Source organism: Sus scrofa, chromosome 3 (genome assembly GCF_054392235.1).
Source record: "Sus scrofa isolate SSC_HxYL_T2T_F1_AM1 chromosome 3, Sscrofa_HxYL_maternal_Yorkshire_Landrace_v2.0, whole genome shotgun sequence".
Classification (NCBI taxonomy): Eukaryota; Metazoa; Chordata; class Mammalia; order Artiodactyla; family Suidae; genus Sus; species Sus scrofa.
Genome location: NC_139385.1, coordinates 99,861,687 through 100,005,865, shown reverse-complemented (window position 1 = coordinate 100,005,865; position 144,179 = coordinate 99,861,687). Strand labels below are relative to the sequence as shown.

Sequence of the window (144,179 nt, the reverse complement as noted above, 5' to 3'; positions counted from 1 at the left end):
ATCTAAATAGATGCAGAGAAAGCATTTGACAAAGTCCAACATCCATTCATGATCAAAACTCTTACCAAAATGGGCACAGAGGGAACATGACATAATAAAAGCCATTTACGACAAACCCACAGCAAATGTAATACTCAATGGAGAAAACCTGAAAGCCTTCTCATTTAGTGGGAAGACAAGGATGCCCACTTTAACCACTATTATTCAACACAGTACTAGAAGAGCTAGCCACAGCAATCAGACAAACAAAATAAATAAAAGGCATCCAAATAGGAAGAGAAGAGGTAAAACTGTCACTGTATGCAGACAATATAATACTATATATAGAAAACCCTAAGGACTCAGGCCAAAAACTACTCAAACTGATCAACAAATTCAGCAAAGTAGCAGGATACAAGATTAACATTCAGAAATCAGTTTCATTTCTGTATACTAACAATGAAATATTAGAAAGGGAAGACAAAAATACCTTTTAAAATTGCACCCCAAAAAATCAAATACCTGGGAAGAAACTTGACCAAGGAGGTAAAAGACTTATATGCTGAGAACTATAAAACATCAATTAAAGAAGACGCAAAGAAATGGAAAGATATACCATGCACCTGGGTTGGAAAAATTAACATTGTAAAAGTGGCCATACTACCCAAAGCAATCTACAGATTCAATGCAATACCTATCAAATTACCTATGACATTTTTCACAGAACTAGAACAAACAATCCAAAAATTTATATGGAACCACAAAAGACCCAGAATTGCCAAAGCAATCCTGAAGAACAAAAACCAAGCAGGAGGCATAACTCTCCCAGGCTTCAGGCAATATCACAAAGCCACAGTCATCAACACAGTGTGGTACTGGTACCAAAATACACATACGGACAAATGGGAAAGAATAAAGAACCCAGAAATAAACCCAGACACCTATGGTCAATTAATCTTTTACAAAAGAGGCAAGAATATAAAATGGAAAAAAGACAGTCTTTTCAGCACCACACTGGGAAAACTGGACAGCTGCATGTAAATCAATGACACTGGAACATACCCTTGACACCATGCACAAAAATAAATTCAAAATGGCTTAAAGACTTATATGTAAGACAAGATACCATCAAACTCCTGGAATAGAACATAAACAAAATATTCTGTGACATCAACCTTATGAATATTTTCTTAGGTCAGTCTCCCAAAGCAAACAGCAAAGGAAACCATTAAAAAAAAAACAAAAACAAAAAGACAACTTATAGAATAGGAGAAAATAGTTTCAAATGATACAACTGACAAGGGCTTAATCTCTAAGATATACAAACAACTCTTACAACTGAACAGCAAAAAAGCCAACAACCCAATGGAAAAATGGGCAAAAGACCTGAATAGACATTTCTCCAAGGAAGATACACAGATGGCCAACAAGCACATGAAAAAATGCTCAACATCCCTGATTAGTAGAGAGATGCAAATCAAAACAACTGTGAGGTACCCCCTCACACCAGTCAGAATGGCCAACATTAATAAGTCCACAAATAACAAATGGTGGAGAGGGTGTGGAGAAAAGGGAACCCTCCTACACTGTTGGGTGGGAATGTAAATTAGTACAACCACTATAGAGAACATCATGGAGGGACCTTAGAAAACTATACCTAGAACTACCATATGACCAAGTAATCCCACTTTTGGGCACATATCCAGACAAAACTCTACTTAAAAGAGACACATGCACCCGCATGTTCACTGCAGCACCATTCACACTAGCCAAGACATGGAAACAACCTAAATGTCCACCAACAGATGATTGGATTAGGAAGATGTGGTATATATACACAATGGAATACTCCTCAGTCATAGAAAAGAACAAAATAATGCTATTTGCAGCAGCATGGATGGAACTAGAGACTCTCACAGTAAGTGAAGTAAGTCAGAAAGAGAAAGCCAGATACCACATGATATCACTTATATCCAGAATCTAATATACTGCACAAATGAATCTTTCCCCAGAAAAGAAAATCATGGACATGGAGAATAGACTTGTGGTTGCCAAGGGGGAGGGGGAGAGAGTGGGATGGACTGGGAATTTGGGCTAAATAGATGGAAACTATTGCCTTTGGAATGGATAAGCAATGAGATCCTGCTGTATAGCACTGGGAACTATATCTCGTCACTTGTGATGGAGCATGATAATGTGAGAAAAAAGAATGTATATGTGTGACTGTGTCACCTTGTTGTATAGTAGAAAACTGACAGAACACTGTAAACTAGCTATAATGGGAAAAAAAATCATTAATAAAAAAAGAAAAAAGATAATAACGTGGGAGGAAGAAAAATTAAAAAATCAGTTTGGCTTTGACCTTCCATCATACACAGTCTGAGCTGCTCTGGTTAATGAAAACATTACCCAAGTAGAAAAATAGTGAAAGGCGTTCTTGTCCTCATAGAGCTGGAGTGACTCCGTGTGGGAGTTTCGAGCAAGATTTCAAAACACTAAATGTATCCTTTCCATCAGCTCTCATAGCATGGTGTACAGCTCAGGGAAAAAAAGTGGATCCTGAAAACTGGCATTTGGACCAAGGCTGCCTTTGGCAAACATAAAATAGAACACATTTCGCAAGACTTGAAATTCATGTGGCAATATTTCCAAGTGCTGCCAGCACTACTACCTTCTCACCTCAAATGCATGAAACCAATTCCAAATGAAGAAAAGTTTAAAGACACGCCAGGGGCTGGTCCAAACCATGCTGTTCTATAGTTATGTATAGGATAAATATTCACCTAGCTAAGGGGAAAAGGCTAAAGACAAAAAAATGTGCTCACTATGCCAGTTAGAATGCCTTCACTGCTAAGGAACAAAATATATAACTGTATAGATCTTAAAGGATAAGTGCATTTACTATGTCGCATCAAAAGAATCTGGAGATTGGTTCAAAGCTGGTTAATTTGGTGCCACAATGATGTAATCAAAGTCCTGAGTGCTCTCTCCATTTTGTCATCCTCAAAGCATTGCTTTCTTTCATCTGCAAGTTTATCACAGTTTATCAAGTTTATACCAAGTTCATCGCATCAAGATAACAATATGGCTGCCATCACTCCAGGCATCAACCCATAAAAACCATTTCCAAATTCCAGAAGATGGATTACTTTACACATCCATCTATCAGGGAGGGAAGACCAGAGCATCTGTATATGAGCAAACAGGATGTACCTCGGAACCCCAGAGGAGCGAGCACATAAACCATAGTGAGTACAACACCCTATAAAGATGACCATCTTTTTAATAGCCACAATAATCTTATAAACAGCTATAATAATATTTAATTATTTGAGGCTAGATAAACTCTTACACAATGTTAAACCCACAGATATCTTTAAATACTTTTAAACGAACAAAAACTATATATGGAAGCTGTAGGTAGAAATATATATTAATTGGTCAGTCTAATTTTCCCATATTGGTTCTCAGTGTTTCATACCCAAGTCCAGCACTTGTTATTTTTTTTTCTATAGAATGTTTGAAAGTAAACATAATTTGTTCTATAATTTCAGGTCATTTTCTTTTCCTTAACCATAATCCTGTACAGAGTAAGATTAGCAGCTCCATTTTTCCTAATAAGGCACTAAACCACCTTTCAGTTGTCACCCTTATATCAAAAATATTCCCAAATGTCAACCCAAAAATTTGACAAGGGACTGCATTATTCAGGTTGTTCTTGAAGTGATCAACAGTGGTTTCTTTGAGAAAATACATATTTTCTCTCAAAAAAAAAAAAAACTATTTTAATGGTCTCCGCCACTGATTTTTTACAGAAATTCCTGCCGTTATGTAACTACAGTCACAGCTGACTTCAAGTATTTAAACTCAAAAGACATGCTGAACTGAACTATTTATTAACTAAAGTACATCATCAACCCTATCCATTCCTCCTCTAGATTACTAATTTGATGCTAGCTCAAAACAAAAAGCCACAGAGTTATCAGTGGCTTGTCCAGGACTTAATAAGCACATAAACTTAGACAACCATGACAATCACTCCAGCCTCATAAAATATAATTTTTACGAGTGCTATTTAAGTACACTCAGCCTTTAGCATGGCTTGCAGATTACCTTAACAGAGTATGATAACAATCATGATGAGGTATAACATAGCAATGTTGGAATTCCTGTTGTGGCTCAGTGGGTTTAGAACCATATAGTATCCATGAGGATACTGGTTCAATCCCTGGCCTCACACAGTGGGTTAAGGATCTGGCATTGCCAATAGCTGTGGTGTAGGTCTCAGGCACAGCTTGGATCCTGTGTTGTTATGGCTGTGGTGTAGGTCAGCACCTACAGTCCTGATTCGATCCTGGGAAAGCTCCATATGCTGCAGGTACAGCCCTAAAAAGAGAGAAAAAAAATACCAGTGTTACGCTTGGAATCTCTACTTCATTCTTAGTACATATTCATGCTAGAACTAGATCTATGAATTTTTGTCATGGGCACATGACACAGGATTCCCGACCCATTTAAAAGAGAATGAGTTTCAATTCAGAGTTTGTTTTTTGTTTATTTAAGCAAGAAAGAGATGTAAATGAGATGAGCACAGACTCTTGTGTTCGAATATTTGCAAGGATCTCTGACCCACAGGCAGTGAAGAGTTGGTGGACTACTCAGTAGTGGGAAATCAGAGAAGAAAATTTCAGCACATGAGCCCAACCAGTATGTTAGTTCATTCCATCTTGCAGGGCAGAACTTTTAGAAATACTTTTCTATTAAGTATATGCTCTAAAGCTGGCATTCCCATTTCTCTCCCTACTGGCCCCCGTTCTAAACATGTAATCCAACATTTTAAAAATAATGCTGCATTGAGAAAAACTAAGAAAGACTCCAGTATCTTAAAATAACTCTCCCTGTGGCCATTGCCTGATTTTCTGAGGCTTTACTGTACCTTATTCTGTGTCACATATTAGTCATGTTGCTGTATTGATAACAAGCCTTTTCAGAGATTTAATAACTTTCTTAAAAACCTCCTCCCCATTTCTCTGAGCCACCTGGGGAGAATGTACATTTCCCAATGTCTTGTCCTCATGGCCCTGCATGAGATCACACCCAATTCTAGAACTCACCTTTCAACAAGAATGCCAGACCTCATTTCTGCCTGAACCCCAGTTTTCAGAAGCACTTTCCAAGTGCTCCTATGGAAAGATCCAGAAGTAAAGAGAACACTTTGAAATGAGGCCAAGAAGAACTAAGGATCCTGGCATGCTTTTAAGCATGCTAGTTCCATGTGTGCCTCCTGATCTAAAATCTTCAGCATCTTAGTAAATGAAATACTTCATATACATCCACAAATTGAGTTTTATTGATAGGCATATAAAAATTAAATTAGATATCTCAAATTTAGGTTTGTTTTCATTTTTACTGCTGACACTCCTTTCTATCCCACTGGTAACCAGAGTCAAGTTTTCACATGAGAAATGATTAAAAACACCAAAAAAAAAAGACCATAGAAAAATTCATAGTTTATATATGAAGCAACTAAAATGTGGTATCATTTGCAAGCAAGTGTTAGGTATTAAAAGAGAGAGAGAGAGAGAATTTTTTATTCTTGGCATAATGTTCCTTTGAAAGGCATGAGATTAGCATCAATAAATTTCATTTCTTTTTCTAAGGGCCCAAACATACTCTTTGATTTTACAGGAACAACATTTACATATTCATGCTATTATTGTAAAACGAGTTTATTGGATTTTAATTTTTAGACTCAACCTGTGGACAAAGCATAGCAGACTTAGTAATAATCACACCTGAAAATAATACCTATACCTAGAGTTCTAATGTCATACACAGAAATAAACTTCAGAGAAAGGAAGGTTGCCTATTTGGAACTTCAAAGACACCATTTGTAAAAGGAGTGACAAACTGGTGTGAAGAACTTCTCTAAATCAAAAAGAAAATTGATAATTGAACATAAAAGATGAGCAAATGTTATAAACAGGTAATATAAAGAAGAAATAAAAAGAGTATTAAATTCACTGGCAATTACACTAAGACAAATTAAAACAATAATAAGGTGTCACTTCTGTCCTATCGAGGTTGACAAAAATTAAGATGATTGACGCTATTCAGCATCAGTGAGGATGTGGGAAATAGAGTAGTGGGCACATAAATTGGTAAAGCCCTTCTCAAAATAGTTTGACAGTAACTAACAAAATTTACCACATTCATGCGCTTGGTCCTTTATTTCCTACATATAGTTATCTATGCTAAAATATTATCCCACCTGGTTAAAAAGATTGCCATTGTTCATTTTGTAACAGTAAAAATTGAAAACACTGTAACTATCCCTTGAACTGGTGAATGACTACATAAATTATGGAGTATGTGTTTTATATGCAGTAACTTGAAAAGATATTCCTGATATATTACCTGAACCTAAAGAACAAGTATCAGTGCAATGTATATAATATGACTATGTTTTTAATTAAAAAAAAAAAAGAATTACCATCTATACAATATGTTCTAACACAGAAATGTTTCCAAGCTCCATTCATCATCAAAAGTATATCTATCTCTCTTAAGAGAAACCTAGAAAATGACTGAGACTATTTTTTACAGAGACTAATATTACCTTTCCTTCCATCGAAAAGTGTGATATATTTCCTCATCTTTCTCATAACTTTCCATCTTTGATTCTTGGAAATTATACACTTACCTAGATAATTTTACTTTAAATTGCTCCATCAGAAAGGGCAGCTAATAACAAGATAATATATACAGAACTCTGTAGAGAGTGTTTTGGTTTCTACTATTTCTCTTTTCTCAAGTTCTTTTATGCATTTAAAAAAATTCGAGGGGGGGGTGGTAATTCCACATTGTTTAAATGCTTAAAATCTAAACAAATTCAAAGGCAGAAAACAGATTCTATTTAATATGAGATAAACAAGAAATAATCTAGCTTTGGGCTATAAAAAAGCACATTGGATTACCTGTTCTATCCTTTTCTTCTAACAGGCCAGAGTCCCTAAAGAATGATGATCTTGATTTTTACTGCCTCCTTCAACTATATTACAGGAGCAGCTTTAATCTGTGGCTTTGATTAAACAACAAGGGCAGCTAAAATAATGACATAGGCTTGAGAGGCTGAAGCTGCTGAAATCTTGAGCACATTTATCATGTCCTAAAATAGATGAGCCATAGAACAGATAAAGCGTAGGCCGTATGTCCATCTCAACCACAGAACTGAACTTAGTGAAGCTTGCTTTTACAGCTCAAATCTCATCAGGATAAGGTTTCTCTGAAATTATGTCATAGTGACCATTACCTGGGCATTGGGCATCTCCATTCAAAAGGTTTATGAAACGGGGCCTGACCTTTTTGCTCTTCGAAACACTGACAGGTAAAGAAAAATTATAGCTGGTAAATAATAATTAAGAGCATTATGTTTACATTCCATCATTCACTTTTTTTTAAGATATCTCAGTGTTTGCGATATTTACCATAATCCCATGACATGAGTAGATGAAGTATGACCATCTACACTTCACAGACAAATCTAAAATGACATGGATGGTGAAAGAGAAAAAAAAAAAGGAATTAAACCCCCAATCTCTTTACTTCTTTTTATTACTGCATTGATTTAAAAAAATAAAGAAAACCACAGGCCCACAGGCCCAAAATGGAATCACTTTTGCCAGGTCATGCCACCAACTAGGGCTTAACACCTCATCTAAATGAAGTTTCAACCACCCCAAGAAATGTAGTCTCAACTGGTCTATCAGGAATTTTCCAGTCTACACCAATGAGGTAATCTGTCACATGGGCCCTTTCCACCACGCTAAAGGAAGATGAAGTAACTCACCTATTGAGACCACTTTGTCCCCAAAATGAGGTGACCTAATCTGAAATAATCTTTTTTGTTTGTTTATGACTTATCAGTCTTACCCGTAAAAACCTATTCCTTTGTATGGACTATGGCACTCTCATTGAAACCAAGCAGGACCCTGTGGGGTTCCCGAGGATAAAGATTTTCTCTATCCCCCATTTCTTGTTTGTAGGAAACAGGCTTCATTCAGCTTCCTTGACATTCCCTGAGTTCCAAAGGGCCGATTCAAAGGGTTGCTAATCAGGAAAGGGAGAGAAAGCAGAAACAAGGGAGGAGGAGTCAAGAAACAATGAAGCAACCTTGGGGCAAGATCCTGGTTCCTCCTCAAGGAATAGACCTAACAGTATCTTTGAGCTGTTCTACAGGAACTAAGCCCTCCCCAGGTGGGCTCTGATAACTTCAGGCTGAGCTCAAGGGTCCTGGAGCACCAGCCTGCTACCTCACCACCAGTCAGAAGAAAGTCACACACCCAGCAATCCTCACCCCAAATTTTGCCCATTAAAAACTTCACCCCAAAAATCATCAGGGAGTTTGGGGGTTTTAAGCATGAGCCACCTATGCTCCTTGCTTGGCCTTGCAATAAACCTTTCTCTGCTCCAAACTTCAACACTGCATTTGGCTTCACTGTGTGTCAGGCACACAAACCTGTGTTCAGGAACATCCTTTCTTTACTTGCTAGATGAGATCCTGCCTGAATTATGAATCATTCAATAAAGCCAACCAGACTTTTTACATTTACTTGGTTGAATTTTATTTTTTAACACTATGTATCTATTCCTAGTTTGGTTTTTCTTTTTTTCTTCCTTTGGTTCCCACATTGCTATTCCTCATTTTGGTTCCCATTCTTCTCTGGCTCAATGCCGAGAATTTAGAGTTAAAATGCCTAATTCATCACTTCCATAGAGAGCACTCAAGAAATACAAATGAGTTTGAATTATTTATACAATCAGCAAGATTCATTCACTTTTGCCTATTGTCTGTGTGTCTCTACAAGAATATCTCCTAACTGTTCTTTCTTCCTGCCTGTTATAGGGATATTCATCTAAAACAGCAAGAAGCCATGCCTTTTTACAGAATACAGCAGACCAAGAAAACTCCCATCTTTCCTTCAAACATTATTTTTCAAAAACATTTTTTTGAAAATATCATCTCTTATCCAATGAGATTGCACTGAAAATATATTCTTGACTGGTCCAAATAGTTTGGAGAAAGAGTTTCCACAGCAGACTCCCTACTGAAATATAGACCAGGTTTGTCCCAAAACAGACTCCGATTCTATCTATTTTGGGAAATAGAAATTAAAAAGAGGTGGCGAAGAAAAGTTCTTAAAAATCCACAGCATTAAATAATTCAAGTAAAAAGGATATCTTATCTACTGCAAGTCCCAATTCAAGGAGTAGATTTCCACTTGCAAAGACTGTGTCTTCAAACAAAGGTGTTATTTTAATGAATACAAAAGGAAAGTATTTTTACCTCCTCTTATACACAGGAGCTGAAAACACTTAGGTGAGGAGAGCTGAAGGGGTGGACACACTTCACTGAAATTGAAATATATGCATATGTGCTCAAAAATTGGAGATTTTTATTACAATTAACTTTATTCTGTTCGTTGATTTAATACTTACAGATTTTTGTAAGGAACCTGAATAGTCTTGAGATATTTTAGGCTTAGAGAAGTGGGTCTCCCATTGCTCAAAACCTAACAGAATTTTAAGGTTAATTTAAGTCATTTTGATCATTGTAAATAGTAAGAGGAGTTGTACCGTGAACCAATCCTCATCTACATTTTAACAGAACTTTAATATTTAAAATTTTTTTAAACATACTTTTGCCAATTCTAATCAGATTACCTTGAACCACTTTAGCCACTGCATTGACCATGGCCTTCAAAGACAGCAAATAACTATAGCTTTTCAAATAATACCTTCTAATCTATACTCTGACTACATTTAAGATTTCTTCCAGGAGTTCCCGTTGTGGCGCAGTGGTTAACGAATCCGACTAGGAACCATGAGGTTGAGGGTTCGATCCCTGGCCTTGCTCAGTGGGTTAACGATCCAGCATTGCTGTGATCTGTGATGTAGGTCGCAGACGTGGCTTGGATCCTGCGTTTGCTGTGGCTCTGGCGTAGGCTGGCAGCTACAGCTCCGATTAGATCCCTAGCCTGGGAACCTCCATATACCACGGGAGCGGCCCAAGAAATGGCAACAAGACCAAAAAAAAGATTTCTTCCAATGCTTTTCCTTTCAGGACTGACAGAAGGCTCTTACAGGCTTTCCTCACTATCCAACCCCAGTTTCCTTCTACTCTTTACACATTTTTATGGGTAAAACTATCCCCATTAGCCAAAACTTTAATAAAATTAATTATAAGTGGTAACTTGAAAAAATCCTTTTATGAAAAAAGGTGCAATTTCTATTTCACCCTGAATTTAAAGAAATCTGTTTCTGTAACAGCATCTCAGGTTTTTGGCAGCTCATCTTCCAGATACATATAAATTTTAAAGGGAGAAAAATTCATCTCTAATGAGATAGCATGGAAGCACTTCTCTGTAATCAAAAAGAGATTCATTTGTAAATATGGAACTTGTTTGACAGAAGAGAAAATTTTAACAAAGCAGGTTTGACCTGTGAAGAAACATCCAATCCTTCAGAACTATTTTCTAAAAATGCAAATATTGTATTCACTCTAGAGCTCAAATGTGCCCTGAGCACAGAAACTGAGAACACAAATCTAACTTACAAATGCAGAGCTTAAGAGAGAATTTTCACATTGTCTGCTAGAAAAACCATTCCAGGGGTCAGGAAAACCAGATTCTAATCACTAACTTGCTTTAAAAAATATGTGTCTCTGACACTGGGCAAGTCTCTTCATTGAGCTGACTCAGTTTCCTCACCAAGAAAAAAAGAGGGGGGGGAGTGGCAGACATTCAGCTCTGCCCTATATAGTTACTTATGGCTGTATCTTTCCAATATTCATAAATTGTGATGGATGCTCAATTGTCCCTGGTTCTGCTAGTAAATCTACCCAAAACAGATAAGTGAAGTTTTGCATTAAAAAAAGTGAAATTTGTCAAAATATGTTTACAATCAATTTGTAAAAGTATTTAGAACTCTCTGGGAAAATTTCAAAATAAGAAAGCCATATTTAATGTTGTTTTTTTTCCCAACTGGTCACTTCATTTACTCAACAAGCATTTCTCCAGGTAATCTATTAAAGATACAAAACTGAAAAAAATACACTGCCCACTCTTGATAATTTCACTAATGTAAAGCAAAGAACAGTGAAAACAAATCAAAGATGAAAGCTTTTCTCTTTCCGGATACATCATGGAAGTCTTTTTAGAAAATATTATATAATGATTACTATGAAGCCTTACAGCCTGGTTTCACATCATTACTCCACCTCTTAGAAGCTGGGTGACCTTGAACAAGTCATTCAACCACTCTGTGCCTCAATTTCCTCTTATTTAAAATGGAGGCAACAATATTACTTATAGAGTAGTTGTGAGGAGCAAATGAATCAAAGTGTGTGAATTCCAATCAAGAAGATGAAATAGAAAGACATGGAGCTCACCTCCTCTCACAAATATATCTATACATGGAGCAATTCTCAGAATACCTACTGAACACTAGCAGAAGATCTTAGAACCTCAAAGTGCAAGAAAGATCTCCATATAACCAGGTAGGATGAAAGGAAAAAAAAAAAAAAAAAAGAAGAAGAAGAAGAAAGGCAGCAAGATGACAGGACCTTAGCCCCTGGGAGGAAGCTATAAAATAGGAAAGATTCCCACACCCTATGAGCCCCCTCACTTAGGGGAAGATTGCTGGGACATAAAGGGAAGTCTCAAAGGCTCAGAGAAGAGCCCAGCAGCTGGTTTGCACCAGGCAGAACAGAGAGAGACCTGCACAAATAGTCTACGCCACTGCCCTGCTCTCCTCAGCCTGCATTCACTGGTGCATTGCATGGGGGCTAGGTGCTGAAACTCAGGCTTTAGAGGACAGACCTAGAGAGACTACAGGGGTGACTGCAAAGAGACAAACTAAAGGAGCTAGAGTATGGCATGGTGGCAACCAGAGGGTATATACAGAGAAGCCCAGACTCACCACAGAAGTGAGGAACCACTGTTAACGGGCACTCATAGGGAGGGGCAGCAAGTGTGACCACAGCAGCATCTTTCTTTGCTTTTTCTCAGCTGGCTCGGCCCCTCCTCGACTAGCTCTAGGAGCACACAAGTGCCTGAAGGATGCCTGCAAGCAGAGGCAGAGATGAAATGAGAGCTGATTTCCCCAGACGTGGTGTGTCTTGGGAAGCAGAGCAAAAACCTGAGCCCTCCCCCTTCAGCTGCATAATCCATGGAGGTATGCCACCACACTGTCTTTGTAAACTCAAAGCCTATGAGACATCTGAGAGGCCAATGGGTGTTCCCACAGCTGGGTTGGGTCTAGGCTGCTTCCATAGCTCCTATAGCAGGACCAGGTGTGTGACTACTATGGTTCTGGTACCTGACTTCAGTGGATGTGCACTGGTGAATCTGTGCTTGTGGCTTTGTAAACACTGCACCTGAGGGACACAAGAGCCTATTGACTACATTCCCACAGTTGATGCAGGAGCTGAGGATAGTGCCAACAACAGTGTATACTCTGTGAGCCCACACAATAGGTTTCAGCTAACACCACAGATCACACTCTCCAGTGGATACCTCCCAGGGATAAATACTCAGTGGCTCCTCTTCCAGTGGAAGTGCTCCAACCCTGCCTACCTCACACCACAGTGCAGAAATGGATCTATGGGCTTCTATTCAAACAACTAGGGAGAAGATTCTTTTGCTGACAGGGCTGTGACAACCACAGAGCAAAGAGGAGGCCCAACTCAACTTCCAGTGCAGGCTCTCGTAACCAAAATGCCAGTCACAATCCCTTATCAGGGTGATAATGGCCAGGACACACTGAGGAAAGAGATAGGAGGCATCCATACTAAAAGCAACCTTTACACCCAAATTATTAAACCCACAAAGGGTACACAGGAATGCTCTCATATAAAAATAGCTCTCCAAGACCACAATAGACAAGTCATTGTCCAAAACTCATAAAGCAATAGAAATAAAAGCAAAATGAAGAAGCAGAGGAACCACTCTAATTAAAAGATCAAGAGAATTCCCCTTCAAGAACCAACAATGAAACAGACCTCTTCAGTCTAATAGACACCAAGTTCCAAAAGGAGATAATAAAAATACTGAAGGAATTAAGAAAGGCTATCAATAAAAACAGAGATTACTGTAAAAAGGAAGTAGAAAATATAAAGAGGAGGCAAGGAAATTTAGAAAATTCATTTGCTGAGATGAAGGGTGAGCTAAAGGCAATAAATAGCAGATTAAATAATGTTGAAAAACAAAAAAGTGATCTAGAAGACAGAATAATGGAAATCACCCAATCAGAACAGCAGTTAGAAAGCCAAATTAAAAAAAAAAAAGGAAAAAGAAAAAGAAAGCAAAATAAGAGACCTATGCGATACTGTAAAACCTGCCAATAGACATATAATAGAGATTCCAGAAGAAGAAAAAAGGGGATTGAAATGTATTTGAAGAAATTATGACTGGAAACTATCCATACCTAAAGAAGGAAACAGATATCCAGGTACAGGAAGCAAAGAGGGTCCCCTTCAAGATGAAGTCGAACAGACCTACACCTAGACATATTATAATTGAAATGGTAAAAGTAAAGATAAAGAAATGATTACAAAGGCAGCAAGAGAAAAACAAGGAGTTAATTACAAAGGAACCTCCACAAGGCTATGAGTTGATTTCTATAGAAATGTTGCAGGCCAGATGTGAGTGGCAAGATATGTTCAAAGTTCCAAAAGGGAAAAATCTGCAACCTAGAATACTCTACCAAGCAAGATCAGCATTTAGAATTGAAGGAGAGATAAAAGAATTTCTCCGACAAGTAAAAATAATACAGCAATACTAAACCTATCTTAAAATAAATGTTGACAGGTCTTCTCTAAGTAGAAAAGTGAGAATATATAGGAAAGAGGAAATCACAACTGGATAGTCAATCACTTAAATAAGTCAGTATACAGACTTCTTAATTTTTTTTTATTTTTGTCAAAGCAGTGACAACCAAAAGTAATGGCAAAAGGATAAACATGAAAATGTAAAAGAGGACATCAAAATCATAAAATATGGGGAGTAGATTAAGAAAATGTAGGGTTTCTTTTTTTTAAAGAATGCATTTCAGCCTATATGACTATCAGTCTAAAACAAGTAAATATAGTAAAATGTTAACATACTTGAAAAACAGGGTAACCACAAATCAGAACATACAATAGATTCACAAAACCAAGATAACACATTATAACACAAAAGAAAATAATCAAACACGAAAGGAAAAACAAAACAAAAAAGAAAGGAACAAAGAAGAAACATATAATCAACTGGAAAACAGGTTTTAAATGGCAATAAATACATACCCGTCAATAATTACTTTAAATGTCAATGGGCTAAAAGTTCCAATCAAAAGACATAGAGTGGGAGTTCCCATCATGGCTCAGCAGAAACAAATCTGAATAGTATCCATGAGGATGCAGGTTTGATCCCTGACCATGCTCAGTGGGTTAAGGATCCAGCATTGCCGTGAGCTGTGGTGTAGGTTGCAAACACAGCTCAGATCCCACATTGCTGTGGCTGTGCTGTAGGCCATCAGCTACAGCTCATAGTTGACGCCTAGCCTGGGAACTTCCATATACTGCAGGTGTGGCAAAAAAAAAAAAAAAGAAAGAAAGAAAAAAGAAAAAGAAACAGAGTGGCAGATTGGATTAAAAAACAAAACAAAACATGATCCTACAACATGCTGCCTACAAGAGACCAACCTAAGGGCAAAGGACACACACAGATTGAAAGTGAGGGGATAGGAAAGATATTTCATGCAAATATAAATGACAAGAAAGTAGAGGGTTGCAATAATCATATCAGACAAAATAGACTTTGAAACAAAAGCCATAAAGAAAGACCAAGAAGGACACCCATAAAAGGATCAATTTAAGAAGAGGATATTACACTCATCAACATATGTGTATCCAATATGTGCACCCTAATACATAAAACAAATACTAACAAACTTAAAAGGAGAAAATGATAGGAATACAATAATAGTAGGAGACTTTAACACCCTACTCCCATCAATGGACAGATTTCTAGACAGAAAATTAATAAGGCAACAGAGATCCTAAATGATATAATAGAACAGTTATACTTAACTGATATTTTCAGGATATTATATTTAAAAAAAAAAACACACATTCACTTCAAGTGCACATGGAACATTTTCTAGGATTGACCACATAGCAGGGCACACAACAAGCCTCAAGGAATTTAAGAACTTAAGATGTGGAAATTATTTCAAGCATCTTCTCTGACCACAACAACACAAAACTAGAAATCAAACACAGAAAAGAAAGAAGAAATAATAATTATGTGAGACTGAATAACATGATAGTAAAAAACCAAAAGGTCAATGATAAAATCAAAAAGGAAATTTAAAAATGCCTTGAGGAGCTCCCTGATGGCTCAGCAGGTAAAGGATCTGGTGTGGTCATTGTTGTGGCTCTGGTTACTGCTGGACTTGGGTTCTGATCCCTGGCTTGAGAACTTCCATATGCTGTGGGCATGGCCCAAAAAAAAAAAAGCTTTGAAACACATGACAATGAAAATACAACTATACAAAAACTATGGGATGCAGCAAAATCAGTTCTTAAAGGGACGTTCATAGCAATGCAGGCCTTCTTCAAAAAACAAGAAAAATCTCAAATAAACAAACTACCCGAACACCAAAAAGAATTTGAAAAGAGAACAAACAAAATTTAAAGTCAGCAAAAGAAATGATAAAGACGTGAAAGGAAATAAATTAAAAAAAAATCAATAAAACCAAGAGCTGATCCTTTCAAAGGGTAAACAAAATTCACAAACCTCTGGTCAGGCTCACAAGAAAAAAAGAAATAAGATCCAAATAAATGAAATAAGAAATAAAAAAGGAGAAATAACAACCAATATCACAGAAAATTTCAAAAAACATAAGAGAATACTATAAATAATTAAATGTCAACAAATTTATAACCTACAAGAAATGCATAAGTTTCTAGAAACATACAGCCCACTAAAACTAAATCACAAAGAAAGAGATTTTTTTTTCTTTTTATGGCCACACCCATGGTATATGGAAGTTCCAAGGCTAAGGGTCCAATTGGAGCAGCACCTGAGGCCTATGCCACAGCAACACCAGATCTGAGCCACATGTGCAGACTATACCAGACTGTGGCAATCCCAGTCCCTTAACCTAGTACATATAGAGGGAACATATCTCAACATAATAAAAGCTATTATGACAAACCCCCAGCCAATATAATACTCAATGGTAAAAAACTGAAAGCCTTTCTATTAAAAGCTGGAAAAGACAAGGATGTCTATTCTCACTAATTCTATTCAACATAGTATTGTAAGCCCTACCCACAGCAATCAGAAAAGAAAAAGAAATAAAAGGTACCCAAATTAGAAAGGAAGAGGTAAAACTGTCATTATATGCAGATGACATAATACTATACGTAGAAAACCCTAAAGACGCCACACAAAACTACTGCAACTGAAAAAGAATTCAGTCAGGTGGCAGGATACAAGATTAACATACAGTAATTGGTTGCATGTCTTTATGATAATAATGAAATATCAGAAAGGGAATGTAAAGAAAATATGTGTTATAATTGCATTTAAAAATACTTGGGAATAAATTAGACCAAAGAGGTGAAAAACTGACATGCTGAGAACCAAAAAAAATTAATAAAGGAAATTTAAAATGGTTCAAAGAAATGGAAAGATATCCATTGCTCTAGGATTGGAAGAAAAAAATTAACATTGTTAAAATGACCATATTACACAAAGCCATCTACAGATTTCATGTGATCCCTACCAAATTAACCATGGCATTTTTCACAGAACTAGAACAAATAATCCTAAAATGTATATGGAATCATAAAAGACCCAGAATTTCCTCAATCTTGAGGAAAAAGAACACAACAGGGGCATAACCAGCCCAGACTTCAGAAAATACTGTAAAGCAGCATGATATTGACACAAAAACAGACATATGGATCAACGGAACAGAATAGAGAGCCCAAAAATAAACCGATACACCTACAGTAAATTAATCCACAACAAAGAAGACTAGAATATATAATAAAGAAAAACACAATCTCTTCAGAAAGTAGTGCTGAGAAAGTTGGACAGCCACATGTAAAGCAATAAAGTTCAAACATATCCTCACATCATACACAAAAATAAACTCAAAATGGATTAAAGACTAAGACATGAAACCATAAAAACTTTTTTTTTTGGCAGTGCCTGCGGCATATGCAAGTTCCTAGGCCAGGAGTCAAACCCACTCCACTGCCGTAACCAAAGCCACAGCAGTGGGGATGCCAGATCTCTATCTTCTGAGCCACAAAGGAAATCTGAAACCATAAAACTCATAGAATAGAACACAGACAAAACATTCTCTTGACATAAATTGTACTAAATTTCCAAAACAATAAAAATAAAGCAAAAATAAGCAAATGGGACCTAATAAACTTACAAGCTTTTGTACGCAAAGGAAACCATCAACAGAACAAATTGACAACCTACAGACTGGGAGAAAATATTTGCAAATAATGTAACCAATAATGGCTTAATTTCCAGCATATACAGACTGCATACACAACTCAGTAACAAAAACAAACAAAAAAAAATCAGAAAAAGGGCATAAGAGCTAAATAGATATTTCTCCAAAGAAGACATACAGATGGCCAACAGATACATGAAAAGATGCTAAACATTGCTAATTATTAGATAAATGCAAATCAAAACTCTGTTAAAAATAAAAATGACTACAACATTGTAAATCAACTCTACTTCAACAAACTACAAAAAAAAAAAAAAAAAAAAACTGCAATGAGGTACCACCTCACACCAGTCAGAATGGCCATCATCATGAAGTCTATGAAGAATAAATGCCACGGAAGGTGAGGAGAAAAGGGAATCCTCCTGCACTATTAGTGTAATAGGTGCAACCACTATGGAAAATAGTAGGAAGTTTCCTCAAAAAGCTAGAGTTGCCCTATGATCCTACAATCCCACTTCTGGGCATTATATCCAGAGAAAACTTTCATTCAAACAGATACATGCACCCAATGTTCACTGCAACATTATTTACAATAGCCAAGATATGGAAACAACCTAAATGTCTATTGACATATGAATGAATAAGGAAGATGTGGTACATATATTCAATGGAATACTACTCAGCCATAAAAAAGGAAAATAATGCCATTCTCAGTAACCTGGATGGATCTAGATATTATCATACTAATTGAATTCAGAAAGAGAAGGACAGTACCATATGATATCACTTATATCTGGACTCTAAAATTGACACAAATGAACATATCTATGAGAAAGAAAGACTCAGAGACATAGAAAATAGACTTGTGACTGCCAAGGGGAAGAGGGCTTGAGGGAGGGAAAGATTACGAGTTTGGTATTAGCAGATGCAAACTATTACATACAGAATGGATAATGGTCCTCCTGTACAGCACAGGGAACTATATTCAATATGATAAACCATAATGGAAAAGAATGTGTAAAAGAATGTGTATCAATACATTAGATAGATAGATAGATAGATGGATAGATAGATAGATAGATAGATAGATAGATAGATAGATAGAGTTTGCACTGATAAGTACATAATTAGATTGGTAATTTCAATTTTCTCAGCCAGTTAAAACCTACATAGTTAACTTTGAATTTTTGCATTTTTATATTACTCTAAAGCTTCTGCTTTAAATCTCAGAGAAGAAAATTGTGGACAGTAAACATATCCTGTGTTTATTTACACTAATACTACATTTGCACATTAATTGTATTTCTCATTCATTTCTCCAAGTTTTCTTCTATGGGATTATGAGTGTTCACTAAAGAAATACATAGCTTGATATAACAGGAAACTTGTCAGAAGTGGCCAGAGGGAGAATTTAAACTTAACACATATCTTAAATAATAATCAAGACATAGACCCTTTAAGGAACTATGAGTTGGTGAGTATAATTGTGAGATTCATTATCTATGTCCTAATTATCATCTTATCAGTTCTTCAAATCTAGGATAGAACTACATCACATTCAGTTCATAGCATTTTTTTGTAGCAAAGAAATAAAATGCATGATCCACCTGTCAAACACTCATGAAATATTCTAGGAATTCTTTTGGGTGCTTCTAAAAAAATCTTCAAGCCAAAACAAAAATATACCATGCTTGAAAGATGGTTAAGCACAAAATTACTACTCTTGAGGGAAAAGAATAAAAGATCAAATCTGCCCAGCTGCTCTGAAATCTGAAAGCCAAGAAGAAGGATAAAGTGGACGAATTTTCTTGAGTATGTGAGGTGATGGTACCTATTTGATAAAAGTTGAGAATCACTTTGGCAGGATGCAAATAAGTACACCCCCCAAAAAAATATAACTTGAAAAAAGACATTGTATATTTGTATAAATGTATAAAATCTAATATACCAAATCACTTGGAAAATCCAAGTGAGGAATTCCCATCAGGGCTCAGCAGAAACTATTCTGACTAGCATCCGTGAGGACGCAGGTTCAATCCATGGCCTCTCTCAGTGGGTTAAGGATCTGACGTTGCTGTGAGCTGTGGTGTAGGTCACAGACGCGGCTAGAAGCCCACACTGCTGTGGCTATGGTATAGGCCAACAGCTGCAGCTATTAGATCCCTAGCCTGGGAACCTCCATATGCCACAGGTTAAAAAAAAAAAAAAAAGAAAATCCAAGTGAGCCTGTTCCCCTTCACCATGTCCTCTGCCAGAAAGCAGGGTCTTATTTTTTAGATGGGTTCCAGAAAATACAGTTGACAAAAGCTCTACAGTGGCCCATAGTATCTGTTATGCATGTTTACTCTACTCACACACACAAAAACTTGATGTTTACTATTCTAAATGTCCAAAATTGTATGTCCACACAATTGCTGCCCTGAGTTACACATAGTTTTCAGAATTTTGGAGATTCCAGGGAAATAAATGTCTGGAAAGAAATAAAGAACAGAAATATATTATTTTCCCTAGACCAGCACCTAATGTCTCAGGACCACTTTACATTATTAACAATCATTAAAAACTAGAAAGAGCTTTGGTTTCCTAGATAGTTTCATATATTTATATATATTTACATATATATATGATTTTATATATAGAGAGAGTCTTTTACATATGAATATATATGATTTTATATATAGAGAGAGTCTTTATCATTATGAATATCATGCTTTGATCATTTGGAAAATATTGGTTCATGAATTATGCAGATCTTCCAAAAGTTGGTACCTTTTATCATATAATTTCAAAATGTCAAATTCATCAATATATCACTGAGCTCATCAAAAATTTTTCAATTATTGGGAAACTATCAAGCTCTCAATGATAAACAATAATTTTCAAAAATTCGAATTTTCGCTTGAAGTCCCCAATATCATCACTAGCAATAAGTGCTGCATGTTGTGTATGGAAGAAACAGTCTCACTTCCTTCATTTTCATGAAACTGGTTGTCTACCAGTTGCACGAGTCTGAATACACAGTTTGTCTGTCTACAGCTCTTTCCAGTAAAAACGGCACTCCATAAAAAAATGGCTACTTCAGCTGGCAACTCAATCAGACAAATGCTTTGTCTAAAGACAACTATCATAGTTCAGTGTGCTTTATGCATATTCCGTTTTAATATAAAATATTAAAAATATATTTACTCTGGGATCGAATTTTAATTAATATTTTTTACTGCTTCTTTGAGGACAGTCACTTTTCCTTGTAACAGCGCAGGTATGGTGATGGAGAACACAGGTTAAAGCCACTTCCTTGATTTACGACAAGGTATCACTAGTTTTTTCATTTCTTTTGCACCATTAGTGCAAATATCAGCACATTTGAGATGACAGATAACATCTTTTGAAAGAGTCTCAGAGAACCCAAGGGGTTTGTAGACTACAATTTAAGAACAGCTGTCCTAGCCCTTCTGTTCTTCGAATGATTTCTGTGGCCTCAAATCTCCCTAGTTTTCCCCAGTATCCCTCCTGTCTACTCATGAAGCCCATCAAGGTTGAAAGGGATAGCAGCCTGCCTGAAATCCAGCTAAGAGTTGACTTCACCCCACCTTAATTGCTAGCAAGTAGTTCATCGGACTGTTTTTGATCTGTAACACTTATTTCTGCAGAAACTACACACTAAACCATACAAAGAAAATGAAGTTTCTGCTTCTAAATATGTATCCAGAAAAACTGAAAGCAGAATCTCAAAGAATTATTTGCATACTCATGTTTAGAGCATCACCATTCACAATAACCAGGAGGTGGAAGCAACCCAAACGTCATCCACAGAAAAATGGCTAAACAAAATGTGGTATATACATACAGTGTAGTATAAACATACAATGGAATATCAGCCTTTAAAAGGAAGGAAAGTCTATCATATGCTACAACATGGATGAGGACATTAGGTTAAGTGAAATAAGCCAGACCAAAAAAAGTGAGAGCTGTATAATTTCACTTACATGAGGCATCCAAAGCAGTCAATTTCATACAAACAAAAAGCAGAATGGTAGTTATCAGGGGCTAAGGGAGAGGGGGAAATGGGAATTGTTTTGTGGGCATAAAGTTTCAGATTTACAAGATAAAAAAGTTTTGGAGATGTGTTTCATAACAATGTGAGTGCTTAATACGGGTAAACTGTACATGCAAAAATGGTTCAGATGGTAAATTTTATGATTTTTACCATAATAAAAAAAAGTCAGGAGTTCCCACTGTGGTGCAATGGGGGTCGACAGTATCTCTGCAGTGGCAGGAAGGTGGGTTCCATCCCTGGCCCAGCACAGTGTATTAAGGATGCAGCATTGCCATAGCTGTGGTGTAGGTCACAACTGAGAACACCAAATCCTGCAGGGTGGCCAAAAAAGAAAAACAAATCAATTCAATTTCTATATACCAGCCATAAACTGGTATGGCTAAATAACGGTAAATGTCCAATGTATGTTTTCATTTATATGAAGTATAAAAAGAGGCAAAACTGATCTAAAGTCTTTAAGAGTGTATACTCAGTGAAAAAAAGTAAAGTACAGAAGTAATTATCAATAAGGTTAGAATTGAGGTTACCTTTAGTGTGATAGGAGCTGTGATCAGGAAAGGACAGAGTGATTTCTGGCAGGCTGGTAAAGCTATCTCCCAGTCTTTGTAAGGGAGACAGAGATATTTGCATTAAATCAATATGTTAAGGGTAAATCTATGCATTTTTCTGTATGTCATTTTTTACCATAATAAAAAAATTATGAAAGAAATCAAGGCACTGAGAGCTTGAAAACTTTTTAAGAATATTCGCATAACTTATAAATGGTAAAACTGGACAACTCAGGTCTCTGGACTATAGGTCCCATTTTTATAACTGCTTGTAGAAATAAACCTTGATTCATGGGGATTAAGGTCTGAAAGTATTAGAGAAATTCACAATGACACATAAATAAAGATATTCCAAAGTATAATCCACAGAAGCCAAACCACAGCTCAGTTCAACAAGCACTGGTTGAACATATAAAATGTGCAGACCCAACACTGGATACTGAAAATAGAGAAATAAATAAGACATGTTTCCGGCATCTGAGAGTTTCGTAATATAGTGAGATAGACCTATCAATAGATCATTATAATACAATATGTTCTCTCACAGCCTGGGAGGTCTTGTGATGTGTGGAGATAGGAGGTGGGGACAGGACTGTGGGATTTTCAAGAATTCCTGTGATTCACCATTGAACTAATGAGTTGGAAATGGGGAAGAGCAGAAAGGGTTATTCAGGCAAAGTAGATAAATCAGCAAATCTCTCAAGAAAACCCTCTGTATTATGCATTTTGCAGAATCATGATCTGTGAGGTAGAAGGTGGTGAAGATGAAGCCGGAGGAAGAGGAGACCACATCGGGTAGGACCTCATGGAACAGGCTAAGGTTTGAGAAGATCTACTTCTCCCTGCCACCTAAGAGATTACCAATTAAGAGCAAACAGATAACATCTTACCAACAACTAGCTCTGAGGCCTTGTGTGTGTCATTTCCACTGTCAGGACCTCAGATGATTTGTTAAAAGGGGAGCTTGAACTCGATGGCCTCCAAGATCAGTCATGCCTAGATCTGACTCTAAAGTTTTATGAAGCAGTGTCAAAGCTGGCAATCAGTGTCATTAAGCACTTCTGTTTAAAACAAACAAACAAAAATCTATCCTAGTGTTCACAGCAGCACTGTTCCCAATAGCCAAGACATAGAAATATCCTAAATCCATTAACAGAAGAATGGATAAAGAAGAGGTGTGTGTGTGTGTGTACATGCATGCATAACGGAACACTAGTCAGCCATAAAAAAGAATGAAATAATGCCATTTTTAGCAACATGAGTGGACCTAGAGAATATCATACTAAGTAAAGTAAGTCAGAAGAAGAAAGGCAAATACTATATAGTATCACTTACATGTGGAATCTAAAATATAAGAAAAACAAACATATCTATGAAACAGAATAGACTCACAGATACAGAGAACAGACTTTTGGTTGCCAATGGAGCTGGGGATGGGGGAGGGAATAATTGGGAGTCCGGGATTAGCAGATGCAAACTGTTATATGTAGGACAGGTAAACAACAAGGTCCTACTGTATAGCACAGGAACTACATATAATATCTTACGATAAACCATAATGGAAAAGAAATATACACACACATATACATAATTGAATTACTTTGCTTACAACATAAATTAAATCCTTGTTATAAATCAATATACTTCAATAAAATTAAAAGAAAATTAAGAGATCTATTCTACATACCTCAGAGAAAAACTGAAAGACTCAAACAAGGAACCCAAAATGTAAATCTGTATAAACTGATTTGTCAACTACAAAGATTACTAAATGCAAATTACAACTACAGAATGTATACAATGTCTCAGACATACAAACAGTATTTCTTGAGCTTTTATCCTACGCCAGATAATACCTCTGAAACTGGCCTTTTGTGTGTGTGTGTGTGTGTGTGTGTGTGCGTATGTGTGAGTGTGCACACACACGTGTGTGCCTTTTTTAGGGCCACAGCTGGGGCATGTGGAGCTAAAGGTCAAATCAGAGCCATAGCTGCCAGCCTATGCCACAGCCAGAGCGATGCAGGATCCAAGCTGTGTCTGTGACCTACACCACAGCTCGCAGCAATACCAGATCCTTAACCCACTGAGGTCAAAGATGGAACCCGCATCAACCCACTGAGCCACAACAGGAACTCCCTTGTCTTCATTTTAAATATGAGGAATAAAAGTTTTGGAATATTCAATTTACCCAGACTCCACACTGGCAAAGTGGCAAAGCTGATGCTGTGCAGGTTTGTCTGTCCTAAAGCAAATTCTCTCCCTGAGTTTCCCAGTACATTAGGATTGCTATATAAGTAAATAGAAAGAACATGCTACTTCTAGAGAATTCATAGACTCAATTTACATAAGATCCAATATTACCATTCTCAATTCTATGTACTATTTATGCTTTACTTTGAATGCTTAGAAAATGTGAAAACATGACAATGATAGCACTTAGCAACTGAATTATTGTTTATCCAGAAATTATCTATTCAGAATAAATGAAATTATAACTGCCCAGGCTGTGCTGAAAATGCTTTTAAGCCATCCAAGATGCTTTTAAGCAGTCACTCTAAGTCTATTCACATGTTGAAATAAACACTGTAATACTAACCAAAAAAAAAAAGGATTATACTAAGATTGAATTAAGAGGCTCCTTAAAATAACAATCCACAAGGCAGTCATACACACCAGCAAATCCTGGTTTCACAGGGATTATTTCCAAGGAAGGAAAATAAAGATCCCGAGGCCTAGGTTGTTGCTACTGAACAGGAAAGCAGATAATCAAATGAAATAAGGCAATTCCAGTGATTATTCACAGGAGAGGTGATGGCTTGGTTCAGCCATTGGCCATTCCCTGCTTTAGATAAAAAAAGGTTTTTCCCCTAAATCTAACATAAGCATTTAATTCTATGCTGGGCTTTTTAGTTTCCTAATCAGCTCATGATGTGTGTTGAGCAGGATAGCAGGAGGAACAGTGAACACTATAGCAAGAGCAATGAAACAGGAACAGCATGGACCAGTTCAAGCCTTAATGTAACAGTGGTTTTCAAACTTGACTGTGCATCAGAATCCCCTACAGGGCTTATTAAAGCTAACCAGATCTCAGCCCCTGAGCTTCTACTTCAGGAGGTCAGGAGAGGGGCCCAAGAACATGCTTTTATATTCCCTCCCCTGCTGATACACTCTGAGAACCACATCTATGCTTGGTTTTGGAAGTGAAGCTCCATGTGCAATTTATAACCAATAAGTAAACTCACTGTTTATAGAGGACTATCCTTCAGGTATGTGGTAGAGAGTTAATAAACAGACCTCTTTGGTTATTTGCTACATGTAAAACTAATCAAACCCTAATGACTGGTAAGACTAACTGATAGAATTCTGGCTAAGTTTAACACTGTCTGCATTTTTGCTATAAATAAAAAAAATTAAAAATTAAAAATAAATTAAAAAAAAAACAGCATCTATTGAGATGTTATGATACGCCAGGAACTGTGCTACTTATCTTCATATACAGTATTTGATTTGGCCTTCATTAAAAATCTAACACAGGAGTTCCCGTCATGGCTCAGTGGTTAATGAACCTGACTAGCATCTATGAGGATGCAGGTTCAATCCATGGCCTTGCTCAGCCGGTTAAGGATCCAGTGTTGTTGCGGTGACCTGTGGTATAGGTTGCAGATGTGGCTCGGATCTCGCATTGCTGTGGCTGTGGCTGTGGCATAGGCCGGCAGCTACAGCTCCAATTCAACCCCTAGGCTGGGAACCTCTACATGCCACGGGTGCAGCCCTAAAAAAGACAAAATAATAAATCTAACAAATGCCATTATTATTGTTGTTTCCAGTTTATAATAATAAATGTGCTTAGAGAGATTAAATCACTGTCCAAGTTCACAATGTGAGTACTTGATGGGAGAAAGCTTCATCCCAGGAAATCAGACTCCAGAGTTGGAGCTTTATTTTTGCCTCATAATCTATGGCCTCCTGAGCAAACAGCACAGTGACCATTAGCAGTGAACATTATAATCTCAGACTAAACTCAATTGTGAAACTCAAACAACTCCAAATCCAAAACATGAATTTATGAGCTGAACTTCGGAACAGGATCTCACAGGATATTAGAGCCACTGTACCACAAAAAATTGTCAAAGCTAGGCCACTACAAAGTTAAAAATGGGAGAATTTGGTGTATAGAAAATTGAGAGAGTCCACTGGCCACTCTTAACAAGATTTTTTTTTCATTTTCACTGAAATTTAAATTCCATGTTAAATGAAACTCAACTATGAGAGCAAAATGGTGTTTGGGCAATGAGAATAAGAAAATGTTCAAAGGGCATAGGAAGAATAGTCATGTTCAAGATACATTAAAACCTGGATATTGAGGGAAAAGCTAGGGTCCCAGAAGGTGAATATAGTGCAAATATATAACATCAGGGTTAGAAATCATTAAGAGTCTAGGCAACAGATAGGTATCATCAGGAAGATGCATCCACATATATTAGTCTGTTTTGTAACTAGAAAAAAACAGAGAAGAAGGACTAAAAACAAAAAAACAGAAACCTCATTTTAGGAACTAGAACACAAAGAGATGAACTATAACTCAAGAGAAAGTAATGGAAATATCACTGATCCTAACGAGGGACTGGAGTTCCTGTTGTGGCTCAGCAGTTAACAAACCCAACTAGTATCCATGAGGATGCAGGTTTGATCCCTGGCCTCACTCAGTGGGTCAAAGATCCACCACTGCTGTGAGCTGTGGTGTAGGTCACAGATGCAGCATGGATCCAGCATTGCTGTGGCTGTGGTATAGGCCAACAGCTACAGCTCCAGTTCAACCCTCAGCCTGGGGACTTCCATATGCCACAGGTGCAGCCCTAAAAAGACAGGAAAAAACAAACAAACGAACAAACAAAAACACCTAGAGGGACTGAATTCCAGGCAAAGTGAATATAAAGTAAGATTCATATATATCTACCTGGGAATTTATTAGACAGCACTTACAGATCCTAACTTGGGTGGAGGAAAGTAAAAAATATGTGAGTTGAATCTTGCCTGATTAGAAAGGCAAAACAAGCCAAGAAATGCAGGTGGCCTCTAAAAGCTGGAAAAGTCAAGGAAACAGATTTTCCCCAAGAGCCTTCAGCAAAAATAAGGCAGCCTTACTGATACCTCAGCTCTTAACCCAGTGAAATTTATTTCAAACTTCTGACCTCTAGAACTCAAAGAAAACAAAATTGTGTTGCTTTATTTCAGTACATTTTTGGTGACTTATTACAATAGCAACTGGAAACTAAAAAAAGCTGGAATAAAGAAAGAACATGGTAAGCAGAAACATGGGTAAATACAATAGACTTTCCTTCTCTTCCAAAGTTCTAAATTATGTTTGATAGTTGAAACATAAATTGTAACTGTCTGATGTGATTCTAAATGTATGTAAAAGAATAATTTAAGGTAATTTTTTATAAACAGTTATATGATAATTTCATCTATAACTATTTTTATATATTATAAACAAGGGGGAATTAAAAGTGTAAAGAGTTTCTATACTGCGCTTTTTTTTTTCCTATACTGTTCTTGAACTGGAAACCTGATGAAATCAGTAGATTCTGATAGGTTATGTTTATATAGTATTATATCTAGAGCAACCACTAAAAAAGCTATATAAAAAGATTCATTCAAAAACACTATAAATATTTGCATATTTTGGATATTAACCACTTATTAGTCATAAATTTGCAAATGTTTTCTCCCATTCTGTAGGTTCTCTTTGCTTTGTGAATGGTTTCCATAGCTGTGCAAAAGCATTTAGGTTTAATTAGGTCCCATTTGATTATAAGTGTTTTTGTTTCCTTTGCTTTTGGAGACAGAGACAAAAAATATTGCTATGATTTATGTCAAAGAGTAAATAATTAAGAGGTACAAACCATTATGTATAAAATAAGATACAAGTATATACTGTACAATGCAGGGAATACAGCCAATATTCTATAATAACTATAAATGGAATATAATCTTTAAAAATTGTGAGTCACTATATTGTACACCTATAGCTTATATAATATAGTACATCAACTGCAATTCAACTTTTAAAAAACTATAGATGAATCAAAGAATGGATTTCTAAAAAATGTTCAAGTGACCAATGAAGGCATGCAAAATAAAACAGAGAAACTAAAAACAAGTAACAAAAAGGAAACAAAGTAAAATATCAGACCTAAAGCCTAACATATCAATAATCATATCAAATGTAAGTGGCACAAATATATCAATTAAAAGATATAAATTGATAGTGGATTAAAAATAGGACCCAACACTATGTTGTGAATCTCTGTAAATTGCTGTGAATTTCTGCAGACATTCACTTTAAATATGATTATACAAGCAGTTTGAAAGTAAAAAATGGAAGAAGATGTACCATGAAAACACTCATCAAAAGAAAGTACAAGTGGCTATATAAATATCAAATAAAGTACACTTCAAAGCAAAGAAACTTAACCCAAAATAGAAACACATTTAATGATAAAAGTGTCAATCCACCAAGAAAACATGCGTCAAACAAGAGAAGTATGAAATATGAAAAGCAAAACTAACAAAACTAAAGGGAGAAATAGACAAATACACAATTATAGTTGGATAGCTTAGCACACATCTCTGAACAATTGAAAGAACAACTGTAATAAAATTAGCAAGGCTACAGAAGACCTCAACAATGCTATCAACCAAGAATATCTAATGAATATTTACAGAACATTCCACCCAATAAAACAAAATACACATTATTTTCCAGTAACCATGGCCCAAGATAGATCATATACTCAGCCATAAAACAAAGTGTGCTCTCACAAGGAAATCAAATTAGGAATACATAACAGAAAGATGACTAGAAACTAATGAAAACACTTAAAATAATCCATGAGCAAAGAGGAAGATTCAAGGGAATGGAAAAATACATCAAAATGAATGAAAATGAAAATTTGACTTTTCTTTTATTAATGTGGTATATGATGTTGATTGATTTGTATATGTTGACCATCCTTGTGAACCTGGAATGAATCCCACTTGGTCGTGGTGTGTGATTGATTTTATATGTTGCTGGATTCGGTTGGCTAAAATTTACTGAAAATTTTTACATCTATATTCTTCAAAGATATTGGTCTATAATTTTCTTTTTGGTAGTATCTTTGTCTGGTTTTGGTCTGGCTTCATGGAATGTCTTTGGGCGTGTTCCTTCTTCTTCAACCTTTTGGAAAAGTTTAAGGAGGATGGATATAAGTTCTTCGTATATTTGGTAGAATTCACCTGTGAAGCCATCTGGCCCTGGATTTTTGTTTGTAGGGAGTGTTTTTATTGCATATTCAATTTCATTTCTAGTGATCGGTCTGTTCAATTGATCTATTTCTTCAATGAAACTGGAACACATCCTCACACCATGCACAAAAATAAACTCAAAATGGCTTAAAGCATAAGACAAGACACCATCAAACTCCTAGAGGGGAGCATAGGCAAAACATTCTCTGACATCAACCTTACAAATGTTTTCTTAGGTCAGTCTCCCAAGGCAACAGAAATAAAAACAAAAATAAACCAATGGGACCTAATCAAATTCACAAGCTTTTGCACAGCAAAGGAAACCATGAAAAAAAAAAAACCAAAAAAACAAAAAGACAACCTACAGAATGGGAGAAAATAGTTTCAAACGATGCAACTGACAAGGACTTAATCTCTAAGATACACAAACAACTTATACAACTCAACAGCAAAAAAATACAACAACCCAATGGAAAAATGGGCAAAAGACCTGAAGAGACATTTCTCCAAAAAGGATACACTGATGGCCAACGACCACATGAAAAAATGTTCAATGTTAGTAATTATTAGAGAAATACAAATCAGAACTACTATGAGGTACTACCTAACACCAGTCAGAATCGCCATCATTAACAAGTCAACAAATAAAAAATGCTAGAGAGGGTATGGAGAAAAAGGTACCCTCCTACACTGTTGGTGGGAATGTAAATTGATACAGCCGCTATGGAGAACAGTATGGATATACCTCAGAAAACTAAATATAAAACTACCATATGATCCAGGAATCCCACTCTTGGCATATATCCAGACAAAACTTTCCTTGAAAAATACATATGCACCTGTATGTTCATTGCAGCACTATGCATAATAGCTAAGACATGGAAACAACCTAAATGTCCATCGATAGATGAATGGATTAAGATGTAGAATACTACTCAGCCATAAACAATAACAAAATAATGCCATTTGCAGCAACATGGATGGAACAAGAGACTCTCATACTAAGTGAAGGAAATCAGAAAGAGAAAGCCAAATACCATATGATATGACTTGTATCTGGAATCTAATATACAGCACAAATGAACATTTTCACAGAAAATAAACCCATGGACTTTGAGAACAGACTTGTGGTTGCCAAGGTGGAGGAGGAGGGAGTGGGATGGGCTGAGTATTTGGGGGTTAGTAGATGCAAACTATTGCATTTGGAATGGATAAGCAATGAGACCCTGCTGTATAGTCACTTGTGATGGAATATGATGGCAGATAATGTGAGAAAAAGAATAATATGACTGGAAAAAATGAAAATGAAAATTTAACATCTTACAGTTTATGGGGCACCATTAAAGCAGTACTAAAGCCAAATTTATATACTAAGTACATAGACTAGAAAACAATCTAAACTCCTACCTCAAGAACCAAGAAAGAGGGCAAAATACACATGGAAGAAGGAAGAAGGAAATGATCATGATAAAGAGCAGAAATAAATGAAATAGAAGGTATAAAAACAGAAGAAAAAATTAATGAAACAAAAGTTGATTCCCTGAAAATATCAGTAAAATTAATAAACCTCTAGAAGACTGATAATAAATTTAAAAAAGAGAAGATACAAATTACCAATATGAGGAATGGAACAGGGAATATCACTATAGACAATGCAGACTTCAGAAAGTATGTCCAAGTAAATACTACACACAATTCTATACAATTTGGCTACTTAGATAAAATAGACCAATTTCTTTAAAAGCACAAACTACCACAATACATCCATTATTAAAGAGATTATTTCACTAGCCCTAGAAACTATTAAGGAATTGAATTCACAATTCAAATGCTCACAAAAAAAGAAATCTCTAGGCCTAACAGTTCTACTGGAGATTCCTTCCAAATGTTTAAAGAATTAACACCAATTTTTCAAGATCTCTTCCATGAAAAAGAAAAGAAGATAATACTTTCCAATTCATGTTAGGAAGCTAATATTACCCTTATACTAATACTCAAAAACAATACTCAAAAAATGGAAGCCAGAGACCAACGTCCTTCGCAGATATGGATGTAACCTCTTAACATAATATTAACAAATAGAATGCAACAAAATATGAAAAACTTATGGTCTCTGGAGGAGACAGTTTGGGGGGTGGGAGGATGTGCTTGGGTTGGTTGTGGGATGGAAATCCTGTGAACTTGGACTGTGATATCATTATACAACTACAGATGTGATAAATTCATTTGAGTAATACAAATAAATAAATAAATAAATAAATAAATAAATAAAAACAGCTACTCAGAAAAAAAGAAGAAAAAAAAGAATTAAACACCAAGACCAAGTAAAGCTTATAGGGGATTGCAAGGCTGATTCGATACTTAAAAACTAATCAATGCAATATACCACATAAACTGGCTAAAGAAGTAAAACCACAATGATCATATATTTCAATGAAAAAAAAGTATTTGAGATATAATTCAATTATATCTAAACTAGAAAATAAAGAAAGAAGAGTAAAAGCATTTGACATAATTTAACACCCATTAATAATAAAACTCTCAGAAGAACAGGAATGGGGGTAATATCCTCAACTTGATAAAGAACATCCACAAAAAACCTACAACAAGCATTATATATAATGGTTCAAGACAAAAAGGCTTTTCTAGCAAGATTGGGAACAACGTAAGGATGCCCACTCTTATCCCTCCTCTCCACCATGATGCAGTTCTAGACATTACATTAAAGAAAGACATACATATTGAAAAGGAAGATGTCAAACTGTCCCTATTTCCAAGGACTCTATCACAGATTTTACATATATATCAAAAAAAAAATCTCCTAGAATTAATGAGTTTAGTAGGATCATAGGATATGAGATAAACATACAAAAATTAATAACATGTCTATATACTAGCAATGGACATGTGGACAATAAAATTAAAAACACAACTAACAGGAGTTCCCATTGTGGTTCAGTGGTTACCAACCCAGCTAGTATCCATGAGGATGTGGGTTCAGTCTCTGCCCTCGCTGTGGGTTAAGTATCCAGCATTGCCATGAGCTGTAGTGTAGGTTGCAGATGCAGCTCAGATCTGGCGTTGCTGTGGCTGTGGCTATGGCCAGCATCAGTAGCTCCAATTCAACTCCAAGCCTGAGAACTTCCATATGCCACAAGTGCATCCCAAAAAAAAAAAATGCAATTAACAATCACTAAAAATAATAATAATAACAACAAGGTAGGTGTAACTCTAACTAAACACAAACAGACTTGGACGCTGAAAACTACTAAACATTGATGAAAAAACTCAAAGAATAAACAGACAAAGACGTGTTGTGTTCATGGGTTAAAAAATTCAAAATAGTAAAGACATAGCTCTACCAAACTAATATACAAGTTTAAGGAAATTCCTATGAAAATTTCAGCTAAATTTCTATAGACATAGACAAGGTTATATGGAAAGTCTATATGGAAAGGCAACGCTACTAGGATTACTAAAACAATTTTTTTTTTTTTAAATGAGAGTTGCAACATTTATTTCAGGTTCTCTCTTGGGGTTTTTTTTTTGGTATTTTTTTTTCTTTTGTGCCACACAGGCAGTGTGTAGGAATTCCTGGGCCAGGGATTGAACCTATGCCACACAGCAGCAACCAGAGCCACAGTGGTGAGAATACAGGAGGCTCAACCCGCTAGGCCATCACAGAACTCCCACTAAAACAGCTTTGAAAAGAGAGAATAAAATGGAAGAAATCTGTCCACAGATTTAAGCTACAGGAATCTAGACTGTGTGGTGCTGTCAGAGGGACACACATAGATTAATGGAACAAAACAGAAAACCCAGAAATAGACCCACACAAATATATCCAACTGATTGTTGACAAAAGTACAAAGGCAATTCAATGGAGAAAAGGCAGCTGTTTCAACAAAAGGTGCATCCAAAGGCAAAAAAAAACCCTTGACCTAAGTCTCATCTTTTATACAAACATTAACTCAAAATGGATCACAAAGTTAAATATAAAAAATACAACTATTCAACATTTAGGGGAAAAAAAAACATGTAAAAAGTTAGGGATCTCAAGACAAGCAGATCTCTTCAACGTAACATCAAAAGCACAAACAATAAAAGAAAAAGTTGACAAGTTCAGCTTCACCAAAATTAAACATATTTACTCTGTGAAAGACTCTGGGAAAAGAATGAAAAGACAAGGTATCGCCTGGAAAAAAATATGTGCAAACCATACATCCAACAAAAAACTACTGTATAAAATATATAAAGAAATTTCAAATCTCAGCAGAAAAAAACCCAAAGACATCTCATTAGCAAAGATATACAGATGGCCAGTAAGTACATGAAAACATGCTCTGTATCATATGCCATCAAGGATATGCAAATCAAAGCGATAATATAGAACTACTCACCTCTTATAAGGGCCAAAAATCCAGAACCCTGATAAGACTGAATGCTGATGAGGAATGTGGAGCCACAGAATTCTCAGATGTTGCCATTTGGGAAGGCAGTTTGGTGGTTTCTTACAAAACTAAACTCTTACCATACAATCCATTTATCGCACTCCTTGGTTTACCCAGGTGAGCTGAAGACATGTCCACACAAGAACCTGCAAACAGATATTTATGACAGCTTTATGCTTAACTGCCAAAACTTGGAAGCAAAGAAGATGCTCTTCAGTAGGAAAATGCATGAATAAACTGTGGTACATCCAGATAACAGAACACTATTCAGTACTAAAAAGAATGGAGCTATCAAGCCATGAAAAGACATGGAGGAAACTTAATGCATGTTACTAAATGGAAAAAAAAATCTGAAAAGGCTACAAACTATATGATTCCAACTATGTAACATTCTGGAAAAGGCAAAGCTATGGAGGAGTTCCCTCTGTGTCTCAGCAGGTTAAGAACACTACATAGTATCCATGAGGATTTCAGTCCCATCCCTGGCCTCACTCAGTGTGTTAAGGATCAGTCACTGCAAGCTGCAGTGTAAGGTACAGGTATGGCTCAGATCCAGCACTGCTATGGCTGTGGCATAGGCCAGCAGCTGCAGCTCCAATTCAATCCCTAGCCTAGGAACTTCCATATGTCCCAGGTGCAGCCCTAAAAAGAAAAAAAAAAAAAAAATGGACAGAAAAAAAAATCATTGGTCACTAGAGGTTGGGGAGTGGGAGGAAGGATAAATAAGTGAAGTACAGAAGTTTTAGGAAAGTGAAAATACTCTGTGTGATATTACAATGATGGATATTTGTCACTGTACATTTGTCCAAATCCATTGAATGGACCATACCAAGAGTGAACCTATTATAAACTATGGACTTCAGGTGATTATGATGTTTCAATGTAGGCTCATCAATTGTAAGAAATATACCACTTTGGGGGGAGATGTTGATAATGGAGGAAGCGCTGCTTGTGCTGGGGGGGAGGGGGAGTCCATGGGAAATCTCTGTACCTTCCACTCAATTTTGCTGTTAACATTTAAGTTACTCTTCAAAAAAAGTCCTAAAAAATCCAATTAGAAAGTGGGAAAAAGATGAGTTCCCACTGTGGCACAATGGTACCTATGGTGTCTCTGGAGCACTGGGATGCAGATTCTATCCTAGGCCTGGCACAGTGGGTTTAAGGATTTAGTGTTGCCACAGTCGTAATGGCAGCTTGTGTCTGATCCCAGGTGTAGGAACTCCATAGGCTGTGGGATGGCCTACATAAATTAAATTTTCAAACTTTATATTTAAAAATAAAAATGGGCAAAAGATGTGAATAGATATTTCAACAAAAAAGATATATAGATGACAAATAAATACATGAAAAGAGGTTCAACATCTAACTATCAGGGAATGCAAGTTAAAACCACAGTGAAATGTCACTACACACCTCTCAGAATAGCTTAAATAAAATATGGTTACAATATCTTATGCTGGAAAGGATGCAAAGTAAAAGGTCACATACACTGCTGGTAGGGATGTAAAATCAGTACAACCACTCTGGGAAAGTTTGGCAAGTTTCTTTTCTTTTCTTCTGCTTTCCCCCGCCTCCTTTTTAGGGCCCCACCTGCAGCATATGGAGGGTCCCAGGCTAGAGGTCGAAACAGAGCTGCAGCTGTCAGCCTATGCCACCGCCATAGTAACAAAGGATCTGAGCCACATCTGCAAACTACACCGCAGTTTGAGCCAACACAGGATTTTTAGCCCACTGAGCAAGGCCAGGAATGGAACCTGCTCTTAGGGATACTAATTGGGTTCTTAACCCACTGAGCCACAACAGGAATGCCACTTTTTTAAAAAACTAAACTTGCAACTATCATACTACATAGCAGTTGCATGGCTGGGCACTCATTCAAGAGAAACAGACTTAGGTTCATACAAAAACCTTACACAAATTATTATTCATAATACCTAAAAACTGGAAATGCCCTTCAGTGGGTCAGTGATTAAATATAGACTGTAGTAACCTCCATACTACGGAATACTTCTCACTAACAAAAGCAACAAACTATTGTTGCACACAAAAAGCTAGATAAACCTACAGAGAATTATTGTGAGTTAAAATCCAATCCCAAAAGGATACATAGTATGATTCCTTTTATACAACATTCTTGAAATTACAAAATTACAAGAAGCGAAAATAGATTAGCGGCTCCCCAAAATTAAGGAGTGTGTAGGGACAGAAGGTAAGTGGGTGTGGCTCTACAAGGTCTATTTGAGGGATCCTCAATTTTTCTTCACTTGACTGTATCAGTATCGATATCCAAGTTATTACATACTGAAATTTTGCAAGCTGTTACTATTGGGGAAACTGGGAAAGGATATAAAATGGCTCTCTGTATTATTAGTAGTAGCGTTTCTTACAACTGCATGTCAATCTAAAATTATCGCAAAAATTTAAAAATTAGTTTAAAAAGAATCCCTTGAAGTGCTTTCAGAAGTTGAGATCCCCCAGTCCCACCTCCAAAGAGTCTCATTCACAGTTTAGAATGGGATTCGTAATGTGCACATTTAACACGCTCCCAGTGATTCAGATAACATGGTCCATAGGTGGCAGTGAGAGGAACACTCAGTCTTGATGGAATGTGCCTCCAGTCTAATTGCTTCCTATAAATCAGCTCTCCTCCTACTAGTATTTGGAAGAAAGCCAAACCTCTAGGAATCAGAATTGCTGTGCCTGAGCTCTCCTCTGTTACCAATCTGCTGTTTTGCAATGTCCACGCCACATGACACAAGGCCCCCTCCATAGAGAACTGTTCTTGCTGTGGGGCTCTCACCAAAGGAATTGGATCTTTCAGGCATTTCTTTAACAATGCATTGGAGAACAATTATGGTGTGTGAGATTATAAAAATGTGAAAAGCAAGCTATGGTCTCTTTTGTGAATAAAATTTATCCAGAAAATAATTTAGTTGCAAATGCTTATAAATAACATAACAGAAAATGATGTTACCACTCCTCACATTTCATTGAATCTTCACTTGTTCCTCAAAAGGAAAAATAAAGTTACGTCTTTACAAAGTGAACTTCCCTTTTCAATAGGTAGTAAGAGAGAATGTATTCTAATCTTGTTAAGAATTCAGGTGTAATTAGAGGTAGGCTACTTTATGAAACTGAATGTCAGTCCGATTGAGAAGAATGAGGTCTACACAGAGCAATACAATGCTTAGAAAAAAAATATAACACTCAAAAGAGAATAACTCGTATTTTTTTATTTTTGGATTTGAAAAAACATCCAGTAGCTATATAAACTGTTTGCCTACCTTCTACCTTGGTTTCTCTCTTGATTGGAATTACTAATTTTAGATCAGAAATGATGGGTAATATACTAGACATATGAGTATTACCAGGAATCAGATTTCTCCCTCCCACCCTGCCCAGGCCTAAGGATAGTCTGACTGGCAGCTCTAACCAAAGGGAAATGTACTTACTGATCAAGGGAAGTGAAATGTATTGGGTTAAATAATAAATATATAAAATGTAGTTGATTAGAGATTTGTTTTTTTTTTTTAAAGAAAGGGTATTGTTAGACAATGCACATTTGGGAACAGTTTTCATGTTTATTTTATAAGATTATGATGTGTTTTATCAGTAGAATTAGATAAGCATGATTTAACCCTTAAGAAGAACAAGCGTCTTGCTCAACAAGACACTTGAGGAAAATAAGACAGGATAAAAAGGAAGCGAGGGTTCAGTTCTGACATCCTTATAATTACAAGTAAAAAGAAAGCATGAGGGACAGGTTAATACAGACAATAATTATCAAGATCATATAAGGGAAGAGTAACATTGTAGATTAGAAAATTGTAAAGGATGGGTTGTGCCAGTGAATTTTGAGAATTTGAGGCCTGATGTCTGCCTCTCATTAGCCAGCTTGTTGACAGTATGAGTAATCCACGAGTTCATGAGTGAAAGCGGCCTTGTCCTGCCTGGCAGCATCTCTGACCTGCAAATGGCAGAACCAACTCTCCTGGCCATTTTCACAGGCTGAGTTCATTTGTTCCTTGTTAAGATCGGAAAGGTCATCTCTCTGACTGAGAAAAGGAACAGATAGCATAGGCTAGTACTCCCCAACTTTTTTCATGCCAAAGAACACTGAGAAAAATACCATCTGTGAAGAACACAGAGGCAAATTGAAGGGGACTGAGAGACCTCTATATGAATTCTGGTTAAAGTCCTTTTCTTTATGTTATTAAGGTAAGAAAAATAAAATGCAAAAATTAGGGAGGGTATTAAACAGAGTTTTTATAAAACTTCCAATTAAAATCTTTCAACATTTATAGTGAAGCCACTTTAACCATTTAAAAAAAAAAAAAAAAAAAAACTGAATTAAGACTTGCCGTTGTGGCTCAGTGGTTAACAAACCTGACTAGGATCCATGAGGACATTGGTTTGATCTCTGGCCTCACTCAGTGGGTTAAGGATTCAGCATTGCCGTGAGCTATGGTATAAGTCACAGACTCAGCTCAGATCCTGTGTTGCTGTGGCTGTGGCATAGCCCAGCAGCTGCATCTCCAATTCAACCCCTAGCCTGAGAACTTCCATATGCCACGAGTACAGTCCTAAAAAGCAAACAAAACAAAACAAAAAATTGAATTACCAAGTAATGTGAATGGCTATAGTTTGAATGGTTTTATTCAATTCCTGTGCAAGACATTTTAATAACAATCACTATAAATTTTTGATGTGTACCACGGAGAGAAACTTTATTCTTACTAGCAGATGATTTTTAAAATGTAAATCCCCTTATGCAACCATTCAAAAATTTACAACAGCTGAAACTATATTTAAAGAATTTGAGCTCTTCCATTGCCTGTACAATGTAACTATACAATGTCTTATAACAATATGAAGAGATTTTAAACCCAATTGAACTTTCTATATCAAATATTTCAAAATAATAATGAAGCCGTGACTTGCAGAACACGTATATTAGTAAAACAGAATGCCGACACACTAAGAGGACTCATCTATGGAGAATGGATAGAAGAATCTAGCATTTGATAAGAAGGAGTGTCTGGATTCCTGTCTGGAAGTGCAATCACAAGGAACCTCCACTGGGACTCCCCAACCACAATTGGCATCACCCTGAACTTCACCCTTGGCCAGTACACCTAGCACATAAAATCACCCAGTGGTGCGTGAACTTCTCACACATGATAGGCAGCAGAATACCCTACAGCGAGATGATGGAGGAGATATTGAAGTAGTATCCATGCTCCAATATGGCAGCCAGGCCAGATGAGTATGTAAAGTTCTTCATTATGCCCAGCACGCACCAGGAATGTGCTTCCAGACCCTCTGCTCCTGCCCTCCCCAGACAAGACAGCTTCTCCAGAGTTCCAATCACTCCAGCCTTCCTAAGGGATGAGAGGATCAGTATCTTAGCCTGCATGGCAAACCTAGTAGGAAACTCTATCTAGGGAGTAAACACAAGCATTTTAAAAAAGTATGTCATATGTTTTGTTGTTTGTTTTTTTTTTTTTTTTTTAGTATGTATTTAGATGTACTGACTCATTGCTGAGACACTATTCTTCTAGTGTCTCATCTTCCTTTTGTCCAAAATGGAACAGGGCAACAGACCTAATTGGTTCTTAGTTGCATGCTGTAAACATCAAGTGAGTTTCCAAAACCAAATGAGAAACCACAGAAATGTCTCCAAGTAAAATTGTCACCAACACAGCATTCATTCACTCACTCATGCAAGTATCACTTATTGAGCACCTACTATATTCCAGAAAATGTTTCAGGCACTAGGAATAAAGTACTAAACAAAACAAAATTTCTTCCCTTATAGAACTTACTTTCCAAGGGGGTAGGGGAGAACTAGATTTTTAAAGTAATAATAAATTATACAGTATATTAAAGTGCAATGTGTACTATGGAGAAAAATAAAACAGAAAGAGGGATACGGAGTGCCAGAGTGAAGGAAATTTCGGGAATTGTGCAATTTTGAATATAGTGGTCACTGAGAAGATGATGTTTGAGCCAAGACTTGAGGGCATGAGGAATCCAGTCACATGATGATTAGGAAGCAGATGGTTACAGAGAGAGGAACTGCAAAGGCCCTGAGAGAGAGCATTCCTGGCAATTTTGACCATCAGCAAGGAGGCCAGTGTGACTGGACTGAAGAAGTAGAGGATAAAGTTATATCTACAAGTAGGGTGTGGAGAATAGATCTTGTAGAGCCCAAGTGACCATTGGCTTCTATCCTACATAAGCTAGAGACCCATCAGAGGGCATCAGGGAAGCAGAGGGAGTTAAGTTTTGACTCAATCATTCTACTTAATGTGTTAAGACTAAACCATAAGAAGACAAGGTAGGATCAAAGAGACTGTTTAACTCAGAGGTAGTAGCAATAATAAAGCTAAGAAGTAATGATGGCTTGGACCATGAAAGTAGCAGGGTAGATGGCAAGAAATGATCAGATTCTGGATCTGTTTTCTATCCAAAATCTCCTATTGGATTATATATTGGGTATGAGATAAATGTAGGAGTCAAGGGCAACTTCAAAATATTTGAACTGAACAACTGAAGAAACAGTTGCCAACTGAAGGAGAAGAACAAAGTTGGAAGACTGACACTACCCAACTTCAAGACTTACTATGAAAGCAGTGATCAAGACAATAGAAAGAACAGACTAACAGATCAATGGAACAGAATAAAGAGCCCATAAATAGACCCCCCTAACTATAGTCAACTTATCTTTGACTAAGAAGCAAAAGCAATACAAAGGGTCAAAGATAATCTCTTCAACAAATGGTCCTGGGACACCTGGACATCCATAAATCAAAATAATATCAACAGAGATATCCTTCACAAAAATCAAATCAAAATATATCATAGACTTAATATAAAACACAAATCTATAGAAGACCTAGAATATAAAAAGAAGAAAACCTTAAATGACCTGAGGTATGGTGATAACTTTTTAGGAATCACACCAAAACATGACCCCCCCCCAAAAAAAATTATAAACTAGACTTCATTAAAATTTTAAAATTCTGATCGATGAAAAGATAAAAGCAAGAGAATTAGGAGTCATGCCCAAGACTGGGAGAAAAATACATTCAAAAGACACACCTGATAAAGCAATGTTATCTAAAATATACAAAGGATTCTTAAAATCCAACAATAAGAAAACAAACAACCTGATTTAAAAATGGACCAAGTCTTTAACAGACACTTCACCAAAGAACATATACAGATAGAAAATAAGCTAAGGAAAGATGTGCAATATCATATGTCATCAGGGAGTTTCAAATTAAAAAATGAGAGATGTTCCTGTCATGGCTCAGTGCAAATGAATCTGAATAGCATCCATGAGGACGCAGGTTTGATTCCTGGCCTCGGTCAGTGGGTTAAGGATCCAGCATTGCTGTGGCTGTGGCACAGCCCAGCAGCTATATTTCTGATTTGACACCTATCCTGGGAACCTCCATATGCTGCAGGTGTGGCCCTAAAAAAAGACAATAAATAATAATAATAATAATAATAATAATATATCACTCATACATATTACAAGGGTTGAAATCCAAACACTGATAACAGTGGATGCTAGCGAGGATGGGAAGCAATAGGAATTCTCATACACTGCTAGTGGGACTGCAAAGTGGTACAGTCAGTTGAGAAGGCAATTTGGTGATTTCTCACAAAGCTGAACATACTCCCACCATATGATCCAGCAATTTTGCTCCTTAGTATTTACCCAAATGAGTTGAAAATATATGTCCACACTAAAACCTGCACATGGATATGTGTAACACTTTTATTCATAATTGACAAAACTTGGGAACAACAAAAATGTCCTCAGTAGGTCAATGGACAAAATATATGGCAATGGAATATCATTCTGTGCTAAAAATAAATGTGCTATCAAGCTATGAAAGGACATGGAAAACATTTAAATGTATATTACTAAGTAAAAGAAACCAATATGAGAGGGCTACATACTGTATAATTCTGATAAAGGCAAAACTATAAAGATCAGAGATTGCCTGAGTATGGGAAGGGGGTTGGGGAAGGGATTAGAAATCAATAGGCAGAGCATGGAGGATTATTAGGGCAATAAAAATACTCTGATGTTATAATGATGAATATAGTGATGAATATATTTGCCCAAACCCAAGAGATGTACAACCCAAGAGCGAACTCTTAGGCACAACATGGACTTTGCATGATTATGATGTGTCAATATTGGTTCATCTTTAGTAAAAAACGTACCACTCTGGTGAACGATGTTGATGATGGAACCCTCCCCCTCTGTCTTACTCAAACGAACCTACACTGTTTTTGTAAGTTTATGATTATATATCATTTCGTGCTTCATTTTAGTTGCCTTTTAAATCACTAGATTGTCAACTCAATGAAAGGCAGTGTATTTGTTTCCTACGGCCATAGCAAATTAACCACACACGTGGTTGTTTACAACAGAAATGTACTCTCTCACAGTCCTAAGCCCAGAACTCAGTGGCCAGTTTCACTAGAGTGCAACCAAGGTGCAGGCCTGGATGGGCTCCCTCTGGAGGCTCTAGGGGAGAACACTTTCCATTGCTTTCTCCCACCTCTGCAACCTGCCCTCCTTGGCTCAGGGGTCTGCATCACATTACCTTTCCACCCCCACCTCCACTGTCACATTACCTTCTTCCTGTTCTTCCAAATATCTCCCTACCTTCTTCTTATATAAGACACTTGAAATTGTATTTAGAGTCCACCCAGATATTCCAGGACAGTTTCTAATCTCAAGATCCTTAACTTCACATCTGCAAAGCATCTCTGGCCACATAAGGTAACTTATTCATAGGCTCTGTAGATTAAGACTTAGAATCATCTCTGTGGGCCATTAGTCTGCCAACCACAGTCAAGACAGGATTGCTCTGCTCATCACTCCATCCCCAACAGTTAGCATTGCTACATAGGAAGTGCTCGGTTGGCATTTTTGAATGAATTAAGTTGACAAATTTTTATCACCTGAATACCTCATTCATCTTCCTCTTAGATATGAGAGAAAAGTCTCATTATCTCCTATCAAATTATTGTTGATAAAAAGAAGCTTTTACTGGAGCAAACAGACCTTATTCTTCCAGTGCCAGATTTGACAAAGTTTTTAAAACAAAGGGGAAAACAACCTTGGTCAGATTATTTAGCTGAAATATAGAAAAGGCCACAGGGGTTCTTATCAAGTTTAAATCTTACTATAAACTTCTAATTGCCTCCACAAAACTTAAATAATAAATCCTTCTGGGAGGACAAGGGATTTCTGTGAAAGTGGTTAATGAGGGCTGGTATGGGGGATTTAGTTACCAGGGGTGAGTGAGGTCTTAGGAGTCCAGATCCCAAGGACAGACAAGGGTTGATTTTCTTAGCTTTATCATCCAGAAATACTTCCTTTCTGATTAAGTCCCAGTAATATTTCCTCACATAGCACAGTTCTTTAAAAGCTTAAGTGCATGAGAAAACTATATAAAGGAAATATAAAACAGACCTAAGTGATTTTAAAGAGGCTGTAAGCAAGAGCTACTCTGGGTACATGACCACCCACAATAAAGACATTTCCCTTCTTCCCTCCCAGTTAAGAGTAGCCAGGTACTAATTGCTGGTGAATAGACTATAAGTGCACGTTGTACATGCAACTTCTAATAATGACCATTAAAGAAAAAAGCCATACTTTTCTTTGCTCTCTTTTTCCCTACTACTGGTTATAAAGTAGGTGTGATGATTGGAGCTCAAGCAGCTATTCTGGATCATGAGGCAGCAGGTTAAGAAGGTCAGAGCATCAAGATAGAAGAAGCTGAATCTTGACGGTCATGAAACTATCATACACATCCTAAATTGCTTACCTCTGGCCCTCTTACATTATACAGAAAAAGAACTCTATCTTGTGTAAGCCATTGTTATTTTTATTTATCTGTTACTCATAGCTGGATCTAATCCAAAATGATTCAAGGTAGGTATCTGGAAGTGGGTGCTGCAAATGATAGATTTTTTAAAAAATTGATATCAAGTAAATTGATGTGGTAGATTTCTGTGTTAAGGATCTAGTTACTGCAGAGTAAAAATTTAGTGACCCTTGCATTATGAAGGCATAGCTTTTGGGTCATCAAAATTCTTAGTCAAACTGAAACTTGTTCACCTTGCAAGGCATACCGCATGCCCAACAAGGCTGTAGCTCTAGGGAAAATGAAAGAAAAGATTCAGAATGCTGGTTGGTGATTGTTAGCTGCTTCTTTCCACTTTTAGCAAAGATCTACAAGAAAAAGTTAAATTCAGGTCAGAGCTAGCCAGTGGGCAAGCAGATGTGGAAGGGAATTCATCATTTTGCTTAGGGAGGTACCCTATGCCTACCTCTTGAAATCTAGGTTTATCGAGAGTTCAACAATTCAGAACATTGCTAGGTTAAAAAAGTTGATAGCTTCAGTATCTCATTCTGAAGCAGGAGGGGGAGATTGAGAGGTGGGTAGCTAGGAAGTTAAATACTCCAGCAGATTACATTTATGCCTGCCATATAAAGATTGAACATACTCTCAAAGATGATATTAAGTGTGTCTCCTTCACCCCAGGTACATTGTTTCGGGCATTTCCAAGATAGTCACCATTAACATGAAGTGTGGGGGAGGGAAGATCCAAAGTATTAAAAATCACAGTCTTAAAAATCACGTTTATTTAAGAACTTTGACTGTGGTCACTTATATATGGAAGTGACCAGAAGCGAATACACTGAAAGCCTGTTTTTCTGTTTTGTTTTGTGTTAGAGAATTTTAGTGGCAAAATCTTCATGCCCAGTCTGCATGTGCATCATATTAAATATCTTTTGCTACCTAACCAGCTGGCCCCTAACTTAGTGGTGTGAAACTACAACAAAACTTCTATTACTGCCATCCCTCAGTTCTGGGAGGTGACTGTGCTCAATTAGGTGGTTCACACTTAAGAGTCATTCATGTAGTTGCAATCAGACAGTGGCTGGTGCTGGAGTCATCTTAACAGTTTCCTCATTAATGTGTGTGGTAGTTGAGGCTGGCTGTTGGCTAAAACTCCAGAGAAGACTGTGAGTCAGAATATTTCATGTGATCTCTCCATATGGTCTGGCCTTCCTTACAATCTAGTGGCTGGCTTCCAAGGAGCAAGTATGCTAGAGAGTGAGGTAGAAGCTCCATCACCTTTTATGACCCAGCCTTAGAAATCACATGGTAGCATTCTGTCACTCTCTATTGGTTAAGGCAGTCAAAAAGTTCCAGTATTAAAGAGAAGGAGACATAGACTCCAATTCTTGACTGGCAAATAGCAATGTTGCAAAAAGAACTGGTGGAATGGGAAGTATTGTTACAAATATCTTCAGAAAATACAAGCCCGTAACTGTAGCCTTCAAAATATAATTCCTGAGCTTCCCCACACCCAACCCAAGACAACAGAAACAGTAAGTGATCGGAAAAAATTTTATGGCCCTCAATATAAGCTTCCTACTCATTTTGGTCCTCAGAGGTGTGCTTGGAGGTAAATGGAAATGAAAAAATTTCCCTGAAACAAAGCAGAACCATGGAGGACAAAGGGTAAAGGAGTTCCTCCCAAAGAACTAGGGGTCCAGGTAATCAAGGCATTATCCCATACTTTTCCAGTCCATAGGGAAGTTAGAATTTCTAGGGACCAATGACTGATGGATTTCCCATTCTCTCCATTTTAGAAAATTCATTTATTAATTTTATAGCTGCATCTGTGTCATATAAACAGGCCAGCTTGGCTGTTCCTGAGCCACAACTTCCACCTACACTGCAGCTGCATCAATACTGGATCCTTTAACCCACTGAACTGCTCCGGGATCAAACCCATACCACCACAGCAACCCAAGATGCTACACTCAGATTCTTAACCCACTGTACAATGGCAAGGACACTTCTCCCCATTTCTGAATGGGAGATTTGATTCAAATTAGCCTGATACTTCTCCACTACTGAATGCTGGGTGTGGTTAGGGAAGAAAACCTGTCTTTTAGTTTGAGGGCCACCAAAACAAGGGGTCCTAATGGATATGTTTGCCTGTCTCCCAGAGATACTGGACTTTGAACTGGAATTAATAGCTGAATGGGATTTAGGGCTAACTCTCTAAGAAGGAAGACAGTGTAGCTAAAAAACCTGAGTCAAATTTGTCCTAAATATTCATGTTCCCCTTCTTCCATAGGAGTAGATTCACTGACCTTTAGCTAGGAATACAGCACCACATAAAATTTACTATATACCCCAGGATCCTCTGGTACTGGGTATTGGCATGTGATTAAGTTCCAGAACATGGAAACATTGTGTAAAATTTTCAGTAAGCTTCCTTAAAGGGAGAAGATTTGCCATTCATTAATTCCTTTCCCTTCTTCCTGACAAGAAAACCAATGTGATGTTCGGAATTCAAAAGGTCTTCTTGAGCCATGAGATTATGTACACCGAGATGGTTGAACAGCAAGAAAGACCACTGCTCCTTGATGACTCTGAAGCTTTTGTGCTAATTCTGGAATGCCTACTTCTAGGTTTCTTTATGTGAGAGAAAAACAAACTTCTGTTTGTTTAAACTATTATTTGTTTAAGCTTCTGTTACTAATAGCAAATCAAATCCTAATTACTGTAGCATATAGTTGAATGGGGGATAATTCTATAATATGAGGTAGATTAAAATAAACATTAATTACATAATAATATCCTATTCACACAAAATCAAGCAACAAAACATGATTCAGGGAAATTGTATGCCTCCACACAGTAGCCAAAGATTTGCTTTCAAAATGCAAATCTGATCCCATAACCCCAACAACTTCCCAGCTTTCAACTATCCTGTGGTTTCCCTTTGGACAAATCTCCCTAATCTGCTCTCTAAATCCCTATGTGATCTAGCCCCTGTTACCTTTCCAAGCTCATCTACTCCCAAGGTCCTTTCAACTCTCTGTCGTCTACCTACACTTGTCTTTCAGATCCTGTTGCTCACAACTAGAGTTGGAGGCAGAAGATTCTGTGATTGCTCCCCTGAGTACATTCTCCAAAACAGGTACCTCCTCAACTTGTTTAAGGAAATATGTTAGCACAACAACTATGATTATAGTAAGAGAAAGCTTAATAAACCAGGATCAGGATACTGTAAGACAGGTGGTCTGAAAGCAGCTCTTACATGCCTGCTCCCGTTCTCCTGACCTGACCCACCCCTAGGCTCACTCCCCGAATTTTAGAACCTAGCTCTACCTTTGATCTTCATCCCCATGTTCCTTCCCACATCATGTTCCTCCCTTTTCTCTTCATCCAGATGACATTTATTCTTTCTTCAGGTATCAAATATGCCACTCAAATTTCCCTATTATAGTAGTTCACCCTGCCATGTAACTTTGATTATTTGATAATATGTCAGTTTTCTCATGAATCCACATGTATCTGTTAATGTGAATATTTGATAAAGGTCATTTTCCCCCCAACTAGACAGTGTGTTTCATGAGTCAGAAAGAAAAAAAAAATGGTTTTAGCTTATCAATGCATCCAAACAGCAGAACGCTGTGGCCAGCATACTGTAAGCAGTCAATAATTATCTGTTGAATGAATAACTGTGATGCTCAGGGCTGAGTCAAAAAAAAGAGGGAAACAAATGCATAGGGTGATACTGAAAAGAAAAATAAAAAAGCACACAGTCACAGCAGCATAAACATGGATGACAAATTTAGGAGGAGAAGGTAATCAATGTGCTGAAAAGCAATATTCTAGATGATGAGAGAAATATAGAGTATAAAGCATGGTCACTGCCCTTAAGAAATGTACCATTTAGGGTATAATAAAACTTAGGCCAAAGAAAAAATAATCCATAACCATGAAAGTCAGAAATAAAAAAAATGTGTTCAATGAGTGGGACCAACAAACAGCATGCCATAGAGTACAACAATAAAAATTAATACAGATTAGAAGAAGTTAGGGACAATAATAATTTTTGTGTCCCTTGTTATGTGCCAGGGACTGTATTAAGCATTTAACCTATATTATCTTTCATAATCTTTACAGTCATCAATGAGCAAGGTATTAATATCCTCATTTTAAAGATGAGGCTCAAAGAGTTTAAACATGCCTAAATAACAAAGTTTATATAAAGAATGCCAGAATTTGAGCCCTAGTCTTCTTGAATTCAAAACCAATATGCTAGTAACTATGTTATAAAGATGAGAGTTCATCTGGACTTAAAGAATAGGTAGGAATTACACAAGCAGAGGGAAAGTACGAAAGACAATCAGTCAAGAAGTATAGTGTGAACAAAACAGAGAACAAAATGAAGGTGTGATGAGTGGATAGTTTAATCTAGCCATAGCTAGAAAGTCCATGAAGGAGTAGAATCCAAAGTAAACTTGGGGATATAATTGGGGTCAGAACGAAGATAAGCATTAACAGCAGACCAAAGTACATTTAGCTTATATCTTATAAGCAACTGAAAATTACAGTAAGGTCCTGAGTTGGCAAATGGCAAAAAAGAAAATGGTTGGATTGGAATGGAAAAAGAAAAGAAAGATACAGATTCACATATGAAAACTCAGTATACTTGAGATCAAAGAATATTTTAACTGGAGATAGCTATAAGGATCACTTAGTACCAGATCTCATTTTACAGAGGATGAAATGGTAGCCAGGACAATTTAAGTGACTTAACCAAGATAGACAGAATTGCTGGGGCTGTAAGTTGGTTTTCTAAATATTATTTCCACTATGGCACAAGTACAAAGACAGATGGAAAAAAGAAGACTGAGAGAGAAAAGCCAGAAGCAAAAAGAACTCTCAGGTTTTAGGAAAACTTTGAAAATAATGACATCACTGTCAGGTAAAAAAAATCCAGGAAATGATCCTTGTGTCAGCCAGACTCTAAGATGGTCCCCAGGGATCTCCACCTCCTGTTATTCAGGCCCTTATGTAATCTCCTTCCCTTGTGTGTGGCTTGGCCTAACAACTGGCTTCTCATCAATAGAATATATCAAAGATGATGGAATAGCAGTTCCAAAATTAGATTACAGGTGGTTAGACCATAACTTCTACTTTAGCCAGTTAGCTGAAGCTCTCTCATGTTGGCTCTGATGAATCAAGATGCCATAATGTGAGCTGTTCTGTGGACAGGTCCACATGCCAAGGTACTGAAAGTGGTCGATAGCCAGGCAAAAAACTGAGGCTTCTGGATCAACTCCCTCCAGAAACTGAATCCTGCCAATAACTATGCAAACTCAGAAGCAAATCCTTCCCCAAATGATCCTTCGGATGAGATCCCAACCCTGATCAATGATTTCTTTGCAGCTTTTTTTTTTTTTTTTTTTTTTGGCTTTTTGCCATTTCTTGGGCCACTCCCAAGGCATATGGAGTTTCCCAGACTAGGGGTCTAATCGAAGTTGTAGCCACTGGCCTAAACCAGAGCCACAGCAATGCCAGATCCAAGCTGCGTCTGCAACCTACACCACAGCTCATGGCAACGCCGGATCGTTAACCCACTGAGCAAGGGCAGGGATCGAACCTGCAACCTCATGGTTCCTAGTCGGATTTGTTAACCACTGCACCACGATGGGAACTCCTCTTTGCAGCTTTCTGAGAGACCCTAAAGTAAAGAACACAGCTAGGCAGTGTTCAAAATTCCTGGCTCACAGAAATAGTACAATAATAAACTGTGTATTGTTTTAGGCCACTAGGTTTGTAATTATTTTGTTATGCAACAATAGATAATTAATACAATACTGCTGAAAGAAAATTTTGTTTCAGGCAATGGAAGAATCAATACTAGTTTCTACAGAGCACCAGGGATTGAGTCCATGTTTTTGAGGACAATAAATTAGTGGACAGTGAAAAGTGAGAGAGTAAGTATAAAAAAATCAATTAAGACATGTGACAGTAAAAAAAAGGAAAATGTATACGCATAATGACAATTAAGTAGAAAAGCTTTAAGAGAAGTTTGGAGATACAATAAGATATTATTTGGAAATAGAGTATTTTCAGAGAACCAAAAATTTTTACAAACACAAAGTACACACTGGCAATAAGGTAGGAAAAAAAAAGAATAAGTGACTAAAACCATTGTGTATGCACAAACTTGGAAACCTCAGGGAAAATTCAGCAACTCAGATTTTCTTTCTCACTGCCTACCTTTCACTTCCAGCATGATCTAATCATGACATAGCGCAACTCTAATGGTCAGAGTATCCCTGCAGAATAACACCATGAAAACATTATTATTTTAAAATATTAACATCACCAATTTGGAATAATATAACCAGAAACTTTCAGAACATTTTTGAAGGAACTCTTCCATTTTACCTTCAAATTGTTTAATTTGTTTTTTTTTTAAGTTGAATTTTACTCAAATACTTCTGTCTTAACAAGAACACATGTTACCAGTCTAGGGGATGCACACAGGCTTTATTTTCCTTTAAAAGAGAGAATTTCAATGAACTACTCTATCCCTTCCTCCATCCAGCAATTTGGACTCCAGCATAGAAGAAAATGCCAAAATGTAATTGACAACCTACATTGCATTTTGCACAATACAGGTCTAAACTGTACAGGTGATTTTTTTTATCTGTGATTTTTTTTTCAGTAGTAAATACTACAGTACTACCCAAGAGGCAATTGGCTGAATCAGCAAATACAGAACCACATATATACAGAACGCAACTACAAATTACATGAGGATTTTTAACAGTATGCAGGGTCAGTGCTCTTACATTGTTTAAGGGTCAACTATTTTTCAAAAAGGCATCTTCCCTTCAACATAAGGACTTATAAGATTTCTAAGAAGTCCACTAATTGTTTTTTTTTTTCTTTTTTTTGTGCACCCCACTAGCATATGGCGTTCCAGGGCCAGGGATCAGATCCAAGCTATAGTTGTGACCTACACCATACACCCATAGTGCCACAGTGGGGAACTCCTTAAGTGTTTATTTCAGAGAGGAAAGAGGAATTCTAGTCTACATAGGAAGATAGGAAATATTTAAACTGGAAATGACCACCTATCCCAAACCAACCAAAGGAATCTTGTTAATATCCCACAGAAACTATCTCAGGAAGAAAGGTCTACTCCCCATCCCAAGTCCCTGACAAGCAAAGAGACACCAATGCATAGAGAGATCATTTCTCAAGTGCTTTGTAGGCATTTAGAAGATGGCATATTGAAGAAGACCAACACGCCTTCCATTCAAACAGGGCCTTTGTTTATGCAGGAGTTGTGAATTTGGCAAGTGTAAGAACCATGTCTATTTTGTTCATCTGCTATCGCACACACTACCTGGCAGAGTCATTCAAGAATTATGTCTGAGTAAAATGCCATTCAGGGCAGCAAGAGAGAAACGAATCCGACTAGGATCCACGAGGATGTGGGTTCAATCCCTGGCCTGGCTCAGTGGTCGGTGATCTGGCGTTGCCATGACCTACAGTGTAGGTTGCAGACTAGACTCGGATCCTGTGCTGCTGTGCTGTGGCATAGGCCTGCAGCTGCAACTTGGATTTGATCCCTAGCCTGAGAACCTCCATATGCCACAGGTGCAGCCCTAAAAAGCAAAAAAAAAAAAAAAAAGAGGATAGCAAGAGAGAAAGGACACAGCTAATACAAACTCCTTATCTCCTTAAGAAACTCCAGACAGACATATTGAGAATGATCTACATTTAGTATAAGAACCTTAATGTATAAAGAGGCAACCCTGCCAATGCAGAGAATGGATACTGCTGAGGACATAGTCAAGCACAGATCAGTCTACCTACAGAACCAAGTTAATGATAGTGATGAACTGGACAGGACCAGAACTGAGACAATGCTTTCCTGGTGGGGCTTTATCAGTTCATTGCATTACAAAGCTGAAAGGGAGACAGTGAAACCACAAAATACCATTTTTGTAGTTTATTATACATGTGTATATTCCTCTTTTATATGTGAGTAATATATGTGTATGAATGTTTATTTTATATGCAACTATTCTCTGTAGTATGAATTATCATTCTCAATGTATCCTTTTGTTATCATCATAGAACCCTAAAATTTATAAAAATCCTTAAATATCAAGAATCCCTTAAATATTGCTGAAGAGAAGACAAATGAGCCAAGAGGGCAGAACTGAAATGGTCTTCAAGATTCTGGTGCTGTTGCAGCTTCCCCTGTGGATCAGAGCATTATTAAGAACCCAATGTTGTCTCTGTGAGGATGCAGGTTCAATCCTTGGCCTCACTTACTGGGTTAAGGATCCATCATTGCCACAGCCTGTGGTATAGGTCACTGATGTGGCTCAGACATCTGGTGTCGCTGTGACTGTGGCATAAGCCTCATCTGCAGCTCCAATTCATGTAGGAACTTCCATATGCCACAGGTGCAGCAGTTAAAAAGAAGAAAGATTCTGGTGCTCTTTAAAAAAGGATGTTCAAATAAACTTGCTCGTGCCTGGGACTGAGCATTCCATGTACCATCCTACAGTGGATATAGGGGTCAGGGTAGCTGCTGCCACAAGTTCAGCACTACATTAAGTTTAGAAATATCTTTGAACTTAAAAGCTGAAGATACTTACTGTCTAAAGCAATTGCATTAGTCCGGATCCTCCAGAAAAACACAACCAATAGGATATATTTGGAAGGTATAAAGTCTATGGTACAGGCAAGCAGGCTAGAAATACAGGCAGAATTTCTATGTTACAGTATTGAGACAGAATACTTTCCCCTCTGGGAAACCTCTGGTTTTGCTCTTAAGACTTTTCAACTGATTAGGTGAGGACCACCTACATTTGAGAGGGTAATTTATTTATTTAGGTCAACTGATTGTACATGTCAATGTGAAAATACTTTCACGGCAACATTTAGATTAATGATTGACCACACAACTGAGCATCAAAGACTAGCCAGGTTGACATAAATTTAACCATCATAGGAACCAAAAGAGGGTAGAATTGCCAAGCTAACACCAACCCATAGAACCCTTAAATTTCTAACAACTCATTAATGCATTATTAACTTTATCAAAAGGGTCCATTATTTCATGAATATGGAGTGCACGTAGATGATGCTTTACAAAAATTCTGCCATTATTTACTGAGATACATATATATGGAGAGAGAGAGATTCTAAAACACCATCTTTAACTAGACCAAGACTATAAGTGGTAAAATTACAACACCTGTACAGATTAATGGGAAGCTCTGAAATAATATCCCTTGCAGTTTATTTAAAATACTTTATCGTTAATTAGGATGGAAGATGAAACTGCCTGCTGAGCTAGCTAAGGAATTTACGAAACTTATAAAAGGATTTCTGCATTTTTTTGCTTAGTTAAGTCTAACCATGATAGAACTTTAGCCTCCTGAAGCTACCTACCATCTGAAATGGATCAATTTCCTTATACCTGTAGGTCTAAAAGCCACCCACTTTGCAAAGCTGTCAATTCAGACAGTTTATACAGTAACAATATTATTTTTTATATATACTCTCCTCTCTTACTGGACCATTTCTGTGTCCTAATCAATATCTTCTTTTAAAAGGAGGGATATTATAGCCTGATAATTCAAGGGTTTTTATACATGGATGCCACTGCTGCAGGGTAATTTGCTTTCTTTCAACGAGTTTATTAACTCATAACTCAACCTATTAACCACATTAAGTTGAATTTTCAATTATTATCTGAAAACAATGTTATTATCTAAAATTGTTTAGGAACTTACCCTTCTAGGTCTCCATTTACAAGAATAAGAAGTGATCAATTTCAGCTTATTGCCAATCTGTTGATAACATCTTATCGACTGAGGAGACTGTCATCTTATTTACCTCACTCTGATTTACATCTTTAGTGGGTTGAATTCTATCTTCCTGAAAGATATATAATGTTTATGTTCTAATCCCTGATTTGGAAAGAGGTCTTTGCAAGTGTAATCAGGTCAAGATGAGGTCTTATTGGATTATAGTGTAATTTATGACACGGTTTAGGAATTGCCTTTATGTCCTTTGGTACTTAAATGTTTATGTCAAGACCTAGATGTTAGAAACTTTATATTTTAAATACATTGATTTTATGTGAAGTGTCTACACTTTAATTATTTGGGATATAAAAGAATAAAATGTTACTTAGTCATAAAATCACACATATATGGTATTCTGCTAAAAAAAAAAGAAAAAAACTTGCTTCCTTGGTTCTACATATTCTGAGCATCAGCATTTTGATCTTAATAATTGATCAGTGGTGGGAGCTACAATCAAGGGCTTCAGAAAGAGAATCAAAACTTTTACTGCAAATGACTAAGCAAGCCACTTTGAAAAAAAGATATAATAAATTGGAAAGAAAATGGAGAATGTATTGTCATGTGGACACTATTTTGTGTCCAAGACTTTTGCAATTTTCTCTAAGTCAAGTATTTTATTATATAGGTATTCATACAAACCAAACAATGTAAATGGTTGGTCCTGAAACTAATCTTTAATTCCTTCTCACTAGGTATGGTTAAAATCTGAGCAGTATGGCCAAGAGAGTAACCTCTGTTTTCTTTGAGTCTGATCTGAATCCCTCTTATCTTCACTCCATGCTGCTCAGGTTTTATGCTGTCTACAAATTGTGCTCGTCTTCTGCTTCTGTCCTTGAATTGCTGGGTACATGATCCCTGCTTAGGTATTTGCTTAGTGTATTTCCACACACAATTTTCAAATGAGTGATTCCTTTGTAAAGCTTTTCTTCCCATACCACAGTTAATGTTGCCCGTGTGGCACCACACAGCTTTCTACTCCCCTTCTAACCAGAACATTCGACTGCCTGTGTTCTGTAGCAATCCATCTGCAGCTGTGTAAAGATAGCAGGGGTTTAAACCTGTGGAAGACAGTATTATTTGTTCATAATTAGCCCTTTGCTTTCCACTCATACTATGGTTTCCCTGACACCTAGCTTGGTCACATGACTTGCTTTGGCCAATGTTACATAGGCAGAATTGATACATACTATTTCCAATCTGAGAAGTTAAAAGTCCTGTCAATTTTCACCAGCCCCTTTCATTCTCCTATCCACCATGAGAAGAGCATACTTTGTGTAGCCACTGGTTCCAGAGAAGGATACTTTTAGACCAAATCTAAACCCAACATGCAGCCTGGAGCCAAGTTCAGCCTACCCCAGCAAAACCCAACCAAGCACAGAGCCCATCAGAGTCACTGGATCTTCACACCAATGAGTGAAAAAAAAACATTGTTGCAAACCACTGAGATTTGGGGAGTTACTTGTTACACAGCTATAACAGCAAAACCTAACAAAAACAAACCAACCCCTTATGGTAGGAAGTCTCTTTCTGAATATGGATCAAGTTGAAAACAAATCTTCCACTGGGAAGCATACTAATGAAAATATGCCAGTAGAGTTATAGCATGATAACTACTGGAAGTGATCATTCTAGAACACTGCTTAATAACTTCCTGCCTAAATTGCTTTACTCCAAATCCTATTTTCATTCACCTACAGGATATAGATTAGCACACAGGACCTTTGCCCAGCCTTTAATTTCATCGCAGGAGACACCAAAAAAAAAGAGTTAACTAATTGTCTACTGGCACTCTGATAAACTGGAAGGGAACATCAAGGGCCTAGAAACATCCAAATAAAATATTAGGCACAGAAATTAAACTGCTTTGGCCACATACAGGGGCATAGCAGTTTACTCACCGTTTAGCACTCTCTTAATCCATGGGGTTTTTCGATGTCTGTTACTTTTTCATTGCCCACTGTCTATTTCACATTCTTGATTGCTTTGAGGAGAATTACCTCCCCACCACCTGGTCAGAGGTCCTATCTTCCCTTAACCAAGTCTTCCCTTAACCAAGGTTGGTTAAGGGAACAAATCAGGCATTCCCGGTTTAGAATCGAATTGTGATGCAAACACTGAAAATAGCTGGAGAAAAGGAATGTGAGAGCTCCGCCTTGCTAAGACTGTACTCACATTTCTGCCACCGAGACCACCTGGACCTGCCTGGCTCTTGTCTGTTTCATGCTTGATGATTGGACCTTCCCTGCAAACTTATTTGTTCACCCTCACCTTTTGAGAAATTCCTTTTTGTTGTGAATTGGTTGGGACTGTTGTCTGTTGCTTGCAAATGAATAGCACTGAGTGGCACCAGGAGTAAACATGAAAAAAGTTTTAAGGCATTTAGAGGAGAAAATAGGGAGGGGAGAGTTAGGGAAAGAGCACCTCCAGTTAAGGAAAGACTAGCCCCATGTCAGTTTCACCGGCAGATTTGTGTTTACTGACTAGACCCAAAAATGAAAGCATCACTGAAAATGATTAACCCATGGAAAGATAAGACAGATATTATGCCTCTTGAGAAAATTATCCAAACTCTCCTTTCAGAAAAAGAAGTCAATGAATGTATGCCAACAGAATCCAGTCATTGGTGTTTTAGAAAATAAGATTTAAATACAGATTATGTTGGTCAGCTCATCATTTGAACAGAATTGAATCAGGTGTTTGCCTTTTGGACTTAACACCACATTATAGGCCTTCTCCTAGGTCCATGCAATGGTCGCTTCAAATGGGGTCCTGGTAATCCACATAACTTCCCAGTGTGCAAAGTTGCACTTCCAGGAAGTCCTTGAGCCAACCAGACTTTTTGTGGATCCAAAAGGGAACTTATAAGGACTTACCACAACTGGATTGTATCCTTAAATCATTTTTTCATTTCAGTTATATCATTCTTCAAATTGTATTTTCTCTAAAACTATTTGATTTCAAGTTTTAGTGAATCCAATATATTCATTCTTTTCATTTTATCAACTCAAGTAATTTCTGTTCTAATCTTTAATTTCTCTGAATTAGAGAGACCTTTTAAAAAAGCACTTTAAGAAACCAAGCCTGACCCACTCTTACAAACACCTTGAGTATACAAGAGAGATCATTTTGCCCAACCAAACCAAGTCACAGCCTGCCTCATTTTCAGACACACTGACATCCCTCCAAACCAGCTGTCTTGTCATCAATCTCCACCTGCACAAATACCTCAAGCGCATTCTTAATTTTCTCGACTAACTTATCAGCAGCCCCATTAATATTCTAAATTATCCTCTCTGGAAGACAAATTGCTTTGCTATTTGTCTTCTTTAAACATTTTTTAGTCACAAAATGTGGCCTCAAGTTTCCTGCTATCAAGTTTTAGTGTTTAATCTTTTTCACTCTCCTACCAAAACTGGGTCCTCCTGTATTTCCAAGGCCAGTGGTCACATGACAGCTGTGTTTTTAAGTCTTTATGAGCCCACTTGTTCTTTCAACAAGTATTTTTGGAGCTCCTACTGTGTGCCAGGCAATCTCAGTGATTCTAAAGATGCAAGGTAAACAAGAATCCCCACTCTCCTAGAGAGGACAATTTTAGTGGGTGGAAACCAACATTAAACAAGCTATTCAGTTAAACTTAGAGTATGGTAGAAGAGGATATGTGCTTTATTTTAGAAAAAGAAACAACAAAAAATGACCCATAATGCAGGGCAGGGGAATGGAGAATGCTGAGCATGGGGGAGCCTGCAGTTTTAAATGGAGCAGTCATTGAAGGCTTCACTGAGAAAGTGACATTTAAGTCAAGGAAATGACATTTCTGAAAAGAATGAGGCAATGACCCACAGAGTTAGATGGGGTAAAAATTTTGTAGACAAAGGGTACAAAATGTGCCAAATCCCTGAGGAGGAGTTTGTGTTTATGTTACCCCCCCCAATCGATTTGCTATCAATATCATTTGTTCCTCTTCATCTGTACCTGCCTCTTGTTAAAACCAGATTAAATAAGGAAATCTCATGGCACACCCTCTTCCAGGAACTCTTCCCACAGGGATCCCATCTTCTCAAAGCTGATCAATCTCAGTTTTGCATGTCATGTAGAGATACCTCTTTTGAGATACACATCTGTGCTGCTGAGAGCCTATTGTCATTTTCTGCAGGATATTTCATGACCACCTCACAAACAATACACCCAAATATGAACTCACTGGTCATTTTTCATGCCAAGCTTGCTTCTCTTCCTGTCCCCATCATCCCAGTCACCCAGTCTGGAGACCTTTGCTACATCATAGGCTCCCTCCACTTTTTTCCATTCCACATCCAAACTGTTGTGCAGCAAGACATCCCCCTTTTATGTACTTGGTGTTTATGGATCCTGAGCATGGATGTGGGTTTAACTCTCAGGATCTTAGCAAGTGCTGTTGATCTCACTGCGCCTCTTGGCTGCCAGGGGAGCAGGTAAGACCCTGTCTCCAATCTGACTTTGAAAAGGAGACAGAGCAGAGGTGTTATCAATACAGCCTGTATATGATGTATCACATCTCCCATCTCCTTCCAATAAAATACACACACATGTACCACCACTACCACCAACACAATTCATAGCTCAGTATAAATGCTTCAAGTCTTTAATAATAAAGCTTATCTTTTCATAGATTCTTGTCTGAGATTTTATGAACTATATTACCAATAATTTATGCTATAAAATTCAAGAAAACCTCAGCCATTCACAGACTTTTAAGAATATATTTAAACTCCCAGCCTTGTTAAATTAAAAAACTCAAGTTACATAAATCTTACATAACCAAAAATGGAAAATTCCTATTTCCAATATCGATAACTTAATCATAAGAGCTGTAACTCATCAGGCCCTCAGTGAAAGTGAAATGCTTCAGAGCACCTCTCTGGATGTCTTGGAGGCCTACTGAGCGATGAAGGAAGGAGGTTAAGGACTTTCCACCCCTGATGGAAATAACCCAAAGAAAATGGGTGAAGTTGTTTCACACCACTTTATCAGCATTCCTCCTAAACCAGTTTGAGTAGTGGCATTTTCACCATCATAGATGATGTTGAAAAGGAAAAAAAAAAAAAGGAGTTCCCTTTGTGGCTCAGCAGTAACAAACCTGACAAGTATCTTTGAGGATGGGGGTTTGATCCCTGGTCTCACTCAGTGGGTTAAGGATCTGGCATTGCCCTGAGCTGTGGTGTAGGTCACAGACACGGCGTGGATCCCACGTTTCTGTGACTGTCTTGTAGGTTGGCAGCTGTAGCTCTGATTCGACCCCTAGCCGGGGAATTTTCCATATGCTGCAAGTGCAGCCCTAAAAAGAAAAAAGAAAAAAAAAGAAAAGACAACAGGCCCAAAATAGACTTCCTTATGCCAAGCCCCATGTCACCAAACTGAGACTGAATTATGCTTTATAGCTCTGTCACAAATGGAAATATTAAGCCAGTCAACCAGGAATCACAACATCAATTGTTAGGTGGTCTGTCTGATAAAACCCACCATGCCCTAGAGTAAAGTAACCTTATAATAACCAACCCACTTTTTTACCTAGTGTAACTTCCTCATCCCCATTCCTTCTGTCTATCAAAGTCATTCATTTTATAGCTCTTCTGAAATCCATTTTATCTGTTAGATTAGATGCTGCCAGATCAAATCAATTCTTGCTCAAATAAACTCTTAAAAAAACTGAATGTGCCTCAGTTTACCTTTTAACAATTCTGGTGCCACAGAGGGAAGTTAAAGAGACCCAGGACAGTTCCCAGGCCTGGGCATCCAAGTAGCCCCTTGAGCTCAATGGTTTTTTGCCACCTTTTTTGTTTTCTTTCTTTCTTTCTTTGGAGATCATCGGCAAGTTCCTTTTGGACGTTAGCTCTGAAGCTTTTTTGTTATAAGCTTTTAGACTTTATTAGAGCATTTCACTTTCTATCTGAGTCTGGAAATGAACTGGCATTGGGCTGGGTCTAGCGTCAGACTGGATCCCACTTAGAAACCAGACTGAATCTGGGGAGGACTTGGTCTGGCTTAAGCTGGGCTGGGTCCAGTTTGAGGACTCAGGGGAAAAATAAAATGTTTTAAAGCTGAACAAGCAAGTTAACCTTACCAAGGATAATCTTGAATTACAGTGGCCACAGTGGAGAACTTTTAACCTAGATAAGATTACCCACTTATGAAGTGCCCTAGAGAAAAATGGGCCTCAGCCAAGCATCGTAAAAGAGAAAAATTATTCTTCTTCCTCTAGAATTTCTGGTGACCAGGATAAGACTTGCTAGCACACCCCACCCTCTCCAGAGCCTACCGACGGGCTCCTGGAAAAACTAGCAGAAAGCAGCAAAGGATGAGATTTCTCACCAAAGCTCTCCCAGATTTCTACCTGTGGTGTCTGATTGAAAGAGGAAGGTCAAATTTTATGTTGTCCCTTCCTTTCTGAATTTGGATTGGCAGGCAAAAAAAGAAGAAGAATTAGATCAACTTGTGACTCTTGAATTGACTTTCTGGTACCCACTGGGTATTGATCCTCTCTCTCCTATAGATAGCTATTGCCTTCCTGTTCATCTTATTTTGTGTCCTGAGAACTTGGCTTGGCGACTGTCAGGCTGGGAGCCCCCAAAATATGGCTAGACAGAAATACAGGTTGTACAGTTTGCGCCTAGGGTCCAAGGGATTGTTGACAGCTCTCAGGGGGTTATCTGAGTCTTTCTTTTGGTTATCTTTGGAGAAGCTCAGGATCTTAGGAAAGTATTATCTTTGCACATTCTTTGCAGACTCTTGTGTCCAAGGGGTTGTTCACTAATTCCAGGAATATTTACTGTTTATCCCAGGTGAAATTTGACAAGGTATTTGAAAGGGTTTTTTGTTTATTTGTTTGTTTTTAAGAAGCGCTATGATCAGAAGTTAGCCAAATCAGAAGCAGATATCCCGAGCCTTCTCCCCTAAAGTAAAATGAAACTATGTTCCTAGACAGGAAAAAAAAAAAACATTCTGAAGGCTTTGTAGAAGGACATACTAAAACATTTCAAAAACACACAGCTCTAAACTAGAATATAGGAGTCTTCTAATTTCCATCATAATTGAAGATCCTCTCCCTGATATGAAGAAAACTGAAGACAAAGTAGTTGGTTGGCTAAGTCAGACTGTTGCCAAAGCTTGGCCTCTGTCCACCAATGCTGAATAGAGAAACACAGAGACAGAGTTTTGGGCAAAGGGAAAAAATAGCTTTATTGCTTTGCCAGGTAAAGAAGGCCACAGCAGACTAATGCCTTAAAGACTGTGTCCTCCTTCGAAAGAGAATAGCAAGTGATTTCATAGTTTGGAAGTGAAAAATAGGGCCACAGATAAGGGTCAGGGTAAATGCAAGCTTTTGTTCTTCAAAGTTGGTGTTTAGTGGTCCTAGAACTGATTCTGATGGTCCTCCTTCTTTCTGGAAAGAAGGATGCTTCCTAAGATCTTCCATTTGTTGGGGGATTTAGCTCTGCAGAAGAGCTGGAAGACACTGTTACGTATACTCCTTGAGAAGAAACCAGGATCCTGTCCCAAGGCTGCAGTATTGTTTGTTGACTACTCCTCCTCATCTCTGCATCCCCTCCCTTCCCTGATTAGCAACTGTAGGAACCTGCCCTTTCGAACTCAGGAAAAGTCATGGAGGCTGAAGCCTATCCCTTTTAGGCAAGAAATGGGGAACAAAGTAATGCTTTTGTGCCTAGGAGCCCTACAGGGTCCTGCAGGGTTTCAAGTCTCCACATCATTTGGGTCGTAACCCCATCTTTCGAGGAATTAAAAACACCTGTACCCACCTTGTAAATTGAGTCTTTACAAGAAGAGAAATGTGGTTTTAAAACAATTCAAAGTCCATTTATCCTTTTTACTAGTCCTTAAAACTATCTTAGAAGGCTTGCAGATACTGTAAAATATCTGGATTTAGGGAACAAAGTCTTTCTTGATGGAACTTGCATTCTTTCTCTGTGCTTTTTGAGATTTAAGTATTGCCCCTGGTCTTCTCAAAAATTAAGGTAATTATTACTTTTTTTGTCTTTTTACAGCCATACATGCAGCATATGGAGGTTCCCAGGCTAGGAGTTGAATCAGAGCTGCAGCTGCTGGCCTAAACCACAGCTTGTGGCAACACCGAATCCTTAACCCAAGCATTCTCATAGAGACATCAAGTCCTTAACCCACTGAACCACATCAGGAACTCCAGAAGCAAGGTAATACTTATTAGAAGGAGCAGAGAGAGGGAGGAAAGACCATTTTGACACCAAGGCCTATGAAGAATCATAAAGATCTCTTTCACAAATATTAATAAAATCTTTATCCATGTGAGCAAGTCATCTTATTTCATCTGATAGAAACACAATTTGGATCCAACTGTTCTTTTACGAACTAATGAGTTTTGCATTATCATACCTGTCTTGTGGTTAAAATTCTAAAATAATACTCTAATATCTGTTTGCATCCGTCTGTATGTCTAAATATGTATGTTACAAATGTGTGATTTTTCTACCTATATATGGTATTAACAAAATTAATTTGTAGAGTGCTAATTGGCTTATAGACAAATAAGCATTCATATAAATCAAATATAGTCTCAAAATATAGACACTAACCCAAGTGTTTATAAAGTTCATATGATCTAGGATAATCTGTAGTTATCTGTAAATGAAATATAGTTTAAGTTTGTTGGTTTAATAAAGTTGAAATGTCTTTAGAGTTATCAGCATTCAATATGATACTTTTATTCTACTTAAGTTTACTAAAAGTCAAATAATCTTGCATTGTCTCTGTTATAGATATTGGTAGCAAGAAAGACAACTTAAGATGATGATTAGCTGTTTAATGGCTCAAAGTTTTCATGACTAATCTAAACATAATTGTTAAGAACAAGTGATTTAAACAGATGTAAGATAAAAGCTTATAAATAAAGTTTTCAACAATAATTATGCTTTATAGCATGTCTACCTAAAAATATTTTCCACAATCTTTTTGGAAACTTGAAACCCTGAAGTTATACTGAGATAAGTTAAATGATGGATAGTTATGGAATACCTAGATTATTTAAGTAAGATAAAATACTGAAACTGTAATTACTGAATACAAATTTATTTACTTTTGGTTTCTTTTTACAGAGGAACTAAAAATATTTGAGTTTATTAGTAAACATGTTTTGTGCCACATTGAAAAATGTATCATGAGGAAGTATATACTTCTAGAAATTATGAAGTGTATGTATCAACTTGCCACTCCCCAGAATGCTGGTGTAACAGGCCACAATTACTGCTTAGTTTTCACTGGGAATTAGGATTTGAAGAGTTAAGAATTCTCATCAATATATGTAATTAAAACTACTTAGAAATATTTAGAGTGAAAAGAAACAACTCGTAGGAAAAGTAGGAAAGTAAAATGACTGGTGTTTCAAAATGAGAAAAAGATTTTAAAATAGGACAAAATCTGAATTTATATAAAAATGTAGGTTTATGGAAGAAGAACCTTGGGAAAGGAATTTATAAGTGGTCAAGCTAAGATTAGAATGGGTTTATTTAAGTTTTTAAAGCATGCACATACACTTGTGAAAGATTAGAATTTGGGTTTCTCTCTGTGTTAAAAGAATAAAGTATTCTTGGGCTATTGCGTTTATTTTTTTAAATGATTTTTAAATTTTATTTTTTATTTATATTTTTATTTATTTATATTGTTTTTTAGGGCCAAACCTGAGGCATATGGAGGTTCCCAGGCTAGGGGTCCAATTGGAGCTACAGCTGCCAGCCTATGCCACAGCCGCAGCAATGCAGGATCCGAGCCTCATCTGCGACCCAAGCCACAGTTCACGGCAACCGCAGATCCTTAACCCATTGAGCAAAGCCAGCCATCAAACCTGCATCCTCATGGATGCTAGTCAGATTCTTTTCTGCTATGCCACTATGGGAACTCCTGTTGGTCTTTTCTTGATAAGAGATTGTGAAGATGGGGTTTTGTGTTTGTTTTTGTTGTTATCTTTTGGATAATCTACCAGGGAAATGAAGATTTTGTGTCTAACCAAAATAATTTACTGCACTTCATGTTATCAGCTATTTCATTACTTTAAAAAAAGTCTTCAATATTAAAATAGCTAATTTTTGTTCACAATTATGTAGCCTTCTTTATTTGCTTTAAAATTTTTCTGTTGTCACTTTGGTTAAATAGATAATTAAATATTACATCATAATAATCTATGATCCTATTTTCTCAAACGTTTACGTTTTAACATTTTGACAATTTTCCAGAGTCAAATTATACTTTTTTTACCTCAAAGTAAGAAGACCCCTGAAAAATCACAAAAGATTTGTCTCTCATCTTGTAAAAGAAAAATGTAAAACTAATTAAGTTTATTTGGTGTGCTAAATTACATGGGAGGCATTGACAACTAAGTGGTGATTAACCTTCTTAGATTATATTTGCATGGATGCATGTTATTAATATAAATTCATTTTTATGAAATTCCTAAAAATCTGATATACCCTGATATAATGTTATGTCATAATTCCAGTTATTATCTTAAAATGTTGTATTTCATAGAAACAATCAAATTTCCTTGTCAATTTCTGTTATAAAGAATTCTCATCAGATCTTTAACTTGGGCACTTTTAAGTCTTCTGTCTTAAAAATTTACAGACAGCTATGTTTAACTCTGAGGCTTTTGCAAAAGTGAGATTGGTAGACAGGAACCTATCAATTAATCTTGATCACTGATACTGCTGCCACATTACAAGATGTCGAAATTTCAGGCATATTTCACAACTGAAGAAGGCTATACCTAACGTCTGATTCTGAACATGCTGGATATCTCCAAATCAAGTTGACTAGGAAAAGAAGTAGCTGACAAGGAGGTAGACTGCATGTTCCAAGACATAGGAATAAGAATGTTTCTTTCCATTGCTCCCTCTCTCTTTTTTCCTAATTTCTACACCATAAAGGAATCCATAATTCTTTCATTCAACTTTTTTCTGGCTCTGACCAAGAAAGAGAATGCCATAGTTCACATATCTCAGGCCATTACAACAGTGAAATAATCCAACCTGCTAACTACTGTTGGATTTGCCACAATGCTGGTAACCCTGTAGTCCTGCCCATCACTAACTTATCCCTGATTTCCAATGCCTCATTTTCACCGGAACAAACTCAACTTCCTCTCCATCATGCCCAGGCTCCCTAACCCTGTAAGCCTACTTCTCTGCCTCTGGTTAACAACTCCAAACCTGGGGGAAACCTACAGCCATGCTTTGCACAAATAAAGGGACATAATATAAAGGTAACCAGAATGAAACCATCTGTGTAGTTCATAGATTCTTAAATTTTACTCATCTCCTTTAAGTGTCATCTTTCCAGTCCTGAGCCACAGATTCAAATGGAAATTGCCAGGAGGCAGTCAGGATTCAAAATTAGTTTCTTCTGACAGATTCCTTCTGCCATGGCTATGAGTAAGTGCAAATGTGGCTATGATCAGGAACCTCTCAACTCTTGAAGATATTGCAGAATCTACTGCTAAAGCAAGAGCTGCCCAACAAAATTTCCTAGAATTCACTGGACATGGCTGTTCTTGATAATAGGATAGCCTTTGATTATCATTTAGCTGAGTAAGGAGGTGTTTGTGGTATAGCCAATAGGACTTGCTGCATTTTGATTGACATTTCTGGGGAAGTTGAGACTCAGCTACTTAGGATCACTGAACAAACCATGAGCTTAAGAAAGTGACTCTTGGAGTTCCCATCATGGCTCAGTGGAAACGAATCTGAGTAGCATCACATGAGGATGCAGGTTCAATCCCTGGCCTCGCTCAGTGGGTTAAGGATCCAGCATTGCCATAAGCTGTGGTGTAGGTCACTAGACGTGGCTTGGATTTGGCATTGCTTTGGTGTAGGCCGTCAGCTACAGCTCTGATTCAACCCAATAGCCTGGGAATCTCTATATGCCGCAGATGTGGCTCTAAAAAGATGAGAGGAAAGAAAGAAAAGAAAGAAAGGAAAGAAAAGAAAGAAAGGAAAGAAAGGAAAGAAAGGAAAGAAAGGAAAGAAAGGAAAGAAAGGAAAGAAAGGAAAGAAAGGAAAGAAAGGAAAGAAAGGAAAGAAAGGAAAGAAAGGAAAGAAAAGAAAGAAAAGAAAGAAAAGAAAGAAAAGAAAGAAAGAAAGAAAGAAAGAAAGAAAGAAAGAAAGAAAGAGAAAGAAAGGAAGGAAGGGAGAGAGAGAGAAAGAAAGAGAGAAAGAGAGAAAAAGAAAGAAAGAAAGAAAGAAAGAAAGAAAGAAAGAAAGAAAGAAAGAAAGAAAGAAAGACAGAAACAGACTCTTTCAATGGGGTCTTTCTTTAACTTATTTGATTATGATTAGTTTAGGCCTTTGAGACCATGGTTTCAAAGTATACTCCAGACATTGGGAATTATCCTGGTTACAATAATCATAGCAGTCTTCCTGAGGCACTGTATTCTCTCAAGAGCTTTAAATTCATGTTTACGGCCACTAGCCACCATGCAAATAATGTCTCTGAAAATATAATGTTGGAAATGGAACAAAAAAAGAAAATGACCAACTTAATACAAGAACTCCAGAGAAGTAGCTGGGAGTAGCACCAGTGCCTATAGTTTTTTATCAAGTCTCTCAGACTGAGAGTCTGATCAAAAAAGAGGAATTGTTAGAAAGTAAGACAACAAGCACAAAATGGAGTCACTTATGTTAAGCACCACATCACCAAACCAAGATTTAACTCAATTACAGTTTCTGCTCTCCCCGAAATGGAAATGGAATCTTAAACCAATCAATCAGGAATCACCCGATAGGTTTTAGTTAAGCGGTCTGCCAGATAGATCCCTGCCATCCCCTAAAGGAAAATAACTTTGCAATAACAAACCCATTTTTTTGCCTAATATAGTGCCTTTGTTCCTGCTTCCTTCTGACTACAAAAGTCTTTCATTTTGTATGGCTCTTCGAGCCCCTTTCTAACACTAGGTCAGATGCTTCCCAATTCAAATCAATTTTTGCTCAAATCCTTACATTTTTAACATGCCTCAGTTTATCTTTCAATGACAGTCATCTGTCAACCAGTACAGATAGTCATCAGAAGCACAGACCCTGAATGTACTGACCTGAGTTCAAATTCTATCCCTATGTCACTAATTCTAGGGTAAGAAATGTTCCCCAAGGATCCCATCCCAGAATGGGTATATGGTTTATAGACATTGTGACCAAAAATTGGAACTTGCTTCAAAACCAGATGCTGTATTAACCATAAAAAGTTCCACTCTGATTTTTAGGTAGCCCTTAATATCCTTTAAAGCATTGACCTGTACGTGGTCCTATTTAATCTTCATAAATACTCCATGAAACATAAAAGGCAAATAGCAGGACCATAGAGTGTGAAAAATGGGGAATTAATTGAGAATTAGCTTGCAAGAAAAATGAAGGCCCCTTACTTAGATATTCTCTAAAGTCATAAACAATCTCACTTTACAGATAAAACTACTGAGATGCAGGAAAGTTAAGAGGTGTACCAACCAATTTCACAGTCACAGTGTGTTATTATAATCTGCTCAGCCAATGAAGAAACTGGAGCATGAAAAGGTAGATAGCCTGCCTTAATGGCAAAGGCAGGCATAAGTCCTTAACTCTAAGTCTTGAACTTTTCCCATTCCTTCATTTTCCTTTTAAGTCAAAGTTTGAACTGCACATCTGAGAGCTACCAGAGTGGCCCCAAACTCCTCTTTGTCTGTCATGAAATTCGATTTCCTTCTACAAAACAGTACTTAGGAAAGCCTTATTTAAAAACATCACCCAGCTACAAATGAAAATCTTCCCAACAGGGACAAGATGGAACATCTGCCTTCCTTTTGCTTAATAGAACACTGCAGAGCTGCTCTCTGCTTGGATAAATGCTATTAGGGTTTTCTTGATTTCTGAATGGGTTCTTAGTATCGCTCTCTCGAGCTCTCTCTCTCTTGGTATTGCCATTGTCTTCTTGCCCAGAATTTTATGTGTAATCGTCTGTTCCACTATTGGCTTTTCTGAAACCAATCTTCCTTGTCTTTTGTAATTATGTAAAGCTGTTCTCTTTACAGGCCACACACTGTAGATATCTCAAACCTGGAGAGAAAACACCCTAATTGTAATTATAATGGATTTCAAGTTCCTATTATTCATGTTGGAGAGAAAACATGCAGTGAGGTCTCCTTACCCATTTCCTTTAAAACTTGGAAAAAAATAGGACTTGAACTTATTTTTCTTAGAGAGGCAGTCTTTAATTAGGAAAAAAATTCCTTAATTACTTCCTCAGAATTTTTAAAACGCATTCTAGTTTTATGTCTACCTACTCCAAAAAAAAAAAAAATAAGCTCTTTTAATTGAACCACACTAATACAAGTAAAACAACCTTAGTTACACTAAAAATCAGCCAATTGACCTCATTCCCAGAGGAGAGACCATACTTCAAAACTAGCAATCATTTTGAGGTTCTCAACTCCAATAGTAGCAAGGCTACCAACTGTTGATTATTATGCAGGTCTTGCACTAATCTAATTAAGTAAAATGGAAATCCAATTTCAAGCATTGTTGTACACATTTGCATATGACACAAGCAGTCAAAAGTCTGTCTAAAGTTAAATGAAGCACATGTACAGCCCCCTTATCAATTTGAATTTGCTTTTCCACTCAGTCCCATTTTGAAATATTTCACTCTCAACATCTGCAAACCACTCACAGCCCAAATGCCATTGCTAATAGCTGCTTGCTTTAGAGTTGCCATCTCTCTTAGTGAGCATTAGTAACAAGGAGTGGGCACAATTCAAGCTTGTATTTCTGAGGCAAGGATCCTCTGGGAATTTCTCAGTGAAGGAGGAAGGAAATAAATGCTATACTTACTGCCAATTCAGTTTCTCTTAGACTTTGTGAGGATGTGGCAGTAGGAGACTTTTTTTTTTTTTTTTTTTTAATGCTCATAACTTAGGTGCCAAAAAGGAATTCCCTTCTTGGTGAGACTCTGGGAGAAAAAGCTGGGTTTTTTTCTTTGAAAAGAGGGAGGTGCACAAAAATGGAACACCAACAGGAAGATGTTAGAGCCAGCCTCGGACACTCTTTCTTGTCCCTTAAAAATTCTCACAGAATTGTCAACCAGTTGTCAACCATTCTAGCTGACTGGAAGAGCCAGAGCAGTGAGTACCCTATTATACCACAACGCAAGTATGACAGGTATGGAGGGAAAAGCCAAGCCCTTGCCATAGCACCAATTTCTCCCAAAGCCCTGGGGAAATGACTCAGTGTTCCATCTATTCATCTCAACTTGATGTTTAAAACATTCTGGTTAAAAAGCATTTGTCTAGAACAGAGGGCGAAAATGTTCCACTCATAGTCTATCTATACTTTGTTATTTACCAATGGCATCTAACAAAAGGAAAATAAAGTCTTAAGAGTAAATTAAATGTGTAAGGAGAGAGAGAAAAATGGAAGCAGATGGAATAAACAGCAAGCATTTATAAGGAACCATCATGACAAGAAAAATTGATTGCTTTATACCAGGAAAGAATATCAAATGAAGGGCTGGAGACTCACATTAACATTTGAGGTTAAACATTCAACACAATACCTCTAAAGATAATGAATTAATTCAGAGGAACTTTGGAATAAGAGCCAGTAGCATAGCTTAGTGGACATTTGACTATGTTCTCTGCCCTACTCGAGGAATTTGGTTTACAAATGAATAAGACATGATCTTTTTGTAAAGAACAAAAAGTGAGGGTACCAGAACAGTCCATGAAACCAAAGACTGGAAGAACTCCACCTTGGAAGCAAAACCTAGATTACTAAGATTGTCAAAAGCTCATACATTCTCCAGCAAATTGTCTTTTTTTCTTTTTTTTTAGGGCCGCACCCAAGACATATGGAAGTTCCCAGGTAGAGGCTGAATTGGATCTGCAATACCAGCCTACACCATGGCCACAGCAATGCAGGATCCAAGACACGTCTGAAACCTACACCACAGCTCACAGCAATGCTGGATCCTTAAACCACTGAGCAAGGCCAGGGATTGAACCTGCGTCCTCATGGATATTAGTTGGGGTTGTTACTGCTGAGCCACAACCGGAACTCCCCCAAAGCATCTTCCTTACCTTCTTTCTGATTTATAGATGAGCTAACTTGCAAGTCAGTTAATCAACGTCCATGTCACTCATTACCACAGACTAGCTTGAGGCTTAGGCATTTTAATACACTGACTTTAAATTTTTGGACCTAATGGTTCAAGTTTCTAGCAAATATTTTTCAAATACAGAGGTAGTTGTTTTTTTTTTTTTAATCCAAACTGATTCCATCATTCATTTTAAAATGTCTGTTTCTTTCTCAGATTTTTCTCTCCTAGTCTATAAAATGAGGCTGATATATAATAATACCTGCCTGCCTTACTTACTTCATAGGTTCTGAGAGGCTCAAATAATTCAATTTTGTGAAAGATATTTGTAAAGTGCCATGTTTATATTAGCAGCCATGATTAAACTCACAAGAGCTGAAGCTGCGAAGCCAGTGGATGCAGTTCTCATTTACAGACCCAAAGGGAAGACATGCATGAGAAAGAATGGCAGAAGGCTCAAATTAAAGTATTCAGTTAATCACAGACCCAAGAGACCAAGTACAAAAGGAAGCCCAGTGGAGGAGAGCACAGTGGACAAGAATCAAGACAACTGGGATGTGGTCCTAACTCCACAATAAGAAGTACAAGTTGGGGAGAGTAAAATGATTTATGATTCATGCCTTATTAATCCTCATCTTTCAATGTGTTTTGAGCTCTTCCCATGATAAGCCTGTTATATGTAAAATTACATTCAGAAAATTAAATAGAATATGGATTTGTATGACACAATTGAAAGCACTTATGAGATTTAATTAGGCTTCAATAAACCTAGTGACCAATGAAATCACCTGTTCACTGTTAAATTGGGGTGTTGAGTAAATTTCAGATTCTGAAAAGGTTCACCTACCAACAAAAAATCGGGATTTTTAAACTCAAAACTTCTACTATCTTTAATATCCTATTTGCTATAATTCTGTTACTGACAAACTGAACTTGTTTGCTCTTGTTTTGAAGAGTATAGGGGCTCACTCTGCCCCTTAAAGTGACTAAAGGAATAGGGATGGGTCCTTGACATTTTTAAAGCCTTAATAGTCCATCAGAAATTAGACACATAAAAGCAAATAGAACTACAATGTAAAACCTTCATTTGTGTAATCTGGATAGGCATGAGGTATTTTTACCACATCAACAAATGATGCTGAGCAATTGTGTCAGAGTTCAGTACAAGAAATAGAAAACACCCTACATGTTTCAATTAGAAGGGAATTAAATAGGGAATTTGGTATTTTCCAAATTGTTGAAAGGGCTGGAGAGGTAGAAAAGTCAGAGAGCTCCCATGGACTGGATTTTTTTTTTTTTCTTCAAGACCAAGCTCCCTCAACTGTCACCCAGAGATTACTGAACTATTGCCATAACCATCTGCGTGCCACACACTCGTAAGCTGATGTCCACAGAGTGGAACGTGGCATCTGGATGCTGAAAATGTCTCCATCCTTAGGAGTTTGCATGTCAGCTGACACCTCTGTAGAAAGACCTCCTCCATCTCCCTTACAATCTCATGCATTTACATCTCGTTGCATGAATGTAAATCACATCCATCAAAAAGCTAAAAAGGAGTCTAAGAAATGTCATTTTTGCCTCACAGCCCTTTTTGCATGAATTGGTTGGAGGAATAAAAAGGAAGTGGAATTGAATGCTAAATATAATAAAGCATATTTAGCTCAGCAGCTTATATGCAAAGCAGCAGTCTAAGCTTCCCGAAAGATTTTTAAAATATACAAGGCAAGAATCTTTCCCTCAATGAGCATTTATTCTAAGACACCAAGAGACATATGTGAAGAGTTAAACATCAATCAAAGAGAGTTATTGGTATTCGATATAATAGAAAAGTGGTTATGGGACTGAATATAATGTTTCATGGGAATGATTTAGCAGTAAGAAAAATTGGCTTTGTGTTAGATAAGACACAAACTACTTGCTTCTCTTTATTAGCTCTTAAATTATTGCAGTAATGAAGAGAGCATTGCTAGTATAAAGGGTTGAGAGGGGATTTAAGACTCCTCCAGGAATAAAGCAGACTAACAACTTTAACTAGATCTAGCTGGTTCTCAAACCAGGTGGAAGTTTAAAGCAAAACTGACTACACAGTTGCATTCCATCATTACAGAGCAAATTCTCCCCCATGTACTTGGGTTGCAGGGTTCTCATAGTGAAAAAAGCACAAAAAAATATAGATCACCAAGTACAGCAGTAAGCAAAATTGGGAAGTAAAGTAAATGAGCAATAAGAGTGGTTTCAGAGGGAAAAAGCCAGATAATACACCTATCACAAGCCTTGAAAGAGAGAAACAATACAGAGAGAAAGCATTGACTCTAAGCCCACTGAGCATGGTAGGAAGCAGCTGGAAAGCTCATAAATGAAGGCCCTATGAGACTGTGAAGTCCACATCATAACTTAGGGCTTTGTTTGGGAGAAACCATAGAGATACAGGAAACCAGAGATGTATCTCATTGAGGAGACTCTTGGATCTAGCTTGAATTTGTCCCTGGTTGAAGGTACCTATGACCAGAGACTCCCCAGTAGTCTGTCTGCAAATGTATTCAAGACTCATCTATGATTAACTCATAATAGGCGGCATAAATGAACAGACAACAGAGTCAGAAAAGAAGAATGGCACCGTGAGCTGAAGTCATCAGGGAAGATGCCATTATGAACATTAACTCATATGTGACAATTCCATCATGTGTAAAAATAGTTACATTATTTGGACCACAATCAGGCTTCCTCCAGTTTTGCGGTATTCATTCCTTGGTTGAAGGGAAACATCAAAAATTCTGAATCAATATTCTGTGGCATATACACCTTTTTCAGAATCAGATGTAACACAGGAAAAATTTTTATCCATAGGCAAATCGCTGTTTTCAGAATTTCTTTCTGGGTTTCTTTCTTCAGGATGCCATTTCTTTCAGTTCCTTGCCCAATTTTTTTTCATCAACTGGCATTGAAGAACAAGAAATAAAGTTTCCAGGATAACCCCATTAATGATTATGGTTACATGACAAAGTATCTTTGGAGCAAAATCAGTACAAATGAAAGTTCTCTAAAGGAGCTTGACTACTGTGGCATATTTAAGTAGAATTCAATTACAGTTTGATAACATAAATGCTCTCCTGGGGCAGGTACCTAACTGAGGCTGAGGGAGCTCCAAATAGAGCACTAACCTAGTCAGAAGAGGATTCCTGGAAAGACTAATGTCTACATTTTCAAGTATTGGATTCTTCTGCCCATTGAGGTATATGTATATACCTCATGGATGATTGGTCAATGGGGACCTGCTGTATAACACAGAGAACTCTACCCAATATTCTGTGATAATCTATGTGGGAAAAGAATCTAAAAGAGAATGGATGTGTGTACATGTAAAACTGAATCACTTCGTTGTATTGAAAAAATTACCACAATCTTGTAAATCAACTATACTTCACTAAAGCTTTTTTTTAAAAAAATGGGGAAAAAATAAATACCAGATTCTTCCCGTAAGGAGAGAGGGTGGTAACACATTTAAGATAGTGTCATAGATTGTTCTTCCCAAGAAAGTGGCTATAAGATGTGCATATGGATGGTTTGCTGAGAAGCCCAATTGGACGAACACCTGTGAGAGAGTGAGGGAAGCGGAACTGAGCCAAGGGTGAAGTTGGAAGTATGAGGCCTCAGCTGATCCCAGAGGGAGCTCTCAAACAGGGGAGCTCCTGCAAAGATGCCCCAAACAGAGGCAAAGGGACCAGGCCATTGTAATCCCAACATCTCTCCATCATTAGATGAAGGCAGACCAAAGGGTGGTGGGGGGCAAAACTTGTGTGGGGCAGCTCCCGCCATCAGAGGGCAGTCCCTGGGGACACACACCTGTGAGCAGCCGGCAGCCACCATGCCAGGCAGCTGGGAGAGTGAGTAGTTCCATGGAGAAGGAGGATCTGGGCATGCACTACAGGTGTGAAAACGCACTGCCAGCAGATCACTCTCTGGCCTCATCAGCAGGCCCCTGTATTTCTTCATGGCAACCTGAATAAGCCACAACGTTGGCAAAAGTCCTGGATATTCCATTAACAGAAAAGCATACATTTAGGCCTACATTTCCTAGAGCCATCCTCATTTTCACACTTTAGTCCTCTCTACCAAAGGGATGTTTTGGCCTGATGACAAGTTCAGAAAGGGGCTTGGTCCAAGAGATCCATTGTTCCCGAAGGAAAAAAAAAAAAAAGAATCCCACCTACCTCCACCCCTCCCCACTGCTGCACACACATAATGTGAAAGATCAGTCACCCTTATGGACTCTATCAGAAAATTAATAATTTTAATTATAAAATAATGTGACTAATTTTGGAAGTTCCCATTGTGGCACAGCTACTAGTATCCATGAGGATGTAGGTTTGATTCCTGGCCTCGCTCAGTGGGTTAAGGATCTGGCATTGCTCTGAGTTGTGGTGTTGGTGGCAGACACGGTTCCTACTCCATGTTGCTGTGGCTGTGGTGTAGGCCAGCAGCTGCAGCTCCTATTTGACCCCTAGACTGGGAACTTCCATATGCCATGGATGTAGTCCTAAAAAGCAAATAAATAAATAAATAAAATAATGTGACTAATTTTGAAGAATATATATGCCAGAAATTTCCTATCTACATCAGTGTTACCCTGTTCAAGCTGGCTAGTTTTGGAAAAATTGTACCTGATGTAATTTCTCTCTCTCCTTTTTTTTTTTTTTTTTTTTTTTTTAGGGCCAAACCCACAGCGTATTGAAGTTCCTAGACTAGGGGTCAAATAGTCAAATCAGAGCTGGATCCCCCGGCCTATGCCAAAGCCGTAACAATACTGGATCCTTAAGCCACTGAGCAAGGCCAGGGATTGAACCTGTATCCTCATGGATACTAGTCAAGTTCATTACTGATGAGCCACAGTGGGAACTCCCCCGATGTTGTTTTAGAAACTTCTCTTTGGGAAGTAATTTCAAAGCCTATGACATATTTATTAAGGAAAAGATATGATTACAGGCTGAAAAGAATTTAAGACTCAGGTAAAAATGAGTTTGAATTGTAATGTTTACCACATATTAGCTGTTTGTCTTCAGCCAAATCATTTAACTTTCTGAGCATCTTTTTTTTCCCTATAAGGTTGAAATAGTAACTACTGTCATTGGATTATCATGAAAAACAAATGAGAACATATACATAAAATTCTGGAACATAATAGATACTCAGAAAAGGTTAGTTTCTTTATTCTTTCATTCCTCATTTCTTCTTTTCTCAGACAATGAGAGGTATCAGAAAAAGGAAAACATCTCTCAGGTATAAGATTGTCCTTTTTTAATATCTTTGTTGGAATCATTTTACATTTACAGAATTATGAAAAAGTTAATACAGAGAATTTCCATAGGCTCTACACCGTTTCCCCTATTAGCAACATCTTAACTGGTATATTTATTATAACTAATGAACCAAGTCATTATTTTTGACTAAGGTCCGTAGTTTAGACTCCTTCAGTTTTTCCTAATACTTTTTTTCTCTTCCAAGGTTGTCTTTTTTAAATAGCCAAACACTATTGGAAATAAAATCTGGTAAATAAGGTTAACAATTGAATTTTTCAAAAATGGGTTAATATAAATAAATGAGGGTGTGGTTTATAAACTGACACATACAGCCATTTTCAAAGGAGACCTCCAGAAATATGTTAACCCAGACAGCACCACTGTAACTGGAGAGTGGGTTCCCCAGCTAAGTCCTGTGCAGAACAGCTCAAACTGGTATATGCGATCACGGTTGCAAACAGCATAACGTGTTAAATTTTTAAACTCCCTTTCTGATCATTCTCACCTTCATCCCCCACTTACATGAAGAGCCTTTCAAATTGGAGCAAAAATTATGGTGGGGACAGAAAGAGGGTCATCAAAACATATTTCAGGATATTGGAATCCCAAGATAAAGTCTTTAATTGGACCCATGATGTAAACTTTGATTTTTCAAGGATAAAAGACTACAGTGAATGATACCTGTACTCTACAGTAAGTTTACTTCAGTTTCTTTTTGTATATTTTATAAAGTAAACTAAATAACAAATATGCCTCAAAACTTGTGAGAAATAATGCTTACATCTTGAAAGACTTAGCCATGAATGTTTGGTTTGAGGTTCTAGGAAGCTATGGGTTTCTTTGAGAGTTTGCCGAAGTGCTTTAACTTAACAACAATACATCCCTTATGCTGAAATGATGTTTTGAACATCATTCTCCTAGGTCCTCATTTAGCCCCTTGCATAGTTAATGTGACCTCAGAATGGAATATGCCTGCTGCTGGCCAAAGGGCTGAAGTATTCAAATCACTCAAGCGTGTTACAGCTAAGGATTAACAAAATCTCCCTCTATGCTCCAGAGTAATTAAAACATGCAGTTTTGGGCAAATCTGAGAATTGGGAATACACCTGAAATTTCATAAAGACTCATTAAACCATCAAAGATAATCCAAAGCAAAACATACTCCTATGTTTACTCCCTTGGTTTTTGCATAAAAACAGGACTGTTTGCCTGCCTTCTGCAAAAATGAATGCTCCTGACTTGGGCCTCTTACTTACATAGTAAAGAATGCAGAACTTGTTTTGGATAGACATTTCCTTCAAATTACAAATTCTATGCTTCTGTATCCCAAAAAGACCACAGTCCTCAGTGTACAGAGCAATTAAACTCTGGGCACAGACCTCGGAGAAGTGAAAAACATTCAGCCGCTCCTGTTTTGTTTTATACAGAGTTGAGACTATAACTGAATACTCTTGTAGAAAGAAGAATCCCATAACCTCTAGGCTCAGGCACCCTATGCTGTTTTCTGTAGCTTGCTGCTAATGAAGCTAATGCTACCTCTACAATACCCATGTCACATTGTTTTCCGACCACAAGTCTACATAGACATGCCAGTGTTCTGTTATCCCTCTTAATCCTGATATTCTGGTAACTTTTTTCCAACTCTTCTTAATAATTCTACATCCGAAAAGGAAGAGACAGTAGTTCAATAAAATTAACGGAGAACAGAAGAGGAGATGCAACTGGACAGATGCTATTAGTACAGAAAACCACTGAGCAAATACTTTGTAGACATGTTAACAATCCCTGAATTTCAAGTGTTTTCAGTAATAAAGAAACATGTCCCTTTGACAAGTTAGAATAGGGAACCGGGCCCCACTTCACTTGCTCTTTGTGGCCATGGGCAGGCATGGATGCATCTCAGTGGCCACATGCCAGAGAATGCAGTAAGCTCATGGGCCCTACTCATCATGGGTCTAGAAGTGTTTCAAAAGAGAATTTCCTGTTTCTCTAGTCAATGAGAGAGATGGCTCAGTGGAAGCTGAGCAAGTAGAACTATAGGCCAGGCCCATGTCAATTCTGCAGGTTCAATCACATTTTCACATCTTATTTAAATAATTTCCAAGACTTGTCTGGTTGTTTCTAATGCCTGTGACTAAATAACCAGCAATTAGAATAAAAGCAGTATTTAGTGAAGGTATCATATTGGGGGCAAGGCCATCATCAATACAGGAAAAAAAAAAAAAAAAAAAAGAAAGAAAAAAGAAACAAAGAGCTTCAGCCCACAAGGGTAGCAGAGTTTTTTCAAAGGTCAGCTACAGTGGTGCATGCAGAATTTGTTTGCCATATCCATTATGTGTATCAGGGGAGTGTGGCTTTGGCCATATTTGTATGATTAAGGAGCTAATGGATCACCTTGCAGTGGCTGACCTCTGAATTAGAACTGCTTCATAGTTCCTGTCAGAGTCAGTGGTTTGCAAAAAATCAGCAGCTTATATGTAGTCAATGCAATAAACTATGTTTACCAGGAGCTTGGACTAGAATGAGTTTTTAAAAATTACTTGTCTAACTATTAAACTTATAAGTTTGTAATTTATTTATAAATGAAGATTTTCATGTATAGAGTATTTGTTCTCGGCATATTGTCTCAAAGACAAAGGGCTCTATGCTTAACAACTTCAATTATCTCTCAATTGCTTTATCTTCATATACTTCTCTCCAGCACTAGACATTTTGACAATGTATTCATATTATAAGAGAGCCTTAAAATATGATACAATGAACACCTTGGCACCATAGCTGATTATTGACTTCAATAAAATGAACTGTTAATAGTTAGAAATCCCATACTCATCTCTCAGTACTCAACTTAATTCAAAATGAGAAAGGAGAACAGGTTTCTAGTCAAAACTGGCCCCTTAGTTTCTCATATCCATAAAAGTGAAATATTCCACAGAAATGCTATAGTAGGCTGCAATTTTGAACTGGACCCATATCTCTTCCAATTCTAGCCTTGTCATTTATAAGCATCACCCAGCTTCAGGTGCCTTGTCAAGAAAACAAGGTTAACATCTTTCCCACTGAGGAGTTCCTGCTATGGCTCAGTGAGTTAAGAACCAGACTAGTAGCCATGAAGATATGGGTTCAATCCCTGGCCTCACTCAGTGGATTAAAGATCCTTCGATGACACAAGCTGTGGCATATGTCACAGATGCAACTCAGATCCGGCATGGCTGTGGAAAAGGCCGGCAGCTACAGCTCTAATTTGACCCCTAGCCCGGCAACTTCCATATACTGCAGATGCAACCCCAAAAGGAAAAAAATCTTTTCCACTGAGTTGTTTCAACCCTTGGATAAGAAATTGCATGTGATGGAAACTAACAATAATGACCACTCATTCAACAAAGATGTTTACATCTAAATCTTCCTGTTCTTAACAGATAGAAGTCAAGGAATTTCTTTTGACCTGGAGAAGGGCAGCCTCATGACATCAGTACCTTTCACATCTTGAATCTGCTCATATTTTCCTAATCCCATGCAATATACATTGCCACAGATCACTTAGCAAACATTTCTGATTCTCAGAGTTTAAGACACTCATTCAAGACCAAAAATACCAAAGGTCTATTTGGAGTTAAGACACAAATTTCCTAAGAGCAGTGGATGTGACTAACTTGTCTACAACACAAGATGCACATAGACACACACAAGAAATTCTTTGAGACATTTGCTATGTAAAGGACTTTTGAATGTCAAATCACATAACCTCTCTGAGCTTCATCTCTATAATTAAATTAATAATACCAGCTTCACAATGCTATTGGAAATATCAATGAGAAAATGTACAAATATCTGCAAGAGTAGCTGGACACTTTGTAACATATGTAACACTTTACTTCAATTGTCCTGAACCTCAAGCTTCCCCCATATAACCGGCAAGCTAATAAAAACATCCTCCCTTAAAATTGTATCCAAATCAAAATCCATCTGCCATATATTTACAAGTATAAATATGAGTGTTTTACACTGCATCCAGTCTCTCACAGATGGATATATAGTATCATCTTAAATAATCTCTGTATCCGAAGTATAGAAATTCTCTTTGAAAACTTTCAGCCTGCCAAGAATTTGGCCTACTATTTTGTGACTAAGACAAGGCCTCATTCTGAATCAGCAGCTACCTACACATCAGTGAGAATTACTTTTTCAAGATATAAACCGCTCATGCTTATCATAGTCTACATTCAGGACATAATCTTCCCTACTTTCAGACGGTAGAAGAGAATAAAAACAGACCTGAAATGGAGAAGAGTCTGTTTGGGGCAGCCTAGTCTCTTTCAAACATATGCCTCATGATTAATTCTTCTCTCCACAAGACTGCTATGAAGTTTGCAGTTCCTCTCACACTGCTTCTTAGGGTATTTTTCAGTCATGTAACTTTCACCATGGTCTGGTCTTCAAAATATTTGGGTCTCCCTGCAGTCATCACTGACTGGCTCAGCCCTAAGCCAATGCCACCTGAAGTTGTTTACTATTTGCAGGGTTAAGATTCAAGAGTAACACCCAACAGGACACAGGGCACTGACCAAAGCACTCGAGTGGAGTTCTGGGGATCATTCTGCTCCGTCCCCAGCTGTTCAGCTTGGGAAGGTGGCCAGGGGAAGGTCAGGATGACTGCTGAATGATGGGCCTCACTCAGGAAGCTATGTACGACCAAAAAGGGACTGATTTCCATATCTTAATAACCAGTAAGGCCATACCAGACCCTCTTTCCAAATATGTACACTACTGGATGGAAAACCAGAGAAATAGAGTCCAACATGTTAGAAGCTACTTAAAGTACCCAACATTCAGAGACACTTGTAAGGGCACAATTATGAGACTCTTGAAATCTCTATTTAAATACAGATTGCGTGAGAGAAAACTCTCAAGGCATTTGGATCTATTATTATCACAATAGTACCTATTAGTTGAAGACATAGCCAGCAGACACTGTGAAAAGCAGGGCAGAACCCTGGGAGGTAGGAGAAACTCTGGTCCCAAAAATTGCGAGACTGAGGGAAACAGGGAAGGTGGGAGGGTCCTGGGATGGCCTAGAGTCTTCAGGAGCACTGAGCATAGAATTGATACCACCCAGCTGACCCACAACACACCACTTCTCGCCAAAGGATTTATGTAAGGTTACACTCACAAAATTCAATAGTATATAGGCTAATGCCATTTTTGGTTTGGGTTCCCCCCGCCCCCCATTTTTTAAGTAAAGATAAGTGAGCAAGTTAATTCAATGCTGTCAAACCTTCTCTAGCCTCTTTTATAAAGACATATTGATCAACAGTTATTTAAAGGTAGGGCTTTCAATGGCCAAAACCTCTTAGAGAAATTTAGATCCTCTGTAAGCAACACATCAACCCATTTGTTTGAAAGACAACTAAGAAGTGGTTCGACTGAACTCTTGTGAAATAACCACAAATGGTTAGGCCCAGACTTGCAGGACCATATAAATGAATTGCTAATAACAAAAGGTGTTTTCTTTTTTTTTTTTTTCCCCGGAAAAATCCAGCAAACTATCTTAAAAAGTGGATTAGATGGTTTTTATAACCCTCATTCTGATTTGAACTAACTTCTCACTCACTGAGAATAGAAGAGTAGAGGTAATTTAACAAAGCTTTTGAGCATTCTGGTCTGTGTCAGTATACATCAGACACCAAAACTAGTTGCATTTTAGTACCACTCTGAGTAAGGTTTTGTGTGCTATTCAGACAACTTATAAGCTAATTAAATTCTGCTATACTGGAAAAATTCTCCCTGGCTTTTCAATGTGTTTGATTTTAACACTGTATTACAAATTCTTTAATATTGATTATTTTTCTAATGGAAGATTCACTCCTAACACATAGATGTCATTATTTTTCTCAAACTGAAAAAATGCAAAATCTTAGAGCTACATGTCACCTGACACCCAATATATATGTGGATGAGAATATGGCATCTCTTGCTAGAAAGCTCTTTATGAGTGTGGGAGGGCTAGAGTGGGGATTTGAAACAAAATAATCTTTTAGTACAGTGTTAATAAGCTTTTTTTTTCTGTTTTAGTTCTACTTTTGTTCTCCTACCTTAATGACTTCTGAAAGGGCCCAGTTATTATTATTCCAGAAGAACTGATTGCCGGAGTGTGGGAAAGAAAAGGGCAGAGAAGCCCAAGAGTTAGTATTTATGAAGCAGGAAAAAAAAATTTTTACTAAGAAGCCAGCAAAGTTAGATAATTCTGGATAAAACAGAAAAGCTGAATGTTGCACACAATTTGGAGATTAGCACATGGGCGGGTGGGTTGAGTTGGGACAGTCACACTAGCAAGATTTATTTGAAGGCAGGATACTGGGGTAACAGAGGTGAGTATGAAAAGACACAAAGAACATGGTTCCTTCCAAATAGGCACCCCCTGAAACTTTTTTTTTTTTCCTTTTTTTTTTTCCAGGGCCGCACCTGAGGCATATGGAAGTTCCAGGCTAGTAGGCAACCGGAGCTACAGCTGCCAGCCTACACCAGAGCAACACGGGATCCAAGCCGCATCTGCAACCTACACCACAGCTCATGGCAATGCCAGATCCTTAACCCACTGAATGAGATCAGGGATCAAACCCACAGCCTCATGGATCCTAGTCAGGTTTGTTAACCGCTGAGCCACAAAGAGAACTCCCGGCACCCCTAAATCTTGATGACAGAAATGGTATCCACCAACCAAGATTCTGGAAGCTGGCTTTTTGGGTTCAAACTCACTGCAATGACTTTGAGAAAGCTACTTAAGTCTCCATGTATGATGGGAATAACGAGAAGACCTACCCCACAGTATTGTTAAAAGGATTAAAGGAGTAACTTTTGTTAAGTGCTTAAAGCAGTCCCTTGCAAATATATGATGCTGTATTTTTTTATTAAACAATAAAATGAAATCAAAGAATATAAAATATGTATGAGATATATATGCAAATAGGGATTATCAAGTAATTTCATGTGACCCGTTCACATGAATACCCTTAGAACATTCCATAAGCCATATGGCTTCCTCTGGCTCTGATCTTAATTTGAGGTAGGAGTCCAAAAGATTGAAAGTCACCATCTTCTGAATCCCTAAGACTTTGACTGTCTATGCCTCTACCAGTGAGGGCACAGCTAAGCCTAACTTCCAACCCTTCAAGGAAGCAACAGAAACAGTTGAGAAGGAAATGTGATTCAATTAAAGTCCTGCCAGTACTTCCGCAAACTTATTTTCAGAATAGTTTAATTAAAGTTTCTGACATGAAGAGAGCTATTTCTGTTCATCTTTTCAGGGCTGGTTATGGAGGGAAAAAAAACTGAAACAGGCTGTTTCAGTCAATTTGTAACAATATGTTGTACAATTGAGCTGGAAGCACACAAAGAAAGTTAGTCTATATAATTTTTCCTCTTATAGAGGTATTCATTAGAGAACAAACTTAGGTCTCAATAGGATAATGTTCAGGCAAACAAATCAGAGGAGAACACAGTAGTTTCAAAATGTTCAATGTGGACTTGGTGTCCAAAATTCTAATTGTGTCCCTATTTTATTGTAATTCATTCTAAACAGCTACAGAATGGACAAACTGCACTAATTAATGCAGTACTTATTAACTACTTAGAGCTGACATTATGCGCAATACTCCTATAGATTATAAATATATTATGATTTTTAAATAACTGAAATGACAGACAATAATTATCTGCCAAGCATCCGGATGCTCCACTCCTTAATATATCCATATTAGGAAATGAGTGCTATATATCAGCAAAATGTCTAGGAGCCGTGCCAGCTCTCTGAAAGGAACAGAAAAGACCCATGGATGTGAATTCTCAACCATCTTTCTCTCCATCCTCTAAGAATCCCACCAGGTCACAGAGCTGGGTCACCTCTTCTCTTAGCCTAAAGCTAGAGATGGCTCCAGAACTATTTATTCAATCCACAGTGCATCAGTTCCACTTGTCAGCTGGCCTGGGCAGGTGAACCATGGCGGGACTTGTCGGTCACCTAGAGGGTAGCAGCTGTTCTGAGCTCTGAAGTGGCTCACGTCGAGAGCGGCAGCTTCACATTGTGCGCCAGAAAGCTGCATCTTCCTGCCCACGTGGACATGTGTGCAGCCTCCGCACACCTGGGCCAGGGCTTTGGGCCCCATCCATTATGCCAGTGATCACACAAGCCTCCAGCTTCCTGGGGAGCTAAGGTGAGGAATGCTTAATTGCACTGCAAAATAGCTTTTGCAGGAACAGATGTAGCCTTTCACATTCTGGTGACTTTGGGGAGGGGTGGGAAGAGATGAGGGGAGGGAAGAGAAGGGATGGAAAAGGTGAAGTAAGTAGAGGGAAGAGGGAGCAAAGATGTGAAACCTACTAGACTCTGTATCACATCTCACCTGACTCTATCACAACAGTGGTGAATGGCCTGGGGGAGGGATTTAGTTGTCTTTTGAACAAATGTGTTTTACTTGATTTAGTTGCACAAGGAAAACAGCATACCCCCTTTTTCAGAGCTTGATGAAAATCTAACTGACATTCTATAAAATGTGCACATTTAAAATGGACAACTTGAGGAGTTTTGACATAGGTACACACCATGAAACCATCACCACAATCAAGATAATGAAAATATCCATCACCACCAAATGTGTCCTCAGGCCCTCCTGTGCTCCCTCCTCTCCTGCTCCCTTCCAGGCAACTGGATCTTGAACTTTGCAGTCCATCAGTTAAACTGGTATGAGATAATTGTGAAAATAACTGGGAAAAGAACACAAGTGAACAATAAGGAGATTCTCTTTCAAAGAAAGTTAGAGTTCTATTGCCTCCCCTGGTTCCAGAGCTGGCTCTAGCAACCACCTTTGAAACTCTAGTGTGAGCTTCCTTTCTGCTCACTGGGAACACCGCATACCAGCTGGATGGCCCAGAGACCAGGGCTGCCCCTGACGGCCATGCCGGCAGCCTCCAAATGTCAGAAAACACACTAATCCAACCAGTTCTTCCCCAGCAAAAAAAAGAATTGAATGTAACCTTTAAAGAAAAATAGCCCATTTAAAAAAAAAAAAAGAAAGAAAGAAAGAAATTTATCCTGAAACCTAAACACGTGAGTCCCAAGTATCTGACTCGGAGGCAGGTACTGAAATTCTTGCCACTACCAAAACCAGTGGACTGAAATCTGCCATTTTGACTTCTAGAGAAGAAAAATCATTACTCGGCAAAACAATCCCATTCTCAAAGGGAATATCCATGCCAAAACAAGGTGCCCGAGGGACACGTCAAATTAGAAAGGATGGAGAGAAGAGACATGAGAGGATAGCCTTGCAACACTGGAAATGAGAGCAACAGCGTGGCCTTGGTGGAGCCGTGTCACATTTTGGGACATGTTTCCCCTTCTGTAGATCAAGGAAATCAGCTATAAGCCCCCTCCTGCTTTCCAAGCTCCAAAACTCAGCAAGGTACAAGGAGAGGAAAGAAACAACAACAGAACCAATTAGATTCAGACTGGCCAGTATATATGTATGACATGTGGCTTTAAAAAACAAAACAAAAAACAAAAATACTCGAAACCTCAAGACCTACTCTAGCCCAAAGGCCATATTGAAAGCACAAATGGGACATTGATCCCCAAGAGTCACAGACAAGCCCTTCTGGATCTGGGCCCCAGACTCCAAGACACCAAGCAATTTAAGAAGATGAGTCCAGGAGCCCAGCTGTTTCTACACCAGCACATCCACTCCAAACAGCAAAATAATTCCATCTGACCATTTCCTTTGTTGTGCAGTGTAGTGCACTCTAAATGCCAGCAATGCCACCCTGGCTTTGCTGGCATTTACACTGCAAGTTCACAGGCCTGTGAAATACATTCTGTAGTGTCAGTGAAATCAAGGCAAACCACAGGGTCAGTGTGCAGTCCAAGCTCCCAGAGTCAGATCCCGGTTTACACTCCCTCCCTGACACTGCCACTTCCTGCTTGCAGTTGAGGACAGTAAGGTTTAATGGTTTGGAGGTTTTTCTCTTCTCATTATTTTAAAGAATGAAATGGACTCTCCCTAGAAGAATTTTTTTCAGAATGAAGAAAAACATTGCTAAAATTATCTAAGAAATGGTTCTCAAACTGCAGCGTGCATCAAAACCACCTGGAGGGCTTTTTAAAACAGACTACTAGGCCCCACCTCCAGAGTTTCTAATTCAGTAGCATGGGATGGGGCCTAACAAGTTTGGTACTGATGCTGCTGGCCTGTGGACCACACTTTGAGAAAAACTACCTTAAATAATTTCCCTTTTTTTTTTTTTTTGACTTGGATAAATAAAATTCTTGAACAATCAACAGCAAAAATAATAGTTAATATTTATCAAGGGCTTACTATGTGCTGGATGCAAAGTGCTAAGTGATTTACTCACAGGAATCACGTTATATTTACACCTCATACAAGCCCTTGGAGGTATCCTTCACAGGTAAGGATACTGAAGTTTAAGGAGATTGTGAAGAGAAAGAATAGCAGAAGAAAATGCCAAGTCCCATGGTGATCTCTGGGGAAACTGAGGTAGCCAGTAGGATACTGAATCAGTATGCATTTGAGATCTGAAAATCGCACCTGAACAAGTGCAAAATCAAAGAGACAAGGGAAAATTGGCACAACATATACTTTAATTAAAGAAAGAGAAGGGGAAACAGCAGTCTGCATAGAAAATGCCTGGGTTTTCACAGGAAATGAGCTAAAAGATTCCACACCCAAAAAGCCCATCACCACCTCTAACTGCATTCTCAGCACCAGGGACAGAGTTCTCAAGCCCTACCACCTTTAGGACCAAATAGGAAGTGATGGTATTGTCATCGCCACTGTCATTGTTAGCATCAATAATATTATCATCATAATCAGACATCTGGTTGTCCCCAGATGATACCACTTCCTTTGAAGCCCTCTTAAGATCTGGGGTTGTTTCCGTTTTTGAATTTCTTTTTTCTCTCACTTCACATACTTCAGAATGTACAGTTGGAGTATGTGCATTAGAGTAAGCAATGCTAGGGACTTAACACAGTGGAAGTTTCTTTCTTGCTCATGGAAAGTCCAGCTTAGTGACCAAAAGGAGCCAAGATTCAGAACCCCAGGAATCCTTCCTTTTAGTGACCCATCAGCCCCCAGAGCCTGAGAGCCCCCCAGGGACCCTCTGCATCTGTCAAGGAGACAAGAGGAGGAAGGGCAGTGCACACAGAAGGTTTCTAAAGGACAGGTTTGGAAGGGCTGAGCATACTTCTGTTCTTGTTCTGTTGACCAGAATTGCATCACATGTCCACACTTAATTACAGGGAAGGCTAAGAAATCTGGTTTGTATGTCTAGGTCCCATCAGTGCATATCTAGGGAGTGTTGCCACAGCAGAACCCCTTCCAGACCACTGATCATCCTCTTCCTTCATGAGAACACTTCAAGTCCTTAGCTTCAGACTTCCTTAGGCCCCTACAGACTTCTCAGGACTACCTTTCACTTACCAATGAACTTAGAACACAATTTACTGTCTTTCTCTCTACATTTGCATCATTCTTAATGCCTTCGATATCTCCACAGATGAGCCATTCAACATCATGTCCTGTTTCTTGACCTCCTCACCTCTAGTAAGCTTTTTGTTCTATCTCACCTCGACCCCCCACCCCAATCCCATAATAATAGTGGAAACACTCCTAAGAATCTCCAATGCCCGCCTACTGACAACCATCTCTGATCCTTGCAGTGCACTCATATTGTTATTATTCCCATTTCAAGACTGCCTGACATCATCAAAACATCAACCTACTGACCCCCCAATGTTCACCACTCTCACCCCCTACCTGCTCACTCTTTTGGTTACCCAGCTTAGCATCTAAGTAATCACTCTTCTAAAAACATTGTTAATTCCTTTATCTTCTCCCATTATACCCCAGTCATTATCATCACCTCCCCACACTCCAAACCAGCTAATTTGTACCAGCTGCCTATCCCATGCTTGCTCTCAATCAGCTAAAAATGTTCTTCACAAATATTCCAGTATTTCTCCTGGAAAATGGTTTAATTACATTTCCCCACCTCTTTAAAGTGAGGTTAGGACAGAGGTAGCCAACTACAGCCCATATGAGCCAAATTTAGCCCAATGCTCATTTGTATAAATACTTTCTTTTGCAACACAGACACACTCATGGGTTAACTAATCATCTATGGCTACTTTGGTGCTCCAATAGCAGAGCTGAGTAGTTATGGCAAAGACTGTATGTCCCACAAAGCTGAAAATATTTACTGTCTAATCCTTTACAGAAAAAAATTCACCAATTCCTTGTTTAGACTATCGTGTTCAGTGTCACCTGAGTTTTAATAGCCATAAAAAAGTTTTAATAGGCATTTTGAAAGTTTTTTTTCATTAAAGGGTGGTAAATCTTAATGCTTGAATTAAAGCTATAATATTCAATTATCTGTAAAAATAATTGATAGAGTCCCTGCTGACACCATATAATATGACTATATATGTGTCTATGTCTTCTAATCCAACTTGCATTTTTTTGAGTACTTTAAATCATCTTCCCTTTGGAACCTGTAATAGCCCTATAATGAGGGTAGGACAGATATTACTGGCTCAATTTTAATGATAAGAGCAGCAGCAAACTGAGGCATGGAGACAAAGTGACAACCCATCAGATAACTGCACCTGGGCTGAGAGGAAAACTCCACAGTCTGGCTCCTCGCCAGCTAGTGCTGTCTCATTCAGCACTGCTGCCTCTCACAGGGAGAAGGCGCCTGCCCTTGTCCTCTGTCCCCATCATCACTCCCATTACAGGACTTTGTATCCAGAAAATGGTAAACCCCCACCCCCAGCCAGAGACCAGCACACTAACTTCTGGCCCACTTCCCAGGGCTTGGGGCAAATGCCTACACAGAATATCAGAGTACAGACAGCACCATACCCAGGTTCAGCATCATTTTTCTTTATGAGAAGGTAAAATGTAATTGTCAAGGAAAAAAAAATCACCGCCTTCCTTGAATAGAAACCCTGCCAATCACAAAAGTGAGGGTAAATTGTTTTGTCAGTTTCCCTAGTTTCTTCAGTCCTCGTCACACTTTCTCACATATGCCTTCCTCCCAAATGGGATGAAAGATGACCTTCTGGTCTATTTGTGGCTCACCTAGAACAACGTCAGCTTAAGACTGCTAATTGCTTTCAAAGTGAGCAGCAGAACTGGGATTATGTGATTATGTTTAACACATACATCTTAAATTGGGAGACAAAAAAAAAAAGGCTGTGCAGGACTTCCACGGAAGGTCATTTAGCCACAGCTAAATCTGACTCTGGAGCCAGCCAGCCAGCCAGCCTCACCAAACACCCACCCATGTCTCCTACCTTCTAGAATGAACATTGCTCATAGGTCCTCCCCATTCACAATCCTCAGGGACTTGTCCAGCCAAGTGTGTTGCTGTGCATCTTTTGGCTCACTGATCCCAGTCCAGCATTCATGCATGTTGCACGCATTTGAGACACTCCAGGGAGAGACCCTGCATGTGTAAATCAATGAACAGATGAGTCTTAACCCCCTATCACTTTCTCATTATGACAAATACACCACTTGAGCACATCTCCCAGCCTGCCACCTTCCTCAGCCTTTGTCCCTGTACCTCTTCTCCCTCAAGCTCCAATCCATTCATCACTGACACCAACGTGGCCCTCAGGATGTCACGGAGGGAAGTACTGGACTAAGACTAGCAATGTGTTCCTGAAACTACCAGGAAAGGAACTAAAGACTCATTTCATAGGATAACTTCCTATGGCAAATTGCACACAGGAATAGATTTGCAGTAAACCTTGACTCCAAACCAAAGTCAGAATAAGCTAACAATGTGAACATTGTACCTCAATTTTTTCTTTTATTTATGTCCTTCCATCCATCATCCTACCAAGAAGTCTAAGCTCTTGAAAGCAGGAACTATGTCTTACCTTTAGTAGTATCTACAGCCTAGCACAAGCACTGACATGCAAGGGACACTCAAGGCTAGTATAATCAATACTCTTAGATTGTAAAGGGTTTGGAGTTTTGTGTTATCTTTATGGAGTCATAGCTGAAAGTTACATGCTATGTGACCAAAAAACAATCCTAGACAATGTTGATTTTACCTAGATGGACCATCCTAGCCAAAAATCCAATCTGCAATAATACTTTCATCCAATCTCAAATGCTTCTAGCAGCAGCAATCATACTTAAAATGTTCCATGAAAAAATGTGTTGACAACTTTTTAGCACTTTTTCAGTTTGATTTTTTTTTTTTCTTGAATACAGGACATAGTTGAAAATAGAGCACTTCCTATACTACAAAGCTGGACTCTCACTCATCTAAACTGGCTGTCCAGTCATCCTATCAGGCAATTCTAATTGTTGTTCTCACGTGGAATTTAAGAGGACAGAGTCCTGACAGGCTTGATAGTGACCAGCCCAGGTCACAGAGCAGCTCCCAAACCAGTCTGCAAGTGGAAATGAGAATTCCTGGTAGTGGTGTATAAGGTTACCACACTGAAAGGCACTCTATTTCTGAGATGTTTTTTATAAATAGCCTTGCTAGGATACCACCATTGTCCTTGAAAAAGTGGCTTTTTCCAAAAGCACTGCTAAGCAGTGCTGAGCTATACGAAAACCCTGCAGTGTCAGCTTCAGTAATGTGTATCTTAGAAATGGGCATATCTTATAAATGAACACTGAGAGCCAAGCCACAGATGAAACATTAGTAGCAATGCATAAATAAGATCCAGAGGAGGAGGACATACTAGCTAGACTGCCCCTTATAAAAGACCAACACATATTTATATTTTCCATGGATTCATTTTTTTCTTTTTTAATAAAATTCCAAATCCCCCTAAGCACAGACACTTTATAGTAAATCAAAAGGAAAAAAAGAAAAAAGAATTACAGCATACATTTCCACATCCTTCATAAGCTAGAGGAGAGTGTTTGTCTGACTTGTTTTTGTTATGTAATTCCTGGTCTACTTCATTAAGAAAGATTTCAGTCTCTTCTAATTCAAAAGCTACGTTGCATCCTCTCTTCTTTACCTTCACTCATCCTTTAATGACTGGTGGTTAGAAAACATGCCAGGAAAGTGTTCCTTAAAATAACCGGTATTATTTGTTATTTCAAGGAGTTAACAGTTTCTTGAAATGAACCTAGGCATATTTAATTCTCAACACTCAGAAAACTATTGTCCAAGGTGAAAAGTCACCTGTGTTGTAATTAACACTAAACATTTCTGTGATGCTGTAGAGAGAAAAACCTAGAATTGACTACAGTTCTGGAAATATTTTGAATCCTTGCAAGCATATGTTACACCCATTATAGATAAAATTTCTGGGTCATGTCTCTGGCGATAAGTAAGTGGCTGTTTGGCATCAGCTTGTGCATTGAAGGTGAGCCGGTACAATGCCCTCCATGGAACCTTTTAATCAAAGCTTGCACAGAACCAGGGCTCCAGAGGTGATCTTATTTCTTCTCAAAGAAGAGAGGCAGCTCTGTTTCAATTAGTACCTCAATCCCAGAAAACACTAGCAGAAAACCACACAATCAGAAAGAAAAACAAAAAAATTTAAGGCTTTCGTCAATTCAAAAAAAAGAAAGTAGGTAATTAAAGGTTAAAAATGCCCTGAAATCTTAATGTGGCAGTATAAACACGCCTCATGATACCATGGCAACAAGCTCTCTTTTTTAATGAAATTGATTAATTAGTCTGTGAGCTTGCAAAATGTCAGAGCAGAAGGATTGAGCATACCTCTCTCCACATGCTCAATGACTTACCCTGCCTCCCTCCTTCCTGAGCTTGTCAATCGGAAACACTAGAGGTCGATCTGTGGAAGAAACCTCCAACTACAGCTCTGTTTTAAATGCATGAAGAATGTGAAGGCTTCAATGGTATGCATTCCAAATCAGCTCTGAAGATCCAGAGATGGGACTGTCTCAGATACATAAAGCTCAAATGAACCACAGCAGCATTTGACTGGGGTCTGGGTGGAAAGAGGATTAGGAAAGTAGTTTTGCAAACTGAACCAGCTAGAAGCAAATGTATGTGTGTGTCTGCATATATGATATAGCTGTGAAGTAGAGAGATTACTTCCACAATTCATACATGGAACCCTCATGTTATAGTCATATCTTATATGTATATATAAAGATAAGTGGATGCAAATATATTAGCATATTTTTACATACACTGTAAATCACTAGGAGTTATCAGGCAGAGGAACAAAATAAAATCTTCGATTTTCTTGCTTCTTCAGGGTAAGGGAGATCATATTTTTTGCAAGCAGAAGCAAGCACTATCTTTGCTCCAAGACCAAGCCTAGTCAGAATAAATATATGAATTGATGGCCACACTTCTGTCTTATTTTATTAATACTGTCCATTCACATACAAAGACGACTCTACACAACATCTCTCTACTGCAAGGGTTTTTTGTTGTTGTTGTTGTTGTTTTTCTTCCAGCCACACCTGCAGCACACCTACAGAAGTTCCTGGGCAGGTAGAACCTAAGTGGAATTAGAGCTGCAGCTGCAGGCCTATGCCACAACCACAGTAATACCAGATATGAGCTGCATCTGTGATCTATGCCACAGCTTGTGGCAATGCCAGCTCTTTAATCCACTGAGGGAGGCCAGAGATCCAACCCACATTCTCATGGACACTATGTTTCTTTCTTAATCAGCTGAGCCACAACAGAAACTCCAGGGGTGTGGGGTGGGGGGGAGCATAGAAACATCTATCATTAAATCAGCACTATTTGCATTTCGGAGCAGAAATCTCTTTGTTGGAAACATTCTTGTGCATTGTAGAATGTTTAGCAGAGTCTTACAATGGCCTTACCCACCAGACGCCACTACCATTGCCCAGATGTGACAACCATTTGTCTGCAGACATTGCCAGATATCCCTGGTTCAGGGAGGTGAATGAAGGGCAAAATACTCCTCCATTGAACACCACTGCATTATAATAGTCAGTGAGTAAGAAAAAATGGAACACTATCTCCTGTGGAAATCAATGAAGATCATCCAAATGATAATAAACAGAGCTATTTATTCAGAAATAGTTATACCCAGGGAGGGGGCCCCCCATCCCTTGTGACTGACAAAGACTCAAACACAGGCAGGGGAGTGGAAAGCTTTAGTGTGAAAAAAAAAAGGGGGAAGGCTTCAGGGGTGCTGTGGTTGGCAGTTGCTGGGAAGCTGGAGGCAGGATACCTTATGAGATTGTTTTAGAAGCATATTTGGATTCCTCTGCTGTTCCTGAGTTGGACATGAGGGCAAAAATTAGGAAGCTGGAAGTCACTAACCAAGTTGGTTTTTAAGTACCCACCACAATCCCTAGAGGCATCTGCATTAATTTCCTTTTGCTGCTGTAACAAATAACCACAAACTTAGTGACTTAAAACCATATAACTATTATCTAACAGTTACGTAGATAAGACTGACTCAGGTTTTAGGAGGCTGCAATCAAGGTGTAAGCAGACCATGTTCCTCCTCAAGACTCTTGAGGAAAATCCATCTTCTTACCTTTTCCAGCTTCGAGAGACTGCTCACTTCCTTGACTCACTGCCCCCTTCCTCCCTCTTCAGAACCAGCAGCATCTCATCTCTTTGCTCAACCTACAGTAGCCACTCCCCCTCTGAGTCTCCTCTTCTGTGTCTCCCACGATTTTAAGTGCCCCTGTGATTACACTGGACCCACCTGGATAATCCAGGCTACCCTCCTGATTTTAAGGTCAGCTCATTAACAACCTTCCTTTACTAAGTATTTCATTAGGAAATTAATCATAAATGAATTCTATCCAAAACCTTAACTCCCATCTTCTATCTAGCATAATGTATTAGTTGGTTCCAAAGGTTAGGACATGACATCTTTGGGGGCCACTTATTCTTCCTACCATAGCATCAATAAGCAAATTGTGGTCCCTGGACCAGCAGCACTAGTATCACCTGGGAACTTGTTAGAAATGCAAATCTAAGGACCTGCCTCAGATTTTCTAATCCAAGAGCTCTGTGGGTGGTCCTAGCAACCTGTGTTTTAACAAGCCCTCCAGGTGGTCCACATTCAAGTTTGAGAAACACTGATCCATACTCCACATCCTCTTTTCCACCCTAAAATTTTGTGGTACAATTAAATTCCTTAGAAATATGCTATTTACCAGAACAGTGTTTCCAAAATGTAAAGTCTACTTACATCACTCCTCTACGAATAATCCTTAAATGCATCTCACCCTGGTTCCCAATGGATAAAGTCCACACTCCTCAGCATGGCATGCAAGTTTCTTCACCATCTCACCTCGAAAGTTTCTCCACATCATCTTTCTCCTTTCCACCACCATCACGAAGCTTCTTGCAGCTCTGAGCTCTTCCAAGTCTTTGATGCTTCACACACCCCGTTCACCCTCCCTGAAAAGTTCAACCTCTTTTCTAGCAAACTCTACCTCCTCCTTCCTAACATCACTTCCTCCAAGAAACTGCCCTGACCTCCACAGGGAGTTGGGGATTGTATCTTCTGTGGCCCTTGGTATCTTGCATAAAACTCTACATAGCACTTTCATGGGATTGATTTTTACATGTCTGCCTCTCACCCAAGACTCTGAAGCTTTCATGTGCCAGGACATGATAACCCAGAAGAGAGGGACAGGAATATGAAAGACTATCTCTGAATGTTTAAGTGTATAAACAAATGATAACATTTAATGAAACATTACTTCAGCCAAATACCCAGTAATATCCTAAAAGCAATTGCTATTATACAAATATGTCCAGAAAAAGGTTTCCTGAAGATAGATTAACATTCTGGTGACTCTAAAAATAATCACCTTAATCTTCAATGAGAGCAAATCCCTCAAGGGCATGAAAATATTACTGAAACCCTCCTCCCACATCCCAAACCTATTTCTTCACACCTTATACTACTTCCCTCTGAATAACCATCTTGAACCTGGTCAAAAAGCATGAAACAAATAATTAGATCGGAGTCAGCTTGGCAAAGGGGTGCCACGATTCACCCTTATTAGTGTGCTCCAAACAAACGGCCCCAGCCTGGCCTGGTGGGGTGGGGAGGGAAGGGGGAGAAGTCAAGTCCTCAGATTGCTATAGAAAGAACACCTATCCTGCACAGACACCAGGAATTATCCCAGCTAGTTCACTGAGGAGACACTGATTCGTAAGCTTCACCCTATAGGAGGGTGGAGAGAGGAAAATAGCGCAGACAGCACAATGGGAATTGCAAGTCAGGATTTCAAGTCAGGCCGCTAAAGAAAAGTTTTCCAGATTGCAGATAGTAATTAGTTAGTGGGGCATTTAACAATTTATTGAGACTGCAACCTGCATTAATTTTCATAACATATAATGTTTATATAGAATATTTTTAAAATAGGAGTTCCCATTGAGGCTCAGTGAGTTAAGAACCCAATACCAGTGACTGTGAGGACGCAGGTTTGATCCTGGGCTCACTAAGTGGGTTAAGGATCTGGCATTGCTACAAGCTGTGGTATAGGTTGCAGATGTAGCTCAGATCTGGTGTTGCCATTGTTGTGGGATAGGCCTATAGCCGCAGGTCCAATTTGACCCCTAGCCCAGGAACTTCCACATCTCACAGGTGCACTCTTAAAAATTTTTTTTCTAATTTTCTTAAATAAAAGGAACATTTTAAAAATAGAACAGAATAGGCCAAAGTGCATAACATTTAGAAAGGGTTAAGTATTGTTGAGTGAAACTTCAGTCTCAGTCATTCATACCTGCAAACATGTACGGTTGTGATAGCAAATATTTTATTGACTATGACTCAAGGTTAATATAGTTTGAAAAACACTCCTCAAAGGATGTTGGAGTGATGCTGGACACTTCTCCTGGACAGCCCTTATCTCCTCAGCTGGAAGCGATTTCATCCTGAAATGTCTGCCTACTTTGCACAGTATAATTGGCATGGGGCACACATGACTTGTGATTCAGTGTAAGTTTGCATACATGTCCTAACTTCTCAAATGCCCTCTCAGCTCTTTGTGGGTCAGGACAACCTTCATTCCACTTCACAGTTTCCTCCCAGCCCAGCTCGGGGCCTTGTACACCAAGTAGATTCTTAATGAATATTGGTGGGTTGGCTGAATCTTACAAACCATCAACTTTATTAAGAGACTCAGGCAAAATTTTTAGAGGGGAAAAAAGAACTTCAAAGAAAGTAAAAAAAAAAAAATGAAAGTATGAACCTATTAAATATTCAGCAATCATGTCTAATTGTCCAATTACGCTGCTACTTTGGGATATATCTGACTTGAGGCATTACGGTTAAACCGGAAACAGGGTGTGTGGCCAAGATGACAGAGTAGGAAGACCCTAAGCTCACCTCCTCCCATAGGCACACCCAAATTACAACTATTTATAGAGCAACTAACTATGAGGATACCTGAAGACCAGCAGAAGAGAGCTCCCACAACTAAAGATATAAAGAAGGAACCACAACAAAATGGGTAGGAGGGGCAGAGATGTGGTACAGTCAAGACCCACAGCCCCTGGGGGGCAGGGCCCAAATACAAGAATAATCACGGTTGCAGAGGTTTTTCCCAAGGAGCAACGGGTCCAAGCTCCAATTAGGCTCCCCAGCCCAGGGGCCCTGCACTGAGAAGATAAGGCCCTAAAAGGGCTTGTGTACAGAGAGCCATAGGGCTGTAGCAATCAGAGACTCCATTCTGAAAGGCCACATGCAAAATCTCCCATGCTCCAAGTCCCAGCCAGAACCAGTAATTTGACAAAAGCCTACCTCATATTGACTTGATCAACTGGCATTCCCCTAGGGGTCTTGGCAATAGCCACTTTTTGGAGCTCGTTTTGCTACCAAGACATTAATGCCATCAAGCACCATTTTTCCCTCTAGCCTATTAGCATTATGGACTTATCCACCCACAAGCAGGCTGGCACCACTTCCAGCTCCTCCTTAGGCCCCACAGTCAGCCACCTCAGGACCCAGCTTCACCCACCACAATGGCCCCAAGTGCCCCTAGGCCCTGAAGCTAAACACCCCAATACCTGGCCTTGCCCACCATCAACCAATAACCACCTCATGAGGCAGGGTCTGGCAGACAAGTTTGCCAGGGCCAGCCCCACCAACCACCACATCCAAAGTAATTGGCTCTACTACAACAAAAGAGCCTACAGAGCTCACATAAGGGACACCCCTAGATCATATATGCTTCTGGGCCCCTTTACACTTGCCCTACTTAAGGCCACTTCTCCAAGATTGGGAAAAGTAACCATTCTACCTAGTACATAGAGATAAACACAAAGAATTAGGTAAAAGGAAAAGATAGAGGAATACATTGCAAATGAAGGAACAAGATAAAACCTCAGAAAAAAGGACTAAATGAGATGGAGATAAGTAATCTATCTGATAAAGAGTTGAAGGTAATGATCATAAAGATACTCAGTGAACTCAGGAGAAGAATGAATACAGTGAGAATTTTAGCAAAACTTAGGAAATATAAAGAAGAAGAGCCAGGAGTTCCCGTTGTGGCTCAGCAGAAATGAATCTGACTAGGAACCATGAGGTTGCGGGTTCAATCCCTGGCCTCGCTCAGTGGGTCAAGGATCTGGTGTTGCCATAAGCTGTAGTGTAGGTTACAGATGCAGCTCAGATCTGGTGTTGCTGTGGCTCTGGTTTAGGCCAGCAGCTGCAGCTCTGATTAGGTCCTTAGCATGGGAACCTCCATATGCCACAGGTGCAGCCCTAAAAAGACAAAAGACAAAAAAAAAAAAAAAAAAAAAAGAAGAAGAAGAAGAAGAAGAAGAGCCAAATAGAACTGAATAACTAAATATAACAACCAAATTAAAAATACACTAGAAGGGGACTTCCTGCTGTGGCTAAGGTCACTGCGTAGGCAAGAGTTCAATCCCCAGCCCGGCAGAGTGGGTTAAGGATGCAGCATTGCCACAGCTATGGCGTAGGTGGCAGCTGCAGCTTGGCTTTAGTCGCTGGCCCAGGAACTTCCATATGCTGTAGGTATGGCCAAAAACTTAAATATATATACATATATGTATATATGAAATAATATATATCCATATATATGTATATATGAAATCAATGGTAGATTAAATGATACAGAGGAATGGATCAGTGTATTGGAAGAGAGAGTAGTGGAAATCACCCAAGCTGAACATTGTTGGAGACCACTGAAATTATGACATTCCTCTTTCAGGATCTCCCATTGCCATGCCACACAGGATCCAGCAGAAAAGGAAAAAGAAAAATGAAAAAGAAAGTCAGGATTAAGATGGCAGAGTAGGAGGACCCTGAGTTCACCTGTTCCCACAAACACACCAAAACTACAACCACATATAAAGCAATTCTCCCTGAAAATGACCTGAAGACTGGAATAAGAGTTCTACAACCAAGGTTATAAAGGAAACATCACAGTGAGACTGGTAGGAGGGAAATAGAAGCAATACGAGGTGTATACCGTTGGCAGGTGACTTAGAAGAGGAGGGGGATTATCATAAGCTCAGGGATCCTCCCTAAGGCACAAGGGGTTCATGCTCCACATTGGGCATGCCAGGCAGGTGTCCAGCACTGGGAAAGCAAGCCCCTTGGGCTGGTTTTGAAAACCAGTGGGGCTTATAAGAGGGCTGGAGGAAACTGAGACTCCACTCTTAAAAGATATGCATGCAGGAGTTCCCGTCGTGGCGCAGTGGTTAACGAATCCGACTAGGAACCATGAGGTTGCGGGTTTGGTCCCTGCCCTTGCTCAGTGGGTTAACGATCCGGTGTTGCCGTGAGCTGTGGTGTGGGTTGCAGATGTGGCTCGGATCCTACATTGCTGTGGCTCTGGCGTAGGCTGGCAGCTACAGCTCCGATTAGACCCCTAGCCTGGGAACCTCCATATACCGCGGGAGCGGCCCAAGAAATGGCAAAAAGACAAATAAATAAATAAATAAATAAATAAGGATATGCATGCAGAACTGCTCATTCTCAGTCCCAACAGAGAGGTGGTAGATGCTCTGGCCAGTCTCCCAAGACCATTCCACTGAGTTCTCAGCCCACCTTGGGCTCTGGCTGCCCGTAAACTCCAGGAGAAGCTACAGCTCAGACTGGACTGTGATACCAGCCCTTCCACCAGGTTCCTACCACATCGCCCACCAAAGCAATGACCAACATCATACTCCAGAAGAAGCCATGGCTTGCAACACACTTTGGCTCTAGCTATTATGGCTCCAACCCCAACCAAGACAGCAACTGCCAGAATGCCCTGGGAGAAGCAGTGGTTCACACTGGGCTCTGATTCTAGCCCCCTTAGCTCCAGTCTACCTCTGTCAAGGTGGTGGCCACCTGTGCATCCCAGGAGAAGCAGAGAAGCACAGCTCATAGCAGACTCCAGCTCTAGCCTCTTCATCTCAAGCCCACCCCTGGTAAGGCAATGGTCTCAGCACATGATGGAAAAAGCCCCAGCCCACACTCACTTGAGATCCAACTATCACCAAAGCCACTTGATACACTTGGACTGCATAGTGACATGCCAACACAAGAACACACCTGCAAGACCAAGAGAGGTAACTGTTTCACCTAATTTCATAGAGATAAACAGAGGAAGTCAAACAAAATGAGAAGATAGAGGAACATATTTCAAACAAAAGAACAAGATGAAACCCTGGTGGTGGGGGGGGGGAACCTACTTAAATAAAAATAAGTAATTTACTTAATAAAGAGTTCAAAGTAATGGTCATAAAAATGCTCACTGAACTTGAGAAAAGAATGAAGGCACACAGAACTTTAACAAGAAACTAGAAAATACACAGAAGAACCACTCAGAACTGAAGAATATAACTAAAATGAAAAATATTCTAAAAGAAATTAACAACAAATTAAAAACATAAAATCCCCCAAGACTGAATCAAGAAGTATAAAATATCAACAGACCAATTAGTAGAAATGAAATTAAGTCAGTAATTAAAAAAAAAAAAATCCTCCCAACAAACAAAAGTCCAAGACCAGATGGCTTCACTGGAAAATTCTATCAAACATTTCAAGAAGAATTAATACTTATCCTTCTCAAACTATTCCAAAAAGTTGAAGAGGAAGGAATGCTTTCAACCTCATCCTATGAGGCCACCAATACACTGACACCAAAACAAGACCAAAAAAAAAAAAGTATAGGCCAATATTCTGATGAACACAGATGCAAAAATCCTCAAGAAAATATTAGCAAACTGAATTCAATACATTACACTGAGATCAAGTAGGATTTAGCTCAGGGATAGAAGGATGGCTTCATATCCGCAACCCAATCAGCATGATACACCACATTAACAAAGATAATAATTAAACAATCACCTCAATAGATGCATAAAAACTTTTGACAGTATTCCAAATCTATTTATGATTAAAACTCTCAACAAAATTAAAGGGAATATAACTCAACATGAAAGGCCTAGAGCCATTATCATACTCAACAGTGGAAAGCTAAAAGCATTTTCTCTAATGTTAGGAATGCCAAGAAGAAAAAAAAAGATTAGGAATGCCTACTCTCACCATTTTTATTCAATACACTATTCTAAGTCCTGGCCATAGCACTCAGACAAGAAAAAGAGATAAAAGGGATCCAAATTGGAAAGAAAGAAGAAAAACTGTCACTGTGCAGATGACATTATACTACATAGAGAAAATCCTAAAAACAGCACACACAAAAAAACTATTAGAACTAATAAATGAATTCAGTAAAGTCATAGGATATAAAATTAATATCCAGAAATCTGGTATATTTCTATATACCAATAACAATCCAATGAGGTAAATTAGGAAAAAAATTATAATTACATTAAAAAGAATAAAATACCTAGGAATAAATCTAACCAAAGAGGTAAAGGACTTGTACACAGAAAACTATAAGACACTGGTGAAAGAAACTGAAGATGACACAAATAAATGCAAAGATATACTATACTCATGGATTGGAAGAATTAATGTTGTTAAATTGACCACACTACCCAAGGCAATCTACAGATTCAGTTTAATCCCTATCAAAATACCAATGGCATTTTCCCATGAAATTAGAGCAAATAATTCTAAAATTTTTATGAAAGCACATAAGACCCTGAATAGCCAAAACAATCCTGAGAAAGAAGAACAGAACTGGAGGTATAGCCATGTCCTGATTTCAAACTACACCATGAAGTTACAATCATCAAAACAGTATGGCACAAAAACAGCCATATGGATTAAAGGAACAGAATAGAGAGCCCAGAAACAAACCCACTCTTGTATAGTCAATCTACAACACAGGAGGTCAGAAGATATAATAGTGAAAAACAGCCCCTTCAATAAATGGTGTTGGAAAAATTGGATAGCTATATGCAAAAAAATCAAACCAGACTACTTTTTCACACTATACACAAAATAAACTCAAAATTGATTAAAGACCTAAGACCTGAAGCCATAAAACTTCTAGAAGAAACCATTGGTCTTTGCAATACTTTTTTTGGATCTGTCTCTTCAGGCAAGGGAAATAAAAGCAAAAATAAACAAATGGAACTATATCAAACTAATAAACTTTTGCACAATGAGTGAAACTATCAACAAAATGAAAAGGCCATCTCCTGAATGGATGAATCTATTTGCAAACGATAATTCTATAAGGGGTAAATATCCAAAATGTACAATGCATTAATGCAATTCAACACTAAAAACAACCCAATTTAAAAATTGGCAAAAAACTTGAATAGACATTTTTCCAAACAAGACATACAGATAAGCAACAGACACATGAAAATATACTCAGCATCACTAATTAGCAGAGAAATGTAAATCAAAACCACAACAAGATATCATTTCACACCTGTCAGAATGACTACTATCAAAAAGACAAGAAATAACAAGTGTCAGCAAGGCTGTAGAGAAAAGAACCATCATGCACTGTTGGTGAGATTACAAATTGGTGCAGCCACTGTGGAAAACAGTATGGAAGTCCCTCAGAAAAACAAAAATATAACTGCCATATGATTCAGGAATTTCACTTCCAGGTACTTACCATGAACTCAAAAGATATATGCACTCTAATGATAACTGCAACATTATTTATAATGCCAAGATAAGAAACCTAAACATCTATCAACAGATGAATAGATAAAGAAGATGTCATACACACACACACACACACACACACACACACGAATATTACTCAGCCATAAAAAATGATAGCTTGACACTTATGACAGCATTGGATGGATCTAGAAGCATATTTTGCCAAGCAAACTAAGTCAGAGAAATGTAACTACTGCATGATCTCACTTAGATGTGGAATCTTAAAAAAATTACAAACAAAAAAAACCAAAACAAAAACAGTCTTAGATATGGAGAACAAATGAGTGATTGCCAGAAGGAGAAGGGAGGGAGGTAATTGAATTAGGTGAAGAGGTCTAAGAGATACAAACCTTCAGTTACATAACAAGCCACAACAATGAAATATACCACATAAGGAACATGATCAATAATATCGTAATAACTTTGTATGGGGACAGATGGTTACTAGACTTGTGATGATTGTTTCATAATGTATGCAAATGTCAAATCACATAGCACACCTGAAAAATAACATAATATTGTACACCAATTGTATTTCAATTTAAAAAAAGAAAAGAAAAAGAAAACATAGAGTCAAAAGAACCACCAAAAGAAGGCCTTGGTATGAACAGAGCTTCTTGACTGAATGCATAATTTATACAGTCTGTAAAGCCAGCACCTGGGAACTGCTAATTTAATTAGTTTGTATTGAACACTTAATTGTAGCAAGCCAAGGTTTCAGACTAGTTTGACAGCTGTTTTCATTACTTCTAATTAATCTATGGCATTCAGTTCTCTTTCCTACCTTGCTTGGACTTTAAAGTTCACTTAGTTTTGTCTGATCTGAGGAATCAATTCCATTAGATGATCACATGTTCATGTTATACCCCTGTTATTTTCCCTAATTCTGACAATTTATGTGATAATAGCAGAGAGCATTGCCTGCTTAAGGACACTCCATCTGTCTGGAGCAGTACCATTGGTCCTGCTCAAAGAACAAACATCCCATGGGCCCAGCATCTGCTCCACGAGGTTTCCCTGATGGCCCCAATTTTCATAAAGGCATTCATTTAGTCACCATTTGGCAAACAGTTGCTAAGACACTGATGCCAGGCACTGCACGAGGCAATGGAGTTAGGGTCAAATAAAATGAAGTCCTTACCCCTAAGGAGTTCCAGCCCAGTGGCAGACACAAAAAAGAAACTAGTATTGAAAATTCACAGCAGGCTCCACCTTAACATACGCAGGCCTGGGCAGAGAGCACAGATAGAGGCCCTTATAGCAAATATCTGAATACCTAAAGGATATATATAAAGGTAGAAAGTAGTTAAATAAAATATGTTCTCTACTGCTATCCTGTAAATTCCACATCACAATGACCTGGAAGGCAGGTTCAAACTTAGAATTAGCAGAAAAGAAAAAACCAGCCCCAGCCTGTGGCTCACTGCCCTTCTCTTCCTGACTCCAGCTCCATGCTGCCTGGCAAGGAGCGTGGCATACATGTGTGGGGACCTTCACATATCCAGGCTCATCCAGAGCCCCCGAAAACAATCATCCCTTGATGGACCCGGAAGAGAGACCCACAGAGGTTCTGGAAACAGACATAGGGCAGAGAGTTTTAAAGCCTGGGAATGGAGGCACCCCATCAAGAGGACAGAGCAGGGCTCCTAAAGGCAATATTTATCAAATATTTATGTACATGACAACCACCTGGGAAGCACATTAGACTATAGGTTCCTGGGCCCTATTCCCAGAGAGGAGGCTTTAGTAGATGTGGGTTGGGGCCCCAAAATCTGTTCTTTCTTTCTTTCTTTCTTTCTTTTTCAGGAACATACCTGCAGGAAGTTCCTGGCTAGGGGTCAAATTGGAGCTACAGCTGCCGGCCTACACCAGAGCCACAGCAACACTGGATCCAACCCTCATCTGCGACCTACACCACAGCTCACGGCAATGCCAGCTCCTTAACCCAATGAGCAAGGCCAGGGATCGAACTCACATCCTCATGGATAGTAGTCAGCTTCATTACCACTGAGCCACAACAGGAATATAGGAATTCCCTATATTTCTAACAATATCTGTAAGATGCTAATGCCGCCTGTGAGGCTGAATTTCATGTCTGATAGTGACTGAGTTGGGGGATGCCCAGCTAACTGGTTAAACATTTTTTCTCAGTGTGTCTTTGCATTTGAATTGGTGGACCAGGCAAAGCAGATGGCCTTTCCCAATGTGTGGCCTCATCCAATCCATCAGGGGCCGGAATAGAGGAAAAGGTGGCAGAGCCTTCAATGCTTAGTTGACCTAGGAGAAGTTAGCAAGGTAGAAGGAGCAAAAGAGAGCAAGAGTTGAGACGAAGGCATTCCTGCAGAGGGGAGCACTAGTGTGGGGGCAGGAGCATTACATATGACGGTGAGTTTAGGAAATTAAGAAAGGATCTGATTAGCTTACAGGGTGTTATGCTAAGTGAAATAAGTCAGGCAGCAGAAGACAAATGCCATATGATACCACTTCTGTGTGGAATCTAAAAATATAGCAAACTTAATGAACATAATCAAAAAGAAACAGAGTCATAGACCTAGAGGAAATTAGTGGTTACCAGTGGGGAGAGGGAAGCGGGGGGCAATTAAGGGCTTAAGAGGTACAAACTATTACGTACAAAATAAGCAACAGGGCTATATTGTACAACACAGGGAATACAGTCAATATTTTTTTTAAAAAGAAAACTATATATGGAGTATAAACTTTAAAAATTTTAATCACCGTATTTTATACCTGTAACTTATATAACATTGTACAGCAACTATATCTCAATTTAAAAAAGGGAGTTCCCAGGTGGCTCAGTGGGTTAAGGATCTGGCATTGTCATTGCTGTGGCTCAGGTTGCAGCTGTGATATGGGTTCAATCCCTGGCCCAGGAAATTCTGCATGCCACAGGCATGGCCAAAAAAGAAAAAAAGAAAAAGAAAAAAAGAAGGGATTTGTTTATCTGCAGTAAAGGATGGGCACAGAAAGAAGGCAAGAAGAAAGGTATATGCATGAAGAAAATTTTAAGGGTGTTGGCCCTAAACAAAAGAGACTGAAGGAAAGACAAAGCAGGCTTGGCAAAAAAACGCAAGGCCCATTTTGTACATATTCTTCTCACCTCCTGTGGTAATTAATGTTCACAGAGTTTGTTTTGTAATTACTCGCCTCAAGGTGAAATCTCTGCTGATATTTTGAACATTTATTTAAACAGTCCATCATTACTTTCCTATCCACACGTCTAGATCTTGGCTGCTCAAGACAGAGAGCTGTTTGCAAGCAAGAACGATGTGGGTGGGTCTCAGAGAACAGGCACACTCGTTACTTGTTGATTTGGCTTCAAAACAATGAAGTGTCAATACACTTTGTGAAGGAGTTATTAGCAATAAAGACATCAAGTTACTTCTCACTGGTGATGAATAGAACAAAAAACATGATATGTCCCCTAGGAAGGTATTTGGGAAATATTCTTGTTTGTAGTATCTGACTTGATAAGCAGAGAGAGACAATGGAATGAGTTTCCTGATCTAAACAGAGCTAATAATTCTGGCCATAATTCCCCCACGTGGGTCTTACAATAGTTAAAGTGAACTTGGAATAGTCTCTAAAAATCTATCAGCCTAATGAATTTTAGCAACTTTTATGTATTTTTAACCATTGAATAAGAGCAAATGAGAACACATTGCAACACATCTTAAACTCATTTACAATAGGAAAACCCGGCATTGTGGTGAAGTAAATTTTCTTTGAGTTACTAACCTGGAGGTGGAGAGGGAATCTTGGTGCCAATTTGTGTATAAAGTTGCAACAGAAAACCTACAACGTAGTCATTAAAAAGAAAAATACAGACTCCCCAACTTGCAGTTTAGCATCTCCTTAAGGAGGTGTAATTTCTTAAAATCCTTTGTACCAAAAGCATTATATGAAGTATCCACGCCCCACAGAGGATTCCCAACAAATCTGGAACAGCACCTTAAGCCACAGTCAATTACATGACAAAACCTGCTACAAGGTGAAACTCTGTAGGCCCTGCTATAGAAAACTCACTCTCTCAGAGTTCCCACCATGGCTCAGCCTGTTAAGAACCCTATGTAGTGTCCATGAGGATGTGGGTTCAATCCCTGGCCTCACTCAATGGCTTAATGATTTAGCGTTGCCACAAGCTGCAGCATAGGTCACAGGTGTGGCTCAGATCTGGCATTGCTATGGCTGTGGCATAGGCTGGCAGCTACAGCTCTGATTCAACCCCTGGCCTGGGAAATTCCAGATGCCATGGGTGTGGTGCTAAAAAGAAAAAGAATGCTTACTCTTAGAGCCTCCCCGAGCTATAGATACCAGGAAAATAGTCCCCCACTGGAGGGTGGGAGTGAGGAGAGGCTAAGCACTTTGGTGATCACATCAAGGCTGCTACTCACCAAAACAACCTTAACATTCCCCTCAGCTTGACTACCTTAGACAGGCTAGTTCCTGACTACAGGCACCTGAGCATCATTTTCTAGAGCATTTACTTTAGAAACTTATCATATTAGATTCTTTCCCTGCCCCTTTTAGATGTAAATCTTATACAACTCAGGAATGTCTTTCTCAAGGACCTGGAAGCCATCTCCCCTTTGAAATACAATCATCAAGAAAGATGGGACCCCTTTCCCCAGTCTCCTTGAGAAGGTAGGAGCCTCACTTTGACCATCAAAAATTAGCAAACCAGAGGGCCTGGTTGCATTGACCAACCTCCTGCTGAATTATTTCACAGGAGGAAGCCAGAGCTTTGGGAGAAAGTTAATAATTACCCACGGGGCACTCCTGCTTTCTGACGTTCAAAGCTAGGTTTACCTGCTGGAGTGGACCAAGGAGGCTCTGACCAAGACTCAATGGCATGGAAAGAACAGCAAAAAAAAAAAACCCATGAAATTAATTTTCCTGGAGAGTGTAGGCTTGTGATTCAGGTTCAAAGGTTTGGCCCAGAGAGGTATGATCATAAAGAACAGGTGGCTCTGTCCTGTGCTTAGGAGAACAATAGCCAGCCTCTGAGAGGACACTAAGAAAACAGTCATCCTGGAGTCCCAGCTTGGGCACACTGTTTCCCGTTCAGGGACCAGGTGCTACAGTCTCAGGAACCAACCTCAACAGCAATACCTCGTATTTCTAAGAGATAAGGGCTGTGGAGGACTCCACCTCCCTTTGCTTGGCTCTGGTGGAGAGAGTTAGTTATTTGAATGAATGAGCCTGGGTTCTTGGAGGTTGGGGGGTAGGATAGGGGAAGATGATCCTCAAGCAGAAAGTAACAGACTTCCTGCTCTATGGGGCAGCCACTTGAGCAAATGACTAAAAAACATAAAGATATGTGAATGCATTTAAATAGGCAAGATGTAACTCACTCCTGAGCTGGTCATCTTACATATTTCTTTTTAATTAAAATAGCCATATGATACAAGCTATTTCTCTCTTTTCTAAAGACAAGAAAAAAGCTTTGCAGAGGTAGAGAAACTAGAGCTCAAGTCACATTTGGCCAAGTGGTGGTGGAAGGATTTCACCATGGATAATTCCCAAGCTCACATCTTATCCCCATTGAGCAAGACAAAGTTTATCACAAGAATGATAAGAGTTGAGCAAGAGCCCTAACTACGGCCCTGGGAAACCTCTAAGGAGCTTTCTCCTATTCATACCCTCAGGAGGCAGCAGCTTCAGAACTGGTGGGTCTGAGGTACAAAGCCTCAGCAAATATGTGTTTGAAGGTTCTGTGCTTCAGATGGAATTCATAAAGGAATCTCAGATTTATGAACCATTCACAGGAGGCACGACTGACTAAGAATTTTGGTTTTAAGTTAATAATTCTTATCACACAAACGACATCTCCTTTATAGAAAAATTAAAATGCAAAGAAAATATTTTGTTTCTTTTTATGGCTGAGAAGTATTCCATTGTGTATATATACCACATCTTCTTAATCCAATCATCTGTCAATGGACATTTAGGTTGTTTCCATGTCTTGGCTATTGTGAATAGTGCTGCCTTGCTGTACACTAGAAAATTGACAGAACACTGTAAACCAGCTATAATAGAAAAAATAAAAGTCATTATAAAATAAAAAATAAACAATTGAACAACTCTAAAAAACTAAACTAAACTAAATAATAGTTTAAAAAAATGCAAAGAAAATAAAACGTCTCATAACCCCACACCCACTGATAAGTACTCTTAATATTTGTTAGTATTTTGATGTATATATTTCTAAACATATATCAATGTATGCTTTTTGCAAAGTGGAATGACAAATTTCATCCCATTTGGCAAACTTTTTATCTCTTAAAAAATGTATCATAAAGCTTTTTCATAGATAATACATATATACTATATTATCCTTTTAGATACACAGTAGTTTAAAGAGAAATTTCTATAGACAAATTAGCTCTTTAGCAACTAACTATTCAGACTTACACCCAGCAACATGCATAATATATTCCTTTCTTGGGCTAATGGAATTTAATTCTACTTTATGAAACAGCTGCATCATTTTGTGAGTCTGCACAAAGGGTACATGTGACTGATGGGGGTGGGGTGGGGGGAAGTTGTCATTTCTTCATCTTTTTTTATTGCTTATAACTCACCCTCCATTCCCAATCACTGTACTAAGGAGAAAAGAGTAAGAGGTTCTCACACAAGGCATTTAAACATCCTACCATTCTAGAGTCATCACCAAGAGGCATATTTCAGTGTGACAGCTGGATGACATCTCACCCTCTCTATTAGGATGGAGAGGAGAGGAGACCCATTTCCAGGAGGAGGGCTGCATGTCTGATGTGTGTAACCCATCGATTGATCTTTCTGACCCTATCTATTTATTACTTTACATCATCTGTGCTCTACTAAATCATTTCAGCCCTGCTGAGCAACCAAGTAATGCTGCCAAGCCTCAGATTGCTCTGATCTCCAGCCTCACTTTTACTGCTGACTTGTCTTCAACTTTCTTAAATGAAAAGGCAAGAAAGAATCTTTCACTCGCAGAACCATCAGGCCTCCTGCTGCTTTTGAATGAAGTGTCTCTGACCCTTGTCATAAATACATTAAGCAAAGAAAGGTTAAAAATCCACGGAAAGGAGCATGATCCACCGTGAGTAATTTATGCCCTGGGGTGAAATCTGAAGTTGTAAATTAAGGTAAATCCATTCCAATGGTATATCAGAGAAAAGAGGAAAGAAGTGAAAAATCTGAGGCCACCTTGTTACTAATATAGGAACTGTCATAGGGTGAATAATTCTTCAAAGATATGGAAGGAGAACAGAGAACAAGAGGAGCCACTCTCAGGGGACCAAGCAGAGCCACTTTAGGTAACAAGGATTTCAAGTGTAATTATTGCAATTCATAACCAAACAGGCAAAGTGAATTTCTGAAATCATACCCCTTGAGCAAAACCTTCAAACCTACCTAAAGCCTCTGTACTCTGTTCCTATAATGGAGGTGAGGGTTATTATCAGTTCTCAGTCTCAGCCTCATCTTACCTAAGCTGGCCTCTAACTCAAAGAGCCCTCAGTCTCTCCGACAGTCCTTGGCTACCCATCATCATTTCTTGTGAATTACTCAACAACATAAGAAAAGTCTCATCTCTGACTCTCTGGCTCATACACAACCTTCCTGCCTTTCAAAATAAATGTTCTCTTTATGGACAATGTTTCCAAAGAAAAACCAAAAACACTACATTTTTGGAGGCTAAGAGGAAATCGATAGGAAGGCAGCATATACCCCCTGCTGAGGGAGCACAGATGCTACTTTGTGGTGTGAGGGTGCTCTCTTGGTACCTGTCAACCATCATCAGGCATCCGGCCCCACCTAGTTCCCTATGCTGCTGTTTCCTATTCTTTAAAAAAAAAAAAAAAATCATTACAGGTTAACACAATTCATTAAATGTAAAATCAATGCAATCTTATGCCTTTTAAATGCTTTCTATTTAAATAAATTCACAAATCAGATGAAATACTATACAAGATTAGGTTTCCAGGCAAAACTTGATGAAAACATTTAAATCTACACATCCAAAAATTTCAATTAACTTTAAGTAGACAAAAGCTGCAAAGGAGGTTTCAGTCTCCTGGATACTAGGATGCCTGGTAGGTCTGTAGTTTCCGTGAGGCCGAAACACTGTCTGTTGCCTGTCTCTAGTGCTAAGCACAGTGGCAGAGTAAGTATTTCCCAAATATTTGGTGTATGGTAGGAAGGGAGGAAGTGGAGGGAGAGAGGGAAGAACCTGAAGGGAGAATGGCTGTGGGAAAGGGGGGAGGAATGAGGAGAATCTTGACCTTGAGGTGGTGGCTCCACCCCTCCTGTACCCCACCTCACCCCTACTCCAATTACACAGTAAATGCAAGGAGCTGGGAACGGTAAGGGAGAAAAATCAGTGGTTTCTCGGCATCATGCAATGGTTGGTGCTATGAAGAGAGAATATGGGCCAATTTAACCCTTTTCTGTTTCTGATGCTATGATTTAAGCTAACCCAAATGAGCCACTGTCCCATCAGCTAGCTTACTGATCTAGATTACCAGAATTAAACACATTGAAAACAACGACTGTGGCTCTGTTATTGAACCCCTCAGGTGTGTGGGGCTAGATGGTAGCATTCCTGCCCCCTGGGTGACATAGTGCCACCAGAGTGAGTGACATAGCCCAGATTACTTCCAGCACTTCAGCAGCACAATAAATCATTAGATTGACATTAATGTCACTGACCTGGACAAAACACACCAAGGGCCAAACTGGATTTACCTTTTCAAGCTAAGTAAAAGCCAAAATGACATCTATGTTTTTCATCTGGTTTTCCATGAAATGGTGATAAAATAGCTACAAGTGCACCTTTCACATGGGAGCACCAATTCCTCCATTCAGGGTATCCACTTTGGATAATAAAAGTAGAAATTGATTCTTTTTTTTTTTTTTTTTTTTTTTTTTTTAGGGCCACACCATCACATATGGAAGTTCCCACTGCTAGGGGTAGAACTGGAGTTGCAGCTGCCAGCCTGCAGCTGCTGGTCTATACCACAATCACAGCAACATGGGGTCTGACCTGTGTCTATGACCTACACCACAGCTCACAGCAATGCTAGATCCTTAACCCACTGAGAGGGGCCAGGGATCAAACCTGAGTCCTCATGGATCCTAGTTGGGTTTCTTATTGCTGAGCCACGATGGGAACTCCACTAGTAGGTGATTCTAATTCCCAAGTTCAATAATCAGAAATTCACATCTAAACTATGTTCTTTCACATACCTCTAACAGTAACAGAGCCAACATTTTGATCTTCATCAGACTCCTTTTTATTGATTGGGTTAAAACCCAGAAGAGGAAATAAGATGTAATTTATTAGCACTTCCCATCCTGAAACCCAATAATATACACCAAATTTTCATTCCATAGATACTTTCCAATGTATATGAAAACAGATTGGGTACTAGATTAGGAAATCAATTCATATACATCAATTTGTATGTATATGTGTGTGTGTATATATATTTACGTTAAATATATGAAGCTATCTATGTCTATAACCATATGAATTATTTATACTTTATCAAGTTTAGTGATATTCCTACTTTCTAAGACTGTAACATGTTGCCCTACTAACATAGAACTTGAAGCTAGAAGATACCATAGATAAAAATAGGAATTTCTGGTTTTCAAATCTCTTTTCAAAACTTACACTCATTATTAGGATACATCAACGTAAGTTTTAAAACAATGATCAGTAAATTACAGATCACAAACCAGACTCAGCCTATGACCTGTTTTTGTACAGACTAAGGACAAAAACGATGGATTTTACATTTTAAAGGATTATAAAGAAAAACAAAGAAGATTATGTAATAAAGACCATATGTGACCTATAAAGCTTAAAATATTTACTATCTGGTCCTTCACTGAAAAAGCTTGTCAAACCCTGTCCAGACCAATTCTCTCCTAATACACCACACACACAGACACACACACACCAATATGCTTGTCTCCTACATTGAGGTTAATTCCATGTCATGTCAGTAAAATGCAAGGGTTAGAAGAATAAAGTTAGTTAGACCTGGGTTCAAATCCCTGCTCTGACATTATTTGCTGTGTGACCTTAAGCAAGTTACTTAACTTCTCTGAGCATCAATTTTCTGGTTTTTAAAAGGCAATGAGGGAGTTTCCATTGTGGTGTAGTGGAAATAAATCTGACTAGTGTCCACAAGGATGAAGATTCAATCGTGGCCTCGCTCAGTGGGTCAGGGATCTGGCGTTGCTGTGAGCTGTGGTGTAGGTCACAGACTCAGCTTGGATCCCGCATTGCTGTGGCTGTGGCATAGGTTGGCAGCTGTAGCCTCAATTTGACCCCTAGCGTAGGAATTTCTATGTGCTGCAGGTGCAGCCCTAAAAAAAAATAATAATAATAAAATAAAATAGGATTTCCTGCTGTGGAGCAGCGGAAACAAATCCGACTAAGGAACCACGAGGTTGCAGGTTCGATCCCTGGCCTTGCTCAATGGGTTAAGGGTCCAGTGTTGCCATGAGCTGTGGTTTAGTTCTCAGACACAGCTCGGATCTGGCAGCTACAGCTCTGATTAGACCCCTAGCCTGGGAACCTCCACATGCCGCGGATGCGGCCCTAAAAAAAAAAAAGACAAAAAATAAAATAAAATAAAAGGCAATGATAATAATACCTAATTGATAAAGTTTTTGTGATGTTTTTAATAACGTAAGTGTAAAGAAATTAGGATAGTGTCCGGCATGTACAGTTGCTTTATAAATTGGTTATGATTAATCAAGTATTTATATTAGTGCCTTCTTAGTCTATACACCCTCAAACTTAGCCATCCCTGGTCCCACAATCCTCCCCAGAGATAAATTATTCCTTATGTGTCTAAAAACAACAGCTCCCATCAATACAGTCCTTTCACATTTTTCTGTAATAACAAACATCAAACTCTCAGTAGGGCTCGATCCCTGGCCTCGCTCAGTAGGTTAAGGATCCGGCATTGCCGTGAGCTATGGTGTAGGTCACAGATGTGGCTCAGATCTGGTGTTGCTGTGGCTGTGGTGTAGACCCGCAGCTATAGCTCTGATTCGACCCCTATAGGAACCTCCATATGCCTCAAGTACAGCTCTAAAAAGAAAAAAAAAAAAAATACCATTTCTAAAGTCAAACAAAAAGAAAAACAACAAACTCATTTGTTCAAATACTTATGATTTTCCTGTCTTTCCACATTTTAGAAAATGGCTTTAGACTTGATCTCTAAAAACCCTCAAGGTAAAACATTGTAGTTTAGATGCTTCTAATTAGACAAACTTCAAAGAGATGTCAGCTGGGAAAACCCCAAAGTGTATTACCAAACTGTAGTGAGAAGTCTTGTAAACACACTGTAATATTTTACATTACTTTGAGATACATGATTCTTCTAGATCTGAGATGTCCAAAATAATAGCCAATAACCACATGCGGCTCTTAAGAACTTCAAATGCGTAAAGTCCGAACTGAGATGTGCTGTAGGTAAAAAATATATATCTGATTTCAAAGATTTAGAATGAAAAAAAGAATGCAAAAACCTCAATAATTACTTCAGATTGATTACATTTTGAAATTATGGTATTTGTGATATATCAGGTTAAATTAAAAAATACATAACTAAAATTAATATTACCTATTTCTTTTTACTTCTTTTTTTTCATATTTCTTTGTTTTTCACTTTTTAGGGCTGCACCCATGGCACCTACCTTCATAGGATGGCCCACCCATAGGTTGACCCAGTCATCTAAGGTCAGAGCTTTCACTGTTCTTTCAATGATCAGTCTAATGAATGATTAGTTAAAACAGAGCTCCCAACCAAATCTCCCCTAAGAGCTCCCTAACCATTTTCCTCTAGAATCCCTGAAATACAGAAACTTCTGAGACCATTTATACACTTGTTGGGTAGGATAGAAAAGGCTTCAGCTTTGCTTGTATGAGTAGGAATCATAAAAACAATGAAATCTCAGGAACCCAAGTCATTAGTCTTTTGTTAAGTAGGCACAGCCTATAATTTTAGAAGGTATAGCTGAATTGCCCAATAATGTAGTCATGTAATTCCCAGCTTATGCTTCTATTGATTGTGGGGTTCAAAAAGCTGCAGAACAAGTGGAAGCAGACGATGCTTCACTATGGTTATTGAATCAGCAGATTCCAGGGTAGAGTTACACATTGTAAGCAGCCACCTGAAATATCCACAAACTTTGCAAGAGCCATTAGTCTCTTGCTTTATTTATGCATAGCAGGATTACCAAAGAAAAATTAGGTTCCCCCCGCCAAAAAAAAAGACTAAAGATAAAGCCTGAAGGGCAAAAAGACTCATTCACGTGTTGTGTGTCTCCCCTATGAAACTAAACCTCTCCATTCCTTGGGTGATACACATCCATGCATACACTTACTACATATCTAGCAAACATAAATCATATGCCCAGGGTATAAACTTTAGACCCATAACAGAGTGATTGATTCTACTACATCCATGTGTCACTATTAAAAGCAGATTGTCATTTAGAACAAGGAAAAAAAGCAGAAAAAAAAAAAAGATTAATTTCACAGGCTCATTTAAAATACTAATTGTTAACCCTTGGGTGTGGAAGAGTTACTGGGTGCTTGTTAAATGCAGATTCCAAGAGGTTGAATCAAGATGTCTAGGGTTGGCCCCAAATATATGCATTTTTAGTAAACACTCCAAGTGATTTTCACCTGATGTGGCCAGGTCCACTCTTGCAGAAATTCTAATATAAAACCCCAGCTCTAATGTATCACACAGAAAATTTGAACCACATGTGTAAGAAAAGGGAAAGAGATCTAAGGAGACAAATTTTCTGAAAATGTTCATATTCCCAAAGACTAAACCCTACTCTCTTGGCACATCTATGATTCTTAAGTAAAACACACAGGTTTAAAATGTCCCTTTCTGCAAAATTTGACTCAGAAGTGTATTTGTGCAAAGGCTTAGTGAATCTCAATCATTCTTAAATTCTATTATGTACTTTGGGGGAAAAGCAGGGTAATTTCTCACTGTCTCCAGTGAAGGAAGAACCTTATTTTATTAAAATCCTAAAATAGTTAGGAAGAAAAGCGGCTAGAAAATTGCAGTGAGAGAGAATCTGATATTATGTTAATTCACAAACCCTGAAGCTTTTGAGCAACACACAGCAGGACAGGGAGTACTTCAGGGACATGAGTGTTCTTATTTGTGGAAGTCAAGACTTTCCAGCACCTGAAAGCCATAATCATAGCAGATTTCTCCAAGTTCTATATTGCTTTTAGGAAACAGACATCCTAAAAATAGTTACATGAGGATCTGCTTGAGTTTGAAAGAGGAACTTTGTGTCTATACTTAGAAAAGCTCAAGCTGAGACAGAGAAAAGTATTAAAAGCTTTTCAATAGAGCTATAAAAGAAAGATAGAAAGATGAAAGAAAGAGAAAGAAAGAAAGAAAGAAAGAAAGAAAGAAAGAAAGAAAGAAAGAAAGAAAGAAAGAAAGGAAGGAAGGAAAGGAAGCACACATATCTCCTAGGTAAGAACAAGATTTTTTTAAGAAGAAAATAAAAAAATTAGAAATGTAAAAAAATTCAGAAAGACTGAGACAAGGGGCACTTTCATTGGAGAGCGGCTTGAAGACATCTTATTGGCATTTGTTCTGATATGGACTGTTTCTTTAATCTTCCTACTTCTCTAGTCTGACTCTGTCTTCATCTTTTGCTTTCTCCTCTATAATGGCTAACTAGAAAGAGCTGGACTTGAGATCAGAACGACTGATTACTGTCACTGTTATGATCTGAATTAGGTTTCCCAACGTTTATATGTGAAGCACCAACCCCCATAACCTCAGAATCTGACTGTATTTGGAGGTAGGGCTTTAGAGGGGTGATTAAGGTAAATAAGGCCATTAGTTCAGCCCTAAGCCAATCTGACTGATGTTCTTAGGAGAGGGGACTGGGACACAGAGAGAGATACACCAGTGATGGGCGTATAGAGAGAAAATATTGTTGAGGACACAGTGAGAAGATGCACATTTGCAAACCAAGAAGAGAGGCCTCAGAAGAAACCAAATGCAGTCCTGAACCTCTAACCTTCAGAACTACTAGCAAATAAATCCCTGTTGTTTGTGGCCCCCAGTCTGTGGTATTTTGTTGTGGCCTCTCTAGTAAACTAAGACAAAAACCCTGTCCAAGTTACCTAATTAGCTTGTTTCTTCATTTGTAAAACAGATAAAAACAAAACTGACCCTATCTATGCAGAATTAACTGCAAATGGGGTTATCCAAATGTAATCCCTAGAGAGTTTGTTCTGAGAAGCACTTCCCTGGTGCTCTCCCTTGCCTATGTTCGAAACTAGCTGTGGCCTCAGGAGGCACAGATATGCCCACAACCATCACTAAGATCACACTTCAAGTGGTAGATTCCTGAGACCTGGGTTTGTTTGTGCTCCTTGGCTCAAGCTGTTGACAGGTGAGGACAAAGACAGGTACACATTAAGTTGGAGTAAAAAAGTTCTCTAGCCTATCCCATTTTCTGTATTTCTGAAAATGATAACAAATATTCCAGGTTGGAAAGGAAAAAATCATCTCAATATTTGCTCATTAAGTACATTCAAACTGAGGAAAGAAAAGTGAAGACATTGATATTTGGAAAGTGAGTTGAAATGGGAGTAAACAAGGACTTTTAATTAGATTTCTATAATATAGAGAGTTATATAATGTATAGATATAAAAATGAAAAGTATTCAAAAAACATTGAGACAAAAATAATTGAAATGCAATTGGATTCAATTTAAGGGGTTAAAGAGGGCTATGCAATTAAATATGGCATAAAAGAAAAACAAAAATTAAAAATGATTCTAAAAATATAAGCAGCCTTTTAGAGAATACTGAAATATTTGTTTATCAAATAAGCAGACATCACAAAAATAGTAAATGTGCAAAATCAAATATTAGATTTCAAATCAAAACACCCCTTCAATTCTCAGGTATCAGAAATGAGCTCATAGGCGCCAAACAATTGAAAAACTAAATTGTTTCCCTAAAATAGAAAAAGAAAAAGAAATGAAAAGAACATTAAATATTACAATAGATTATTTAGACATCTCTTGATTTTTAGAAAGTTCTAATTGTTTTCTAGCATGTGATTCTCAAACATTCGTCTGAATCAGCATCACCTGGAAGCCTGGTCATAACAAATCGCTGGCCCCTAGCCCGGGTCTTCTGATTCATGAGGTCTGGGAATGAAGCTCAAGAATTTGCATTTGTGACAAATTTCAACAAGATGCTGAGGTTGCTGGTATAAGGACACTTTGTGAACAAATATCCTACAATAAAAAGGTTGGAGTTCCAGATGAATACAATGGATTGAAAATATTCATTTATTTGCAAAAAAGGCTGCTCTGTATTTGCATTTATGTTACTCTTCCCATTAAAAAAAATATAATTTGTAAGAGCTGAAAACCATATAAAAGGCAATTAGCCTAAAAGACCATAGAAAGCAAAAGGCTAGGTGCCCTTTGGGAACAGGCAATGGCAAACAGAAGTATGCAAGGCTCTAGAGAACTGCAGGCATCAGGTATCTCTTAAAGAAGCGTAAGGGGTAGGACTGAAAATAGGAGAATTAGTTCAAAATCCAGGGTAAGCAAGCCCCAGATCTCCTCCTATATCCCAGCAGAAGATTGCATGTTTATCATCAGAAGGAAATAAACCACGAAGGACTTGGTGTAAGAGAAATATGGCAAAACTTGGGAAGTATTTTTATTTTTGTTTTTTGTTTTTTTTATTTTCTTCTTGCCTGCACCAGCACCATGAAGAAGTTCCCAGCCTAGTGACTGAACCTGCATGATAGCAGTGACTCAAACCACAAACATGAGAATGCCAGATCCTTAGCCCACTGCACCACAAGAGAACTCAGGGACCAACAAGGGATTAATCTCCAAAATATTCAAACGTCTCATGTAGCTTTATATCAAAAAACAAAAAGCCCAATCAAAAAATGGGCAGAAGATCTAATAGACATTTCTCCAAAGACAGATGGCCAAAAAACACATGAAAAGATGCTCAACATCACTCATTATTAGAGAAATTAATATCAAAACTATAATGAGGTATCACCTCACACTAGTCTGAATGGCCATTATCAAAAATTCTACAAATAATAAATGTTGGAGAGAGTACTGAGAAAAGGGAACCCTCCCCTACACTGTTGGTGGTAATGTAAATTGGTGCAACCATGGTAGAGGACAGTATGGAAGTTCCGCAGAAGACTAAAAATAGAACTACCATATTATCCAGCAATCCCACTCCTGGACATATTTCTGGAGAAAACCATAATTCAAAAAAATTACATGCACCCCAATGTTCAATGCAGCACTATTTACAATAGCCAAGACATGGAAGCAACCTAAAGGCCCACTGACAGAGGAATGGATTAAGAAGATATGATATATGTGTGCAATGGAATATTATTCAGCCATTAAAATGGATGAAATAATGCCATTTGCAGCAACATGGATGGATCTAGAGAGTATCATACTAAGTGAAGTAAATCAGACAAAGACAAATATCATATATCACTTATATATGGAATCTAATAAAAATGATACAGAGGAACTTATTTATAAAACAGAAAGAAACTCACGGATTACAAAACCAATCTTATGGTTTACCATAGACAAAAATATTGGGGGGAGGGAAGAATAGGGAGGGGTGGGAAAAATGTATACACACTCCTTATAAAATAGATGATTAACAAGAACCTACTGTATAGCACAGGAAAATCTACTCAATAGTTTCTCTTAATCTATATGGGAAAAAAAGAATGCATATATTTGTAGTATGACTGATTTACTTTGCTGTACACCTGAAACAAATACAACATTTCAAGTCAATCATATTACAATTAAATAAAATTTTTAAAAAAAGAATTCTAGGAAGTACTTTATTGAAAAGTCAGGGACATGAAAATCTACGCACTGAAAGGCAAGACCACACACCCTCCACCGCCACTCCACCCTTCACCCCTGGCTCTATCCTTTGAGCCCTGCCCAAAATACTAACTGGAAAGCAGAAAATTGACTACATCGTCTTTGGTGAAACAAATCAGGCTGAGAGAAAAGACCCATATATACTGATATTAGGCTTTCCCCAATGAAATGAGATTCCTATGCAATTCTTCTACATTGAAAACCACCAAAAATGCCCCCATGAACACAGAAATACATTCTAATCAGTATTGTAGTACTTCACTCTTAGGTCTAAATTCTTACCCAAGGGTTATCAGATATTGGAACAACTTACCTGACAGGATGACAAAGAACAAAATAAACAAATAGGATAACAGAATTTAGAGGAAAAAAAAAGCTAGTAAAAGCATCAATCAAAACAATGAACAAGTATAAATAGCACTTTTAACCAGAAAAAGAAAAGATATGAAAAAATACATACATAATTTTGTTTAAAAAGGAGCACTCTGAGAGCAACAACAAATATTAAATCATAATGACAGAAATGAAAGATAAAGCTGAGAAAATCTCCAATGAAGTACAGAAGTAAAGCAAAGAGATAAAAAGGGTCCCTATAAGTCAGTGGGCTGATTTTGCCCCTTAGGGGACAGTTAGCAATGTCCAGAGGCATCTTGTGTTGACACAACTGGGAAATGGCTGCTGCTGTCATCTAGTGAGTAGAGACAGGCCAGGGATGCTGCTAAACATCGGTTAAACAAAATTTCAGCAAGGAAGACCTGACTGAAATAAAGAGGTGTTTATGTAGGGTTTGTTAGAGCTGCAGCCTGGGAGACACATATTCCAGAAGCACTTGAACTGTGTTCCACTGGACTACAAAAGGGAGAATGCTTATAAAGGCAAAAACTTCAAGGTCATAGTTGCATGAGTTGTTTATCAAGAATTATAATTGGAGCAGGCAAGAAAAAAGGGTGCTTGTTAAGCAAGGATTGGCTGGGGTCTGAAATGGTTGCATAGTTACAAGGGGGAACAACCTTGAGATCACAAGGTTGCAGCTTGCAGATGTAATTTTTAAAATAGCTGGTAGTGTCCTTGACTTTGGTACAGTTTAAAGAAATTCCAGTTCTCAGTAGTATAGGGATGAGTCTGAAACTAGATCCTCAATGGTTGCCCGACTTCATCTTGCAGACCTAAACTGCGATTATTCTCTTATGTTTTTTAAATTTTTTTTAGTTAAAATATGGTTGACTTACAAGGTTCTGTCAATTTCTGCTGTACAGCATAGTGACACAGACATATATATGTGTGTGTGTGTGTGTGTATGTACATATATATATATATATATATATATATATATACTCTTTTTATCATATTATCCTCCATCATGCTGTATCACAAATGATTGGATAAGGTCCCTGTGCGATACAGCAGGACCTCATTATGATTTCAACCTGCTATCACATCCTGGAATGCACAGGGCAGTCCCCCAGCATGAAAAATTATCTCTCCCCAAATGTCAAGGATACCAAGGTTGAAAATCCCTGCCATAAGATACTGCAGTCACCTAAATATGAATCTCTCCATCTCCTACAAAAATGTACAAATCAACAAGGAAAACAAATAAAACTGTTCATAATCCACATCAACAATGCAGGAGTCAAAACTTATTATCAACTTCAAATTGCTTGTAAATAAGGAAATAAACATCCAAGTCCAGAAAGGAAGTCAGAGCAAAGGGTATGAGAGAGAAGGAAGGAAGAGAGGAGAGGGGAGTGGCAGAGAGGATGGGGGAGGGAAGGGAGAGAGAGTCTGGGAGTGGTGGATACTGGACAAAATAGACCCCGGAGGGAGAAATTCCACCCTAAGTGGAAACATACTAAAAATAGCTTCAGTTGGGAAAACTGGCATCTGGTAAAATCAAAAGGAAAGAGTTTGAGAGTGCACAGACCAGGAGGCACCATCAGGCACTCTGGGAGTGGGGTGCGCTGGGGTCCCATATGGAAATTAAGGGTCCCACAGCAACAAAAGAGAATCGCACCCTGAATACACACCACCTTGCTCCATCCCAAAAAAGGAACCATTGGTTAAAGAGAATGTAATTCAGGATAACACTGAAGGAGGGTCCTAAAACAAAGAAATAAATAAAATAAAACAAAACAAAACAAAACTACAAAAGCACCTACACTTCTGGTTTACAGTATAATTGATCATCTCAGGAAAATAAGACAATCCCAATAATTCTCTGAAGAGATTTAATCTCTTCAAAGTAATTCTTATGCGACTGAATACCGACTTTTGATCTTTCTGAGGTATTAGCAAGTTGGTCGAACCACAGTTTCAGCTTTTTCTAGAAAACACAATCTTGTATCCACGAATCTCTTAGTTTTACCATCTTTTGTAATGCTCATATGTTGAGAATTTCCCAAATCATCAAGTCCTGGCTCCTCTTTGTTTAAAAGTTCTTCCCTCAATGTATCATTTTCCTCTCCCATTTTACTCTCAGCAGCAAAAAGAAACCAGGCTACATGTTCAACACTTGAAAGCTCCTCAGCTCAATATACAATTTGGTCATTTCCAAATCCTGCTTTCCACGTAATTGCAAGCAATATTTCTGCTGAGATTTCTGCCACTATATAACAAAGATCCCCTTGCCTCGGGTTTCTGATAACACGTTTCTTGGGTTCGTGTTCAGCTTTTTTTATTCTTCACAATTCTCAAAAATATCTTTAGGTGTCCTGCTAATGCTTCTTTACCTGAGTATACGGAATTATCAACTCAAAAGCTCCAAATCACCCATGGCTAGAGAAAGAAATTTGAACCCTGGACTCCAGGGCTAAGTTGACAGGAATAGCTAATAGGAAAGCCCTTTTGCTGATGGTGACCATCCACCATAGGGGGGATATAACAGCTAAACACATATGTTTGAGTCCTGTGTCTGCTGCTGACCATCTGGGTGACCTTGAGTACATCTTTCAGCCTCTCTGAGCTTCAATATCCTCATCTGTGATGTGGAGATTAAAATATCTACTCATAGGGTTGTTCTGAGGCTTAAAAAGTTACTGAATATAAGTAAGGTACTTAGCACAGTGCCTGGCTTGTGGTAGGTGTTCTTTAGATAGAAACTAAAAGATATTATCTCTGTGCTCCCTGATAAGTGCAGCAAAGACTGGATCATCAACAATACTGTTCCTGGGATCCTTGAATGACAAATCCAGGGGACAGTCCAGGACAGTGCATCAGGAAGAACCCAGGCCACTGTAACCATGAGGAGCCAGAAGTGAGCTGGGTATACATTTATAGAGCAGGTGAAATATTCTGTTTTTTTTCTTTCTTTCTTTTGATGGCTGCACCTACAGCATTAAGAAAGTTCCCAGCTAGGTGTCCAGTAGGAGCTGCAGCAGCCAGCTACACCACAGCCACAGCAACACCAGATACAAACTTCATCTGCAACCTCCGCTGCTGCCCGTTGCAGTGCCACATCCTTAACCCACCAAGTGAGGGATCAAACCGGCATCCTCGCAGACACTGTCAAGTTCTTAATTGGTTGAGCTACAAAAGGAACTCCCAAATATTCTGACTTTGCTTCTCCCTTTGAGATAGTTTTTGATGTTTATTTTGGAGTGTAGTATTTCAGGGTCCACACACACACACACACACCAAGATATTCCTTCCCCCAGAACAGGAAAACTTATACATGAATCGGCACCACCTGCAAGTCTTGTCGAAGCATGAACTGCTGGGCCCCAACCCCTGAGTTTTTGAGTCTGTAGGTCTGGGTGGGGCTACAGAATTTACATCCTAACAGTTCCCTGTTGATTATTGCTGCTGCTGGCCCCAGAACCACATTGGGAGAACTGCTGTGCTAGAGAATGAAACAATACAGATGTTTCTTCTGAAATTATATGGCATTCTACAAAGCCACCTATTAACAGCCACCTAGGATTAAAATGGCCTTTAAATAAGAATGAAGGACCTGATGATTTTTTTTACGCAACCAGCAGAAATATAAGCAGACAGCCCTTACGTCTGAGAACTAAATTTAAACAGTTCTTTTTAAATTGCAATCCATAATATTCTTTTTTTTTCTCCAAAATGTAGAGCCTGTAAAGCCTTTACCCATTTTATTAATACCGGCTGTTATGAAACATTACCATAAATCACGCTTCAGTTTTTGCAGAGTGGTTCAATAAAGTAGGGTAATATAAGTTAGAGACAAATTCTTATTCTCATTGCCCAAGAGGATAAACAAAGGATAAATTACATTCAAGGAGTTCGACCTTAGCAGGAATTTTGAAGGCATTCAATATCTACCAAAACTAATCAGCTACAGCCTTCTGGGGAAAAAATTGGGATATTTCTATTTTTTTAGTTTTTCCATGGGATGGCTATAAAAGTAGAGGATTTCATTTTGATTTTTAAATAACATAAAGTCTTAAAATTCTTCTACCTCATTTCAACACACCAAAAAATTTGATGAAGCACTTTCAGTATTTTTAATGTATTTTTTGTTTTATTATTACTATCTTTTTTGTCTTTTTAGGAATGTACCCACAGCATACAGAAGTTCCCAGGCCAGGGGTTGAATCAGAACTGTAGCTGCCAGCCACCACCACAGCCACAGCAATACCGGATCCTCAATCCACTGAGCAAGGCCAGGGATCAAACCTACATTCTCACGGATACTAGCTGGGTTCGTGACTGCTAAGCCACAACAGGAACTTTCTTTTTAATGTATTTTTAAAAGACTTTAGTCAAAGATGAGCTAGATAAGGTAGACATATACCTCAGCATATTTACATATAGCACATTTTGTGCATGTGTGCATGTGAGTGTGTATGTGTGTGTTTATAACATGTGGTCCACAGAAAAGGGCTTATTTCCATACCATTGCATAAGGAATACTGTTTACCTGGTCTTGCACAAAGAGCATCAGGCCTGGGAATACAATCCATCCAGTTTATTAACCTCTGTGTTGCAATATATGAAGGTTGTGTCTCATATTTTTTCGATAAGCTTCTTTGCTGTAAAGTTCCTTGCTGCAAGAATTTTTGCAGCAAAATTTTGCCACAAAGCTAATTAGCCACAAGATAATTTTGCTATAAAAGATAAAATGATCAAAAATAAAAGAGGGACTTTAGAAAGGACGTAAAGAAACATGAGGATTGACTAACAAAATTAAAAAGAATTTGTTGCAAAACGTGGAGTTTTTGAATCCATTTAAAGTATGTATAGATTCATGGCAATACTGCACAAATAAACAATTTTATTTTGTGGATTGTACCTAAGCACTTGTCTTCAAAATCTTTTATTCATAGTATTATGCATTTTTTTAATTTTTCTTTTCTTTCTTTTTTTTTTTTTTTTTTTGTTTAGAGATTCATCTCCTCATTCAGTGTCACACTTTTTATTTTGGCTAAAAGTTCTTCATTAAAAGAAACATCAGGGGAGTTCCCATTGTAGCTCAGTGGTTAATGAATCCGACTAGGAATCTTGAGGTTGTGGGTTCGATCCCTGGCCTTGCTCAGTGGGTCAAGGATCCGGCGTTGCTGTGGCTCTGGCATAGGCTGGAGGCTACAGCTCCAATTAGACCCCTAGCCTAGGAACCTCCATATGCCATGGGAGTGGCCCTAGAAAAGGCAAAAAAAAAAAAAAAAAAAACCCACAAAAAAAAAACATACAAAAAAAAAAAAAGAAACATCAGTTTCCAAATATTAGGATACATATTGGTAACTGAGCTTTGTGTCGCTTTGTGAAGCTTTGTGAGAGTTTCTACCGTTATTTGCTCTTGACGTATTGTCATAGGCCCATTGATAGACATTCCGAAGTTCTGTGGGAAATGTGAGTTCAACCCTGTCAGCTTGATGAAGGCATCGGTAATGTCTCTAACTGGAAAAAATCTCAATGCATTCCAACCAGTTGAAACCAAACTGTCAAACCAGTTATTTTGTTTTCCAGAGCAAATTTCCTTTTGGCCAATTAGTTGTGTGGCAAAAATGCTCGTGGGAAGGATGTTTACAACAAGGATGTTCACAGTGAAAATACCCAGAACCATGAAAGAGTCCTTACTACTGACTTTATAAAAGATGTTCTGCTCAGGTCCCTGGCCCTCCCCTCCAACAAAATATAACAATCACATCCATGTTACTAAATCCAATTTTCATTTTCATTCCTCATCATATTTGATGTTTCCACGGCAAACTGACACTGATGACCACATCTTTCCTCTTGAAATAATCTCTTCCCTTGTCTTTCATGTCTCATGCTTTTGATTTTTCTCCTTCCTCTCTGGATGGTCTTTCTCTCCTTCTCTGGAGGCTGGAGCACCTCAAATCTATTGTCAGCTTGATTTTCCCTGTCTTAGTCTCTCCCTAATGCTCCTCCAGCAGCAGTCATTCTCCAAATGCCAATGCTCCTAAATTATATCTCAGTCTAAAACCCTTTTCCCAGCTTCATATCCATGTAACCAAAACTGACCGTATGATCCTTCCTCTAAAAATCTGATCCAGTGTTCTCTACCTTGGTTGCATAAAATCTGGGAGACCTATTTTCTCTCCCTGCTCTACTCACAATGTGTCACCATGTCTGTATATCTCACTTCCTAAATGGCTCTTGCATTATTTTACTTCTCTCCACCCCTACAGCCACCATCCTAGTACAAGGTATCACCATCTGCAGCCTGGATTCCTGCAGGTGTGAGACCTATACACCCTCATCCACTCTTGCTCCCTCCAATATATTCTCCATAATGCAACCAGCATAGCCTTCTCAAAACACAAATCTAAGAAACCTCTTAGAGAATTCAGTACCAACCAAGCTTCAGCCCACTTCACACCCACAGGGCAATAGACTCTCCATTCTCAGCCGAGAAAGTGGGAATGGTCAAACACAGCCATCTCCCTTCTAGCCCATCTCCCCCTCCACAAGGTAGTATCTCCTCATAGAGACAGAACTTGAAAGTTCATATTGAGATGTGAGTCCTCCTCCAACCATTTTGGGGGAAAATGGTAAACTGAGACCCTTCCGAAATTCTGTTTCTGGAAGAAGACGTCCCTTCCTTACCCCCATCCTAACTTTATAACCTGGCTTATAACAGCCCATCCATTTTTGTAGCACCCTTTTCAAAAATAATTGTTACTTGGTCCCATCTTTCTAGGGCCTGGACCTGCCCACACAACAGGAAGAACAAAGACACCAACTTTTACACAGCCCAGCAAATCATGAAAGTGTGTCCAGGCTTCAAATCACTTGAGTTTCTTTTTTCTTTTTTTCTTGGCAGAGTAATGTAAAATTAAAATAGGAAAAGATATTTAATATTTAATACTAAGCCTTAAAAAGAATTGTGCTCATTGGTATGTATCTAGATGCAAAGACTATGATGATAATAAGAGGGCAGAAGACACTGGCATACAAAGGGAAAAAACACACCTCTGATGATGTGACCTCTCATTTAAAACTCTGCAAAGGTTTGGCATTGCTCTCAGAACAAAAGGACATTCCTTACCACAGCGATGAGGCTCTGAAGAGACTGGAATCTTCTAAACCCCATCTCTACTGCTTCACCACCCACCCCCCTTCCATCCTGGGCTCCAGCCACACTGGCTCCTGCACTTCCTTCAATGCCCAGAGCTCCCACCTTCTCTTAAGTGCTGTTTGCTCCCTTCTGCTATATATACTCCTACTGAACTCTTGTTCATTCTTCAGCTGTCAGCCTAAAGCCTACCTCATCAAGTAAGCCTCTGACACTCGACACTCTGATCTCACACCACCATGTTCTTCTCCTTCATGGCACTTATCACAGTTGTGATTTTATGTTTATTAGTATGATTCGTTGAGTAATGTCAGTCTCCCACTCTAGACTGTAGGGCAGACTGTAATTGTTTTGTCATATATTAGATCCTCAGCACCTGGCACTGCCAGATACTCAATAAATATACCTGTAGAATAAATGAGGAGATAAACAAGAAAGATTAGCTGAGAATACATTAACGCAAACTCTGTAATAAATAACAGACAGCCTGCTAACGAATAATATGTCTACATAAAGAGGTGTACCCACAAAACCCCCAATTATCCATACCATGACTCTGGGGTGCTTCTGCCCTAACTGCTCATTTCTCATCAGTGTCAGTGAAATCCACAGACAGGGGGGTCTGGGGAGATAACTCCTACCCGGAACTTTCTCTTACAGTCTGGTCCTAAGTCATCCACTAAACTAGTTCCTGTCCCTCAGCTGGCCACATGCCAGGATGTCCCCACAGGCTGCTCACCTCTTTGGACCAGTCTCTTGTGCTAATCACAGAGATAAAAAGCAGTCGCTAACATGGCAGTTAGAGCCACTTGTGACCCAGCAACCCCCTGCAGAGAACCCCCTTTCTCCAGTCACTCATGCACCTCAGACTCACTCTAAGTCCTCCAAACATGCCGTTTTGGCTCTCCTCCTAAGCTTTGCATAGGCCATCACTTCTATCCACAATGGTCTTCCCAGCGTCCCCTCCATCCTTCACACTTCTACTTGGTGGTCACCTCCTTCTAACAAACCATGCTATCCCAAAAAGGCTTGACTGGGTGCTTCACCTTTGCAGCTCTCCACTCCCTTGTGCCTCCCTAATCATAATGTGCCTCATGGTGCACCTGCCTTGCTGTGTCCTATTCAGCTCTTCCTTGCTAGTCCTTGAGGGCAGAGCTCTTTCAGAGCTGCATCCTCAGAGCTTGGCACAGGGTTAGAAATGAGTAGGCAATGAGTAAATAATTATGTGGGCAGAGAAAAGCCTCAGATTCTACTGCTGCAGCAGCTCAGAGTTCAATCTGTACTGTAGTTTTGCAATTCACACCAATTTTTGTTCTGTTTGCATCTACACAGGTTCAGCACCACTGCATAAACCCTCAGACACATTCCTTCCCTAATACTCATTCGGCAAAAATGCCTTTGATAAAATGTTGCCTTCTGTGTGTTACTGAGTACAAGGCATTTTGTAGCCTTCTCTACATGTTGATAGGAAAAAATTAATTTTTCCAGAATCAGTACAATTTAAAATAATTCTCTCCCTGCTAGCTTCGAGGCTTGTACTTTACTATAGCACTTGCAAAAATATGTTACAGGAAACATCATTATCCAGGATGTTAATTGGTATTATGCAAAAAAAGAAATATTCCAAAGTAAAATATGTTTGAGAAACACTAGGTTTAAAAGAGTTAAAACACTAGGTTTAAAGAGTTCCTGCTGTGGCACAGTGGTTTAAGAATCCGACTGCCACAGCTTAGGTCACTGCAGAAGTGCAGGTTCAATCCCAGGCCCAGCGCAGTGGGTGAAAGGATCCAGGTTGCCACAGCCATGGTGTAGGTCACAGCTGTCACTTGAATTCAATGCCTTGCCCTGGAACTTCCATACGCCACAGGTGTGGTCATAAAAAATTAAAAAATAAATAAAAAATAAAAAGTTAGACAAGTGTCTTTACTGTAGGAATTCTCAGAGCCTTTAACAAGTTAGTCTACATTGTGACTTTCCAAGAGGAGAGTAGGATTCACAACTATTTCTCAAACATGTTAAACCACAGAGCTCCTACCCCACCCTTTCTGTGCATTTGGGGGGAACTAGTCTTCTACAGAACTCACACTGGGAGATGCCACTTTATGACAATTTTCTATATCTTATACTAAATGTTCCCTCAGCTTAAAGACTCAATTTTCTGCCTTATATGGGATTATACTATTCATCAGACTTACGTCCACTCACATATACAAGTGGCATCCATGGTCCCCTACCTTGTGCATGAATGCACACAGCTAAGCAAGCACTGTTTAGCACAGTTCTGCCTCTGAGGGATCTTGTCCATAAAGCAGGATAAGCAGATGTGGTGTGCCAAAGGAGCAGGCTACATCCTCCGCTGAGAAGTACCAAAGGTGTAGAACGCAAGTCCCCAACCCCACCCTCCCAGGATACCAGGGTAAACAGTTCTTTTCTCATTTTTGTCTAGGATGTAGAACTGGCCCAGCTGGTTCTAAACCATTCCTGGGCCCCCCCTGGCACACACCCCCAACACACACACATGATATTTTAATTTTATAAATATTTCTATAAAACACCATATCACAACCAAAAATTTTAAAAATATCATTTCTAAAGAACAATCAGACTCTGCCCTCCAATAAACTATTTTCCTAAAATCCTATATGAACAAGGAGTGAGGGTATGGACACAGAAATTCACAGATCGCCAGCTTCACTACCTCTTGGGTGACAGCAGAGGAGGCGACTATCCCCATTAAACAGCCCAGCCCTCAGCTTTCAAGTCCAGCTTTGCGACAGTCATGCTAGTGTTTGCAGCATTTAAGGTCACACCACCTAATCTATTTGCAGAACCCTTATATTCTGCAGAATTTATGATAATAGCCCTGTTTCCTTTTGTAGATCAATAAGGCTTCAAAACTGAGAGCTGAGAAAGTGTAAATCCACTGTGGGTATAAAACCCACTGAATTATACGTTTATTTACTATTCCTCACAGCATGTGAGCTGATCTAATAATTCATGTGTGACTCTAGAAAATGTGTTAAATTGTATGAGCCTCAAAGTACGTGTATCCGGATTGGGGGAAAGAGAAGGCAGAAGAGAGAGAGACAGGAACTAATTTGACCAATATTTACTGAGTGCTTGCTTTGTCTTCATCAGTGTGGGGTAAGGAAGGAGGAAAGCCGAAAGTGAAAGGACAAGTGGTCCCTCCCTTAGCACAAGACCAGCATGGCACCAATACCCCTGACACGAGAGGAGAGGAAAGATGGGCTGGAGGCAAAGGCTAAGGCCATGCAAGGACGGAATGAAAGGCACAAGGTGGGACAGCAGAGGACTGTGATAACAAATGAGCCACTCAACACCTGTAAAGGAATGACCTTACCTTGATGTTGCTCCTTCAAGGCAAACTTTATATTCAGCTACTTTGTTCTAAGCAGACACTTGCTACACCTTCTAAATAGCAACAAACCTCCAATGCCTCTTGTGACCCTTAATTTTTTCATTTTACTGATTTATATTTTTTCCATTATACTTGGTTTACAGTGTTCTGTCAATTTTCTACTGTACAGCAAAGTGACCCAGTCTCACACACATATAAATATATATACACATTCTTTTTCTCACTTTATCCTCCATTATATTCCATCACAAGTGACTAGATATAGTTCCCTGTATTGTATAGCAGGATCTCATTGCTTATCCACTCCAAATGCAATAGTTTGCATCTATTAACCCCAGACTCTCTGTCCATCCCATTCCCCCCCTCCCCCTCCCCCTCCCCCTTGGCAACCACAAGTCTGTTCTCCAATTAAGCCTTAATTTTTTTTTGTGTTTTAAAAAAAATTTATTAACGTATAGTTTATGTACAATATTATATGTTAGAGGTGTATGAAATAGTGATTTACAATTTTTAAAGGTTATACTCCATTTATAGTTAATATAAATTATTGGCTATATTCTCCTTGTTATATAATATATCCTTGTTCCTTATTCTATACCTAATAGTTTGTACCTCTTAATCCCCTATCCTTATACTGGCCTCCCCCCTTCCCTCTCCCCACTCTCAACCCTTAATTTTTAAAACAGCTGCTGCCAACACCGAGGTACTATCCATGATCTGTTATATTCCATGTGTCTTATGTACACATAGAATCAAAAATGGAGCCACTATCCACCCTACCCCTAGCCATTTTTTGACCACACAAAGCCCATCCAACTTACTTCCTCCACCTTGTCCTCCACAGTGGGAATGTCAGGGCTGAGGAAGTGGGTGGGGTGAACAACTCTCTTATGGCTCACTCCACGTCCTCACATGAGAAGACAGAAAGACAAGCAAAATCCAGGAGGCTCCTCCAGCAGCTCACAACCTAACGGGGACGAGGGGGTGAGGGTGGGGGAAGTGGGGGAATGGGGGTTGAGCGGGAGTTGCTGAGGGGAGGGTGGGGAGAGGACGCACAAACAGATCATCATAAGGAGAGAGGAAGGACATGAGGATGGCACGACCTGAGCACAGTGAAAACAGACTCAGGAGCTCACACATGTTACTTGCTTCATCATTCACACTCCGATCATTGTCATTTTTTGGATGAGGAAACCAAGTCACAGAATTAAACCCAGCAAGCCTGTTCCAGAGCCACAATCTCAACGACCACCATATACTTCAATCCCACACCCCCACTTTGGCTGGCACCTTCTGCCATTTCCTCCCATCAGATCCCCCCAAACGTTATAGCACTGCTCTCTTTTTTCCCCCTGACTCTTACGAACCCATCCAGGCACCTGGAAGGGAGGTGAGAGATGGTGCTGTGGGTTGGGTCTGGCACCATGGGTGTGAGGTAGCAACTTCTTTCCTTAACTAATTTTTTTAAAAACTTTTTAACTGAAATCTTGGACTGTGGCCAGTGCAAGTCATGTCTGACTCAGTAGAGCCAGAAATACAAAAACAAATAGAGAGAAAAACCTTTGGATTTAGCCTTAAGTCACTTCTCAACTATGAGAGGAAGAACATATCAGTTAATGATATCAAGATCTTGAATTCACTTAGCACTTTTTCCCCAGTGTCAATGTAAGCCATCCAGGGAAACAGTCACTCCAGACTCAGAATTAGGAGGAAGGAGCCTTCTGAATAACTTTTGAATAAATGGAGTCTGTGGCTATTTTAATAATTATCTGGGTAAACTTCCAGTCTGGTTAAAACTTGCCCTTGGTGTAGGGTAGGGCTTCTGCTTTCCAAAAACTCCCAATACACATCTCATTTCATCCTCGCAACCCCATAAGGCAGATTTTACCACATTTCACAGCTAGGAAGCTGAAATTTAGATATTTTAAAACACAAATTAAAAAATTTGGAGTTCCCATTGTGGCTCAGCAGGTTAAGAACCGGACTAGAATCCATGAGGATGAAAGTTCAGTCCCTGGCCCTGCTCAGTGGATTAAGTATCCAGATTTGCCACAAGCCTGCAACATAGGTCGAAGATGTGGCTCAGATCCTGTGTTGCTGTGGCTTTGGAGTAGGCCAGCAGCTGCAGCTCTGATTCGACCCCTAGCCCCAAGAACTTCCATATGCCCCAGGTGCGGCAGTAAATAGGAAAAGAAAAGGGAAAAAAAAAAGAAATTCTTGAGTATGTAAACATGCAAAACGTACTACAAAACCTCATTTTTCTATAAAATTATTACCCCAGTTTGGAAAACTACCAAATGCACCACCATGAGAAAAAACCATTATTTGAACTCTGTTTTGAAAAGGGGAACCACCTAGGCACAAACACACATCTCCTCCACTGAAGCTGCTTTTAACACCGCTTAATATCACTCCAGCGGGCATCCTAAACCACGTTTCAGCCCCATTCACAGCGGGCTTTCTGCTATTGAAAAGAAACACTGCGTCTTAACTTCTGCACAGCCGTGACCTGACACTTGACTGATTAGACTATTTCTAGTTGCAGCTGTAGGTATTTGGGTTCAAAGTGAAACAACCCCTGGAGACAGTGAAGTGTTTAAATTCTCCAACTACTAAAGCTAAGGGCTTATCTCTATCTAGGGCCTGCCTATTCTCACAGTTGAAAACACTTGACGAAAAACCCTCTCTTTAAAAGAAAGAAAGAAAAAAACGACATGACTGAAGTGTGAAGAAAACTGGGTGGTCACTAAATGCTGCAGTTTTAAATGGACAGTTTCTTGCAGAAACACGATGGGACAAAAGAGGCCCATTTGCCTTGTAACTGTCATCCTCCCAGCTGAGCCACCTCACACAATGGAAACTGACTCACCTCATTTGTGATCCCAGCTCCCCAAGTCAACACCCTCAGTCTCTTCTTACAAGACAGGGAAAGCAATGCCTGTTGTAGGACAGCAGGGTACCATCATTTTCTAGGGCCGCCGTTAACAAAGGACCACAAACTGAGTAGCTTGTCATCTCACAGTTCTGGAGACTAAAAGTCTGAGATCAAGGTGTTGGCAGGCTTGGCTCCTCTTAAGAGCTGTAAGGGAAGGCACTGTTCCAGCCCCTTCCCCTGACCTGCAGATGCCCTCTTCAAGTTCACATAGTGTTCTCTCTGCATTAATGCCTGTGTCCAAATTTTCCCTTTTCATAAGGACGCCAATCATAATGGATCAGGACCCACTCTAATCCTGATTTTAACTTGATTGCCTCTGGAAAAAAACAAAAACAAAAACAAAACCACTCTCCAAATAAGGTCAGTACACTATAGGGGGTGAGGGACTAGGACTTGAACCTATGATTTGGGGGAAAGGAAGATTACATTTCAACCTGCCACACTGGGAGAGAACATTTTTAAAGCCTGTGGCATTGTCAGCATTCAAAAACTGGTTCCTAATTTTCTCCAGTCCTGGCACCGCCCTTGCCGGTCTTATACCTCAGGGTAAGTTATTGAAACTCTCTGAGTGTGAGGCCCATGCCTGTGAAGTAAAGGGGCTGGAATTGTGGGTTTTAAAGGGCCTCCTACTAATACTCTCTGCATCTGCACCTTGTTGATGCCTTTTTCTTTTCTAATACATATATTTGCATTTTATCACTTCTACCACAACAGTCTGGTTTTTCCTTCCTTTGTTCTATCTTTCCATGTTTCCTTCCCTTTTTTATGCCTAGAAGCATCTCTGCCAATCAATGTGAATGCATTTTTAATGGCACAGCAACATAGCTATGCTTGAGTTTACTCACGTTATTAGGGGGAAAGATGGACTTTATTAGCTGAGTTAATTTTCCCACCAATCCTTGGGATAAAGGAAAATAAGTCTTAAGGGTTTTTTTAGACGTGCTTATAAAAATCCCAAACAGCCAAGCCATTCCTAGGAAGCAAATCAAAATGCCCTTGACCTTCATGGAAGTTAAGTAAGGAACCATGTAACAAAGTGTTTCAGAAAGTAAATGACTAAGAGAATCATACAAGTTTAATACATAGGGGAAATGTAGGTTCCTCTGAGATCCATCAAAAGAGTATTTTAAGATTCAGCAAGATGAAGTGTTTTGCCTGATTGTACACCAAATCCAGTGCAGTCAGAAGTACTATTTTGTCCAATAATGATTTAACTTTAACTTTAAAAGGAGGATTCCACCGTATCTTGTGAATGGTTTCACTGTAACAGAAACTGCACTAGAAATGATCTCTAGAGCTGCAATTGTGCCAGTGGGATCGTGAGTAACCTGGCGACATTGGGCACATTGCCACACTTTTCAGAATCTCATTTTCCATGTATCCAAAAAGAGAACAATAATCCTGCCCTCTTCTTGGAAATCTCAGAAGGATCAAAATATAATAAAGTGTGTCAAAGAACTTTTCAAAGCATAAAATCCTTTACAAGTGTGAGATACTTTCATTATTAGCTATGCACATACCTACCTTTTGCCAGCTAAATGAGGTCAGGCTGGCTCCCCACAGGCTCACTCCCCCACTTTAAATGGAAATTAAAACGCACCCGGGCCGGTGGGTTCACACTCCGATCACCTACAATAGCTTCTTTGAACATCATTAAGCAGGAAACCTGAAACGTTATCATTCTCTTTTGAAACCTCCGGCTCATCACCTGACCATCCAGAATAGCACCTCAGGAAAAGGAGGTTTGAAACATGAACAAAATCTTCCAAAATTCAAGATATTTAACAGGAGCCAGGAAATATTTGATATATATTCCCTCACTTCTCTCTTGAAAATTTTTGAAAAACAAGTACCCATCTTTGGGTGCTGAAAAGAAGTCTTTGTCTTAAAGACCTGTACTCTGAAAACTATAAGGTACTAATGAAAGAAATAAAAAATGACAAAAACAGATGGAAAGATATATTGTGTTCTCAGGTTATAAAAATCAATATTGTCAAATTGGCTATACTCCCCAAAGCAATCTACAGATTCAATGCAATCCCTATCAAATTAGCAATGGCAGACTTCTCACCATGGCACAGTGGGTTAAGAATTTGATTGCAGGGGCTCAAGTCACTGCAGAGGTAAGTTCAATCCCCAGCCTGGCACAGTGGAGTAAAGGATCTGGTGTTGCTGCAACTGCAATATAGGTCACAGGTGTTGCTGAGTTGGTCCCTGGCCTGGGACCTTCCATATGTTGCAGGTACATAAAATTAAAAAACAAAACACAACAACAAAAAAAAAAACCTACCAATGTCATTTTTCACCAAACTAGAACAGAAAAAAAAATTTAATTTGTATGTGAATACAAAAGTCTCCAAATAGTCAAAACCAGCTTGAGAAGGAAAAATGGAGCTGAAGGAATCAGGTTCTCTGGCTTCAGATTATATTATAAAGCTACAGGCATCAAAATAGTGTGGTACTAGCACAAAAATAGAAATAGAGATCAATGGAACAGGATAGAAAACCCAGAAAAAAACCCACCTACCTATGGCAAATTAATATACAGTAAAGGAGGCAATAATATGCAATGGTGAAATTACAGTGTCTTCAATAAGTGGTGCTTGGCAAACTGGACAGCTATGTGTAAAAGAATGAAATCTGAACATTCTCTAACTCCATACACCAAAATAAACTCAAAATGGATTAAAGGGCTGCATGTAAGACCAAATACTATAAAACCCATAAAGGAAAAAACACAAGCAGAATACTCTTTGACATAAATCACAGCAATATCTTCTGGGATCCACCTCCTAGAGTAATGAAAACTTTTAAAAATAAACAAATGGAACCTAATTGAATTTTAAGCTTTGGCACAGCAAAGGAAATAATTAACAAAACAAAAAAACAACACACAGAACAGGAGAAAATATTTACGAATGATGAAACCAACAAGAGATTAATTTCCAAAATATATAAACAGATCATGCAACTCAAAATAAAAAAAAAAACAAACAACCCAATTTTTTTAAAACAATGGGCAGAAGATCTAAATATACGTTTTTCCAAAGAAGACACACAGATGGGCAACAGTCACATGAAAAGATGCTCAACATTGCTAATTATTAGAGAAAAGCAAATCAAAACTGCAGTGAGGTAACACATCATACCAATCAGAATGGCCATCGTCCAAAGTCTACAAACAATAAATGTTGGAGAGGGTGCAGAGAAAATAGAACCCTCCTACACTGTTGGTGGAAGTGAAAACTGGTACAACCACTATGGAGTACCCTCTAGAGATTCCTTTAAAAACTAAAAATAGTTACCATATGTTTCAGCAATCCCATTCCTGAGCATATATCTAGAGAAAATCAAATATAAATGCACCCAATGTTCATTGCAGCACTATTCACTTTAACCAAGACATGGAAGCAACCTAGATATCCACTGACAGAAGGGTAGATAAAGAAGATCTTGTATATATACAGTGGAATTATTACTCAGCCATAAAAAAGAAGGAAATAATGCCATTTTCAGCAACATGGACAGACGTAGAGATTATCATACTAAGTGAAGTAAGTCAGACAGAGAAAGACAAACATCATATGATATGCTGATATGTAGAATCTTTTTTTTTTTTTTTTTTTTTTTGGCTGCCTGTGACATGTGGAAGTTCCCAGGCCAGGGATAAAACATGCCATAGCAATTATCCAAGCCACTGCAGTAGTAATGCCAGTTCCTTAATCTGCTGTGCCACAAGAGAGAACTCCCTAGAATCTTAAAAAAGGATACAAATGAACTTATTTACAAGACATAAATAAACTCACAGACATAGAAAACAAATTTATGGTTACCTTAGGGGAGAGGGAGAGGGATAAATTAGGCTTTTTTATATAGAGTAGCGCTACTCTATATAAAAAAGATATCCAACATAGATTTATTGTATAGCATAGAAAACTATACTCAATATCTTATAATGATCTATAATAGAAAATAATGTAAAAAAAGAATATGTATATGTACAACTGAATCTATTGTATGCCTGAAACCATCACAAACATTGTAAATAATGTCATTTCAATAAAAAATTTTAAAAAACAAAATCAAAAATTTTAAAAAATCATTAAAGAAAAGTCTTTGCTTTGATATAATCCCTAGGGGCTACTAATGTGTTCATTCAAAAAACAGCCAGAACATGATATCATTTGAAAATATTTAGAGCTGACTTTGAGAGAGATCTTACTGTTGCTGAGGCAGCAGTAACATCGTAGAAGAAAGTGACTCAGAGTCAAATGGCCTAAGCACTGGGCCTGCTCAGATCATTTTCGTGTACTGAAGCCTTGGAGTTAGGCAACCTAACCCTGCCCCAGTATCATCACCAGGATTAAACTGTGTGCATATATGGCTACATATACATACCACTGAAGAATATGTGTATGTATATACAAAGTATGCTGATTCTAGTATTTATTCAGTACTCATAAGCTAGATGGATTTCTAGCTTATTCTATGTATTAACTTATTTAATCTTCACAGCAAATCCAAGGGAGGAGGTACTACTATCACCATTTTACAAAGGCACAGAAAGGCTAAATGACTTGTCAAGATCCCACCATGGTAAATGGTAAAGCTGATTCAAAGCCAAGCAGTCTGACTCCCAAATTCATACTGCCCCCTCACTGACACATCCACTACCTGCAAGCAGAGGTCTTCACTGGCTCCCCTTCACCTACAGATGAAACTCAAGTTCCTCCACATAGCACCTTATTTCACCCACCACAGACCATCTTAAGTGGCTCATCTCCTTCTGTCTTTGTTTTTAGACCTTTGTGACCATAGCCATAACAAAACAGGAAGAAGAAAACTTATCTGCATGGTGAATATGGACACCAAAACCAGCAAAGAAACAAAAGTAACCTGAGAACTAACATATGATCCCCTCCATATGTTTTTGGTTTTGTTTTTTTATCTTTTTGCTTTTTCTAGGGCTGCTCCCACAGCATTTGGAGGTTCCCAGGCTAGGGGTCTAATCAGAGCTGTAGCCACCAGCCTACACCAGAGCCACAGCAACGCGGGATCCAAGCCGCATCTGTATCCTACACCACAGCTCACGGCAATGCCAGATCCTTAACCCACTGAGCAAGGCCAGGGAATGAACCCACAATCTCATGGTTCCTAGGTGGATTCGTTAACCACTGAGCCACAACAGGAACTCTGATCCCCTCCATGTGCTATATTCACGGCTTTCCTCCATATGTTATATTCATGGTTTTCCTAAGGGGGTGGGGGGACAAAGGTAAGGGGAAAATAGCAACTCTGTAAGAAGATACTAGTAAAATTCCCTTCATCTCTCCACTCAGAGGTTTGGCCAATCATGCATACAGATGGCAAACGGAAACATCTGAATGAGTGTGTGTAACATAAGTGTAATTGTAGTATATAATGACAATTCATGTCTATTAGTATACCATGTTCATCATCATTTCTATGCTTTTTCTTTAATCATAAAATAATTTTCTCTTACTCAACAAAGCCAGTCAGTCAACATCACCATTCTGCCTCCTATGCTTTCTGCTCCATCAGCTCTCTGGATGTACCATGTAATTTGAAACTCCTGTGTCTTTCTCACAGGTCCTTCTAACAGACTCCTATTCATCCTTCAAAATCCACTCTGTTCAGAAACCAACACTTCTGGAAAGACATTCCTGTCTCTTTCACAGAGTTAAATTCCTTTCTTCTATAGTGTTTCCTTCCTTTTATATGCCTTCATTACTGCATTTCATTTACGTTTTTATATATCTATCTTCTTCATGAAAGCACAAGCTCCTTAAAAAGTGGAACCAAGTCTTGCTCCTCTTATATTCTCATTTCCTAGAATAGTGTCCAGAACATCATCAGTGACTTTAGCTGAACTGACTGAAAATAGTAACCAATCTCACCTTATATCACCTCCTACCTAGCAGTGGTTTTAATATTTGAGGATATATAAGAATCAACTGGTGAACTTGCTAAATAACATTGCTGGATCCCATGCTCAAAGTCTATGTAAGCAGATTTAGAAAGGACCCAAGAAGTCTGCATTTTTAAAAGAAACCTAGATGATTCTTATGCAAGTAAAAAACACTGTCAAAGAAGTTGGCTGCCCCTCATCATCAGCCTCAGCAAATGAGGGACAGGAGAGAAGCAGGGGATAGATTGTAACAATCTACCCACATCCCAGCTCATTCTCTCTCAGGGTTTTCTCAGATTAGCTCCTCAATTCTAGAGTTGGATCCACTTTCATTGTTACAGCTTTCTCTTCTCTCTGAGTAACCAAGCAACACCATGCATAATCCTGACTCTTGACCTTTCAGAACAGACCAGCAGGTGTCCAAACACAAGCTGACTCACCTGCCAAGCATTTCATTTAGGGCAATAGTATTCTCCTCTGCCCTCCAAAAGAGCCCATCACGGAGTAGCAGTGATCCAAACCCCCAAAGCTCCTTATCATCCCTCACAAATATGAACATGACAAATAAGACCTAACTTTGGACTATTTACCTTTTTGCAAACACACACAGAACTTTTCCATCTATTATTCTCAATTCATCCACTTCTCTGCCAGGAAGTTCTTAATCATCGCCAATCAAAATCCTACCTGTCCTTGAAGGTCAAGATCAAATGAAGTGTTCTATGATTTTTCCCAAAGGAAGAAGTTTTTGTTCATTTCCCTCCCTCTGACCTGAGGATCAGGGACTGGGCCTTTTTCAGCTCTTCGGGGCAACTAGTACAGTGCTGTGCACAGAAGAGTTGCTTTTAAAACATTTTCTTAACTTGCAGATGACAGTGCAGATGTTGAAACAAGGAAACTCCCATTGTAATGCGAAGGGCTACAGAGGAAGGCAGAGAAAAGAAAGGGTGAATAAAAAAAGAAGAGGGAGAGAGTTACCCCCATTCTCCCAGTTATAATCAGCAGTTGATTATCTCAATTATCTTTAGTGGATTATCTACAATGAGAGTTAGCTCATGGCAAAAATTAAAATTTTATCTCCAAGTCATACTGACTAAATCAAACAATGTGGGGCAAAAAAAATAGTTTATGTACAATGCTAATAATCTTTTGTTTCATTTTCCTGCTCCATGCAACCTGATATGAAGTGGAATATAACTGGACATCAGTGCTAATTTTATGGCAATATTTCTAATACCAGTACTATCACTTGGCACAATTTTTAATCCATATGTCTACCTAATTCCCATATTCACATTGACAGTTAAATACTAAGCACCCAAGGACCCCAGGAAATAGTTCACTAAAATACAATCCATTCACTAATTCAACAGATCTTCATTAAGCACAAATCAACCACATGCCCCCACAAATCATGCATCACTGCAAGAGCAGGGCCACTATCTAAAAGAAGCATCCTGATCTCACCCAAGGTGCTTGAGATCATGGCTTAGGCCAGTTTGGTATAAACAACCATTAAGTTGCTAGGTTAGTATAGCCACTGACACTTTTAGATGTATGATGGGCTATCTAATTCCTTTCTATGAGCATGTAATGAAGCAAGTCTGTAACCAAATTTTAATACACACACTGACATTTATTAGCAACTATCCACAAAATCACACATACACATACGATCTGCTCTTTCCACTCTTAGACATCTCAGGAATTCCACCATTTTTGTTGATCCAACCTGGCCTGAAAGATTCACCTGGGGCATTGTGAAACAATGGTCTAGAGCAGGGGACAGCACACTTCCGTCCCCAAGTCAAATCTAGCACTGCCCGATTTTGTAAATAAAATTCAACTGGAACACACCATGCTCATACTTTTAAATATTGTCTATGGCTGCTTTCATGGGACAAAGGCAGAGCTGAGTAGCTGGAACAGAGACAATGTGATTGATAAAGCATAAAACACTATCTGGTTGCTGATAGGAAAAGACTGCTGCTCCTATTGATCTCTTTACTAGAGGCATCAAGTAATGAGATATCCCCAAAGATACAGACTAAGGGCTTTCTACATTTTTCTACCTTATTTGTACAAAGGTGAAGAATGTCTCTAAAATATTTTAACTGACCCATTCCTTTGGAATAACACTAATTTCACCAATATGAGCCCTTTCAAACATCCATTATGGTAAGCCACTAATTTCACCTGTTAAAACTCACTCCTTAAAACAAACCCCTCATTTCTAATAGCTATAATGATAATCAAAATCTCTATAATTGATCAAATAATACATATAACAGTAGCCCCATATGAAATATGGCCTTTAGGACTAAAATCAGTCCTGGAACATGAACTTTCGATTAGGTCAATTGGTTGCCCCTAAAATGTAGCTGAAACTAATTGACACTTTTCTTTTTTTTTTTGCCCAAACCCGAGGCATGCAGAAGTTCCCAGGCCAGAGATCGAACCCACACCACAGCAGAGATAACACTGGATCCTTAACTGCTAAGCCAACAGGGAGCTCCAATTCACACATTCTTAAAGTTATTCACTCTATGCTGAAATATTTAAAGTGAATTACAGGCCCTGTAACACAGTGACATCAACATTAACAGTTACAGTAAAAATGAAGTGATATTCTCAAGTCACAAAGACTCAGTTCCAACAGCATTTGCAATTCCTCCACATGAGGGTATTTTATGAATCACAGCTGCCAGCACCTTCTGATAGATTGTACCAATTCTCTAAAATTCAGTCCCATTTATTGAAAATGTAATGTAACTGAAGTATAGCAACCTAATTATAAAGCAGGGCTGACCATGGAAAATGCATTTGACTCTTCTGCTACTCTGATTTAAAAAAATTTACACTTCAATTCCCCATGGATGATAAGGAATTTTGCCTCACTTATTAACTCCTTAACCACAAATGGGAATGTTCCTCCTTACTGATTTTTGGACCTGGGAATATTTAGAGCAAACACCAATGCTCTTCTTTGTAAACAGGCCAATAGGCTTGCTTACATGACAGAGAAAAAGAATTATTCTGCATCAAAAAAGAAATAAAGAAGTAGTATTTAATTATTACTCTTAAGACACATTGAATTAAAACAGAATTTCACCCTGTTCTTTGGCTGACACTGAAAATTAAATACACACACAGGATACAAACAGAGGGAGTCCTGAGCATTATTTCTGCAGCCATGTCTCAACAGACTCCCAATCAAGGGATACTTTCAAAATGCCCTTGCCTGAAGACCCCCAAGAGAGAAGAGGGTTTTGTGTGTTTTCCTCAGGCTATTCCTACCACCCCCTACATGGACCAAACGGTCTCTTAATGGTAATGGTCTCTTAAATGGTAATGCTTAGGAATCTGGTTGAAATTCTTCTATCACTTTGGGCAATTAGCCATTCATTGGACTTGCCCCTTCAGCCCCTTCCTAACTGATACTCCTGAGAGAGGAGCTCCGTAAGGGGCAATCTCCTGCAGTGAGTCCTTCAGCAGAAGACACAGCAGCCTCCCCTTCTAGAGGAAGGCTTCCATGCCCACTGGATCTTAGGTACCTCACTTCTTTCCAGGTCATCCTACCGCCCCAGCCACACAAGTTGTGCCTAGACAATAAGAAATCTGCTTTAATGGACATTCCTCAACCTGTCTTTATTTTTGTTATTATAATAATAATAGCATTTGCAAGCGCTCTATCATTTAAAAAACATCACAGCCACTATCTCATATCATCTCAACACCATTTTACAGATAAGTAAACTGAGATTCAAGACAGTGAAGAAACTGCTTGAAATTTACAGGATAAGACGTTGAAGGCATGTACCCAGCTCCACCATCCCAGGCTAGTCAGCTTCAAGGTCAGGACTCTAATCTGTCTCATTGCTTCCTAGGAATGACAAGGTCCTAGTGAGAAGGTCTCCTTCAGAGTGTGGTCAGCTGACTCCAGACTTTTATCATCTTCAGAAACTTGGTCCAGATACATTCATCTGCCACTTCTCTGTAGATTGATCCTAATGACCTTTACAAATGAAGAATGTAGGCCCTGGAGGCATGGCCTCAAAAAAGCTAAAGGGAAGTAAGAGAAGAGGAAGGAGCCAGAGGGATAGCATTCTAAAACATAATGAGTAATGAGCCACAGAAAGAGAGGCACCAAAAGAAAGGCAGCCCAGGCTTTGAATAGGAGACGGTCGATAATTGCTCTGGGGAATGATGACTTGGAATTTTTTTTTCTCTTTAGGGCCACACCTGCAGCATATGGTAGCTCCCAGGCTAGGAGTCTAATCAGAACTGCAGCTGCCAGCCTACACCACAGCTACAGCAAGGCGGATCTGAGCCACATCTGCAACCTACACTACAGCTCATAGCAATGCAAGATCCTTAACCCACTGAGCAAGGCCAGGGATCAAACCTTCATCGTCATGGATACTTGTCGGGAGACATGTTTCTACAATCTTTTCTTAGCCTCTTTGCTTCTATTTTCTATGCTGAAAACTCCATCTTGTCCTGCTTTACTTTACCCCATATTCCTGCTTGAAAAACTGTCACAGTGCTGGCAAATGACTTAAGCTTAAGAACAAAGACCTAAAGGCATAAGTTATTCATGTGGTCAGCTGAATGAAGACATAATGAGTTGGTCTAGGCATGCCGGACCTGTGCAGACTGGCACGCCGTTTGCACAGCATATGTCCTGTTAAAATAAGAGAAAGAGGAACCTCATGGCCCCAAGGGGTTTATGAGCAGTCGTTAGCAGAATATCCATCAGCAAGGAGAATGAGGTGAAAACCTAAGTTGCTGCAGATAGGCATGCCGCCTGCAGTCTGCAGAAGCACAATGATGATTCTCTAGATGCTATGGGTAGACAGCTAACATGTAAGGATAAATGCCTAAAGGTCAGAATAAAAGCTTAACCAGCTACAAGCTATGTGACTTTTAAAATAATAAAAGAACTATATCCTGCACCTACTACCCCCTCCTCACTTGATGTAATCCTAAAGAGCACAATAAAAGCAGTGTGGTTTCTTGAGGTCAAGGTCACCTGGTTCCTACCTTTAATTAAGATAAATGTCTCTGTGTCTTGTTTTATGTTAACTTTTTCTTAGTTCCACAGCACCCGTTCTTCGGCCTCACCTGCTTAGCTGGTCTTGGCAGATACTGGTCAGGTTTTCAATCTGCTGAGCCGCAAAGGGTGCTTCTGACTTGGAAATTTAAAATATAGAAATATTTACTATTGGGTCCTAAGGTATTTGCTTTTCTGTGAGGGGATGTCATCCCCAGAGGCAGACTCCCGAGAGGCACATAGAGAGCAAAATTTCAGGAGGCGCTCACTCTCAGCATCGTGTGGCAATGGCCTCAGCCTAGTCCTCCTGGACCTGGTCATTATTGGCAGGCACTGAAACTTAGATAAAGTCAGAAACATACATAACCATGTGCTGATGATATTTTGAGAAAAATGAAAGGATTAGAAAAGCAACCAGCACAAAATGATAAGATTCATTATATACTGTTTGGTACACATATAAGCATTTTGGTGAAGTGAATAAGAAACTGAAATAATTAAACAGAAGAAGAAAAATAGAGACCAGAATGAGAGGTCACTGGAGAAATACGTGTTCATTCCCTAGGAATCTCAGGAGATATAAAAAGGGCCACTGGGTGTTGCACTACTCATGGTCTGGGGTTTGCTGGCAAATTTAATTAGCAGCATGAGCCTAGCCACCTGGAGAATCCCAGGATACCTAAGTAACCAGCAGTTAGGCTACACTTATTTGTGTGGTTTTTGTTGTTGTTTATTTACAACTGAGTATCTCCTTTTTATGAAGTTTCCTAATAAAGTTGTTTTTATCTCAGACTCCAGGATCTATTCAGCTGTGAGGGGAGGTGGAAGGGAGAATTATAACAGCAATAAGGAAAAGGACCTCAGCAATATTTCTCTAATCTCTCACTGTCCCTACTCATCTATGACCAAGGACAGTGTGGGAAGAAGCCCTGAAGGATATCCTGACATTTAGAGCACAAATTTTAATTCATCTGTAAAGATGCAAAGGCCTCAGATCTTGGAATGATAACCATTTTAGCATTTGGACACAAGGCCTTTTGGTCCAATGGAAAGTGCTCTAAACTTGTGGGTCAGGACACTTGAGGTCTTTGTCCTAATTCATTTTGCCATGGTCACATGAGTGGGTTACCAGACCAAATCACTCCAGCTCTGCTACCAACCAGCTTTATGACTTCAGGCAAATCACCCAGCCATTCCTGTATTCAGTTTCCTTATCTGTCAAAGAATACCCTAGAATTGCAGTAAGGAAAAAATGTAAATTTTTG

The 144,179-nt window shown here is 38.6% G+C and overlaps 1 long non-coding RNA gene across 1 annotated transcript; it reads right to left on the bottom strand.

Moving 5' to 3' along the window:
• Positions 1-32,881: 32,881 nt before the first annotated feature.
• Positions 32,882-132,158, bottom strand: LOC102167127 (uncharacterized). Its single transcript, XR_002342721.2, has 3 exons — positions 131,867-132,158; positions 88,402-88,553; positions 32,882-33,994 (listed from the first exon to the last, which is right to left on the bottom strand). It is a non-coding gene; the product is annotated as an uncharacterized LOC102167127 (long non-coding RNA).
• Between the last annotated feature and the right edge of the window lie 12,021 nt (positions 132,159-144,179).